The sequence below is a fragment of the Oncorhynchus keta genome, chromosome 5, assembly GCF_023373465.1.
Source record: "Oncorhynchus keta strain PuntledgeMale-10-30-2019 chromosome 5, Oket_V2, whole genome shotgun sequence".
Lineage (NCBI taxonomy): Eukaryota > Metazoa > Chordata > Actinopteri > Salmoniformes > Salmonidae > Oncorhynchus > Oncorhynchus keta.
Window position 1 is genome coordinate 14724212 of NC_068425.1, and position 136309 is coordinate 14860520.

The window sequence follows — 136309 nt, forward strand, 5'->3', positions numbered from 1 at the left end:
TTGAGAAGGATGGAGTTGATGTGATGTCTTTTATTATTTATCATCTTCGCTTAGAGAGCTCGGCCAAACCAGGATGGGTCTGGGAGAGAGCCCAGACGCTCTTTCTGCTTCAAACATCAGAATTTCTGATTATATGCTGAGTAGCTTTCTGGAAGCTATCTTTTAATCAAAACGAGCGTGTGTATTTCCTAATAGACCTACCTCTTGCACAGATGCATCCAGTGGGTTCCTAAACTCAGACAGTGAGAGCGGCAGGGAGAACTTAGCCAGCATGGAAGGCAGGTCATGACCTGGGAACTGCTGGCCAAACGCCTCAGCCAATGGAGAGTACCTATGCAAGAAGAAGGAGATGGTGATTTCTTACTTCTTCATATTGTACCCGGTACAAATTTTCAAGCAGGAGAGAATCCTTTCAGTCTACAGTACAAAATACAGACGGACACAGTGGCCCAAAGGAAATCTAATTCAGTCAACAAAAATCACATTTTGTTATAGATTCACCATCCAATCATTAGGTCATAAGCCAATCATAATTCAACATTAGCGCCCTGATGCTCATGATGAGTTTATTATGTTGGTATAAAATGGATGTACAGATTACAGTGTCTGGTTCATTAGTTTAGCCACCTCTCAATACACACCCTGTTAATGAGGCATGGAAGGAATGAGAGAAAGGGAGCACGAGGCTGTTCAAACACTCACACACAGATACTCACAGGCTGATGTTGGCGTGTGGGGACAGCATGTAGACATTGTTCTCACACAGAGGGTACACTATGATGGCTTTTCCCCAGTACACCAGGTGAGCAGCAATCTGGAAGATCTGCACACACAACGAACAGAAGCAAACATGTAACTGTGAAAATGCATTATTGGGCATGGACAGAACCTGTCTATTGAAATGAAATATTACTGAAGAGAAAGAAGATTCATCATTTACTCCACTAGATGGCAGTATGAGAACAGCAACATGACACCAACACCATGGTGTGACATTGAGGACAGTTTGTAATGACTTGCTATTCTTTTTATTGACAATTCTTTATACTGCAGCATGTTAGTGTTCAGCAACTTACAATTAAATATAGTCCCCTGTTGAAAAGTGGGCTGATGTCAACTAAACCTGGCTACAAATTTAGGGTATTTACTATTTAGGGTATTTCAATTGCTTTCAAATACATTTGGAAGTAAGTATTTATATTTCATTTTTAAAGACAAGTAGTTGAATATTGGAACATATTTGGAAATACACTTTGGAAAGTATTTAAAAATACTAAAATACACTGACTCAAATACAGTCCTATGCATTTAACCCAGGCATTTGAAAATAATATTTGAAATTAGTATTTGAAAATCCGTTCAAATAATAGTAGGCTATTTATAGGAAATTATTTTAAATATATTTACATACTTCCAATAAGTATTTTATTCAGCCACATTATTTGAAAATACTCAAATACACAGAAAATAAGTACTAAAATAATCAAATCAAATACCCATGTATTTGAACCCGAGGCTGGTGTCACTGATACAAGGTGCTCCTACCAACCTGTAGCAGGTTCAGGTCTGCATCCTGTGCCAGCTGCTGCAGGTTCTTGACTGCAGAGCAGGTCTTAATGAGGCGCACCAGAGCAGGAGAGCAGTCCAAAGGCAGCTGGGCCAGCAGAGCCTTCTCACTGTCCAGCAACAGCAGAGCATGATACGGCCTGGGGGACAACAACACATACATTTAACACAGAGCCCATGTTAATGACTAATTATCACTAGTTACATTCTATATAGTCCATGAAGTGTATGGAAATACACTTAGTGCCCCTTCATTGGGCGTGGCAGGTAGCCTAGTGGTTAGAGCGTTGGATTTGTAACTGAAAGGTTGCAAGATCGAATCCCCGAGCTGACAAGGTACAAATCTGTCGTTCTGCCCCTGAACAGGCAGTTAACCCACTGTCCCTAGGCCGTCATTGAAAATAAGAATTTGTTCTTAACTGACTTGCCTAGTTAAATTAAGGTAAATTAAATTGCTAGAAATGTACTCATTTTTTTCTTGGAAAATACTCATAATATATAGCTATTATTATAGCTTATATTTAAGTTTCAATGCATGTTTTACTAAGGGAAAATTGGACTTGTAGTATTTTGAGATGAAGACGCTGTAACATTGCTCTGACTAAACATAAGCATGTGAAAGGCAGAAGAAGTAAATAAAGAATGCCATTAGGTGGCGCTGTGGCCTACAGGAAATTATTGGTGGAGCTGCTCACCAGATGCAGTTAATTGTTCCACATAAAGAAGCAGGCCACAAGAGATAACTCTTACCACAAAGACTTCTCTCTCACAGCCTCGGTATATAATTACTGTAAAACGGTCCATAATACAATCAGATCAACCTAATGTCCACATACAATGAAAGCCTACAAAGTTCTGCCGTCAGTTACAACTTGTAACCCACACGTGTACAAACGGTGTTCAGTAGCTCACAAACTCACACACATACACACCTTATGGCCTTGAGGCTACGCTCCAGAGCCTCTGGGGGTATGTGGTTGCCCCCTACCCGGTGGATCTTGTGAGGTAAACAGAAGCTCACCTCCAGCCAGTTGTTGATATGGAGCCTCACCACCCCTGTTGTACACAGGCTAGAAACACAACACAGGCTCTATTATTACACCTGCACTGTAAGAACAAAGAAACTATCCACAAATACATGATTTTGTAGGGTGTTTTTACAAACCTGTCATATGCCTCCTTCAAGTCCCTGGCAAGCTTGCATTTAGGAAGGATTTGTCTGAATGGTGACTGAGGGCTACCATCAGCTAAGAACGAAAACACAGAAAATCAAGTCACATAAATTGACCTCTCCATGACATTGTAAATCCATGTCGCGTGAAGACTTTGACAGACACCTCTCATCCCCATCTTCTTTGGGACAATATGGAGAGGAAAATATATGCATTGTTCTGTAAAATGCTGTCAGAGTAAAGTAGGTACTTCATGGTATATGGTACTTAATGGAGGGTACTTTTTGGTACTAGACTCAAGCACTGAGTGGTGTGTTTTGGGTATGTAGTATGTGACTCACTCTCGGTCATGTTGGTGACCTCGTCCTGCACGGCCAGCATCAGCTTGGCCTCTCTGGTGAGGTACTGGCAGCGGCGCTCCTCGTGCTGCAGGGCGATGGCGATACGCCGGGACAGGTTGTGCATGCAGCTGATGACTGACGGGTCGGCGTTGGCCTGTAAGGGGCGCAGGGAGATAGAGACGGCATTATGAGACACTGGTGCAAAGCAACTGGAACACTGGCCACACTTCAACACTTGGTTAAAGGGATACTTCGAGATTGTGGCAATTAAGGCTCTTTATCTAACTCCCCATAGTCAGATGAACTCGTCGATACCATTTTTTATGTCTCTGCGTCCAGTATGAAGCAAGGAAAAGGTTGTGTCGTGAGCCAATTCTTACTAGCATTAGGACTGGAAGTGTATAGACTTCCAGTCATTGCGCTAACACTAGGTAGCAACTTCCTTCAAACTGCACGTAGAGACATAAAAATGGTATCCACGAGTTCATCAGACTCTGGGGAGGTAGATAACGGGCCTAAATTGACAAAATATCCCTTTAATTTTTACTACTAAAATGTACTTTATTATTAGCTTGTAGATGATTATAAATCTGTAATAGTTATAACACTTTGGTTGAAATTGTGAGCATCTACTAAATTATTACATTGTAATTGTAACAAATAGGGAATCTATGGTCCGTAAGTCAGTAACCCAAGATATCGGTTTGTTTACATCACTAGATCTGAGTATTAGCAGCATTGCTGACTGCAAAACATGTTGACTTTAAAATATTGTAATCTCTAACTTCAAAACAGCAATATTAGCAGCATAATCCATTTAGAGGTTCAATAATAACTATTTTATTTTATTATTGACTGGTAAAATGACCCTCGTTCCAAACTGCTCATTTAGAAAAACATGTGCATACTACACAAAAATAATATCAGATATTTTATAAATACATGCATGTCAAATTTTATTTTTGCAGTTAAATAATTTTGGGTGAACCCGAGATTGAGTGACATTACTGGCACTCAATTACAAAAAAATGAATCAATGAATCAATAAAGTATTTAAACAAATTACTCATATTTCAAAATAAAAACCAAACAAGTCAAAAGGGCAGGACATAATTTTCTGCATTCTCATGTTAGGTGCAGAGCCATAGAAAATTCCAGTGAGTGACAGGCTGGGTGGGTTGCTGGGCAGATATGAGGTTAGAACATGACTGTGCAAATTCCGCCCAGTCTCAGCTGTGCAGGGCTAGGCAGCCTCCAGTGAATCAGCAGTCTGCCAGGCTGAGTCATGCCCAGGGGAGGGTAGTGCCATGCCGGGTAGAGTGATTAAACAGAGCCCAATGCTCCCGCCCAGCTCTCACCCTTCTTTCCACCACAGATAGACCCCATGCTGGAATGTTATCACCCCGAGAGACCCATCCCTTTCTGAGAAAGCACTCTCCCTGACCTGGCCTCACCCACCCAAATTACCAGCTGATTTATTTAATTTATTTAGAGAAAATGTATTTATCACCAATGAATGTGGTGTTTGTAAAATAAGCACATAATGTGGAAAACATTTAGCTAATCCAAACCTGAGTATTAGCACTTATTCATCAAATTAAGAGGAATATTATTGACATGACAATAATTATATTCAAGAGGAAAGAGAAAGCTATTTATGGAAAATAAAAATTAACGTTCTTACCCTCAGAGCAAACACAACACTGAACAGGATCATGGTGGGCATCTCCCTCTTAGGTGAGGGGTCTGTCTTGGACACCTGGACAGAAAGAAATAAGATAATAAATATAATAGATGTTCTAAATCACTCTGACTATGATCAATGGCTTTGCACACCACTATTTAAATCATAATCAATTTAAATCATAATAATTGCTATTGTATGTATTGAAATGTATAAAACAACACAGTGAAAACATTCATGTTAGTCCTGTGACAAAGTTATAGAATAAACAGCTGTAAATGTCTCCTTTTATTCATGCCTTTTATACTGGTATTTTCAACATCTTATTTACAAAAATACATAAATATATAATTGCACTTTTTAAAGCTTGGTTTATTACAGTAGGTATTCAATTAAGCTTTTAAATAACATTCTATGAGAGCCATAGCTCATGAATTGTTGGTATAATTTCTGAAAAGGGCCATTTTGTAAGGATACTGACATACAGCTCAGGCTCGGTTTTTAGGGGATCACACTGATGAGAAATTGCCATTTGGATAAAATCAACAGCATACAAATCACATGGATTAAATAAGTCTTTATGGAAAGCAAATTATTCACTGCACCAGTTGAGTAATTTGTTATCAGGTTCATCATGACACTAATTTCAACCCTCCAATAGACTGCATGTAGTCCAGTGAATTGAATAGTACCCATCATCAACCTACTTAGGTTAGATACGTTTTAGTTACGTTACAAACCATTTCAATATTTGCCTAGAATTTCACTCCAAATGATTTCTCCACCCCTTATATTCAACTATTCTATCTTACTTCTGTAAATTGTCAAATAATTATTGTGAAACACTGAGGTGTAAGGCACTTCTTCCACTAGATGGAGCGAGGGACCTGAATTCAGTCTCAGAGTGGAATTAGAAGTCAAAGGAGAATTGCTGTTTCAGATTGAGGGGAGAAGAACTGCCCTCTCTCATTGAAGCCACAAAGTTCAAAGCCGACCGCAGTACTGCAGAAATTGTTTGCAGAAAATAGTGATTGGGAAAATGTAGTGATTGGAAAAATGTCGATCTTCATGGTCAATCTTCGTGTAAATAAATGAAAATATTATAAGACAAGCATGGTACCAATAATTGCTTCTATTACACCAGATGTATGTCCTTGAACTGATTATTTTAAAACCAAAAGGTTGCTGGTCCCAATCCCCGAGTCAACTAGGTAAAAAAACCTATCAATGTGCCTTTGAGCAGGGCACTTAACCCGATGCAATCTCAACCACACTGCACACTGCCCTAACCCATCTGGACAAGAGGAATACCTATGTGAGAATGCTTTTCATCGACTACATCTCAGCATTTAACACCATAGTACCCTCCAAACTCGTCATCAAGCTAGAGACCCTGGGTCTCGACCCCGCCCTGTGCAACTGGGTACTGGACTTCCTGACGGGCCGCCCCCAGGTGGTGAGGGTAGGTAACAAAATCTCCACCCCGCTGATCCTCAACACTGGGGCCCCACAAGGGTGCGTTCTGAGCGTTCTGAGCTCTCTCCTGTACTCCCTGTTAAACCCACGACTGCGTGGCCACGCACGCCTCCAACTCAATCATCAAGTTTGCGGACGACACAACAGTGGTAGGCTTGATTACCAACAACGACGAGACGGCCTACAGGGAGGAGGTGAGGGCCCTCGGAGTGTGGTGTCAGGAAAATAACCTCACACTCAACGTCAACAAAACTAAGGAGATTATTGTGGACTTCAGGAAACAGCAGAGGGAACACCCCCCTATCCACATCGATGGAACAGTAGTGGAGAGGGTAGCAAGTTTTAAGTTCCTCGGCGTACATCATCACAGACAAACTGAATTGGTCCACTCACACTGACAGCGTCGTGAAGAAGGCGCAGCAGCGCCTCTTCAACCTCAGGAGGCTGAAGAAATTCGGCTTGTCACCAAAAGCACTCACAAACTTCTACAGAGGCACAATCGAGAGCATCCTGTCGGGCTGTATCACCGCTTGGTACGGCAACTGCTCCGCCCACAACCGTAAGGCTCTCCAGAGGGTAGTGAGGTCTGCACAACGCATCACCGGGGGCAAACTACCTGCCCTCCAGGTACCACCCGATGTCACAGGAAGGCCATAAAGATCATCAAGGACAACAACCACCTGAGCCACTGCCTGTTCATCCCGCTATCATCCAGAAGGCGAGGTCAGTACAGGTGCATCAAAGCTGGGACCGAGAGACTGAAAAACAGCTTCTATCTCAAGGCCATCAGACTGTTAAACAGCCACCACTAACATTGAGTGGCTGCTGCCAACACACTGACTCAACTCCAGCCACTTTAATAATGGGAATTGATGGGAAATTATGTAAAATATATCACTAGCCACTTTAAACAATGCTACTTAATATAATGTTTACATACCCTACATTATTCATCTCATATGTCTACGTATATACTGTACTCTATATCATCTACTGCATCTTTATGTAATACATGTATCACTAGCCACTTTAAACTATGCCACTTTGTTTACATACTCATCTCATATGTATATACTGTACTCGATACCATCTACTGCATCTTGCCTATGCCGTTCTGTACCATCACTCATTCATATATATTTATGTACATATTCTTTATCCCTTTACACTTGTGTGTATAAGGTAGTAGTTTTGGAATTGTTAGTTAGATTACTCGTTGGTTATTACTGCATTGTCGGAACTAGAAGCACAAGCATTTCGCTACACTCGCATTAACATCTGCTAACCATGTGTATGTGACAAATAAAATTGGATTTTATTTATTTAGCTGCTCCTGTAAATCGCTCTGCAGAAGAGCATCTACTGAATGACTAATGAAAGCCTGCAGTACCCCGGTAGGCCTTCAACTTGATATAATCACTGAGAGGGGGCAGCATGGAGCTAGCCTGCAACGTCACTTTCTGGAGTAGCTCAAACTGCGCATGTTATGTATCCATGAGTCACCATATTAACCAACTTCCTTGGCTTCAAATGTGCTATTGAGTCTTCACAAAGGGATGAATTGTGTCACGTGACTGATGGCTTTGTCCATCCATTCATATACAGTCATTGTTCAGATATCATGGTACTGCTGGACTGACTGACAGAGAATCTCTGCGGGTGAATGTGTAATTATGCTCAGGCCATCACAAATTCACAAAAAAGTATCTTACCTGAATGGTGTGAGGATGCTGGAGGAGGGTGGGGTGCCCAACGAAACGCACATTGTCTATCTTCAGCTCAAACTTCTTCCCACACATATCAGACTTGGTGGCCAAGATAGTGGCGAGGATAATGTCAGAGAACCTTATTGGAGAAAGAGGAGAAAAAGACCTAAGTAAACCAGCTGAGAGTAGAGCATGAAGGGAGGAGAGCAACAAGATATCTGAGAAAGTGCCAATTATATCTAATTCGGTTTTATTGTCTTTGTTTTATTATTTAGTCCATCAACCTATAATGGTAGCCATAGTGTGACTATGGATAGGAGGATTAGGTTAATCACATGGATCAGCCTGCAACCTGATTGATGGATCACAGTTTGAGAGGAGCTGGTGTAAATAGTACTTGGAGAGGAGAGACGACAGTGAATAAGCCCCCTCTGGCAGAGAAGGTGAGGGCTTTGTAAAGGGGAGGTGAGAGACTCATGCTGGTTTACATAGCTCATGCTGCAGGCTGGCCCCATCATCAAATACAAATTATATCATCATTATCAGGAGCTATTATTCCACCAGAAAACCCAAAAAGGGACAGATTGTAATCCAATCTTAATCATGACTATGTTTTTTGTTCTGAGAAATACGTTATTATGGCTCTGCTTGGTTTAGCCATGTTGAAGAAGTCTATGTATCTATTCAGAATTGATTTCCCAACAATCAAATATCATCAGATGAAGTGGATTCCAACGCTGAATGAACTGAAGAATCTACGTTGCTGGTTTTGGAGCAATCATTTAACAAGGCTTAATTGAAATGCAGGATTTACCAAGATAGACCAGTGAATCATTCCATCTGTAATAATTCAACAGGAATTGCAGAGATTAAGGTTGGCGTAGGTATATATATATATATATATATATATATATATATATATATATGCAAGACAAAACAGGAAGGAAGGAGTGAATAAAGACATGTGTGTTGTAAACAAAAGAAAGGTGGTTTTAGAATGACTTGGTCTTACCCTGCTACCAACTGTTCATCAGTTAACGGAGTTTGTTCTCTGAAATGGGAGTAGGGCCAGAAAAAAAAGAAAACGCAAACAAAAGGAAAAAAATGCAGCAGACAATTGGACAGAATGCATAACAGAAGGACATCACAAACAAAAGCTAAACAAGATTACCACTTGAGAGTGACTTGAATAAATATTTAAAAAGCTAATTGATCTCATTTTTGTACCAAAGACTTGATTACAGAAAATGTTGTAACGCTTCACGATGCATTGCTCTTGTCCTGGAGTACAAATGCTATAATTAACCCAGTAACAATGTTATGAACATGTTATTACAAAGTAATTTAACATTTGCTTTGTAATTACATAGTAGTCAACATTCGTTTTTTTTGTTAGTGGACTCAACTACATTAAAATGCAACAACAAAGAAATAACTGAGTAACAACAAGTTACTAGAGTAATTACCATGTTAATATCATAGATGGGTTGAAATAGGTAAAGAGTAAGCCTAACTTGATGTAAATAGGTCTGTAGCTTTTATTGGGTAACTATCAACTGTAGCCATGTGTATTTTTGTTAATTTTTTGCTTTTAAATTAAATGAGTCACTGAAATATATATATATATATATATATATATTTTTTTTTTAAATGCTGTATCTTGTGGCCACTATTTTACATGCCAGTAATTTCTTATAATCTGAATGTCACTTGAAAATTTAAACGCAAACATTTTAAAAGCCCACATGTTAAACAAAAGGCACTGATGTGACAAGGTTAAAAAGCTCATGTAATCTATCCATTTATTTGACACACATATAGAGTGACTATCATAATCACATATTCCAAACAACAGATAAGGGGTGTATTGCCATGAACCCATGCTGTAATATCACAGACAAATATGCAAGAGGGCACAATACAACCCTAGCCGTCTTGGGTGCCAGCCAATAGGACCCTAGCCAACACACATGCCGCAATTGTTTTAATCAAATGTTGACAAATTTTGTTCTGATATGAACATATCCAAAACTTGACTGCTTAACAAAACGTATGATGAATATGCTGAAGCCAATCACACTGGTGCAGTTTCACACAGTCCCCTACCCCATTCATAAATGCTAACTACTTTAGCACATATTGATGATAGTATCTTCTGACTAGGGGAGTTTTGTTGAGAGCCCAAACACTTGCTCACTTGCATTAACACTTGCATTAACAAGCATTAAGAAGCATTGCCTGAGGTACTATATTGGAAACATAAGGAATGTATCTTTCATATCAGTGAGAAATACTTTTAATGTTTTTTTTAAAGTTACTACACACCTTATAGGGTTAGTGTTCCCACACGGCCATATCTCCATGTTACAGAGCTTGTTGATGGAAGACATTGGCCGCCACCTGTGAAAATTGGCTATCTAGCGTGCTCCGAACACCTGTGTGTAAGATAACTGAGGAGGAAGTGTAGTTCATAAACTGGGGGCGCACAAAGTGTATGGATCTGTGTAAAACTACTAAAGTAAGTGTATCTATTTTATTTAAAATATGATTTCTCGCTGACATGAAAGATAGGGAGTCAATCACCACCTTCCGGAGACACCTGAAACCCCACCTCTTTAAGGAATACCTAGGATAGGATAAGTAATCCTTCTCACCCCCCCCCCCTAAAAGATTTAGATGCACTATTGTAAAGTGGCTGTTCCACTGGATGTCATAAGGTGAATGCACCAATTTGTAAGTCGCTCTGGATAAGAGCGTCTGCTAAATGACTTAAATGTAAATGTAAATGTAATAGGGGGCATATCAGCATACGTTTCGAAAACCGCTTCGAAAGCGATGATTATTGACGTTTTTAAACCTTAAAACACAGCATCGGAATTGTAGTTTACACCGAGTCAAATGCGGGCGAATGCAATGGCTGAAAATCCTACATACGGAGAAGGGTTTCGAAAGCTAACAGTCCCCATTCAAAGGGATGTTGTTTATTTCCCCGTCGTGATATAGGCCTAAACATGGATACATTATGTAGGTGACGTAATATGATGACCAATACCTTGAATCTCCATCTGGGTCTTCAAGAACATCTCCTGTAGTGTTCAATGCATATGGACTTCGCTGTTTTGCTGTTGGGCAAAAACATCAGATTAGAAGATTTGTTTACCAAATCTTACATATCACACCACATAGCAAGCTAACGTCACACACACATGAAGGACTACTTACTCGTGAGTGATGATGTGCAATCTGAAACCTGTTGAAATGGGTACCTAAAGAGCAATTTGTTCCCTCGGCTACCCGAAGTAACCAAAATTACACTGATAGGGCTTGTCTTTTCACCACATTTGAAGAACCTATTTTCAGACTGTTTATACATAGATTTTCGCTCGCCTTGTAAATCAAATGAAGATGAATGAATGTACATATTTTAACGTCGAGTTTGCAAATTGTTTGTCAATTAATATTTAACAATACTGTAGCTAGTCACATGGTTATAAGAAACGTAGTTGCCAGACTTTCCAATTTTTTACAAATATAACTTTAGCTAGCTCCGAGCTAACTAGCTTATGCTAGCTAAGAAATGTTTAGGGTTAACGTTAGCTATCGAAGCACCATTAGCTACATTGATTAACTACTTAACAAAACTCGGTAATATACTGGCGACAATATATTTGAATACTTATATAATTCTGTTAGATGTGTTGTTTCTCTACTCCAGCTCAGCGCTGCCTTCCAATGTTGTGTGTTACACTGATATGTGATGTTGACCGTAAAAATAGTTCCGCTAGTGGGGTGGGACATTTACATGTGAGATTATCGGTCGATTCTAAAACAAATACCCTGTTGTAAAAACTCGCATTTTACCAGTTAATATCATCACTGTTATTTTTCACATTCAGTAGCAATGCATCTGTACCGTAGCCTCGAGAGCCAGCATGATCACGTGAGGCTAATACAACTGGAAAGCATAGAGCAGGGGTTCTTAAACGTTATCACCTAAAGACCCAAATAAAACATAACATCACATTTTATTGGTTTCATACACATATTTAGCAGATGTTATTGCGGGTGCAGCGAAATGCTTGAGTTCCTAGCTCCAACAGTCCATTGGTATCTAACAATTCACAATTCACAACAATACACAAATCTAAAAAAATAATGGAATGGAATGGAATTAAGAAATATATAAATATTAGGATGAGCAATGTTGGAGTGGCATTGACTAAAATACAGTAGAATAGAATACAGTATATAAATATGAGATGAGTAAAGCAGTATGTAAACATTATTAAAGTGACTAGTGTTCCATTACTAAAGTGGCCATTGATTCCATGTCTATGTATATAGGATAGAAGCCTCTAAATTGCAGGGTTCAGTAACTGGGTGGTAGCCAGCTAGTGATGGCTATTTAACAGTCTGATGGTCTTGAGATGGAAGCTGTTTTTCAGTCTCTCGGTCCCAGCTTTGGTGCACCTGTTCTGTTCTGGTTCAGGTGGTTAATGTCATTGATGATCTTTTTGGCCTTCCTGTGACATTGGGTGCAGTAGGTGTCCTGGAGGGCAGGCATTGTGCCTCCGGTGATGCGTTGGGCAGACCGCACCACCCTCTGGAGAGCCCTGCGGTTGTGGGCGGTGCAGTTGATACAGCCCGACAGTTTGCTCTCAATTGTGCATCTGCAAAAGTATCTGAGGGTATTAGGAGCCAAGCCACATTTCTTCAGCCTGTTGAGGTTGAAGAGGTGCTGTTGCACCTTCTTCACCAATCTGTCTGTGTGGGAGGACCATTTTAGATTGTCAGTGATGTGTACGCCGAGGAACTTGAACCTTTCCACATTCTCCACTGCGGTCCCATCGATGTGGATGGGGGCGTGCTTCCTCTGCTGTTTCCTGAAGTCCACAATCAGCTATCAGTTATTTTCCTGGCACCACGCTGCTAGGGCCCTCACCTCCTCCCTTTCGTCATTGTTGATGATTTGTTGTGTCATCTGCAAACTTGATGATTGAGTTGGAGGCATGTGTGGCCACACAGTCATGAGTGAACGGGGAGTACAGGAGGGGTCTGAGCACGCACCCTTGTGGTGCCCCTGTGTTGAGGATCAGCAAAGTGGTGGTGTTGTTTCCTACCTTCACCACCCGGAGGTGACCCATCAGGAGGTCCAACACCCAGTTGCACAGGGCAAGGTTCCAGACCCAGGGCCCTGAGCTTAATGATGAGCTTGGAGGGTACTATGGTGTTGAGCTATAGTCAATGAACTGACGTAGGCATTCCTCTTGTCCAGATGGGATAGGGCAGTGGCAGTGCGATGGCGATTGCATCGTCTGTGGATCTTTTGGGCCGGTCAGCAAATTGAAGTGGGTCTAGGGTGTCAGGTAAGGTAAGGTAGAGGTCATATGATCCTTATCTAATCTCTCAAAGCACTTCATGTGCGGCGATAGTCATTTAGTTCAGTTACCTTTGCTTTCTTGGGTACAGGAACAATGGTGGACATATTGAAGCAAGTGAGGACAGCAGACTGGGATAGGGAGAGATTGAATATGTCCCTAAACACTCCATCCAGCTGGTCTGCGCATGCTCTGAGGACATGTCTAGGGACGTCGTCTGGCCCCTTGCGAGGTGCGAGGTTTAACACGCTTAAATGTCTTACTCACGTTGGCCACGGAGAAGGAGAGCCCACAGTCCTTGGTAGTAGTCTGCGTCGTTGGCACTGTGTTATCCTCAAAGCAGACAAAGAAGGTGTTTACCTTGTCCAGAAGCAGGACGTCGGTGTCCGCGACATGGCTGGTTTTCCCTTTGTAGTCCGTGATTGTCTGTAGACCCTGCCATATACAGTGGGGCAAAAAAAGTATTTAGTCAGCCACCAATTGTGCAAGTTCTCCCACTTAAAAAGATGAGAGAGGCCTGTAATTTTCATCATAGGTAAACTTCAACTATGACAGACAAAATGAGAAAAGAAATCCAGAAAATCACATTGTAGGATTTTTAATGAATTTATTTGCAAATTATGGTGGATAATAAGTTTTTGGTCACCTACAAACAAGCAAGATTTCTGGCTCTCACAGACCTGTAACTTCTTCTTTAAAAGGCTCCTCTGTCCTCCACTCATTACCTGTATTAATGGCACCTGTTTGAACTTGTTATCAGTATAAAAGACACCTGTCCACAACCTCAAACAGTCACACTCCAATCTCCACTACGGCCAAGACCAAAGAACTGTCAAAGGACACCAGAAACAAAATTGTAGACCTGTACCAGGCTGGGAAGACTGAATCTGCAATAGGTAAGCAGCTTTGTTTGAAGAAATCAACTGTGGGAGCAATTATTAGGAAATGGAAGACATACAAGACCACTGATAATCTCCCTTGATCTGGGGCTCCACGCAAGATCTCACCCCGTGGGGTCAAAATGATCACAAGAATGGCTAGCAAAAATCCCAGAACAACACAGGGGACCTAGTGAATGACCTGCAGAGAGCTGGGACCAAAGTAACAAAGCCTACCATCAGCAAGGGCATTGAAGATGAAACGTGGCTGGGTCTTTCAGCATGACAATGATCCCAAACACTCTGCCCGGGCAATGAAGGAGTGGCTTCGTAAGAAGCATTTCAAGGTCCTGGAGTGGCTTAGCCAAGTCTCCTGATCTCAACCCCATAGAAAATCGTTGGAGGGAGTTGAAAGTCTGTGTTGCCCAGCAACAGCCCCAAAACATCACTGCTCTAGAGGAGATCTGCATGGAGGAATGGGCCAAAATACCAGCAACAGTGTGTGAAAACCTTGTGAAGACTTACAGAAAACGTTTGACCTCTGTCAATGCCAACAAAGGGTATATAACAAAGTATTGAGATAAACTTTTGTTATTGACCAAATACTTATTTTCCACCATAATTTGCAAATAAATTAATTAAAAATCCTACAATGGGATTTTCTGGATTTTTTTTTTCTCATTTTGTCTGTCATAGTTGAAGTGTACCTATGATGAAAATTACAGGCCTCTCTCATATTTTTAAGTGGGAGAACTTGCACAATTGGTTGCTGACTAAATACTTTTTTGACCCACTGTATGTCTCGTGTCTGAGCCGTTGAATTTCGACTCCACTTTGTCTCTATACTGATGTTTTGCCTGTTTAATTGCCTTATGGAGGGAATAACTACACTGTTTGTATTCGGCCATATTCCCAGTCACCTTGCCATGGTTAAATGGGATGGTTTGTGCTTTCATTCGCGTTCAGCGCAAATGCTGCCATCTATCCATAGTTTCTGGTTCGGGCAGGTTTTAATAGTCACAGTGGGTACAGTGGGTACAACTCCTATACAACAACTCCTATAATCTCCTATACACTTCCTGATAAACTTAGTCACCGTATCAGTGTATTCAGTGTATTTTTATTTGATCAAAACAATCTTGAAGCGTGGATTCCGATTTGTCAGACCAGCGTTCGTCGTGTCTATAAAAAGGAGGGGCAAAATGGAGTCGTAATGTGATTTGCCAGAAGGGAGGGCGGGGAAGGGCCTATGTTGTTCTTGGAGGCTAATCGGAACATATCCCAGTTAATAAATGCATCCTCAGGATGATCAAAACAATCTTGAATCGCGTGGATTCCAAAGATTTGTCAGACCAGCGTTGAATAGTCCATTAGCACTCCAGGAACTGAGAATATTTGTTCTTTCTGTTTGAGTTTCTTTTTTTGATCTATAAAAAAGGCTCGAGGGGCAAAATGGAGTCAAAGATTTTCACTGATGTGATTTGCAAAACGATGTTTGAGGACCAGGAAATCAACAGGAAGGCACGGGGCTGTGAAGGGCCTTGTAGGCATCCTGGAAGTTGGATTGTAGCAATGGTCCAGTGTTTTAGCAGCACCCAGAGTACTACAGTCAAAACACTTGTGTTGATAGAACTTCGGTAAAGTTTTTCTCAAATTTGCTTTGTTAAAATCTTTCAGGAAAACCAGCTATAATAAATGCATCCTCAGGATATGTGGTTTCCAGTTTACATAAAGTCCAGTGACTTTTTGTGCTTGGAACAACGCATTCTGATTGGCTAGGCCTGGCTCCCCTCCAGTCGGTGGGCCTGGCTGCCAAGTGGATGGGCCTATGCCCTTCCATTGGTGCACCCGACTAGAAGAATGCACCAGGACTCTTTCAATGAAGAGATATATGACAAAACACCTTGAGGAATGATAAACAATTGATTTTCACTCGGAAAAGTGGTTCTAAAGCAAAATGCATAGTAACAAACGGAACGTTGTGTCCTACACAAGCATCTTTCAAGTCATATGAAATCCATAGATTACGGCCTAATTAATTTATTTCCATTGACTGATTTCCTTATAGGAACTGTAACTCAGTAAAATCTTTGAAATTATTGCATGTTGCGTTCAGTATAAATAGCCTACCTACAACTGATAATACATTGTTGCTCTGTCTCTGTGCAGCACTCTTCCAACCAGTGCGCTCAACACACGCACACCCCTCTGGCTCTCTCCGTCTTCACCATTCATTCACTCACTCACTCACTCACTCACTCACTCACTCACTCACTCACTCACTCACACACACACTCAGTAACAGCCTGCTCACTGCCTGATAGTCAGCATCAGGCCACAGTGAAATATATATATATAGGAAATGCCATGTCAGCTGCGATACAATTTAGAAGTAGCCCAAAGACCTGCCACCCAAGACCAATACATTTTCACCTGCAATATCGTTTTCAAAGCAGCCCAATTATCAGGAAAACTGAAAACACGTCTGCAGTGCACCACAAACATACGGTTCACAATTGCCAATCACAACACTGGACTTGCCAATGGCAGGAATTTGTTAGTCCATCACTCCAGTAAAAGTGACCAATTTAAGGTTTATAGACATGCACCCGCCTGTAAGCTCACACCCCCATCAGCCTAGAATCCAAACCCAAAGGTGCCAAAACTTGAGAGAGCGCAATTTGAGAAATTGAAAGTGAGTGACTATTGCTGGTGGATTTAATGCACTCAAACTTTTTTACACGTTTGAATCACGTTTGCTTACAGTTCTATATGTACTGTGTCGTGGAAATGTCCTCTATTTACCAAACCATGGGAGCAAACCACACACACAAGTCAGAGTTAGTTATCAAAGTCCATCTTTAATTATATGAGCTCTATCACAATCCTGTGACTCTCAGGTAATTCAGTGTCTCTCAATTAATTCTCTGAGAGCCCCCCTTACAATGCAACTGCGATCCTTTAATAGCAAAGAACACACATAGTCAGACAGCATAGACATAATAAATCGTTCAGCTTTGTCTCCTTACTCAAACCCCAGAACCATAAACCAATCCTCATTATCAACAGGCATATATCAAATTGTCATTTAGATACAACCAATTCTATATACAACCAATCCTGGACAAGATCACAGAGACACACTGACTGGCACACAGACATTGTGGAGCAAAAGATATGTTTACACATGATGACACTTTGACCTCTCCCCTCTCTGCGGCCCATGCAACTTAGTCTTGACATAGAACAGATAACTGCAACCCCGCCACAGTATTATACAAAAATACCATTCTGATGAGAAGTAACTTACAAACATATGATGAATATAAAACATCTTACATATGTTACCAACAAATTCTGATTATTTCCACAGCAACTGTTTAATTAATACATCTTCTCTAGGGTAGGGGGCACTATTTTCACCTCCGGATAAAAAGCGTGCCCAAAGTAAACTGCCTGCTACTCAGGCCCAGAAGCTAGGATATGCATATAGATTTGGATAGAAAACAGTCTAAAGTTTCCAAAACTGTTAAAACAATGTCTGTGAGTATAACATAACTGATTTTGCAGGGGAAAACCTGGGAATAATCCATCCAGGAAGTAGGATTTTTTTGGTGTTGTAGTTTTCTATTCAATGCCATTACAGTATCCATTGACTTAGGACTCAAATTGCATTTCCTAGAGCTTCCACTAGATGTCAAGTCTTTAGAAATTGTTTCAGGCTTGTATTCTGAAAAATGAGCAAGACCAGTCTAAATGAGTGGACCCTACAGTGTCACACAGAGCTCTTTCATGAGCAATCCCGAGAGTGCGCCTTTCTTGTTTACCTTTTATATTGACAATGTTATTATCCGGTTGAAATATTATTGATTATTTAGGCTAAAAACAACCTGAGATTTGAATATAAACATAGTTTGACATGTTTCTATGAACTTTACGGATACAATTTGGATTTTTTTGTCTGCTTGTTGTGACTGTGTTTGAGCCTGTGGATTACTGAAGAAAACGCGCAAACAAAACTGAGGTTTTTGGATATAAAGAGAGACTTTATCGAACAAAACAAACATTTATTGAGTAAATGAATGTCTTCTGAATGCAAACATATGAAAATCATCAAAGGTAAGTGATTAATTCTATCTCTATTTCTGACTTGTGTAACTCTTCTACTTGGCTGGTTACTGTTTGTAATGATTTGTTTGCTGGGCACTGTTATCAGATAATCGCATGGTATGCTTTCGGCATAAAGCCATTTTGAAATCTGACACCATGGTTGGATTAACAAGAAGTTCATCTTTAAACCTATGTATTACACTTGTATGTTTTCTGAATTTTTATAATCAGTATTTCTGTTTTTGAATTTGGCGCGCTGCAATTTCACTGGATGTTGGTCATGCAGGACGCTACCGTCCCACGTACCCTAGAGAGGTTTTAAGACATGTTTCTTTTTGATCTACGAGGAGTTTCTGCTTGCTCAAAGTCACACTTGCAGGCTCTCAAGTTTAATTTGCGCTCTTGACTGGCCTGTGCACTCGTGCATACTCTCGGGACCGCTCCTCCGCTCAACTATTTTCTTCTCTCTCGACTCACAATACAGAGGGCTCCGTATAACTCATTGCCATGATTGGTTTACTGTAGGCAGGGGCGGGAGGTCCAGTATAAAACACAAACTCACATCCTTGGCAACTTCCTTCACAACAGCTTTGCTTTGTTAAAGGTGTATGAAGGTGTATGAAAGCCATGACGACTGAGGAGACTGCATGGCAGTAAATGCTGTACGGCCACTGTACAGATTGACCATGCAGAGCCTTTTACGCACTAATGCCAGAAAGACTAAAATAATGAAAAAAAAGCTCTTAATGTAGCCTATAGTTATAAATTGCTCAATAATTATACATTAATTGATTTTTAAATGTATTGTTTTCTCTTTCTTTTTTTCTTTTTCTTTTTTTTTACCACTTTTCTCCCCAATTTCGTGGTATCCAATTGTTTAGTAGCTACTATGTTGTCTCATCGCTACAACTTCCATACGGGCTCGGGAGAGACAAAGGTTGAAAGTCATGCGTCCTCCTCCAATGTGTCGGAGGAAACACCGTGCATCTGGCAACCTTGATATTAAATTTCAAAACTCAGTCTGATTCACAGTTTTTCAAGCTGACCTGCATTGATGATCTGCCAAACATGGGCACAATTACGCTTTTGATATTGGAGGATGCCATGACTAGCTCTGGGGTGTCCTTGAGTAATCCAGGGTAGCCTAGTGGTTAGAGCGTTGGACTAGTAACCGAAAGGTTGCAAGTTCGAATCCCCGAGCTGACAAGGTACAAATCTGTCGTTCTGCCCCTGAACAGGCAGTTAACCCACTGTTCCTAGGCCGTCATTGAAAATAAGAATTTGTTCTTAACTGACTTGCCTAGTAAAATGTTTTATTTTTTATTTAACTTCACAGCATCCAGGACAACCGAGTGACAACTTTGAGGTGCCAGCCTTTTCACATGACCTTAAATTGTAACTGAGAGAAGGAAACCAATTTGGAAGACAACTGGTGTTAACCAGAGACCAAAGACAACAGATTTTGGATGACGTGGCAAGAGCTATGTATGAGAGGAATGAGTATCCAAGTGTGACTTTGAAGATGCTGCAAAAGCCTTAGTCCACTGACATAAATTCCTTGCTGACAATGGGTCACCAAAAGGGTGTTACGGATGGAAGAATGGCCTTAAGTTTAAAGTAGGAAAATACAGAATGAAACTACGCAGAGATAGGTGGCCTGAGGTTGGTTAAAATAAAGTGCCCAAAAAAGGAAAGATCCAGAACCACCACTTAAACACACTGTTTACTCCTGGGCCAGTCAACCTGTCACAGTTCCCTCAATCAAACGTTGAAGCAGATCTGGAAAAGCTAAGGACTGATATTTCTCTTGAGATGAAGAAGACACACAAAAACTTGGCTGTAATCAATCGTTGTATGGGAAAGACAGTTGCCCTGAGAAGACAGGAGATTCTGAACAGCAGTACTGAAATACAGACAGTGGAGAATAGATGGCCGGCACTATTTCTAGAGTCACAGGTATTGCTTTGGCCTGGTGGCAGTGTTAACATTCTGTTACAATGTCTAAAATGTATGGAATCGAGGGTGTGTGTGTGTGGGGTGTGTGGGGGGTATTGAGTTAGTCATTCAGTAAGAGCCTGGTAATATATAATCACATTAAGTACAGAAGACTTCTGTGTCTTTAAATCAAATATCTAATCTACAGATATTTGCTGAGTTTCATCGCATAAATAATCAGAACCTGCAGCGATTGTTATTTTCTGCACTAGACCATCACACTGAACGCCTACTGGCTTTATCTTGGGTGGTGCAGGGACAGATGGGGAGCTTTGGACTTTAGTTTTCTGCCATTCTGAAGATGTATGATGAAATGGTTTGTTACATTCTAATTTACATATTTAGTTTCCTTGGTTCTGTGCTGGCACTCCCCTTATGTATTTTTTTCTTATTTTTTACCATTTTCCAAACTCCACCTGCAGTGTACATAACATTGGTTTGGGGTGAAATGGTAGTAAAGGGGTGTTGTGTCTCGATTAGTGATTGAACCTATGGATAGCCATATTGGTTTAAAATCACTGTGCCTATATACTTTTCCCATTTGTCCTCTGCAAGTTGATTTATTAATGTTCTGTCTGTGTCCTTTTAGCAATCAAGGGATGTGAATGTCAGGCGAACTGCTGCCCTTCATTGTCTCCCAGCACTACTTCTTGAAAGTGACTCAGAGGTGTTCAAAACCTGCAAGGTTGGTTAATACACTTCAGGGTTATTACAGAGTTTAAGACTGGTCATTTTAATATTGATGTGCCCAGAAATCACAACACATCTTCCGCTTTGGTTGATCTGTATTTTACACTCTTCCGGTTGTCATACTGTAGGAACGTGAGTCAAGAAATCCTGGTGTCCTCATTGGTCCAGTCTGCATACCTGCTATCGTCTCTGATGATGAAGATGCAGTCTCCCTTCAGCCTCACCAAGTCTCCATCATCCACGAAGATAGAGTGGTGATGCACAACTTCCAATCCTGGCCAGATGCTTTTCTCGCTCTAATTGGCCTGGTTTATGCTCTACATCTGGATTACCCAAAACCCATGTCCAGCTCATTTCTATTCATTCAGAAAGTGTTCCTTAATGTTGATTGCGAAAAGCTCAAATCAAGTTTTGGCCTTGAAAAAATAAACTGTAACCTAATTTTAACCTGTTTTCAGCTCAAATGTGCCTGTGGTAAGAGAACAGATGTTGTTGTTTGTTCAACCTTAGTAAAGAGAACTTGGTGATTGTTGGAACAAAACAAGTTTGTATGCTTTTTTTGTTATTTCCTTTCATGTGCGTTCTCTTGAACTGTAACCAGAGGAACAAAAATTGACAACTGTGAATCTCATGTGTTTGAAATGCTGTTGTGGTATTCTCCAATAATAAATCATATTAGTTTGTACAGTTCAACATGAAATTTACACCTGAACCTAAATTATTTACATGGAAGCACGCTGAGAGTGATTGGCTTGTGTCTTGTTGTCTTAGCAAAGGAGGTAGACCTAGTAAGGTAGGCCTATGACTGTGCTTTTGTGGACTTTGTAAAAAGTACATTGAATGTGTACGTTGAAGGGGTTAAATTTGTTTTACACAATAATACTCACTTCAGCTATTATGTTTGTTCTATCTTATATTGCCTAACCAGCAAATACTCACAATCATTATTTGAATTATCAGATGTCAATACTTTTATTAATTAACTTGAAGTCATTAGACGTTTACAAAGTAAAGCATGATGAACCGCTAAATGGGGTGGCTTTGAACTTTGCTCCCTCGTTTGCTTTGAGAGAACATGCCATCATGATAACCTCTGCTTACAGTACTAATACTGAGCACTTTCATATAGCAGTCTATACAGTAATATATTCAGTCATCTGTCTCTGTTATACTATTATGGTGTTGTGGGAGCTCATGGTCTCCTGGTACTCCTTCAGGCAGTGTTAACAGCAGTGCTCCCATGAGAATTGATTTCGGCATGTTGTGTGGCATCTGCCTGTTCATTGCACAGCATAAAATTGTTTTCCACGGCAGGGTTAACTGGTGCATCTGAACATCATTGTTAGGTGGCCCAACTTCTAAGACACACCATACACATAATTTTGAAACTATGGGAATGGAACGATTAGGAAAGGGGTGGCTAGTGAGGTCTAAGTCAGTCTCTCTTCCTGCCTATCGTTCGTTCTTCTCTTATTTACATTTACATTTAAGTCATTTAGCAGACGCTCTTATCCAGAGCGACTTACAAATATGCCTTGTCATCTTACTTGTCTCCTATTGTCTCCTCCCACAACACACACCAGCCACATGTGGATACAGCCAGATAAGAAATAAAAGGGTGTCGAAAATGGTTGGGGAGGTCTTCTCATGCCCTCTACTCTTTTGTCATTTTTTTTTTAATGTCTTACACAATTTGTCCTCTCTAGAGTCTCCCATCAGACAGGGTAAATTGCGCTGATGTACTGTCCTCTGCAATGACCTGTGTGCTGACACTAATCTGGCCCTCTATAACATTGTACTCTGTCAGTGCGTGTGATGTATAGGTGATAGACATGCTTACTCTCTGGCATGATGTAGGCAGAATTATGTAGGCACCTCAAGCCTAACAGTGAGAATAATACAAATTGCTAAATGTAGTAATGCCCCAATTGGTTAGGGCCAAACCTATTTGAACAGTGACAGGATGATGGAGGCCAACTCAAAATGTTGTCAGAAGGCCTATATTCCCCAAATTATGGCGCAATTACATTACACATTCAATGTGGCCAGGACATGGTCCTTAAACTCCTGGTGTTAGCTGGTCATGACTAGATTAGTCGAGTGTAAAGTGTCACTGTGGATGTCTGTCTGTCTCCAAGAAAATGTGGCTTATGAAGCCCTGAATTAAGAGTAATATTTATGTTCAAGTGATATAACCTCTAAAGAGTTAACTGCATGTAATATAAAAGCTGGTTCATTTGACATATGGAGCGGGCATCTGGAAGTGTGTATTATTTTAAACTGAAGCCTGGTCATCGGCCAAGGGCAACATCTTCTCTGTGATCATAGGGGTGACTTTCTCCAAGTACATGTGCAGTAGTATACCTCACACACAGGCGGCTGACTTCCCACCAAGGTTTGTACGAATACGTTTATATAATTTAAAGCTACATTGCAATAGTAAGCCAATTTCTGAAATAAATCATATCAAAACCATTAAATAGTACAATCGGTCCTATTTTTTTGTAACAAAATTCTGTACGTCAATCAAAAGAAATCTACTATAAATACAGGCAAAAACAAATGCGAAATGGTCTCCTCCAGTCCACAGAAATCACATTTATAGTCAATATTCAGCTTGAATCTTTCCAAAACATGTTTCACATTATAAATTCTATTTAACGTTTTAAATTAAACTTCCTTTACTGTGTTACTGATACAATATGTGTTAGCAATTTCCCATGCTTTCCCCCATTGTATATCACCATAGATATTTGACCAAAAGATGTAGTATATTTAATTAAACTGCTAATAATACCAGGTACATTTCATATTCACAAATGCAAATGGTCCAATTCAAAACCTAACTTTTTTCACTTTATAAGTGGATTGAAACCATATTGCACTACTTGAACTAAAATGAAAAACGAAAAGACAATTAAAACTTGTATTATTAATTAATATGATGTGTTTGTTTAGGATTCCTGGCGTTGTAAATAGTTTGTATGTATGTTTGTTTGCATGTGACTATTCCTCTTTTGTTTGTTGATATTTGTTAATTAAAAATAAAATAAAAATGAATTAGGGAGCCAATTGTGAGCACGGAAATCTAATGTAGTCTCATTATTATAGTTAGGGAGAAAATTTCCGGAGCCTACTACTACGTAGCGTAAGTAACGTTAACATTAGATGAAGTCGGTTAACTTTTCAGCAGTTCATGTTAGCCAATTAATTTAAGGAGAAGTGCTGCTGATTTTCATGACCTAGCCTAGCTAAATACAACATTATCCGAATGGTAAATCTTTATTTATTTTTTTAAAGAAAACTATGCGTAATATATTATATGATTATTATAATGTTAATTACGGAATATTGTGAAAACTATGTGGCTAGCTTTATTTAGCAAGCATGACTAACTGGTAGCCAACTCTGACGGATCAATGCACGTGTAACGTTAACGTCGTTATTGTCATGTTCAAATCCATCTGCGTATTTATTTGTTGATGTTTTAACTGGTTGGCAGCACGCCTCAACAATTAGCTAGCCTAGCAAACGTTAGGGGGAGTAAAGCAGTTTTCAATTGCCTTTGTACTTTGTTTTATGTATGTGCAGAGTACCATCGCATCACAAACTAGAAACTCCGGGATTCGTTTTATTCCATGTTGATCAACGCACAGAACGCTTGCTAGCCCTATCCAGAGAAGCAGGGAAAGACTGGAAGAAATGGACAGAAAATAACTGCCATTCTGAATATGTACAGCCAGGTATACAAATTAAATCAGTAAGCAAAATGTAAAGCAAATGATTGGATTGAAATTATACATTTTAAGATCAGTGATGCCCTTACACAGATATATAGTTTGTTTGTAATGTTTCTCTGGAGCAACCACACAATCTGAACACCGATCGAGCTGTTGTCCTCTTCCAGCAATACTCCAAGAGGATGACCCTGGAGTGTTCATAACTTGCATGGTGGGTTGTGTTTGTGTGTGAGGTTAAAATATTATTTGACCCAAAATGAAGGAGGGGAGTTGTGTGTCTTCATAAGAGTTTATTGTGACATGATAATTAAATGTGCATGTTCTTTCTCAGGAGGGAACATCCCAAGACCCTGCAGCCATCGAGAACAGCAGCCATCATCTGTCATTGATGACGATGGAGGTGTAGCTGCTGTGCCATTCCATCCAGGAAGAGTCTACGTGGTCCTTGAGGAGAACGTAGTTACGAAGGATTTCCGGTGCTGGCCTAATGCACTTGTATGTTTGTACGGGCTAATGTACTCACTCCAACATGGAAACCCGAATTGCACGAAGAACACGTTTGGGTTTATACAAAAGGTGTTGTTAAACTTGGATGGAGACAGAATGAACACAAAGGTTTTTGCTTTGAAAAATCAACTGTAAAATACCAATACCAAAAACATTTATGGCGCTAAACAATTGTAAATAGTTACGTTATCCTATAAGGAAAAGAGATTTAGGGATAAAAATAAAAAACTGAAGAAGACGAAATGTTTTGTAGGCAAATTCCAACTAAAATGTCTGCCTGCATTTGATTTGATCTGTGCCTTTAGTCAAACCGGTCACAGAGATACAGAGATACAAGAGTAACTTGACTTCAGTTGGTGTAGAGTTTAATTGAAAGTGTTTCTGTTTGGGAATCCTGAACATGGGCATTGGGAAGTTACCTTACACATCCTTGTATATATGACGCTTTAGAAGCAATGGACACAAATCTCACACTGCTGACGTCATCATATGAAAAATGGCCGAGGTCCCAGAGGATAAAAATGGATCGGGAATCTTCATAGAGTTGAAAGGAGAGGTCGTTTGCATACCTGTGTAGTGTTGTGGACCGGTACATATAAGAAGGTTGGGGAAACAACGTTCGCATACACTGTCTCCTTACATTTAGGACGTTTATATGTCAGTTTAATGATTTGGCGTGACACCTTAGTCAGGAATGAAGGTTTAGGACCGAAACAATGCGTGTATAAGTACATTTTATAATCTGCAAGTATTACTTTGTTTTGGAAACATAATGGATTGAAAATTGTCGTGGAGGAAGAAATGTAAATTGTTAAGATTAATCTTCATTTTAAACAGTTGAATGTAGTGAAGTTGTTAGAATGTGAAATGGATGTCGCACATCACTACCTCATTTTTATTTTACATTTTAAATTGAATGGAAGCTACCACATCAGTTGAAAGTGTTAATTGGAGAAGGGTCATTATACTGTGCTTATGTTTTAATAGTTAAGTTGTTGATGGGGAATGTTGCAGTGTTACACAGTATTGAATTGATTGAAAGTTGGAGGTTTGTTATCGGAGTTCTTTAAAGTTCTGTTCAAATGAGTCATGCTGTACAGAAATGGCATTCGTCTATTGATGGATGCTAAAATAGATGAATCCGGTTTGGTGCATTCATGTAATTAGAGATGTGTTTCTGAAAGACGCAGTGTTTTAAAGAAAATGTCATTTTATTTTATTTTTTAAAACTGTAAAGCTAGACTAGTTGACTGAAAGAAAGAACTTGGATTTTAAAAGTCGTTTTTGACTTAAAATGTTGATGTGCAGCTGGTTTCCACAAATTATTTGAGTTACTTAACAAAAAATATCAAGTTACACACACTAAAAAACATTGTGCCCTGTTTACTTTTAAAAAATGTAGGTAGCTATTTGCATCAGCCTTTTAAGTATAATATACACTTCACTTTTAGTGCATTACAAACTCAAATATATTAAGTGCAAACAACTAACAGGATCTCAACAATTCCTTTCATTCAACTTAATTTTATCAGGTTCAGAATGTTTTTTGTTTGTTTGACCTGCTCAAGTCCTTCAAGTCCTAGAACTAATTTTAAGTTTGATATACTTAATGTATTCAGTTACAGAACGAATATTGTATGTTTAATTTTCTGAATTTATTCAGTATCATAATTGATATTCTATGTTTAATATCCAAATGTTTGCTCAGTTACTTATGGTACTCGGGTTAGTGAAATGCATTTAAATTGGGTTCCTACTACTCAAATATACTCACAACTGTACTTAAAACGCTGATGCAAATAGTTACCTCAATATACTCAATATACTTGGGATAATTTACTAAAAAAGTATTATTTATATACAAGGGAATATGCAAAAAATGATTTTGACAGCTATAAGCATTCTGGGTATAACTCCGCCTTGCCTCCTTAGGTAAAGTTACATCCAGATAGCTTGCTCCTGACTACAAATAATCTCAGAAATCCACTAGTGCATATGGAGTAAGTTTTAAAACAAAGCTGTTTTTTAAAACAGGAATTGACCATCTCGTATGACCTCACCTGAAAAAGAGCATACTGTAGCTCCTATACCACCGAGCAACCAGCTTTTCAGCTTTCTTGCTACTTACTAAAACGTTTTGTGTTTAATCAACTTTAAATTGTTGCCCATTTGAGATCATGTGACACTTTAAGTTTGAGTAAAGCCAGCTCTAACGTTGTAAGTAACTGTACTCTAGAATCCTAGTGCAGCGGGTTTCCACAAATCTTTTGAGTAATGATAACTAATAAGGGTGTACAGTGTAGCCGCACTTCATTCACAAAATAGTCCGTTTCCCATCGTCAATGCCCATCTCTATATTGCCTAAATATTGATGTTATGGATATTGTGGTGAAACTTTCCCCAGAAATGCCCCCAATCCTAACCATAATGTTGTTTATACTAATACGAATAAGGCAGCTTGTTTCGATGACTTTATTTTCACTCAGGCAGGGATGTCAGAACTTAATCATTTGTCTGGGGTGCATTTAGAAGTACCGACTGCCCATGGCTGCGACAACCACTTTCATTAACTTCTGCCAGGTTGCCTGAATTTCAGGAGTGAAAGAGGCTCCGAACTTGGCGGCAACGACAATTGTGAGGACGTCAGCCAACACCTGTGGACAAAAGACAAAGGAGGTAGATGTTACATTAGATCGTCCTTTTTGTTTTACCTTTGGAATTAGACGTGTTGTTCTGAATGTTATACGTGTAGCCTAAAACATATTTCTCAAGACAGAAGGCATACCCTGAAATTTTCAGGGTCGACGAAGAGTTTGTTAGCGTGGGTCTCGCTCAGTGACTTGTATGTGGCCAATATGTTGCCCATGTTCTTCACAGCTTTATCCAGAGCTCCACACACGACCTTGCCGTGAGCAGCAACTTTGGGGTTGCCCATGATTGCTGCGGGAGTTGATACATCTCCGAAAGAGCCGAAATAACGCTGAGTCCAGGGGTAGACGATCAGGACTCTGTCATTGCAAGAACACCGAAATATGTGAATTATTTTCAAATGTATTTCAATTATACGCCTAATTAATACTCTAACATGCTCCATTCAAATTTAACAATATCAACTCAATATTAATAGTAATGATAAGATAACAGGACACGTATAATAGTGTTATAATTACTCATGATCATCTCCACTATAAACTATATTAGATGATTTATTTGAATGAGGCTGAAGCCATGACCTACCTTCCCAGAGCCAGTGGTCCGACCTCATTGATATCTACTTTGCCCCAGACAGCACTGATGGTGCTCTTCTCAGTGTCTGTCCAGTCAACCATGTTGTCAGTTTTTGTTTTCCGGTTTTGCAACAAGATTGAACAATTAATGTATTGTGTAAGGAGACACTTTGCCTGCAACTTATATTTCTGAGTGTTCTCCGCCCACTGGAGACGGCACATATGATTGGCTCTGGCAAAGATCAGTATTGGCCAAGTGAGCGCTTCAGCTCTCGAACTTGATGTTATTGAGAATTCAGTTTCAAAATCCAATATTTTATCTGTTAAAAGCAACAGTAAATGCTAATTTATTAGTTGTTGCAGAATCAATCATTTAGGTTAGATCCTAAAATCTGAAATCATAAGTAATTAGGCCTATACAGTTTTATCTAGATTACCAACATGTCAAAATTCGTATGATCCCTAGCTAAACAGTTTTGTTGATCCAACTGATGCAAGATTACGGCAAAACTATTCAAAATGTTTTCATTGCAGTGTATAAGGCTATTCAAATAAACGTTTCTAAAGGGATGCAATCACTTTAATTACATGTTTTTACAAGTTGTGATAATTTGATAATTCAAGCTAATTCCGGCCTACAATTTGGCAGTTTCTTATCTACGACAATATTATGCCTTCCTTTTTTTATCCGGGGATTCAGACCGTCCCGCCCATTTTAAGTGATTAATTTCAAGACAATAAATATGATAAGCAGGAATGTCCTGTATTATTTGCAGATAGGTGTGTACCCATATCCTCGCATGACTTCTGACATTTTTTCCGATCATCATTCGAAGTCCAATTAACCTTTTAATTGGGGATCATATCGAACTTTAATTGAACACATGTCAAATATGTCACCTTGAATAAATATTCTCCAATTCAATGCAGGTCTTTGAAGGTGGATTTGATTTGTACAATGTCATTTATTAGGTGCATCGTAATTTTAAATTGCTAATTAACTAGTTAACTAATTTTTATATTTTGGCAAAAGCAGCTTTAGAATTAGCCTATTGGAAATATATGATATACAGAAATGTTTCGTTTTATGCAACGAAATAAATTATTATTATTATGTATTATTATTATTATAATATTTATCAATCAAACAAATGGTAAAATAGTTGACAGCTCTGGGACAATTTATTTCCATACATTGTTTCACAGTACAGCCAGAAGACGAAAACGTAGGCAAAAATGTTTCAGAAAAAAGTTAATGATGTAAATTATTACAAACATAGCCCTCTGACTTAACATTTGATAAAAGCCAAGATAACCTTTCTTACTCTTGGATTTTGACCAAGATGGTTGCGGTGTAGGGGGAGTGTACCCTAGTTCGTAGCTGGGCGTGTCTCCCGCGCTACTTTAATATAAAGGGGCCTAGTTGTATAGGCAGTCATATTGTCAGGTTAATTTCTTGTATATTTAATACGGGTCAATCAGAAAGGAGAAAAAATGAGTTTGACAGCAAAGGACAAATCTGTAGTCAAGGCCTTCTGGGGCAAGATTAGTGTAAAGGCAGATGTCGTCGGTGCTGAGGCTTTGGGAAGGTAAGCCTTCTTAATGAAATAATTATGAGACAGGTTGTGTTTAAACTGATGACAGCGGCATATTGCCTGCCCTGACCAAGCATTTTAACATACATATAATAAGTAAACTACTTTGATTACATTGTAGACAGAAGACGAGAGGAGTAAGACACGCATAATGTTTAAAAGTTAAGGAATCTGAATACGCCTAAAATTGTATACAAACTCATTTTTACAGGATGCTGACCGCCTACCCCCAGACTAAGACCTACTTCTCCCACTGGGCAGACCTGAGCCCCGGCTCTGCCCCAGTCAAGAAGCATGGAAGCACCATCATGGGTGCAATTGGTAATGCTGTCGGAGTGATCGACGACCTCGTCGGAGGACTGAGTGCTCTCAGCGATTTGCACGCCTTCAAACTGCGCGTTGACCCTGGCAATTTCAAGGTTGGCTCCCAGATAACTTATTATCTTTATATATATATATCACTCTCAACTTCAACTTTAAGTATGTTGCTGGATTAATTCGTCAATATTAACTTTTAAAATATACTTTTCAGATTCTATCCCACAACATCCTTGTGACCCTGGCTATTCACTTCCCTGCGGATTTCACTCCCGAAGTGCACATTGCTGTGGATAAATTCCTTGCAGCCTTGTCCGCTGCCCTGGCTGACAAATACAGATAGATTGGAGTGCTGCAGTTCCTTCTCTGTTGTTGTCACAATAAAATACACGGGCAATGAATGACGTTATTTTCTGTTTTTGTGTCCTTATTCCACCACATTTCACCATCAAGGTCATATTTCAATGTTAGCAATACAACAGGCTAAATACTGTAGATTCACACGTTTAAAAAATGGAATGACAAAGGAATGAAGACATTATTTATAGAATAGTGCTTTAGGCCCAACATGCGCAAGCTCAGTATGTTGTTGCCCATCATTTTGGCTAGCCTATCTATCTAATACCTGTAACATTTATTTTGATGAATGTGGAGTAGTTGCTGAATGGGATACTACTAGAGACAGCATAGGCACAATGAAAACCTACGGCTAAGGGCTGTACCCAGGCACTCCGCATTGCATAAGAACAGCCCTTAGCCCTATGGCCTTATTGCTTACCCAGTGGGTCAGATCAGAAGATTGGAGACGTAGTTTAGGGGTGTGGCTTACAGATAATTATGTTTAGCCACCATGGGAGTTAATGCCATTCTTGTTCATCTGTTCTGTTGTATAGTTATCACATGTTAAGGTTGAACATTCACTTTTTTGTATCTTCAATGAGGTTTAGAGAGTGTATGAGTTCCCTAAAAGCCTATGCAACGGTGGGATAAATACCACCTTATTATAATATGTAATACATAATCTGAATATTCTAGAATAATGTTTCAAATTCAAACATTTTAAAAACTCTTAAATGTAACTAAATGTCATCTAAAATGTAATCTACATAATCCCCAAAAGTAATGATTTATCATGAGAGGGCTATAAACAATAGTAATGCTGCGTACTCCAAGATATGTTAAAATCTCACCTTTCTGGCAAAAATAGTTATACATGGCTGACAGTACAATCACAGTACAATTACGAAAATATGAAATATTTAGATGATGTATTTCCTATTCAACAAAACTGTATGAATAAGAATTCAAATTACTTATATGCTTTCTAAATATAGTATAATCAAATTATAAAATGACTAACTATGAGATTTCACCTTCCTTATAACTGTAAAATACATATCTGTATATACAGTGTTAGAGAAAATGTGCATATTTTCTAAAGGTCTCTCTTGATCAAAATGTCTTCCCCCATTTTCTGTGAATGTCTCACAAAACTCTTCCTGAACTAATTAGGAATTCACCTTTCATCTAATTTTAATCTGGTCCATCTATGACAAACAGAAAGTGGTTTTCGTTTGAAATATATTAATTATTTTAGATTACTGTCTATCAATCGATCTCTGAATGTGCTACAGCGACGAGACCACTGTATCATGTTGCTTTATGATGTAAGGATTTCAGGCATATGGGTTGTTAGTTGTTATTGGCTGTGACATAGTGTTCAGCCAGGAGTTGATGGACAGTAAATTGATGCAATAAATAATATATATAGGCCTATATTTTATTTTTTACCCTCCAATTCCGTTATATCCAATTGGTAGTTGCAGTCTTGCCCCGTTGCTGCAAATCCAATACGTACTCGGGCGAGGCAATGTTCGAGAGCCATGTGAATCCGCATCTGTAGTGATGCATCTAGCACTGCGCTGTGCCTTAGACCGCTGCGCCACTCGGGAGGGCGCAATAATTCTTACAGCACTATTTTGTATTTTATCGGATTTGTTTGATTATAGCTCTGCATTAGTTGCCCTCGTTTGGCAATACGTCGCGATCTGTCACATTGCTGTGGATAAATATGGTGATGGTGAGGGCAAGGCTCCAAAATCATATTTTACATGGATTATGTTAGGCTACTCAATTAATGTGTTGAAAATAATTTCACATGAGTGGGGTATGACGTTTAAAATGTTGCTAAAAATATTGACTTAAATGGGTTTTTAGGTCCAAAAATAGTAAAAGCATTTGTTGACAGTGGATTTCAGTCATTCTAAGGACATACATATTTAAATATATAAAACAAAGAAAATACCATTTAAATATACTGTAGCTATCATATTACAATTAGAAAACATTATGTGATGGTAGGCAGGTAGACTCGTGGTGAAGAGTGTTAACCGTTTTAGGAAATCATTTATTTTCAAACTTGAAGATGTGTAGGCTAGGCGATGTACACAGCTTGTTTGATTCCATTGAGGTCCTAACTAGAATCCAATTGCCATCAGGAAAATTGCAGGAGAGTATTTTCCATCGAAAAACAACACTTCAAAAACATAAATGCTTTTACGTGTATTTTATTATTTTCAATGCGTGTCGCTATGCCACAGGTTCCAGCCTAACAGACTGGAGTTGGAGTGTCATCTCTCTTCCCTATTGATGCTGTCGAGTGATACTCTAGTGGTACTGTCTGCCAAGAGCGGACACAACGACAGCCAGGAACTTCTGGAAGGCTTCCTGAATATCAGCACTGAAAACCGTGGGACCGAGCTTGGCGGCCACGCACACGGTGATGCAGTCGGCGAGGAGCTGTGGAGAGGGGACCGTAAAGGAACCAGATAGAGAATGTAATATTTAAATAAGGTTTACATCGGCTCATAACGCTATTTAATTCACAATACTTTATTTTTGTATTTTGTTTCAGTTTGCTAAAGTGTAATACTCACCCTGAAGTTGTCGGGATCCACGTGCAGTTTCTCGGAGTGCATCACACTCAGTGCAGTATAGGTGTTCTTGATGTCATCCAGGTTCTGCACAGCTCTGTCCAGTCCGTGCATCACGGTCTTTCCGTGCTTGGCCACAGCGGGGTTACCCATGATGGCAGCGGGTGTGGATAGGTTGCCGAAGGTGCTAAAGTGCCTCTGAGTCCATGGAGACACGATCAAAAGTCTAAAAATAAATTAAACAGGCTGCCATTAAAATTGCACTTCACAATCAATATGGTCTGTATCGCACCAAACAAAGGTGAACACCGGGATGTCCTACTACGCAATTAGTGCTAATTAGCCAAGGTAGCCTATTGTCGTGTTATTATTTAATGATATCTACATAAATATTATAAGAATGTACCTGGCCAGGGCCTGGGGTCCGATCTCATCCACGCTGATCTTTCCCCACAGGCCTACGATGGCACTGCGCTCAGCATCTGTCCAGTCGACCATGTTGACGTTTGTTTGTTGATTTCCGTTGGTACTTGCAAAATGTTACAAGAGATCCCTGAGGTTTTTGTCTCATGGGACCTCCAATTTATTGATGTTCAGTATCTCTGATTGGATGAATGTCTTGAGGGGGCAAGGTCCTCGAGTGTGGCACATATCGGCATTGTGCCAACTTCATCTCACTTTTAAAGATAATGCTTGGTCATTTAGGCGTTGCCAAATTCAAATTACTACGGATGGAATTATCAAGCCATGATTAGCCTTCATCGGCATTTTTGTCAACATTTAGTAATTGACATAGCCTTGTTCTGTTCAATGTTCTCTGTATACTGCAAATAGTACTTAATACCCCAATTCATATTGTTAAGTTCAAAATAATATCTGACACTATTCAAACGAATGAAGGTTCGGAACTTTAATGCCAATTATCTCAGGGTAGAACCTTATTTGGCCCTAAATGCTATTATAATGTTTCGTTGTAATATTCACATTGAATTGCAATATTATCTTTATAACATTCTAATTATTGATGTAAGTGTTTATTTGGGATCTCATTTAAAAAAGAAAAGCCTAGATTGGGAGTAAACTATTAAAGAAAGAGCATGACTCGAAATATGTTTTATCTTCATATTCAGACGGACCCACCCATTTGATAGTTCCATATTTCTGGTCTTTTTGAATGATTCATCTAAATGTCAGTTGGTGAAAAGTTCTAACTGGACACTATTCAATGTGAATATCAGCCTATTTACTTCAATGAAACCACCGCTTTTTGTTTAACCACACTGAAATACAATGCTCGTAGACTATATATTGTTACAATGTTTAGTGATAGGCCTAGGGTACGCTTTTTAATCGAAACAAAACCTTTCCGATTATCAGGTATATCATTTGTCTCGGTAGTTATGTATTAACTGTGAATATTGACTACATAGGCCAAATTGGATCTAAGCCAACACGTCTTGATTTGGTTGCTAGTTGCCAATCCAATCACGTTGCAAATATTTGTCAGTGTTGGGGAAGCTACTCTGAAAATATAGTTTACCAAGCTAGCAATTACTTCACACTGGAAGAAATTAAGCTACACTAAAGCTACCCTGAAGAAAATATAAAGTTACTATGGAAAAGAAGTTCACTATCCAAACTACTTCGTGAAAAATGATCATATGTAAATCTGAAATGTAATAGAGTAAAAATTGTAAGTCAGAGAACTTTGAGGTAAAATGTTGACAGTGTGTATTTTAGCCTATTAGCTAAATGTTTGAAGTCAGAATTCAAGTCAGAATTAGGCAGAATTAGGCAGGTCTAATGCACCCCAAAAATATATGATTGCCTACTTCATCTATATTTTATATTTCAAAAATAAGTAGTGTGTAGTGCCAGTAGTTAGCTGCTACATGGGGGGGAAAGTAGTCTGTAGTTCCAGTAGTTAGCTGATACATGGGGGAAAAGTTCCAGTAGTTAGCTGATACATGGGGGGAAAAGGAGTTAACTACTGAAACCCTAACTAGATTTCAATGTAGTTCAACTACCACCGAGCTACTGCAAAATGTAGTTAAATTACTAGTTGAATTACATGCAGTCCACTACTCCCCAACACTGCCTTTTGTACAGAATCACATGTGAGTATAGGAAAGATTAGACCGTACGATTAAACCTCAACCGTAAAGAAAATATTGAGGTATTAAGTGTTTCAAAAACACTTTGTTATTCAATCTATATGAAATAACTACATACAATGTTATGACAGAATTTTTAAAAACAAAATCGATTATGGGCAAATGTCATATTTCGGGCATTATACGAATTAGCTCAGGTCCATTACATATAAAAAACATTAATCATGTATTGGAAAGATGCCCAATCAGAGGAGGAGCCGAGATTACATCCGGGCGTGCCTTCTCTCATGCCTCAATAAAAACAGCCTCTGGTTTTCCACCCTCACACACTTCATTTCTCAGCATCGTTATTTAAGTGGATAAACGGACAAGACGCAGCTATGAGTCTCTCAGCCAAGGACAAAGCCAACGTGAAGGCCATCTGGGGCAAGATCCTCCCTAAATCCGATGAGATTGGAGAACAGGCTCTTTCCAGGTAATTACATAACGATGTATGATAAATTAAAAACTATAACATATATTCAAATTATTAACACATAACTCCCCAGTCAAGTCTATGGAGGCTATGAATGCGTATCCTATCTCAGCAAAAATATGGACCCGATACTGACTGTGTGAATGATTATTTAAAATGAATTTTGTCTCACCTAATTTCTAATGTCCACTACAGGATGCTTGTCGTCTACCCCCAGACCAAGGCCTACTTCTCCCACTGGGCTTCCGTGGCCCCCGGTTCCCCTCCAGTGAAGAAGCACGGCATCACCATCATGAATCAGATCGATGAATGTGTTGGCAACTTGGACGATCTCTTTGGTTTCTTGACCAAACTCAGTGAACTGCACGCCACCAAGCTGATGGTGGACCCCACCAACTTCAAGGTAAGAGAAAAAGACACTAAAAAAAGCACTTAAAAATCGGAATTTTTACCTGTGTGAAGGTGAAATATCAATTTCCATTTTTCTTTGCAGATTCTGGCTCACAACCTGATTGTGGTCGTTGCCGCCTACTTCCCCGCCGAATTCACCCCGGAGATCCATTTGTCCGTGGACAAGTTCCTGCAACAACTGGCTCTGGCCCTTGCGGAGAAGTATCGCTAAACTGGAGTTCAGCTGCTAAACTGTCATCCGAGCTACAAGCTCTCACAGTTTTACATCAGAATTAGACGTTCATCCATGTTTTTCAAACGTAAATGTCCTTCCGATATTGACACACTGACAATAAACCAAAATGAAACTCATACTGTGTTTGTTTTTCATTTTCGATGTCTCACATTCACATTCAATATCCATAGGGGTCAGAAGGGCACATACCACCTCATATTTGTCCTCTTAAAAAACGAAATAATTATAATAATATTTTTTCCCCCTAGCTTTAGCTAGCTCAGACGGGTTCCCAAACTCATAACTATTTACCAATAAGCCATTTCAGGCTATCAATCAAGTCATAGAAGCAAGCTTGTCAAAAATTCTCAAATTTAGGGCCCACCCCACAGCCATCCTCAGTCATTTTGTGTCCCCTCAGAATTTTGCGGTGCATGAAGCCCCTGCTCACATTGTCTTCCGTTTTACAGTGCATTTGGAAATAATCCAGATCCATTTACTTTTTCCTAATTTTGTTACGTTGCAGAATTATTTTAACATTTACTAAATAGTTTTCCCCCTCTAATCTGCACACAATACCCGATAATGACAAATCAAAAACTGTTTTTTATAAATGTTATTTTTTTAAATGTTATTTAAAAAACAAAAAACTGGAGGAGTCATGTAGGACTGCTGAAAAAGATGGCAGCATTTTAGAGAGCTCCTACCAGCATGTAAATATTGAAATTCAACGTCATACACTTTTATTTTTGTCTTAATATATTGACTTGAAGTACAGTTTAATATAAAGATCATTTACATTTTGAAACATATCGCGAAAGTGGCGTTATTGGAATTTCGACACACGATAAAAACTTATTCAAGGCTAACACGCGGTATTAACAGAAGGCCATATCGGCTAGCAAACAAACAGCAAGTCCTCCCGAACATCACAACCAAGACATGGATAAACACGTAAATACAGAGAAATAGGTAAATCTTTAGGGTCTATTTGAGTAAATGGGAATTTTAACACGATTTTGTTGGATGTTGCATCAGATTTCTCGACAATAAAAACAACAACTACCTAGTTGAAGGAAACAGTTGATGCGATACAAGAGAGGATGGATGGGGCAGAGGAACGGATTTTGACAGTGAAGGATACCATCTCCCGTCTGAAGAAGGCTAATGAGAATCACGTGAAAAAATTGTGGAATCTGTTGAATAATTTGAGAACAGAAGTAGGAGATATACATACCTAAATCCAAGATGGCGTAGCAGTCAGACGTCTTTTGTCCTCGTCTTGTCCCATATATACAGTGCCTTGCGAAAGTATTCGGCCCCCTTGAACTTTGCGACATTTCAGGCTTCAAACATAAAGATATAAAACTGTATTTTTTTTGTGAAGAATCAACAACAAGTGGGACACAATCATGAAGTGGAACGGCATTTATTGGATATTTCAAAAAATTGTAACAAATCAAAAACGGAATAATTTTGCAGACCCAATTTTTCAGTTTTTGATTTGTTAAAAAAGGCGGAGGTAGCGGTCCTGCTGCTGGGTTGTTGCCCTCCTACGGCCTCCTCCACGTCTCCTGATGTACTGGCCTGTCTCCTGGTAGCGCCTCCATGCTCTGGACACTATGCTGACAGACACAGCAAACCTTCTTGCCACAGCTCGCATTGCAAGGAGGAGCAGGAGGAGCACGGCCGCACAACCCTCCATGTGCTCGCCAGAGGTAGCCTGACTGCCATTAGGTACCGAGATGAGATCCGCAGACCCCTTGTGAGTCCATATGCTGGTGCGTTTGGCCCTGGGTTCCTAATGCAAGACAATGCTAGACCTCATGTGGCTGGAGTGTGTCAGCAGTTCCTGCAAGAGGAAGGCATTGATGCTATGGACTGGCCTGCCCGTTCCCCAGACCTGAATCCAATTGAGCACATCTGGGACATCATGTCTCGCTCCATCCACCAACGCCACGTTGCACCACAGACTGTCCAGGAGTTGGCGGATGCCTTAGTCCAGGTCTGGGAGGAGATCCCTCAGGAGACCATCTGCCACCTCATCAGGAGCATGCCCAGGCGTTGTAGGGAGGTCATACAGGCACGTGGAGGCCACACACACACTACTGCGCCTCATTTTGACTTGTTTTAAGGATATTACATCAAAGTTGGCTCAGCCTGTAGTGTGGTTTTCCACTTCAATTTTGAGTGTGACTCCAAATCCAGACCTCCATGGGTTGATAAATTTGATTTCCATTGATCATTTTTGTGTGATTTTGTTGTCAGCACATTCAACTATGTAAAGGAAAAAGTATTTAATAAGAATATTTCATTCATTCAGATCTAGGATGTGTTATTTTAGTGTTCCCTTAATTTTTTTTGAGCAGTGTATCATAGCTAATTTAATTCCAAACAAAATGGGGTGATTATTCTGAAAAGCATAATACTTGGTTTTGTAAAGTTGAAGCAACACTCTGAGTTTGGCAGTCTTATCTGCATTGAGGCTTTTATTAGTGGGATTAAGGTAGTGTTATGCAACACACTGTATATGCTCCCAAAAAGGAGGACCCTGAGTTTTCTCATGAGTTCAAAGTTATACTGGGAAATCTTGAAGGGCAGATTGTCCTTGCTGGAGACATCAACCAAGTGATGGACAATATGATTGATAGAAGTACATTTACAGGTAACTGCACGCCAAAGGACAGACTTGAAATACATACAGTGGGGAGAACAAGTATTTGATACACTCCTGATTTTGCAGGTTTGTAATTTTTATCACAGGTACACTTCAACTGTGAGAGACGGAATCGAAAACAAAAATCCAGAAAATCACATTGTATGATTTAAGTAATTAATTTGCATTTTATTGCATGACATAAGTATTTGATACATCAGAACAGCAGAACTTAATATTTGGTACAGAAACCTTTGTTTGCAATTACACGGATCATACGTTTCCTGTAGTTCTTGACCAGGTTTGCACACACTGCAGCAGGGATTTTGGCCCACTCCTCCATACAGACCTTCTCCAGATCCTTCAGGTTTCGGGGCTGTCGCTGGGCAATACGGACTTTCAGCTCCCTCCAAAGATTTTCTACTGGGTTCAGGTCTGGAGACTGGCGAGGCCACTCCAGGACCTTGAGATGCTTCTTACGGAGCCACTCCTTAGTTGCCCTGGCTGTGTGTTTTGGGTCGTTGTCATGCTGGAAGACCCAGCCACGACCCATCTTCAATGCTTTTACTGAGGGAAGGAGGTGCAGTCAACCTGTCCCCTTTGCAGAAAAGAATGATGTTTCCACCTCCATGCTTCTCGGTTGGGATGGTGTTCTTGGGGTTGTACTCATCCTTCTTCTTCCTCCAAACACGGCGAGTGGAGTTTAGACCAAAAAGCTCTATTTTTGTCTCATCAGACCACATGACCTTCTCCCATTCCTCCTCTGGATCATCCAGATGGTCATTGGCAAACTTCAGACGGGCCTGGACATGTGCTGGCTTGAGCAGGGGGACCTTGCGTGTGCGGCAGGATTTTAATCCATGACGGCGTAGTGTGTTACTAATGGTTGTCTTTGAGACTGTGGTCCCAGCTCTCTTCAGGTCATTGACCAGGTCCTGCCGTGTAGTTCTGGGCTGATCCCTCACCTTCCTCATGATCATTGATGTCCCACGAGGTGAGATCTTCTTAAAGAAAAATTAACAGGTCTGTGAGAGCTGGAATTCTTACTGGTTGGTAGGTGATCAAATACTTATGTCATGCAATCAAATGCTAATTAAGTACTTTAAAAAATCATACAATGTGATTTTCTGGATTTTTGTTTTAGATTCCGTCTCTCACAGTTGAAGTGTTCCTATGATAAAAATTACAGACCTCTACATGCTTTGTAAGTAGGAAAACCTGCAAAATCGGCAGTGTATCAAATACTTGTTCTCCCCACTGTATACTAGCAGAATATATGGGCCTTACAGAAAATATGGATATTAGACCATCCTAATGATATAGAACATACTGTTTTCTCCCACTGTCATAAAACACATTCCAGAATAGATTTGTTCTTGATATCTAATTTGATGGTTACGAATGTGATTGATTGCAAGATTGGGCCCATTGCCCTCACAGATTGTGCTGTAGTAGAGTTACATATTGATATGAGGCGGCAGCCTAGTGGTTAGAGTGTTGGACGAGTAACCAGAAGGTTGCAAGATCGAATCACGAGGTAAAAGTTGTTCTGCTCCTGAACAAGGCAGTTAACCCACTGTTCCTAGGCCGTCATTGAAAATAAGAATTTGTTCTAGTATGGCGCCTAGAAAAATAAATATAAACTCGAAAAATGTGCGGAAGGGTAGATTTAGAATCAGCACCATGCTGTTACAAGATGCGATATTTATCCAATCACTAGCAGATGATCTTAGTTCATTTTTTGCGATCAACATAGGCTCAACTGAAAATATTTCAGTTAAATAACCCTTGTTTGTTTAGTTTAGTTTGATAAACCTCTAAAGCATATATTAGAGGGAAATAATAGCACATGTATCCAAAAAAGAGGAGTGAAGGGGCTGAAGCCGTAAACAGATTAGAAACCGAGATATGTGGTTTGGACAAGACATTTCACAGAAAGCACATTTCAAACTGCCTGCAAATTGAAATTTCAGTTGCATGAAATGTATAACAAAAAGGCAGAATATGCACTATTTAGATTTAGAACCAGTTTTTATGAGGGAGGTGAGAAGACAGGTAGGCTAATAGCAAGACAACTAAAAATGCAGAACACTTCTAATGTCATTCCAACAAGAGCAATAAGATGGTGACCTCATCCAGAGATAAACAGTGTGTTTAAATTTTTTATTAAGATTTCTATTTATCGTCCTGTTCAGCGAGCACCATAGACATGGATACTTTTTTGTCTGGTGTAGCATTACCTAGATTATCAGATAGCCAGGTAGAGGACCTGGACTGTAATATAACAGAAGAGGAGGTTAGAGATGCCATTTTATCTATGACAGCAGGGAAATCACCTGGTCTGGACGGCCTTCCTGTAGAATATTATAAAAAGTATATTGAGATAGTTGTATTGACAGTGGTTTACCAGGAGGTATTGAAAACTGGCTCCAATCCGGACACCTATAATGAGACTTTGATATCGCTGATTCCTAAAAAGGATAGAGATACTACAGAACCTGGGAATTTTAGAGCTATCAGCCTCCTTGCAATACGCTTAGAGAAGGCACTACCTTAAAATGAAAGGAATTCATACATAGTGACCAAGTAGGAATTATTAAGAACAAGACCTCAACTGATAATACATCTCGTGGTTAAACCTCTCAAACATAGTTCCTATCGCTGCTGTCTCCTTAGATGCTGAGAAGGCATTTGATAGGGTAGAGTGGGCTTTTCTCTTAAGAACCCTATAAAAATGTTGTTTTGGACCTGACTTTTGTAAATGGATAGGGGTCCTCTATTCCAATCCTAAAGCAACAGGACTTACGAATGGAATTATGTCTCCTTTTTTTAGTCTTTCTAGAGGCACAAGGCAGGGATGCTCAAGGCAGGCTCTCCCCTCTCCTGTTCACCATAGTTTTAGAGCCTCTTGCAACAATGATAAGAACAGATCCAGATATTAGGGGTGTACGTGGAGGAGGAAAAGAGCACAAGCTGCTTATTTTTGCAGATGATATTCTACTGCTGGTCTCTGATCCTCTTCGGTCTGTACCATGATTACTTACTTTTATTGAATCATATTTTAGTATGTCCGGCTACAAAATTAATTGGAATAAGTCGAAAGCAATGCCAATTAATGCCATATGTTATCCTGGAGCCGTTACCCCCATTTAATTTGAAATGGGATCCTAATGGGATGAAATATTTGGGTATTAAGTTGAGCTCAAATTTGGAGGAAGTGATGGGACTAAATTGTGATCCACTACTAGTCAAGATTAAGATCAATTTAGAAAAATTGGAAAATATAAAACTATATTTAGGGGGATAGATCAACGTGATTAAAATGGTTGTAGTCCCACAACTTAATTATATCTCTCCAATGTTACCTATGAATAATCCATGCCAGTATTTTAAACGATATGACAAATTAACTAAGTATGTTTTGTGGGATAGGAGAAAAAAACAGGATTAATATAAAGATGTGCTCACCAAGGGATGTAGTAGGCTTGGCTTTACCAGATGTTACATTGTACAATTTATCAATGGCTAAATTGGCAAAGCATTGGTTCAAAAGGGACGCTGGCTTGGAATGGATAACAGTAGAACGGGAACTAAGTTATACTCTGTCACGTAGGCTTACAGGGGAGAGGTCTGTTGATACTCTGTCACATAGTCTTACAGGGGAGAGGTCTGTTGATACTCTGTCACGTAGTCTTACAGGGGAGAGGTCTGTTGATACTCTGTCACGTAGTCTTACAGGGGAGAGGTCTGTTGATACTCTGTCACATAGTCTTACAGGGGAGAGGTCTGTTGATACTCTGTCACATAGTCTTACAGGGGAGAGGTCTGTTGATACTCTGTCACATAGTCTTACAGGGGAGAGGTCTGTTGATACTCTGTCACATCGTCCTACAGGGGAGAGGTCTGTTGATACTCTGTCACGTAGTCTTACAGGGGAGAGGTCTGTTGATACTCTGTCACATTCCTACAGGGGAGAGGTCTGTTGATACTCTGTCACATCGTCCTACAGGGGAGAGGTCTGTTGATACGCTGTCACGTAGTCTTACAGGGGAGAGGTCTGTTGATACTCTGTCACATAGTCTTACAGGGGAGAGGTCTGTTGATACTCTGTCACATAGTCTTACAGGGGAGAGGTCTGTTGATACGCTGTCACATAGTCTTACAGGGGAGAGGTCTGTTGATACTCTGTCACATAGTCTTACAGGGGAGAGGTCTGTTGATACTCTGTCACATAGTCTTACAGGGGAGAGGTCTGTTGATACTCTGTCACAGTCTTACAGGGGAGAGGTCTGTTGATACTCTGTCACATAGTCTTACAGGGGAGAGGTCTGTTGATACTCTGTCACGTAGTCTTACAGGGGAGAGGTCTGTTGATACTCTGTCACGTAGTCTTACAGGGGAGAGGTCTGTTGATACTCTGTCACGTAGTCTTACAGGGGAGAGGTCTGTTGATACTCTGTCACATAGTCTTACAGGGGAGAGGTCTGTTGATACTCTGTCACGTAGTCTTACAGGGGAGAGGTCTGTTGATACTCTGTCACATAGTCCTACAGGGGAGAGGTCTGTTGATACTCTGTCACGTAGTCTTACAGGGGAGAGGTCTGTTGATACTCTGTCACATAGTCCTACAGGGCAGAGGTCTGTTGATACTCTGTCACGTAGTCTTACAGGGGAGAGGTCTGTTGATACTCTGTCACATAGTCTTACAGGGGAGAGGTCTGTTGATACTCTGTCACATAGTCTTACAGGGGAGAGGTCTGTTGATACTCTGTCACGTAGTCTTACAGGGGAGAGGTCTGTTGATACTCTGTCACATAGTCTTACAGGGGAGAGGTCTGTTGATACTCTGTCACATAGTCTTACAGGGGAGAGGTCTGTTGATACTCTGTCACGTAGTCTTACAGGGGAGAGGTCTGTTGATACTCTGTCACATAGTCTTACAGGGGAGAGGTCTGTTGATACTCTGTCACGTAGTCTTACAGGGGAGAGGTCTGTTGATACGCTGTCACAGTTTTACAGGGCAGAGGTCTGTCAAACTCCCAACCCAATTTTGTTACACTCAAAAGAGGTCTGGAGAACAGTACACAAGATAAGTGGAATTTCACATCTAAAACAAGGATACTCATCATTGTGGCACAATCCTCGGCTACCGATAGGAAAGAAGTCTGTGTACTGGAACAGTAGCCAATGAAAATAATTCATACTATAGGTGATCTGTACAATGAAGATGTTTTAATGTCATACTCAGTTTTGGTACAAAATATGATGCGGGAGACAAGGGACATTTCTGGAAATATTTAGAATTAAAAGAATGTTTGTTAACCAGCTATCAACGAAATCCAGGAAAGAACCCAATAGCTGAGTATTTGGAATTACCCAAACATAAAGCAGCCATTTCTACTCAATATTTAGTCATTTGCAGAGTAAAGACGGTAAAAACCTCAGAACAATATGGCAAATTTACTTAGTGTGAAATTGATGATGATACCTGGTTGAAGATCTTGTCCAGTTCAGGGAGGAACATAAGTGAAGCCAGGTGGAAACTTACTCAATATAAGACACTACATAGGTGTTATTGGACCCCAACAAGGCTTCATAAGATGGGGCTGACAAACAATTCTCTGTGTCGGAAATGCCAAAAAGACACGGGGACATTTTTACACGCAATATGGAAATGTATATTAGTGCTACCTTTCTGGAAGGATGTTTTGAAATATCTGGTGGAGTGTTGAGGCTTAACAACTCCAGTTTCACCAAGAATATGTCTCTTAGGTGATAGAACAGAGTTACGTAACGTAACAAATTAGGAATTTGCACTGATCACTGCTGGTGTGGTTACAGCAGCTAGAGTAATACTTAGAATTTGGAAGGGTCATGTGACTCCTACTCTGAAACAGTGGATAGAATCAGTGTATCACTGGTAGAAATTAAAATTCTAGAAGCTGGACGTGTTTTATTTGTCATGTTTCTAAGACTGTGAGGTGATTACTTATGCTTGTGAACCCATTTAGTTCTGTATTGTAACCTGTGAGATTGTCACGCCCTGACCTTAGAGAGCCTTGTTTATTCTCTATTTGGTTAGGTCAGGGTGTGACTTGGGTGGGCATATTTATGTTTCTATTTCTTTGTTGGCCTAGTATGGTTCCCAATCAGAGGCAGCTGTTTATCGTTGTCTCTGATTGGGGATCATACTTAGGCAGCCCTTTTTCTCACCTGAGATTGTGGGATCTTGTTTTTGCATAGTTTTTACTATGTCGCCTGCAGAACGTTACGTTCATTTATATTTTGGTGTTTTTTGGTGTTCATCAACAAAGAAAGATGTACGCTTACCACGCTGCACCTTGGTCTCATTCCAACGACGATCGTAACAGAAATACTATTTGACTGTGTATATGTGCCATGTTGGAGGATATGTCTTGATGTCATGCTCAATGTTTTTATGCTGTACAATGTTTATTTTTGTGTTTAATAAATACAACTTTAATAACAAAAAAAATGAATATCACATTTACATGAGTATTTAGACCCTTTACTGAGTACTTTGTTGAAGCACCTTCCGCAGTGATTACAGCCTTGAGTCGTCTTCGGTATGTCGCTACAGGCTTGGCACACCTGTATTTGGGGGATTTATCCAATTCTTCTCTGCAGATCATCTCAAGCTCTTGTCAGGTTGGATGGGGAGTGTCGTTGCAGCACAGCTATTTTCAGGTCTTTCCAGAAATGTTTGACCGGGTTCAAGTCTCTGGCTGGGCCACTCAAGGACATTCAGAGACTTGTCCCGAAGCCACTCCTGTATTGTCTTGGCTATGTGCGTAGGGTTGTTTTTATGTTTTTTATATTTTTGTAACCTTTATTTAACTATGCAAGTCAGTTAAGAACAAATTCTTATTTATAATGGCAGCCTACACTGGCCAAACCTGGACGACACTGGGACAGTTTTGGCAGCCCTATGGGACTCCCAATCACTGTTGGTTGTGATACAGCCTGGGTTTGAACCAGGGTGTCTGTAGTGACACATCTTCAAGACTGCTGCGCCACTCGGGCTGTGTCTTGGCTTGTCTTGGCTGTGTGCTTATGGTCGTTGTCCTGTTGGAAGGTGAACTTTCGCCCCTGTCTGAGGTCGTGAGCGCACTGGAGAAGGTTTTCATCAAGAATCTCTCTGTACTTTGCTCCTTTCATCTTTCCCTCGATCCTGACTAGTCTCCCAGTCCCTGCCACTGAAAAACATCCTCACAGTATGATGCTGCCACCACCATGCTTCACTATAGGGATGGTGCCAGGTTTCCTTCCGATGTGATGCTTGGCAGTCAGGTCAAAGAGTTCAATCTTGGTTTCATCAGACCAGATCATCTTATTTCTTATGGTCTGAGACTCCTTTAGGTGCCTTTTGGCAACTCCAAGCGGGCTACAATGTTCCTTTTACTGAGGAGTGGCTTCCATCTGACCACTCTACCATAAAGGCCTGATTGGTGGAGTGCTGCAGAGATGGTTGTCCTTCTGGAAGGTTCTCCCATCTCCACAGAAAATCTCTGGAGCTCTGTCAAAGTGACCATCGGGTTCTTGGTGTCACGACTTCTACCGAAGGTAGCTCCTCTCGCTGTTCGGGCGGCGGTCGGCGTCGCCAGTATACTAGCCATCACCGATCCATTTTTCCTTTTTTCCTCTTTTTCACACCTGGTTTCATTTGCGTTAATTTCTGTGTGTATAATTGTAACCTGTTGCCTGCCTAAGTTTGTGCGGGATTAGTTGTTGATTGTGAGGTGCTCGGTTAAATATTACTGTTATTTGTTTTCACAGGTTCTGAAGTATATGAGTGTCGGAACTTTGTTTGTTCCTCCGTACGTTTGTACAGGTTTTCTGTTGTCAAGGGCTTTGTCCTTTTGATTGTGCCATTCCTGTGTTGGTGGACTTTCTTATTAAACACGCTTCTCAGACATCCCTGCTCTCCTGCGCCTGACTCCTACACCTACCACCTAGACGGAAATTGTCACACTTGGTCACCTCCCCGACCAAGGCCCCTTTCCCCCGATTGCTCAGTTTGGCTGTGTGGCCAGCTATAGTAAGAGTCTTGGTGGTCCCAAACTTCTTTCATTTAAAAATGGAGGCTGCTTTGTTCTTGGGGATCTTCAATGCTGCAGAAATATTTTGGAACCCTTCCCAAGATCTGTGCCTCGACACAATCCTGTCTCGTAGCTCTACGGACAATTCCTTTGACCTTATGGCTTGGTTTTTGCTCTGACATGCATTGTCATCTGTGGGACCTTATATAGACAAATGTGTGCCTTTTCAAATGTCTAACCTATTGAATTTACCACAGGTAATGGAAACAGGATCCACCTGAGCTCAATTTGGAGTCTCATAGCTAAGGATGTGAATACTTATGTAAATGTTACATTTGCAAACATTAAAAATAACTTTTCGTTTTGTCATTATGGGGTACTGTGTGTAGATTGATTAAATTGTTTTTCCTCATCAATTTTAGAATATGTCTGTAATGTCACAAAATGTGGAAAAAGTCAAGGGGTCTGATTACTTTCCGGACTAGCTGTATGTTGTGGCCAGACATGACTCTGTGTTGTCATATAGCCTACACGCAGAATAGCATGATTGATTTCCCTGCTGTAACTTGCCACACAACCACACAAGGTCATTTATGGAACTATAGTGAAATGGGACCATCTTGGGAAGTTTCCCTCCCAGTTGACTGCAGCATAACAACCTTATTTGCTATCTTGGGTCAGACTCAGATCATAGCCTATAGCACACATCTTTGTATAATTGTATTCAATATTTGAAAGAATCAGGACTCAAACAACCTTGTTTAACATGAGAATAGGATGTTTGACGTCTTCAAGGTGTAAGATGACAACGCAGTGTAACATTTTACATTTCAGAATGGAAGGCAATTCATTATCAGTGGGAGAAGACTACGTTTGCTAGGCAGATCTCGAGAGCTTGTTGGTGATCCAATAGGCCTATGTTGTAGCGGCCTATAAAACAACAATGTTAATACCATATTGTTGCTTTAGTGATAATTAACCTGTTTTTTTAAACGACAATGATCGAGAACTCATTCATGATTTTCAATGAATAAGATTTGACTGCTTTTTTGACCAAAACACAGACTTGACGACAGGTGTTAACCTGCGTATGCAATCACTTTGACTATGGCTGCAAATAGGCTATTGACGGGTTATTATGCTTTACGCAATAATGGACTAAATCACAGATCGAGCACATCATTGCAAAAAGTACACAGTAGCCTAGTGGCAAAATAACTCAATTGATTGAATATTAAATTGAGTTCAGTGTGATTGAAAAGCCTTTATATGCCCATGTATGTAGGTAGTTGTAATACAGCCATCTTGGTTTTCATTTGAAGCATCATTTTATCCTTCACTTGTTTGTAAGAATTGCAGATACTTCGGCAACTTTGTGTTTGTCATCAGCTTCGTTCGGTTGTTATCCGCAGTCACCGACAGGATAGACATCTTGATTCTATGTTGAGCAGATATCTTCTGTTAATGAAGTGATGCAGAAGGGCAAAAAAAGCATCTAACCATGCACTTTGGCTGCTCTGTTAGTGGTCTATTGATGTTAAGAATTTTGTCGTGGAACTGAACCTGCCCCCCTCCCCCAAAAAATACTTTTAATAAATACAACTCCAATAGTTTGTTTCAATGTCTTTATTTTTACTCAGGCAGGGATGTCAGAACATAATCCCTTGTCTGTGGTGCATTTAGAAGTACCGACTGCCCATGGCTGCGACAACCACTTTCATGAACTTCTGCCAAGTTGCCTGGATTTCAGGAGTGAAAGAGGCTCCGAACTTGGCGGCAATGACAATTGTGAGGACGTCAGCCAACACCTGTGGACAAAAGACAAAGGAGGACGATGTTAAATAAGACTGACGGTTTTGTTTTACCTTTGGAATTAGACGTGTTGCTCTGATTGTTATGTGTTTAGGCTTACATCAGTAAAGCATAAAATATAAGCCTATTTCTCAAGACAGAAGGCATACCCTGAAATTGTCAGGGTCGACGAAGAGTTTGTTAGCGTGGGTCTCGCTCAGTGACTTGTATGTGGCCAAGATGTTGCCCATGTTCTTCACAGCTTTATCCAGAGCTCCACACACGACCTTGCCGTGAGCAGCAACTTTGGGGTTGCCCATGATTGCTGCGGGAGTGGACACATCTCCGAAAGAGCCGAAATAACGCTGAGTCCAGGGGTAGACGATCAGGACTCTGTCATTGCAAGAACACCGAAATATGTGAATTATTTTCAAATGTATTTCAATTATATGCCTAATTAATACTCTAACATGCTCCATTCAAATGTAACAATATCAACTCAATATTAATAGTAATGATACGATAACAGGACACGTATAATAGTGTTATAATTACTCATGATCATCTCCACTATAAACTATATTAGATTATATATTTGAATGAGGCTGAAGCCATGACCTACCTTCCCAGAGCCAGTGGTCCGACCTCATTGATATCTACTTTGCCCCAGACAGCACTGATGGTGCTCTTCTCTGCGTCTGTCCATTCAACCATGTTGTCAGTGTTTGTTTTCCGGTTTTGCAACAAGATTAAACAAATTAATGTCTTGTGTAGGGAGACACTGCATGCAATTTATATTTATGAGTGCTCTCCGCCCACTGAAGGCGGCGCATTTGATTGGCTCTGGCAAAGATCAGTATTGGCCAAGTGAGCGCTTCATCAATTCCAACATCAATTCCAATAATTTATCTGTTAAAAACAACAGTAAATGTTAATTTATTAGCTGTTACAGAATCAAGTCTGTAGATTAGATCCTAAAAGATGGAAGTGTATGTAAATAGGCCTATACAGTTTATCTAGATTACCAACGTTTCAAAATTCGCATGATAACAGCTTAGTTATCAGTTTTAATTTATTCCTCTGATGCAAGAATAAAGCAAGGTTATGGCAAAACCCTTCCGAAGATTATACGTCCTTCATTGCAGTGTATGTATAAGGCTATTCTAATGAAAAATTAGAAAGAGATGCAACCACTAAACATTTTTATGAATTTGGAAAATGTGATAATTCTACATAATTCCGGCCTATAATTTGGCACAGTTTCTTATCTACGACAAAATGACGCCTTCCATTTTTTTAATCGGGGTATTTCAGACCGGTCCCGCCCATTTTAAGTGATTAATTTCAAGACATTAAATATGATAAGCAGAAATGTCCTGTATTATTTGTAGATAGGTGTGTACCCATGTCCTTGCATGACCTCTTTCTTCCTCTGACTTTTTTTTGTCGATCATCATTCGAAGTCCAATCAACCTTATAATTGGGAATCATGTCCAACTTCCATTGAACCCCAGAGTAGGCATATATCATAGATACATATTAGGCCGTCATTGTAAATAAGAATGTGTTCTTTAACTGACTTGCCGAGTTAAATAAAAAATACAAATGGGAAACACGTCACTTTGAATAAATATTTTCGAATTGAATGCAGGTCTTTGAAGGTGGATTTGATTTTCGCAATTTAATTTACCAATGTAGTATATAGTATAGCACTCTACAATCAAATATAAAGCCTACCTTTAATGATTTAACATTATGTAGGATAGAACGAAATTTTCGTCATAATCTAGGTCTATACAATTTCAAATAGCAAATTAACTGTAAATTAAATATTTGGTTATTTTGGCCAAAAAAAATATGCATTGCGCATAAAGGAACCATATTAATGATGGATATTATTAGAAACATAGCCCTCTGACATCTTATTGAAGTTTTTAATATAAAACGCTAACTTAATATTTTATAAAAGCCAAGAACGTTTCTTACTCTTGGATTTTGACCAAGATGGTTGCAGTGTAGGGGGAGTGTACCCTAGTAGCTGGGCGTGTCTGCCGCTCTACTGTGATATAAAGGGACCTAGTTGTGTAGGCAGTCATCTTCAGATAATTTCTTGTATATTTAATACAGGCCAATCAGAAAGGAGCAAAATGAGTCTGACAGCAAAGGACAAATCTGTGGTCAAGGCCTTCTGGGGCAAGATTGGTGGAAAGGCAGATGTCCTCGGCGCTGAGGCTTTGGGAAGGTAAGCCTTAATGAAAGAATGACGAGAATGATTGTGTTTAAACTGATGACAGCGGCCTATGTGCCTACCTCGAATAAGCATTTTAACATACAATAAGTAAACTCATTTCATTACGTTGTAGACACAGACGATGTGAGAAATATGATACTCGTAATGCTTAAAAGTTCAGCATCTAACAAAAACTCCAATATGAATCGAACTATTCTGTACCTTCCTTTGCAGGATGCTGACTGCTTACCCCCAGACTAAGACCTACTTCTCCCACTGGGCTGACCTGAGCCCCGGCTCTGGGCCAGTCAAGAACCATGGAGGCATCATCATGGGTGCAATTGGTAAAGCAGTCGGACTGATGGACGACCTCGTGGGGGGAATGAGTGCTCTCAGTGATCTGCACGCCTTCAAGCTGCGCGTTGACCCTGGAAACTTCAAGGTTTGCCCACAGATAACCTATTGTCTGTATATTGATCACTCTGTCTGTTGCTAAAGCACAATCATTCAATATTAACTTTTAAAATATACTTTTCAGATCCTGTCCCACAACATCCTTGTGACCCTGGCTATTCACTTCCCTTCTGAATTCACTCCCGAAGTGCACATTGCTGTGGATAAATTCCTTGCAGCCTTGTCCGCTGCCCTGGCTGACAAATACAGATAAGACCATCATGAAAGTCCATCATTGGACTCCAGTTCCTGCTCTGTTGTTATTACAATAAAATAAACAGGCAATGAATGAAGTTACCTCCTCTGTTGTGTCCTTATTCCACCACAGTTCACCATCAAAGTCATATTTGAATTTCATCACTGTCACATCTAGATTGAATACATTGAATGAAGAAAGGAAGGGATTAAGTACTAAATGGTGCTTGAGGTCCACCATCCACTATCTCACTATGTTATTCTCCATAACTTTGGATAGCCTATCTAATACGTGTAACATGCATTTTGCTGACCTCATTTAATATTTGATGAATATGGAGTAGTTACAGATGGGTTGGTAAACTGAATGGGTTATATGAAGACGGTAGAGGCACAATGAAAACCTATTCAGAGAAGAACAAATATGTATTTTATTTCTAAATTAATTGTAAATAGTTTAATAACTTTTAAAAACGGTAAAAATGACCATGTAATTTGCAACAAGATACTTCATAGAATGGGCTATTTTGTATTTCCAATGCAGTGAATTTGGTGGGGGAAGTGAAATCGACTTTGAAAAACGAACACGTTGTGTTATACTGTATATACCACACTATACACTCACTCTCATTCTGGAAGTTCCGTGTCTCGACTTTCTCTCAAACAAAACACCTTTCGGCACCGTGGCATTTTGTAGTTTAATTTGATACATTCATATTTAGGATTGTTTTTTTGTAATAAAGTATATTTGCGCATCTCTGAACCGAAATGTCTGTAAGTTAAATTGTTTTACTATTCCGTACAAACGTGTATTGTTTTATGAATTTTTACGAGTTTTAGTCTCGTTGTCCAACTCGAAGGCTTTTGTTGCACGCTCGTGTTCCTGAATGGTTTTGCGCGCAGGCTTGGTTTTACGCGCAGGTCAGGTGGTGACATAGCCAAACATATGGGGGGGTGGGGGGTTTCTACTAACATTTGAGATGTACAAACAGGCTATAACCTGTTTTATAGGCTATAACCACCAAGTTAAAACAATCGGCGGAATTAACAGGTGAAAATAGACCAAATTATTAGCGTGAGGCACATTGAACGCCGTTTGGGTCTTTATCTGTCAAACAAGACACGTCATATAACACTGTTTGACGCATTAAATAAGCTTTGAATTTGACACGTCAAATAACACAATTATATTATATAATGTTGTGTGCTGAATTTGCACGTGCAAAGCACTGTTAAAGCTGTACAAAAAAAAGCAGCCAAACAACACACACCCCGTCACGAACGATGTTTTAACAATCCCGCTTTGGAGAAAATAGACCACATTATTAGGGTGAGGCACATGGGCTACTAACAGCTTTCTACACAACATACACTTAGTATTTCTGTCTTAGCTACAGTATACATTTCTCCCTGGCATATTACATAATTACATAATTTATGCAGCAGCATACAATACATTTTTGGAATCACCTTGTGAAGGTGGCGCAGTGGTCCTTTGTTGGCAAATGTTGTCATCAAAGTCTGGCTTTTTCTGGATTTATGGTGTGAACTCCGGGGGGAAAACAGCCAGTCCATTGAATAGCAGGCTAACATTAGTGGTCTATTTGCAACGCTTTCAGTTAGCCACTGACTCCTTCCAAACGACTTGTTGTTGAATTTGTGATTTCAAAATTGTGTATATCAAGTACCAAGATAAGACCCATGTGCAGACTGTGTGAAGTAACAATGTTTATTATAACCACAGAGGCAGGCAAACGACAGGCCAAGGCAGGCAATGGTCGACAATCCAGAGTAGGAGCAAAGGTACAGGACGGCAGGCAGTATAAGGCAGATTTCAGTAATCAGGAAAAGGTTAAAAAAAACACACACAAAAACAGGAGGACAAGAATAAAAACAGGAAAAACGCTGGTAAACTTTAGGAAGTGACAAAAGACAGACAGAAAACACAGGTGTAAATACACAGGGGATAAGGGGGAAGATGGGCGACACCTGGAGGGGGGTGGAGACAATCACGAAACACGTGAAATAGATCATGGCGTGACAGTGTAATCTCTATGTACAATGGCCGATACGTTTTATCTATAATTTCTCTTCATTATTTCTCTTCATATGACAAGGATTAAAAAGGATTTTCCAGTAGATTGTCGAGTTGATGACAATTGATGATGACTGCTAGCTAAGAATATCTAAGTAAGATGTAGTCCAATCAAAGCTACTGTAGATATAACTTGATTTGATGTAATTCTGTCTGTGGCCAAAGACCTTGAGCCTTCTTGAATGGGCACTTCTTATATATAACTCTATGGCAGAATCCAAGAGGCTAAATTTTCGAGCTCTAACCTTATAATTAGGGATGACGTACTGTCCCATGAGTGACAGAAAACCGAACCAATCATGACAGAAAACTGAGCCAATTAGACGCAACGCTCTGTATTTTCTGTTGGCGAGACCCACCACCACAGAAAGCACTGAGCTAGGCTGAAACACCTGCATTTTGGAGCTGCCTTACTCAAGAAAGCAAAAAATAGATAATGTTTGTATGCAGCTTTATTAACACATTGATATTTTTTTTATGTGACACGGATTAATGCATAAAATTACAAGCAAAACAGGCATGCCCCCCTGTTACTCAATTAATGTGTTTAAAGGTCCAATGCAGCCGTTTTTATCTCAACATCAAATCATTTCTGAATAAGAATTAGGTAGCCTATCCCAAAAGCTTCTTGGCCAAAAGCAATTTCTCAAGTAGGAATGTTGCTTGGACTGTGAGAGTGGTCTGAGTGGAGAGGGGAAAACATAAAACTAGCTTTTATTTTCAAAACTCCATCCCATGAAAACAGGCAGGAATTTCAGGCAGTTTTTTCAAACCACTCTTACACTAAAAGGGCATTATCATTTTCAATAAATGTCACATTATTTCAACCTCATAGTGTGGAAATATATAAAACACCGGGAAATCATGTTTTTCATTGCACTACAATTATTTTTATGATTTTGGTATGACCTTTAAAAATGTACTTATAAGTTTGACGTAGGCTACATGGGGTTTTAGTCCAAAAACGGTCAAACATTTGACAGTGGATTGCAGTAATTATTTTGTAAGGAAACCAATATCTAAATACAAGGAATATAAATATCTAAATATCGTAAGGCCTATATATCACTTTAAAATTAGCCAATATTTGTCCATGTTTTAGGAAAGCATTTTGATTTCAAACTGGAAGATATGTAGCCCTAGGTTTAGGCCTGTATCACCAATTTGGACCCTCTAAAGGCCCAACTACACACAAAAAAAGAAAAGGTTCCTGAAGTCCCCTTTATGGTTTCTTCAAATTGAAACTGGGGGAACCCCTATAAATTCTTCAAAGAACCCCTTTTAATGGTTCGTCAAACAACTTTGAATAACCTTTTGGGGTTCATTTTTTAACTACCCCCCTCCCCAGTTATTATTCTCATTAATAATACGCATAACAATAACAATATTCTAGTTCTCAGTGTTTATTATGATTTTAGTGGCAAAGCAAAATAAAAAAAATCTAAATATGAGGTAAACTCTCAGCAGTGAAAAGTGTAAAGATCCTTGTCAAGGTTTACCAGAATTGGACCCAGAAGCAGACCAGGACAAGGTGAGTATAAAGATGGTGAGTATTTATTAATCAATGAGAACGTGGAGGTAGATAGTTCCGGGTGGAGGAGCGGGCAGCGGAGGTGGGTTGATGGGAGTGGATAGGCTGATCCAATGGATAACAACACACTGGTGACGAGCAGACAGGGATGGGGTATGGGTTCTGGGTGGAGGAGCAGGCAGCGGAGGTGGGTTGATGGGAGTGGATGGGCAGATCCAATGGATAACAACACACTGGTGACGAGCAGACAGGGATGGGGTATGGGTTCTGGGTGGAGGAGCAGGCAGCGGAGGTGGGTTGATGGGAGTGGATGGGCAGATCCAATGGATAACAACACACTGGTGACGAGCAGACAGGGATGGGGTATGGGTTCTGGGTGGAGGGCAGCGGAGGTGGGTTGATGGGAGTGGATAGGCAGATCCAATGGATAACACACTGGTGACGAGCAGACAGGGATGGGGTATGGGTTCTGGGTGGAGGAGCAGGCAGCGGAGGTGGGTTGATGAGAGTGGATAGGCAGATCCAATGGATAACAACACTGGTGACGAGCAGACAGGGATGGGGTATGGGTTCTGGGTGGAGGAGCAGGCAGCGGAGGTGGGTTGATGGGAGTGGATGGGCAGATCCAATGGATAACAACACACTGGTGACGAGCAGACAGGGATGGGGTATGGGTTCTGGGTGGAGGAGCAGGCAGCGGAGGTGGGTTGATGGGAGTGGATGGGCAGATCCAATGGATAACAACACACTGGTGACGAGCAGACAGGGATGGGGTATGGGTTCTGGGTGGAGGAGCAGGCAGCGGAGGTGGGTTGATGGGAGTGGATGGGCAGATCCAATGGATAACATCACACTGGTGACAATCAGACAGGGATGGGGTATGGGTTCCGGGATGGAGGAGCAGGCAGCGGAGGTGGGTTGATGGGTAGTGGATGGGCAGATCCAATGGATAACAACACACTGGTGACGTACCAGACAGGGATGGGGTATGGGTTCTGGGTGGAGGAGCAGGCAGCGGAGGTGGGTTGATGGGACCGTGGATAGGCAGATCCAATGGATAACAACACACTGGTATTTATTTTTGATTTTGTTTCAGACAGGGATGGGGTATGGGTTCCGGGTGGAGGATGTCATCGCTGGGCAGCGGAGGTGGGTTGATGGGCCGAGTGGATAGGCAGATCCAATCAAATTAAACAGGATAACAACACACTGGTGACGAGCAGACAGGGATGGGGTATGGGTTCTGGGTGGAGGAGCAGGCAGCGGAGGTGGGTTGATGGGATTTCCGTGGATGGGCAGATCCAATGGATAACAACACACTGGTGAATGCAGACAGGGATGGGGTTGTGGGTTCATCACACCTGGAGGAGCGGGCAGCGGAGGTGGGTTGATGGGTCAAATGGATAGGCAGATCCTAATGGATAACAACACACTGGTGACCAATTATCTCAGGATACAACCTTATTTAGAAATGATCAGGGATGGGGTATGGGTTCCGGGTGGAGGAGCGGGCAGCGGAGGTTAACTGGGTTGATGGGAGGGGATTTTTAGGCAGATCCAATGGATAACAACACACTGGTGACGAGCAGACAGGGATGGGGTATGGGTTCTGGGTGGAGGAGCAGGCAGCGGAGGTGGGTTGATGGGGAGTGGATAGGCAGATCTATAACAATGGATAACAACACACAATGGTGACCTATCTCAGAAAAATATGGACAGACAGGGATGGGGTATGGGTTCTGGGTGGAGGAGCAGGCAGCGGAGGTGGGTTTCTCCCAGTGGGCTCCGTGGCCCCCGGTTCCGCTCCATGGGAGTGGATGGGCAGATCCAATGGATAACAACACACTGGTGAAATAATATATGTCCCTTTTCCTTTGCAGCAGACAGGGATGGGGTATGGGTTCCGGGTGGAGGAGCTAAACTGGGCAGCGGAGGTGGGTTGATGGGTTTCTTAAACGTAATGTGGATGGGCAGATCCAATGGATAACAACACACTGGTGACGATTCAGCAGACAGGGATGGGGTATGGGTTCTGGGTGGAGGAGCAGGCAGCGGAGGTGGGTTGATGGGAGTGGATAGGTTTTGTTAGGTTACAGATCCAATGGATAACAAATCAACACACTGGTGACGAGCAGACAGGGATGGGGTATGGGTTCTGGGTGGAGGAGAACCCACTACGGTCAGCGGTGGATAGGCAGATCCAATGGATAACAACACACTGGTGACGTTTAGCAGACAGGGATGGGGTATGGGTTCCAGGGTGAATGGCTGTAGACAAAACAAACGGCATGGTAAGTTAAAGGCAAGCAAGACAAAACAATAAAACAAACTCTATAAACTGGAGGCTGGTTGAGCAGACAACACAGAGTGGGCACAACATACTGTTCATGGCATGAGGAGGTAGGCGAATAATTACAATTTTGCAGATTAACACTAGAGTAATAAATGATCAGATGGTCACGATCGTACAAAATTTTGCGAAAAGTAAATAAATAAAAACAGGGAATGGATGTCAGGTCAGAGCTTTTGAAGGGGAGAGGTGATGATCAGGACAGGTGTGCAGATTACTGACACCTGCTGGAGCGCGTGCTACAGATGGGTGTTGCCATCATGACCAGTGAACTGAGATAAGGCGGAGCCAGTGGGTCTGGTGACAAATATGTAGCGAGGGCCAGCCGACTAGAGCGTACAAGTCGCAGTGGTGGGTGGTATAAGGTGCTTTAGTGACAAAATGGATGGCACTGTGATAAACTGCATCCAGTTTGCTGAGTAGAGTGTTGGAAGCAATTTTATAGATGACATCGCCGAAGTCGAGGATCGGTAGGATAGTCAGTTTTACTAGGGTAAGTTTGGCGGCGTGAGTGGAGGCTTTGTTGTGGAATAGAAAGCCGACTCTTGATTTGATTTTCGATTGGAGATGTTTGATATGAGTCTGGAAGAAGAGTTGACAGTCTAGCCAGACACCTAGGTACTTATAGATGTAAACACATATTCAAGGTTGGAACCATCCAGGGTGGTGATGCTGGTCAGGAGTGCGGGTGCAGGCAGCGAACGGTTGAAAAGCATGCATTTGGTTTTACTAGCGTTTAAGAGCAGTTGGAGGCCACGGAAGGAGTGTTGTATGGCATTGAAGCTCGTTTGGAGGTTAGATAGCACAGTGTCCAAGGACAGGCCGGAAGTATATAGAATGGTGTCGTCTGCGTAGAGGTGGATCAGGGAATCGCCCGCAGCAAGAGCAACGTCATTGATATATACAGAAAAAAGAGTCGGCCCGAGGATTGAACCCTGTGGCACCCCCATAGAGACTTCCAGAGGACCGCACAGCATGCCCTCCGATTCGATACACTGAACTCTGTCTGCAAAGTAATTGGTGAACCAGGCAAGGCAGTCATCTGAAAAACCGAGGCTACTGAGTCTGCCGATAAGAATATGGTGATTGACCGAGTCGAAAGCCTTGGCAAGGTCGATGAAAACGGCTGCACAGTACTGTCTTTTATCGATGGCGGTTATGATATCGTTTAGTACCTTGAGCGTGGAGAAGGTACGGTGGGATTCGAGATGGTCAGTGACCTGGTTGTTGACTTGGCTTTCGAAGACCTTAGATAGGCAGGGCAGGATGGATATCAAATCAAATCAAATCAAATGTATTTATATAGCCCTTCGTACATCAGCTGATATCTCAAAGTGCTGTACAGAAACTCAGCCTAAAACCCCAAACAGCAAGCAATGCAGGTGTAGAAGCAGTTTGGGTCCAGGGTGTCTCCCCCTTTGAAGAGGGGGATGACTGCGGCAGCTTTCCAGTCCTTGGGGATCTCAGACGATATGAAAGAGAGGTTGAACAGGCTGGTAATAGGGGTTGCGACAATGGCGGCGGATAGTTTCAGAAATAGAGGGTCCAGATTGTCAAGCCCAGCTGATTTGTACGGGTCCAGGTTTTTCAGCTCTTTCAGAACATCTGCTATCTGGATTTGGGTAAAGGAGAACCTGGAGAGGCTTGGGCGAGTAGCTGCGGGGGGGCGTAGCTTTTGGCCGAGGTTGGAGTAGCCAGGCGGAAGGCATGGCCAGCCGTTGAGAAATGCTTGTTGAAGTTTTCGATAATCATGGATTTATCGATGGTGACCGTGTTACCTAGCCTCAGTGCAGTGGGCAGCTGGGAGGAGGTGCTCTTGTTCTCCATGGACTTCACAGTGTCCCAGAACTTTTTGGAGTTGGAGCTATAGGATGCAAACTTCTGCCTGAAGAAGCTGGCCTTAGCTTTCCTGACTGACTGCGTGTATTGGTTCCTGACTTCCCTGAACAGTTGCATATCGCGGGGACTATTCGATGCTATTGCAGTCTGCCACAGGATGTTTTTTTGAGCAAATGGGAATGATGAACATGATTTTGTTGGATGTTGCGTCCGATGTCTCCACAATAAAAATAACAACTACCGAGCTAAAGGAAACAGTTGATGTGATTGTAACAAAGTGGGGCTATGTGAAGTTGGTTACACGATACAAGAGAGGGGATGGATTGGGCAGAGTAACGGATTTCAACCGTGAAAGATGCCATCTCCCGTCTGGAGAATGGTAATGTGAATCACGTGGAAAAACTGGATATATTGTGGTATCGTGTCGAAGAATTTGAGAACAGAAGCAGGATAAATACGGTAAAAGTGGTTAACCGGAAAGAGGTGTGTGAGGCTGGCGGTGGACTGTTCTCGTGTGTGCAGATAATCATCGAGAAGGATTCGGATTTGATGACATGCACAAATTCGAAATTGAACGAACACATCACAGTTTAACGATGCCTGGCGAGAATAGGCTCCCGATAACTGTTCTCATCCGCTTCCTACGATCTACAGCCCGGGACAAAGGTACTTAAAAGTGGCGAAAGAAAGGGGTGGCATTTATAGAGTTCTTAAGAGAAAAGCCCACTCTACCCTATCAAATGCCTTCTCAGCATCTAAGGAGACACCAGCGATAGGAACTATATTTGAGAGGTTTAACCACGAGATGTATTATCAGTTGAGGTTTTGTTCTTAATAAATCCTACTTGGTCACTATGTATGAATTCCTTTCATTTTAAGGTAGTGCCTTCTCTAAGCGTATTGCAAGGAGGCTGATAGCTCTACAATTCCCAGGTTCTGTAGTATCTCTATCCTTTTTAGGAATCAGCGATATCAAAGCCTCATTAAAGGTGTCCGGAAGTAAACCACTGGCAATACAGGTACAACAATCTTGTGCAATATGGACATTCACATTCGTGCTACCTTTCTGGAATAATGCTTTTAAATACCTGGAGGAATGATTGGGGTTACAATTCCAGTTTCACAGAGAAATCGAATCAAAGTTTATTTGTCACGTGCGCCGAATACAATAGGTGTAGACCTTATAGTGAAATGCTTACTTACAGACCGTAACCAACAGTGCAGTGTAAAAAATAATTGATAGGTATTAGGTGAACGGTAGATGAGTAAATAAATAAAAAAAACAGCAGTAAAAAGACAGTGAATAATAACAGTAGTGGGGCTATATACAGTAGAGAGGCTATGACAGTAGCGAGGCTATATACAGGTACCGGTTAGTCGGGCTAATTGAGGCTATATGTAGAGTTGAAGTCGAAAGTTTACATACACTTGGAGTCATTAAAACTTGTTAGGACATCTACTTTGTGCATGACACAAGTCATTTTTCCAACAATTGTTTACAGACAGCATATTTCACTTCCAGTGGGTCAGAAGTTTACATGCACTAAATTGACTGTGCCTTTAAACAGCTTGATAAATTCCATAAAATGATGTCATGGCTTTAGAAGCTTCTAATAGGCTAATTGACATAATTTGAGTCAATTGGAGGTGTACCTGTGGATGTATTTCAAGGCCTACCTTCAAACTCATTGCCTCTGCTTGAAATCATGGGAAAATCAAAAGAAAGCAGCCAAGACCTCAGAAAAAAATTGTAGATCTCCACAAGTCTGGTTCATCCTTGGGAGCAATTTCCAAACACCTGAAGGTACCACGTTCATCTGTACAAACAATAGTACGCAAGTATAAACACCATGTTACCATGCAGCTGTCATTCTGCCTTCATACCATCCTAGAGATGAACGTATTTTGGTGTTAAAAGTGCAAATCAATCCCAGAACAACAGCAAAGGGCCCTGTGAAGATGCTGGTGGAAACAGGTACAAAAGTATCTACAGTGCCTTGCGAAAGTATTCGGCCCCTTAGAACTTTGCGACCTTTTGCCAAATTTCAGGCTTCAAACATAAAGATATAAAACTGTATTTTTTTGTGAAGAATCAACAACAAGTGGGACACAATCATGAAGTGGAACGACATTTATTGGATATTTCAAACTTTTTTAACAAATCAAAAACTGAAAAATTGGGCGTGCAAAATTATTCAGCCCCTTTACTTCCAGTGCAGCAAACTCTCTCCAGAAGTTCAGTGAGGATCTCTGAATGATCCAATGTTGACCTAAATGACGAATGATGATAAATACAATCCACCTGTGTGTAATCAAGTCTCCGTATAAATGCACCTGCACTGTGATAGTCTCAGAGGTCCGTTAAAAGCGCAGAGAGCATCATGAAGAACAAGGAACACACCAGGCAGGTCCGAGATACTGCTGTGAAGAAGTTTAAAGCCGGATTTGGTTACAAAAAGATTTCCCAAGCTTTAAACATCCCAAGGAGCACTGTGCAAGCGATAATATTGAAATGGAAGGAGTATCAGAACACTGCAAATCTACCAAGACCTGGCCGTCCCTCTAAACTTTCAGCTCATACAAGGAGAAGACTGATCAGAGATGCAGCCAAGAGGCCCATGATCACTCTGGATGAACTGCAGAGATCTACAGCTGAGGTGGGAGACTCTGTCCATAGGACAACAATCAGTCGTATATTGCACAAATCTGGCCTTCATGGAAGAGTGGCAGAAGAAAGCCATTTCTTAAAGATATCCATAAAAAGTGTTGTTTAAAGTTTGCCAAAAGCCACCTGGGAGACACACCAAACATGTGGAAGAAGGTGCTCTGGTCAGATGAAACCAAAATTGAACTTTTTGGCAACAATGCAAAACGTTATGCAACACAGCGCATCACCCTGAACACACCACCCCCACTGTAAAACATGGTGGTGGCAGCATCATGGTTTGGGCCTGCTTTTCTTCAGCAGGGACAGGGAAGATGGTTCAAATTGATGGGAAGATGGATGGAGCCAAATACAGGACCATTTTGGAAGAAAACCTGATGGAGTCTGCAAAAGACCTGAGACTGGGACGGAGATTTGTCTTCCAACAAGACAATGATACAAAACATAAAGCAAAATCTACAATGGAATGGTTAAAAAATAAACATATCCAGGTGTTAGAATGGCCAAGTCAAAGTCCAGACCTGAATCCAATCGAGAATCTGTGGAAAGAACTGAAAACTGCTGTTCACAAATGCTCTCCATCCAACCTCACTGAGCTCGAGCTGTTTTGCAAGGAGGAATGGGAAAAAATTTCAGTCTCTCGATGTGCAAAACTGATAGAGACATACCCCAAGCGACTTACAGCTGTAATCGCAGCAAAAGGTGGCGCTACAAAGTATTAACTTAAGGGGGCTGAATAATTTTGCACGCCCAATTGTTCAGTTTTTGATTTGTTAAAAAAGTTTGAAATATCCAATAAATGTCGCTCCACTTCATGATTGTGTCCCACTTGTTGTTGATTCTTCACAAAAAAAATACAGTTTTATATCTTTATGTTTGAAGCCTGAAATTTGGCAAAAGGTCGCAAAGTTCAAGGGGGCCGAATACTTTCGCAAGGCACTGTATATCGACAGTAAAATGAGTCCTATAACCCGAAAGGCCGCTCAGCAAGGAAGAAGCCACTGCTCCAAAACCGCCATAAAACTACGGTTTGCAACTGCACGTGGCGTCAAAGATCATACTTTTTGGAGAAATGTCCTCTGGTCTGATGAAACAAAAATAGAACTGTTTGGCCATAATGACCATTGTTATGATTGGAGGAAAAATGGGGAGGCTTGCAAGCTGTAGAACACCATCCCAACCGTGAAACACGGGGGTGGCAACATCATGTTGTGGGGGTGCTTTTCTACAGGAGGGACTGGTGCAACTTCACAAAATAGATGGCATCATGGAAAATTATGTGGATATATTGGAGCAACGTCTCAAGACATCAGTCAGGAAGTTAAAGCTTGGTCGCAAATGGGTCTTCTAAATGGACAATGACCCCAAGCATACTTCCAAAGTTTGGTCAAAATGGCTTAAGGACAACAAAGTCAAGGTATTGGAGTGGCCATCACAATGCCCTGACCTCAATCCTAATCTGTGGGCAGAACTGAAAAAGTGTGTGCGAGCAAGGAGGCCTACAAACCTGACTCAGTTACACCAGCTCTGTCAGGAGGAATGGGCCAAAAATCACCCAATTTATTGTGGGAAGCATGTGGAAGGCTACCCAAAACGTTTGACCCAAGTTAAACAATTGACAGGCATCGCTACCAAATACTAATTGAGTGTATGTAAACTTCTGACCCACTGGAAATGTGATGAAAGAAATAAAAGCTGAAATAAATCATTCTCACTACTATTATTCTGACATTTCACATTCTTAAAATAAAGTGGTGATCCTAACTGACCTAAAACAGGGAATTTTAACTTGGATTACATGTCGGGAATTGTGAAAAACTGAGTTTAAATGTATTTGGCTCAGTGTATGTAAACTTCCGACTTCAACTATAGGTTTAGTTAAAGTGACATAGATGATAAACAGAGAGTAGCAGCAGCGTAAAGGAGGGGTAGGCTGGGGGGGTGGCACAATGAAAATAATCCAGGTAGCCATTTCATTACCTGTTCAGGAGTCTTATGGCTTGTGGGTTAAAGCTGTTGAGTACTTTTATGGTCCTAGACTTGGCGCTTCGGTACATCTTGCCATGCGGTAGCAGAGAGAACAGTCTATGGCTGAGGTGGCTGGGGTTTTTGACCATTTTTGGGGCCTTCCTCTGACACTGCCTGGTGTAGAGGTCCTGTTTCCTGATGGGGAATAGGCAGTGATGTCTTGGTGTGTTTGGACCATTCTAGGGCCTTATGCAACCTGCTCCATCAGGATCCAGTTGCAGAGGGAGGTGTTTAGTCCCAGAATCCTTAGCTTAGTGATGAGCTGTGAGGGAACTATGGTATTGAATGCTGAGCTGTAGTCAATAAATAGCATGTAGATGTTCCTTTTGGTGGGAAAGGGCAGTGTGGAGTGCAATAGAGATTGCATCATCTGTGAATCTGTTTGGGCGGTATGCAAATTGGAGTGGGTCGAGGGTTTCTGGGATAATGATGTTAATGTGAGCCATTACCAGCCTTTCAAAGCACTTCATGGCTACGGACGTGAGTGCTACGGGTCTGTAGTCATTTAGGCAGGTTATCTTAGTGTTCTTGGGCACAGGGACTCTGGTGGTCTGCTTGAAACATGTTGGTATTAAAGACTCAATCAGGGACATGTTTAAAATGTCAGTGAAGACACCTGCCAGTTGGTCAGCACATGCTCAGAGTACACGTCCTGGTAATCCGTCTGGCCCAGCGGCCTTGTGAATGTTGACCTGTTTAAAGTGTCAGCTACGGAAGGCATGATCACACAGTCGTCCGGAACAGCTGATGCTCTCATGCATGTCTCAGTGTTGCGGGCATCAAAGCGAGCATAGAAGTGATTTAAAACCTGGTAGGCTTGTGTCACTGGGCAGCTCATGGCTGTGCTTCCCTTTGTAGTCTGTAACAGTTTGCAGACCCTGCCACATAAGACGAGCGTCGGAGCTGGTGTAGTGCGATTCAATCTTAGTCCTGTATTGACGCTTTGCCTTTTTGATGGTTCGTTGGAGGGCATAGCAGGATTTCTTATTAGCTTCCGGGTTCGAGTCCTGCACCTTGAACGTGGCATCTTTACCCTTTAGCTCAGTGCGGATGTTGCCTGTAATCCATGGCTTCTGGTTGGGGTATGTATGTACAGTCACTGTGGGGACAACATCATCAAAGCACTTATTGATAAAGCCAGTGACTGATGTGGTGTACTCCTCAATGTCATCGGAAAAATCCCATTACATATTCCCGTCTGTGCTAGCAAAACAGTCCTTTAGTTTAGCATCTGCTTCGTCTGACCACTTTACTATAGACCGAGTCACTGGTGCTTCCTGCTTTAACTTCTGCTTGTAAGCAGGAATCAGGAGGATAGAATTGTGGTCAGATTTGCCAAATGGAGGGCGAGGGAGAGCTTTGTATGTGTCTCTGTGTGTGGCATACAGGTGATCTATAATTATTTTCCTTCTGGTTGTGCATTTAACATGCTGATAGAAATTAGGTAAAAATGATTTAAGTTTCACCACATTCCCTGCAACCCTCTGGGTGAGTGGTTTCCTGTTTGCTTATTTCCTTATACAGCTGACTGAGTGCGGTCTTAGTGCCAGCATCTGTCTGTGATGGTAAATAAACAGTCACGAAAAATATGGATGAAAACTCTCTTGGCGAATAGTGTGGTCCACAGCTTATCATGAGATACTCTACTTCAGGAGAGCAAAATCTAGAGACTTCCTTAGATTTCTTGGATCAGCTGTTGTTTACAAATATGCTCAGACTGTCCCCCCTTGTCGGAGTGTGCTGTTCTATCTAGCCGGTGCAGCGCATATCCCACAAGCTGAATATCCATGTCGTCATTCATCCACGATTCGGTGAAACACAAGATGTTACAGGTTTTTATGTCCCGTTGGTAGGATATTCGTGATCATACCTTGTCTAATTTATTATCCAATGATTGTACATTGGCAAGTAATACTAACGTTAAAGGCAGGTTTCCCACTCGCCGTCGGTGGATCCTTACGAGGCAACCCGCTCTGTTTCCTCTGTACCTGCGTCTCTTTCTCTTGCCAATGACGGGGATTTTGACCTGGTCGGGTGTCTGAGTCCTGCTTGTTGAAGAAAAATCTTTGCCTTATCCGAGGTGAGTGATCGCTGTCCTGATATCCAGAAGCTATTTTTTATTATGTACAAAATAAGTTACACATAATAGCACAATTGGTTAGGCACCCGTAAAACTGCTGCCATTTCTTCCAGCGTCATTTTAGAATATGTCTCTTGGGCGAAAGAGCAGAGTTACCTGATGTAACAAAGGAGGAATTTGCACTGATCACTGTTGGTGTGGTTACAGCAGCTGGAGTAATACTCTGAATTTGGAAGGGTCGTGCGACTCCTACTCTGAAACAGTGAATAGAATCAATGTTGGAGGCAGCATCTTATGAACAAATGCTTACTAGTATCACTGGTAGAAACAACAATTCTAGAAGCTGGACGTGTTTTATTTTTAATGTTTCTAAGACTGGGAGGTGATTACTTATGCTTGTGAACCCATTTAGTTCTGTATTGTGACCTGTATGATACTAGTTGACTGTGTATATGTGCTATGCTGTGTATAAGTGCTATGACTGTGTATATGTGCTATGTGCTATGTTGGAGGATATGTCTTGATGTCATGCTCAATGTTTTTATGCTGTACAGTGTTATTTTCTATGTTTTATTTGTTTGTTTGTGGGAAAAAGGAAACAATAGATACAACTTTAATTTTAAAAATATATATAAAAATGGAAAAATCAAATTTACATAAGTATTCAGAACCTTTACTCAATACTTTGTTGAAGCACCTTTGGCAGCAATTACAGCCTTGAGTCTTCTTGGGTATGTCGCTATGAGCTTGGCACACCTGTATTTGGGGAGTTTCAATTCTTCTGTGCAGATTCTCTCAAACTATTTTTAGGTTCAATTGTGCGCCGCCCTATGGGACTCCCAAACCCGGCCGGTTGTGATACAGCCTGGATTCGAACCAGGGTATCTGTAGTGACACGTCTTGAAGACCACTGCACCACTCGGGCTGTGTCTTGGCTTGTCTTGGCTGTGTGCTTAGGGTCGTTGTCCTGTTGGAAGGTGAACCTTCACCCCCTTGTCTGAGGTCCTGAGCACTCTGGAACAGGTTTTCATCAAGAATCTCTCGGTACTTTCCTCCTTTCATCTTTCCCTCAATCCTAACTAGTCTCCCAGTCCCTGCCGCTGAAAAACATCCCCACAGTATGATGCTGCCACCACCATGCTTCACTGTAGGGATGGTGCCAGGTTTCCTTCCGACGTGACGCTTGGCATTCAGGCCAAAGAGTTCAATCTTGGTTTCATCAACCAGATAATATTGTTTTTAATGGTCTGAGAGTCCTTTAGGTGCCTTTTGGCAACTCCAAGCGGGCTGTAATGTTCCTTTTACTGATGAGTGGCTTCCATCTGGCCACTCTACCATAAAGGCCTGATTGGTGGAGTGCTGCAGAGATGGTTGTTCTTCTGGAAGGTTCTCCCATCTCCAAAGAGAAACTCTGGAGCTCTGTCAAAGTGACCATCAGGTTCTTGGTCACCTCCCTGACCAAGGCCCTTCTCCCCCGATTGCTCAGTTTGGCCGAGTCTCATAGCAAAGGGTCTGAATACTTATGGAAATAAGGTATTTCAGTTTTTATTTTTTACATTTGCAAACATTTAAAAATATATATTTTCGCTTTTTCAATATGGGGTAATGTGTGTAGATTGACGAGGAAAAACAATTTAATCAATTTTAGAATAGGTCTAATGTCACAAAATGTGGAAAAAGGGGTCTGAATATTTTCTGAATTAACTGTATGTTGTGGCCAGACATGACTCTGTGTTGTCAAATAGCCTACACGCAGGATAGCATGAGTGATTTCCCTGCTGTAATTGGCCACACAACAGCACAAGGCCATTTATGGAAACCCCCCCCCCCAGTTGACTGCAGCATAACAACCTTATTTGCTATCTTGGGTCAGACTCAGATCATAGCCTATGGTTTGCACACATATCTTTGTATAATTGTATTAAATATTTGGAAGAATCAGGACTCAAACAACCTTGTTTAACATGAGAATAGGATGTTTCACATCTTCAAGATGCAAGATGACAACACAGCATAACATTTTATATTTCAGATTTGAAGAAGGCAATTCATTATCAGTGGGAGAAGGCTACGTTTGCTAGACAGATCTCAGGAGCTTGTTGGTATTCCAATAGGCCTATGTAGTAGCGGCCTATAAAACCAACAAAAATGTTATTACCTGGTTTAATCTGGTTTATTAATTATCAATCGACAATGATCAAAAGCTCATTCATGATTTTCAATGAATAAGATTTGACTGCTTATTTGACCAAATCACAGACTTGAAAACAGGTTAACCTTTGTGTAGGCAATCACTTTGAGAATGGCGGCAAATAGGCTATTGAGGCTATCAAATAGGCTGACCCCCCTTCTAAAAAAACAAGTTTGTATAAATATAAAATACAATAGATTGTTTCGATGTCTTTATTTTTACTCAGGCAGGGATGTCAGAACACAATCACTTGTCTGTGGTGCATTTAGAAGTACCGACTGCCCATGGCTGCGACAACCACTTTCATGAACTTCTGCCAGGTTGCCTGGATTTCAGGAGTGAAAGAGGCTCCGAACTTGGCGGCAATGACAATTGTGAGGACGTCAGCCAACACCTGTGGATAAAAGACAAAGGAGGACGATGTTAAATAAGACTGACGGTTTTGTTTTACCTTTGGAATTAGACGTGTTGCTCTGATTGTTATGTGTTTAGGCTTACATCAGTAAAGCATAAAATATAAGCCTATTTCTCAAGACAGAAGGCATACCCTGAAATTGTCAGGGTCGACGAAGAGTTTGTTAGCGTGGGTCTCGCTCAGTGACTTGTATGTGGCCAAGATGTTGCCCATGTTCTTCACAGCTTTATCCAGAGCTCCACACACGACCTTGCCGTGAGCAGCAACTTTGGGGTTGCCCATGATTGCTGCGGGAGTTGATACATCTCCGAAAGAGCCGAAATAACGCTGAGTCCAGGGGTAGACGATCAGGACTCTGTCATTGCAAGAACACCAAAATATGTGAATTATTTTCAAATGTATTTCAATTATACGCCTAATTAATACTCTAACATGCTCCATTCAAATTTAACAATATCAACTCAATATTAATAGTAATGATAAGATAACAGGACACGTATAATAGTGTTATAATTACTCATGATCATCTCCACTATAAACTATATTAGATTATATATTTGAATGAGGCTGAAGCCATGACCTACCTTCCCAGAGCCAGTGGTCCGACCTCATTGATATCTACTTTGCCCCAGACAGCACTGATGGTGCTCTTCTCTGCGTCTGTCCATTCAACCATGTTGTCAGTGTTTGTTTTCCGGTTTTGCAAACAGATTAAACAAATTTATGTCTTGTGTAGGGAGACACTGCATGCAATTTATATTTATGAGTGCTCTCCGCCCACTGGAGGCGGCGCATATGATTGGCTCTGGCAAAGATCAGTATTGGCCAAGTGAGCGCTTCAGATCTCGAACTTGATGACATCAATTCCAATAATGTATCTGTTAAAAACAACAGTAAATGTTAATGTATTAGCTGTTACAGAATCAAGTCTGTAGATTAGATCCTAAAAGATGGAAGCATATGTAAATAGGCCTATACAGTTTATCTAGATTACCAACGTTTAAAAATTAACATGATAACAGCTTAATTATCAGGTTTAATTTATTCCTCTGATTGCAAGAATAAAAGCAAGGTTATGGCAAAACTCTTCCGAAGATTATACGTCCTTCATTGCAGTGTATGTATAAGGCTATTCTAATGAAAAATTAGAAAGAGATGCAACCACTAAACATTTTTATGAATTTGGAAAATGTGATAATTCAACATAATTCCGGCCTATAATTTGGCACAGTTTCTTATCTACGACAAAATGACGCCTTCCATTTTTTTAATCGGGGTATTTCAGACCGGTCCCGCCCATTTTAAGTGATTAATTTCAAGACATTAAATATGATAAGCAGAAATGTCCTGTGTTATTTGTAGATAGGTGTGTGTGTACCCATGTCCTTGCATGACCTCTTTCTTCCTCTGACTTTTTTTGTCGATCATCATTCGAAGTCCAATCAACCTTATAATTGGGAATCATGTCCAACTTCCATTGAACCCCAGTGTAGGCATATATCATAGATACATATTAGGCCTTCATTGTAAATAAGAATGTGTTCTTTAACTGACTTGCCGAGTTAAATAAAAAATACAAATGTGAAACACGTCACTTTGAATAAATAATATGCACGTCTTTGAAGGTGGATTTGATTTGTACAATATAATTTACCAATGTAATATATATTTTACATGCTCGATTAGGCTACTCTGAAAGATTTTGTTTTATGCAACGAAAAAAAATAAAACAAAAAATAATAATTGTCTATAACAATCAAACAAATTGTAAAATTGTTGACATCTCTGTTGCATCTGGTGCAATTTATTTAAATGCATGTAATTTAGTCAATTAACTAAAGATTTCATATTTGTCTGTTTCGGCAAAAGCAGCTGCAACTTTAGAATGAACCTACTGGAAATATATGCTTACAATGAATGTATTTACATTGCGCTAAAAGGTTAATTATGGATATTATTAGAAACATAGCCCTCTGACATCTTATTGAAGTTTTTAATATAAAACGCTAACTTAATATTTTATAAAAGCCAAGAACGTTTCTTACTCTTGGATTTTGACCAAGATGGTTGCAGTGTAGGGGGAGTGTACTCTAGTAGCTGGGCGTGTCTGCCGCTCTACTGTGATATAAAGGGACCTAGTTGTGTAGGCAGTCATCTTCAGATAATTTCGTGTATATTTAATACAGGCCAATCAGAAAGGAGCAAAATGAGTCTGACAGCAAAGGACAAATCTGTGGTCAAGGCCTTCTGGGGCAAGATTGGTGGAAAGGCAGATGTCCTCGGCGCTGAGGCTTTGGGAAGGTAAGCCTTAATGAAAGAATGACGAGAATGATTGTGTTTAAACTGATGACAGCGGCCTATGTGCCTACCTCGAATAAGCATTTTAACATACAATAAGTAAACTCATTTCATTACGTTGTAGACACAGACGATGTGAGAAATATGATACTCGTAATGCTTAAAAGTTCAGCATCTAACAAAAACTCCAATATGAATCGAACTATTCTGTACCTTCCTTTGCAGGATGCTGACTGCTTACCCCCAGACTAAGACCTACTTCTCCCACTGGGCTGACCTGAGCCCCGGCTCTGGGCCAGTCAAGAACCATGGAGGCATCATCATGGGTGCAATTGGTAAAGCAGTCGGACTGATGGACGACCTCGTGGGGGGAATGAGTGCTCTCAGTGATCTGCACGCCTTCAAGCTGCGCGTTGACCCTGGAAACTTCAAGGTTTGCCCACAGATAACCTATTGTCTGTATATTGATCACTCTGTCTGTTGCTAAAGCACAATCATTCAATATTAACTTTTAAAATATACTTTTCAGATCCTGTCCCACAACATCCTTGTGACCCTGGCTATTCACTTCCCTTCTGAATTCACTCCCCGAAGTGCACATTGCTGTGGATAAATTCCTTGCAGCCTTGTCCGCTGCCCTGGCTGACAAATACAGATAAGACCATCATGAAAGTCCATCATTGGACTCCAGTTCCTGCTCTGTTGTTATTACAATAAAATAAACAGGCAATGAATGAAGTTACCTCCTCTGTTGTGTCCTTATTCCACCACAGTTCACCATCAAAGTCATATTTGAATTTCATCACTGTCACATCTAGATTGAATACATTGAATGAAGAAAGGAAGGGATTAAGTACTAAATGGTGCTTGAGGTCCACCATCCACTATCTCACTATGTTATTCTCCATAACTTTGGATAGCCTATCTAATAGGTGTAACATGCATTTTGCTGACCTCATTTAATATTTGATGAATATGGAGTAGTTACAGATGGGTTGGTAAACTGAATGGGTTATATGAAGCTTCTACCATTTTCATATAACCTCTTCAGTTTACCAACCCCTATCTGTAACTACTCCAAATGCATGTTACACGAAGAACACCATCCCAACTGTGAAGCACGGGGGTGGCAGTATCATGTTGGGGGGGTGATTTGCTTCAGGAGGGACTGGTGCACTTCGTGAAAAAGATAGCTTCATGAGGGGGGAAAATTACATGGAAATATTGAAGCAACATGTCAAGGCATCAGTCAGGAAGTTAAAGCTTGGTCGCAAATGGGTCTTCCAAATGGACAATGACCCCAAGCATACTTCTAAATTTGTGGCAAAATGGCTTCAGGACAACAAAGTCAAGGTATTGGAGTGGCCATCACAAAGCCCTGACCTCAATCCCATAGAAAATTTGTGGGTAAAACTGAAAAAAAAACCTGAAAAGGTGTGTGCGAGCAAGGAGGCCTATAAACCTGACTCAGTTACACCAGCTCTGTCTGGAGGAATGGGCCAAAACTTATTGTGGGAAGCTTGTGGAAGGCTACCCGAAACGTTTGACCTAAGTTAAACCATTTAAAGGCAATTCTAACAAATACTAATTGAATGTATGTAAACTTCTGACCCACTGGGAATGTCATGAAAGAAATTGAAGCTGAAATAAATAATTCTCTCTACTATTATTCTGACATTTCACATTCTTAAAATTAAGGGTGAGCAAAACTGGGTAATCAACGCACAGAAACTAGAATAACAAACAAATGGGTACAAAACCCGTCGCGCACCAGAGAAAACGTGCACATGCACTTACAAAAAAACAATTCCCCACAAAGACATGGGGGAACAAAGGGTTAAATACACAGAGGAAGACAGTGGAACTCCTGCAGCATTGAAGGGTCCAACATGTCCTCGACCGGAACCCAGCACTTCTCCTCCGGACCGTACCCCTCCCACTCCACAAGGTACTGAAGGCCCCTCGCCCGACGCCAATGTACAATGGCCGATGAGCACTGAAAGTTTTATCTATAATTTCTCTTCATTATTTCTCTTCATATGACAAGGATTTGCCAGTAGATTGTTGAGTTGATGACAACTGATGATGACTGCTAGCTAAGACTTTGAAAGTAAGATGTTGACATGACCAGTCCAATCAAAGCTAAAATGTGATATAATGGGATATGATGTCATTCTATCTGTGGCTAATGACCTTGAGCCTTCTTGGATGGGCACTTCTAATATAACTCTATGGCAGACTACAAGGGGAAAACATGTTTGATCTCTAACCTTAGAATTGGGGATGACATACTGTCCCATGAGTGTCAGAAAACTGAGCCAATCATGACAGAAAACTGAGCCAATCAGGCGCAACACTCTGTATTTTCTGCTGGCGAGCCCCACCACCACAGAAAGCACTGATCTAGGTTGAAACACCTGCATTTTGGAGCTTCTTCTTCAAAGAACCCTCTTTAATGGATCCTTAAATAACTTTTTGAATAACTTTTCGGGGTTCATTTTTTAACTACCCCCCTCCCCAGTTATTATTCTCATTAATAATAATATGCATAACAATAACAACAATAGCACCATATTTGAGTTCTCAGTGTTTGTTATGATTTTAGTGGCAAAGCAGAAAAAACTCATCTAAATATGAGGTAACCTCTCAGCAGAGCCCCAAGTCCAATGGGTATATCCTCTGGTACATTGATGTTAATGTGTTGATGTTCTCCATATCCACAGCCAGAATGATTTTGAGTGCATGGGGATCAAACAGGTTTCCTGTTATACTCATCAGAGGTGTAGGGAGGGAGAAGTCTGTGAATCCCCCAAATAGTAATTATACAGATGATTAACAAAACATGCACACCACAGAATTCATACACTCTAAAATGAGGGGATCAACAAGGGTTCTTTTAAGATATCCAAAGTTATTTGAAGATCCTTAGGGTTCTGAAAATGGTCCCTAAAAAGTTATTCCAAGAAGGAGGCATACAAAGGTATGTTAATTGCTATTGGTATGTTATGCAGATCACGTTTGCCATCCTCTTTCCTTATCTCATCAATGAATATCCCATAGGCCTCTAGATTATGACCAAGTATGTGTATGAAAACTATCATCAAAACAGTTTTTTTCATTCACATTCCCTCATTTTTAGTGTAGAACCCATGTGCCATCAGTACAATTGCAGGAGAACGTTTTCCATAAAAAACAACACTTCAAAAAGATAAACGCTTTTAAATAGATTTTATTAATTTCAATGCGTAGGTAGCTATGGCACAGCTTCCAGCTTAACAGACTGGAATTTGAGTGTCATCTCTCTTCCATATTGATGCTGTCGAGTGATGCTCTAGTGGTACTGTCTGCCAAGAGCGGACACAACGACAGCCAGGAACTTCTGGAAGGCTTCCTGAATATCAGCACTGAAAACGGTGGGACCGAGCTTGGCGGCCACGCACACGGTGATGCAGTCGGCGAGGAGCTGTGGAGAGGGGATAGTAAAATAATATTGGCATACACTTTACATCGGCTCACACCGCTATTTAATGCATAAGACTATTTTCTCCTAAATGCCTCGAAGGAAAACCTTTAAAAAAAAATAAAAAATTATGAAGCACAAATTTGTAAGCTATATGCATTACGTTTAGTACTCACCCTGAAGTTGTCGGGATCCACGTGCAGTTTCTCTGAGTGCATCACACTCAGTGCAGTATAGGTGTTCTTGATGTCATCCAGGTTCTGCACCGCTCTGTCCAGTCCGTGCATCACGGTCTTTCCGTGCTTGGCCACGGCGGGGTTACCCATGATGGCAGCGGGTGTTGAAAGGTTGCCGAAGGTGCTAAAGTGCCTCTGAGTCCATGGAGACACGATCAGAAGTCTAAAAATGAATTAAACAGGCTGCAATTACAATACGAAATTAGTGCTAATTAGCCTAGGTAGCCTATTATCGTGTTATTATTTAATGATATCTACATAAATATTATAAGAATGTACCTGGCCAGGGCCTGGGGTCCGATCTCATCCACGCTGATCTTTCCCCACAGGCCTACGATGGCACTGCGCTCAGCATCTGTCCAGTCGACCATGTTGACGTTTGTTTGTTGATTTCCGTTGGTACTTGCAAAATGTTACAAGGGATTCCTGAGCTTTTTGTCTCCTGGGACTTCCAATTTATTGATGTTCAGTATCTCCGCCCTGAACAGAACACAGAAAATGATTGGATGAATGTCTTAGGGGGCAAGGTCCTCGAGTGTGGCACATATCGGCATTGTGCCAACTTCATCCCACTTTTAAAGATAATGCTTGGTCATTTAGGCGTTGCCAAATTCAAATTAATACGGATGAAATAAACAAGTCATGATTAGCCTTCATAAACACATGCATACTTAATTATACAATCGAACATAATTAAAAAAGTAAAATGTATAGACCTTTAAAGGTTCCTTTAGCCCTAAATACTCTTTTAATTGATCCTTGTAATATTGGCACTGCATTGTAATATTATCTTTATAAAATTCGAATTATTGATGTAAGTGTTTATTTAGGATTTCATTAAAAAAAATAAAAGATTGGGAGTAAACTATTAAAGAAAGAGCATGACTCGAAATATGTTTTATCTTCATATTCAGACGGACCCACCCATTTGATAGTTCCATATTTCTGGTCTTTTTGAATGATTCATCTAAATGTCAGTTGGTGAAAAGTCGTTTCATCTGCCTTCATCAGGGGAATTACATGATGCGTTCTAACTGGACACTATTCAATGTGAATATCAGCCTATTTACTTCAATGAAACCACCGCTTTTTGTTTAGCTCCACTGAAATACAATGCTCGTAGACTATATATTGTTACAATGTTTAGTTATAGGCCTAGGGTACGTTTTGCTACCAGAACAAAACCTTTCCATCGATTTTTCCATCGAATCTTTTGTAGGTTACAGAATCACTCACCAATGAGTGCTGCAATAATAGACCTTACGAGTCGTATTACTTACGACTAAACTTTAATTGTAAAGAAAATATTGAGGTATTAAGTGTTTCAAAAACCTGTCGTTATTCAATCTATATGAAATAAATGCATTCATTGTTATGTCAACATTTTTACAAACGAAGGTATTATGTGCTAAGGTCATATGTTGGGCATTACACGAATTGGCTTGGTTGCATAATTATAACGTATAAAAAACATGAATCATGTCTTGGACAAATTCCCAATCAGAGGTGGAGCCAAGATTATATCGGGGTGTGCCTTCTCTCATGCCTCAATAAAAACAGCCTCTGAGTTTTCCACGCTCAAAAGCTTATTTTCTTAGCATCTTCATTTAAGTGGATAAACGGACAAGACAGCTATGAGTCTCTCAGCCAAGGACAAAACCAACGTGAAGGCCATCTGGGGCAAGATCCTCCCTAAATCCGATGAGATTGGAGAACAGGCTCTTTCCAGGTAATTACATCACGATGTATGATAAATTATAGAGTATGTACATGTAGACTGTTGAAATTATTAACACATAATTCCTCAGTCAATTTGGAAGCTATAAAGGTGCTATCTGGAACCTAAAAGGGTTGTTCAGCTGTCCCCATAAGATTACCCTTTGAAGAACCGTTCTTGGTTCCAGGTAGAGAACCCTTTTGGTTCCATGTGAAACCCTTTTCCCAGAGGGTTCTACCTGAAACAGGTTATACTTGGAACCAAGAAAGGCTCTAACTGGAACCAAAAAGGGTTATCCTATGGGACAGCTGAAGAACCCTTCTGGAACCCCTTATTCTAAGAGAGTTTTTTTCGGCGAAGATATGGACGGGAGCCCCGAACGAATGATTATTTAAGATGAATTTGGTCTCACCTCATTTCTAATGTCCACGACAGGATGCTTGTCGTCTACCCTCAGACCAAGGCCTACTTCTCCCACTGGGCTTCCGTGGCCCCCGGTTCCCCTCCAGTGAAGAAGCACGGCATCACCATCATGAATCAGATCGATGACTGTGTTGGCAACTTGGACGATCTCTTTGGTTTCTTGACCAAACTCAGTGAACTGCACGCCACCAAGCTGAGGGTGGATCCCACCAACTTCAAGGTAAGATAATTTAAAAAAAAATAATAATAAATAAATAACACTTTTACCTGTGTGAATGTGAAATAATCTATTTCCCTTTTGCTTTGCAGATCCTGGCACACAACCTGATTGTGGTCATTGCCGCCTACTTCCCTGCGGAATTTACCCCCGAGATTCACCTGTCCGTGGACAAGTTCCTGCAGCAACTGGCTCTGGCCCTGGCCGAGAAGTACCGCTAAACCGCAGTTCAGCTGTCAATCTGTCATCCGAGGAATAATGTCCATCCAATATCGACACACTGACAATAAATCTAACTGAAACTCATACCGATGTGTTTGTTGTTTGTCATTTTAATTATCTTACATTGTCTTGTGATTTATATTGTAGGCTACATTTGGATTATCTTGTAGAATGGATTTGTCAAGTCAAGTATAAAATAAAGTTAACAGCCTATTTCACAGTATTTCAAGGGTATTTCATAAAAATTATGCACTTCACAATAAATGTATATTTTTACTCCACCTTTGCATACACCTTGACATTAAAAAGTTCCAAATGTACGTGCCTGAGACCAATATGTTATGGCCAGACATCACTGGTCCGCCATGGACGTCACCAGGACCTGGCTTTCAGGGCTTTAGCCCGCTATGAATTTGGGTCAGCCCTGAATCTTTAGCGCTGCTGCAATGGTTTAAAAAAAAGTGTGGTCAACTGAATGTGCCACTTAGTTCATGGATCTGTGGTTACTTGAACCCCCCGAAGTCATCCAACAGTTATAACCAGGAGTGTAGTGCTGCGGGTCCACAGCGGAGTGACGCTCTGCAACTTCTTAAAATGGTGATATGTCTCGCAAGATCACTTCATGATTGATTTGTATTCTACATAACAAACCACCTGTAATAGCATGATAATGTCAGGCTGCTGTCATACCAAAAACACCCTGTCATTTCTTAATTTAGGATGATTGTGCTGAAATGTAAAGAACATGTGGTGGCTGTGTTTACTATTCTAAAATGTGATTAGTTAGTCCGGTTAACCACCCTTACTTACATAATTCAATAAAATTTAAATGCGTTTTCCCATGAAACTGATTGGGATCAAATGGTTGGCATGCATGCAGAACCCTTCTGGACGTTTCACCTGTACAACGTGAAGAATTATCATTATCATCGACAGTGATGATGGCCTGATTTATAATGAGGTAGGTCTAATTTGGTGTTTTAATATTTAAAAAATAGAACATTTTCCTTTAGCCACTTACAGTATGTGTAGGCATAGGCAATCATGCAGTTTGGTTGATGCGTTGTATGTAGCCTACATTCTATAATTATTTTATACATTTGGCTTCATGATGGTATGTGTGGTCAACTGATGATTCTAGCACCGTTTTGATTGGACAGCATCACTGCGCTGCTTTGAGACAAGGAACTCAGCTTGATCAATCAAGACATCAATCAATGTCACATGTTTGTTTTCACTGGATCTCCGTTTGGATATTTGGTTACAATTAGGTTGGGAAATGTTCTCATGATCATCAGTCTAGTAATTGAAAGCAACGCAGATCTTCTATACGCACACACGTTAGGCCCACTGTGTAGTCTACCCGATGAGCTTCCCTGATGGTTTCCTGAACTTTCCAATACTTTTCTGATGCATTTCAGTCATTTAGCCTACTGATGCGAATACACTTTTTTTTTTTACAATTTTCTCATAGGCTAGTCATTTGACATATTTTTTACTGTTAAAAAATGTCATAAGGCCTACGTCGTCTCAACAACAATATAGCTGAAACCACTATTGGCTTCTTTGACTTACTGAGACCACTTGCTGATAGATTATTTTAAATAGTATTGTAACAGTAGGCCTACCTACACAATAACCACATATGGCGTTACTGACCACAATCGATTGAATTATTAAGAAGTGGTGATTTGGCTTTGGAAGAAAACTCATGGAAGAAAACATAGCGCTGCAGAAAGGGGTCCTGGAAGTGATGCAGAGAAATTGAAATACATTTGCCAAATGATATAATTAGTGTGAGTATTTGTAAAATGTGACACTTTCTGAAATGTTTTTTTTGCAGAACACCTTACAGAATCCTCGCATTGTCTTAACCCCTGACACGATACCATTCTAAATAGCGTAGAAACTCGTCTACATTAAAGAAAAATAAAAAATAAAGAGACCACATTTTTTAAGTCGATACTGGCAAATTGGGACACCTTGATTGGCAAAGTCGGACACTTAATTATTTATTGTAAAGGTTAAATTAAAGAGAATATGAGTAATTTCAATATTTTAATGATAAACTTCAATTATTCATACAAATTAAACGTATTAAAATATTATTTATTTATTTTTGTGGAACATTAAGAATTATCATGTATAATAATCATTATTATTATCATTATTATTATTATTCTTATCATCATCATACCTGATTATAATTATATTATGTTGCCTGTATGTAATTGTATAGCCTATAAATAAAATATAATGAACTGATGTAGGCCTATCAGCTCAACATTCTCAACACTACATACATGGACATGTTCTAGAACGAAACCAGAAAGACCTTCCCGCTTAACAATTTCAATTAATGTTTTATTGTCACCAGAGTCAAATACTGCGAAATAAACTGCTTTTAGTATGGATATGAATATAGCTAGGATTTTTTATGTTGGTGGGGTAATATCTTTCTAAGTAAAATGCAGCTATGCTATCTCTTTCTAGCAAGCAAGCTGATAGCAGATTTGAGGAAATTTAGGATGTACATTTTATCCTATTTAGAAAAATGATTTCTGATAATAAGAAACCACACACAGAGATGCATACATAGCTCTCCCTCGCCCTTCATTTGGCAAATCTGACCATAATTCTATCCTCCTGATTTCTGCTTACAAGCAAAAATTAAAGCAGGAAGTACCATTAACTCGGTCAATAAAAAAGTGGTCAGATGAAGCAGATGCTAAACTACAGGACTGTTTTTCTAGCACAGACTGGAATATGTTCTGGGATTCCTCAGATGGCATTGAGGAGTACACCACATCAGTCATTGGCTTCATCAATGTGTGCATCGATGACGTCGTCCCCACAGCGACTGTACAGTACGTACATACGCCAACCAGAAGCCATGGATTATAGGCAACATCCGCACTGAGCTAAAGGGTAGAGATACCTCTTTCAATGAGCAGGACGCTAACCTGGAAGCTTATAAGAAATCCCGCTATGCCCTCCGACAAACCATCACACAGGAAAAGCCTCAATACAAGACTAAGATCATATCGTACTACACCGGCTCCGATGCTCGTCAGATGTGGTAGAGCTTGCAAACTATTACAGACAACAAAGGGAAGCACAGCCGAGAGCTTTCCAGTGACACGAGCCTACCAGATGAGCTAAATAATCTATGCTCTCTTCGAGGCAAGTAACACTGATGCATGCATAAGAGCATCAGCTGTTCCGGGCGACTGTGTGATCAAGCTCTCCACAGCCGATGTTAGTAAGACCTTTAAACAGGTCAACATTCACAAGGCCACAGGGCCAAACGGATTAATAGGACGTGTACTCCGAGCATGCGCTGACCAACTGGCAGGTGTCTTCACTGACATTTTCAACCTCTCCATGTCTGAGTCTGTAATACCAACATGCTTCAAGCAGACCACCATAGTGCCTGTGACCAAGAACACTAAGGTAACCTGCCTAAATGACTACCGGCCCATAGCCCTCACGTCTGTAGCCATGAAGTGCTTTGAAAGGCTGGTCATGGCTCACATCAACAGCATTATCCCAGAAACCCTAGACCCACTCCAATTTGCATACAGCACCAAAGGATCCACAGATGATGGACCCACAGCTTCAAGTTCCTTGGTGTCCACATCACCAGCAAACGAACATGGTCCAAGCACACCAAGACAGTTGTGAAGAGGGCATGACAAAACCTATTCCGCCTCAGAAGACTGAAAAGATTTGGCATGTGTCCTCAGATCCTCAAAAGGTTCTACATCTGAACTATCGAGAGCATCCTGACGGGTTGCATCACTGCCTGGTACAGCAACTGCTTGGCCTCCGACTGCAAGGCACTACAGAGTGTAGTGCATATGGCCCAGTACATCACCAGGGCCAAGCTTCCTGCCATCCAGTACCTCTATACCAGGCAGTGTCAGAGGAAGGCCCTAAAAATTGTCAAAGACTCCAAACACCCTAGTCATAGACTGTTCTCTCTGCTACTGCACGGCAAGCGGTACCGGAGCGCCAAGTCTAGGTCCAAGAGGCTTCTAAACAGCTTTCACCCCCAAGCCATAAAACTCCTGAATGTCTAATCAACCTTTTTGGGATAGGGGGCAACATTTTCACTTTAGGATGAATAGCGTGCCCAGAGTGAACTGCCTCCTACTCTGTTCCAGATGCTAATATATGCATATTATTATTAGTATTGGATAGAAAACCCTCTGGAGTTTCTAAAACTGTTTGAAAGATGTCTGTGAGTATAACAGAACTCATATGGCAGGCGACAACCTGAGAAAAATCCAACCAGGAAGAGGGACATCTGAGGTTTGTAGTTTTTCAAAGCTTGGCCTACCGAATACACATTGAGATATGGATGAGGTTGCACTTCCTAGGGCTTCCATTAGATGTCAACCGTCTTTAGAAACTGGTTTGAGGATTCTACTATGAAGGAGGGGCTCATGAGACCTCTTTGAGTCAGTTGTCTGGCAGAGAGCCTTGGTCTCATGACGCGCACTCCTGACAGTTACTTCTCGTTCCAGTGCTTTTCTGAAGACAAAGGAATTCTCCGGTTGGAACATTATTGATGTTTTGTGTTAAAAACATCCTAAAGATTAATTCCATACATCATTTGACATGTTCCTAAAGGACTGTAACGGATCTTTTCGAGTTTTTGTCTGGATGAAGTGTCTGCGCCTCATGAAGATGGATTACTGGGCTGAACAAGCTAACAAGTGTCTATTTGGACATAAATGATGGAACTTTATGGAACAAATTAGTCATTTATTGTCGGACTTGGATTCCTGGGAGTGCCTTCTGATGAAGATCATCAAAGGTAAGTGAATATTTATGGTATTGTTTCTAACTTTGTTGATTCCAAAATGGCGGATATTCCTCTGGCTGTTTTGGGTTCTGAGCGCCGTTCTCAGATTATGCTTTTTCCATAAAGTTTTATTGAAATCTGACACAGCGGTTGCATTAAGGAGAAGTCTTTAATTCTTTAATTCTGTGAATAACAGTTGTATATTTTATCAATGTTTATTATGAGTATTTCTGCAAAATCACCGGATGTTTTGGGAAACATACATGTATTGTGTAACATGATGTCCTATGAGTGTCATCTGATGAAGATCATCAAAGGTTAGTGATTCATTTTATTGATATTTATGCTTTTTGTGGCGTGGCGAGAATCTGTCTCCTCACCACGCGCTCTCACCACTGGTGTCCCCCAGGGCTCTGTTCTCGGCCCTCTCCTATTCTCGCTATACACCAAGTCACTTGGCTCTGTCATAACCTCACATGGTCTCTCTTATCATTGCTATGCAGACGACACACAATTAAAAATCTTCTCCTTTCCCCCTTCTGATGACCAGGTGGCGAATCGCATCTCTGCATGTCTGGCAGACATATCAGTGTGGATGACGGATCACCACCTCAAGCTGAACCTCGGCAAGACGGAGCTGCTCTTCCTCCCGGGGAAGGACTGCCCGTTCCATGATCTCGCCATCACGGTTGACAACTCCATTGTGTCCTCCTCCCAGAGCGCTAAGAACCTTGGCGTGATCCTGGACAACACCCTGTCGTTCTCAACTAACATCAAGGCGGTGGCCCGTTCCTGTACGTTCATGCTCTACAACATCCGCAGAGTACGACCCTGCCTCACACAGGAAGCGGCGCAGGTCCTAATCCAGGCACTTGTCATCTCCCGTCTGGATTACTGCAACTCGCTGTTGGCTGGGCTCCTGCCTGTGCCATTAAACCCCTACAACTCATCCAGAACGCTGCAGCCCGTCTGGTGTTCAACCTTCCCAAGTTCTCTCACGTCACCCCGCTCCTCCGCTCTCTCCACTGGCTTCCAGTTGAAGCTTGCATCCGCTACAAGACCATGGTGCTTGCCTACGGAGCTGTGAGGGGAACGGCACCTCAGTACCTCCAGGCTCTGATCAGGCCCTACACCCAAACAAGGGCACTGCGTTCATCCACCTCTGGCCTGCTCGCCTCCCTACCACTGAGGAAGTACAGTTCCCGCTCAGCCCAGTCAAAACTGTTCGCTGCTCTGGCCCCCAATGGTGGAACAAACTCCCTCACGACGCCAGGACAGCGGAGTCAATCACCACCTTCCGGAGACACCTGAAACCCCACCTCTTTAAGGAATACCTAGGATAGGATAAGTAATCCTTCTCACCCCCCTAAAAGATTTAGATGCACTATTGTAAAGTGGCTGTTCCACTGGATGTCATAAGGTGAATGCACCAATTTGTAAGTCGCTCTGGATAAGAGCGTCTGCTAAATGACTTAAATGTAATGTAAATGTTGTGACTCCTATCATTGGCTGGAAAAATGGCTGTGTGTGTTTTAGACTTGGCTATGACCTAAAAAAATCATATGCGTAGATTAAAACATGGTGGGTAGATTAACAAGCTGTTTATCTTTCATTTGCTGTATTGGACTTGTTAATGTGTGAAAGTTACATATTTCAAAAATATATTTTAGAATTTTGTGCGCTACCTATTCAGCGGAATGTTGTTGAGGGGTTGCGCTGCGCTACAAAAGTTAAATTGCTGCTCAGAGTATTTGCATTGCCCATCCACCCTCTTTTACGCTGCTGCTACTCTCTGTTATTATCTCTACCTACATGTACATATTACCTCAATTACCTCAACTAACCGGTGCCCCTGCATATTGACTCTGTACCGGTACCCCCTGTTCGCTATTGTTATTTTACTGCTGCTCTTTAATTATTTGTAACATTTATTTACTTTCTTTAGGTATTTTCTTAAAACTGCATTGTTGGTAAGTAAGCATTTCACTGTAAGGTCTACCTACACCTGTTGTATTTGGCGCATGTGACAAAAAAAAATTGATTTGATTTGGAGTCACTTTGATTGACAATTACATACCATTACTAAATATGTTGTAATGAGACAATGAATATCCTTTCTTAGTTTTTATAACTTTAACGTTATTTACCTCAGAACCCTATGCAGTAGTGACCCGTCATTCACGGAGGTTTTATGCCACACATTTTCAGCAAAAAAATACATATACACTATTAGCCTCCACAATCCCCCAGATGAAGCTGGTTGAAAGAATGCCAAGAGTGTGCAAAGCTGTCATCAAGGCAAAGAGTGGCTATTTGAAGAATCTCAAATATACATTTACATTACATTACATTTACATTTAAGTCATTTAGCAGACGCTCTTATCCAGAGCGACTTACAATTCTAAATTCCATGCATGACTTATTCAATTGGAATTCATCAGATACTGTATGTAATATAAATCCATCAATGTTTTCTTCTTCTTTTATTAGGTATGCACAGACCCCCAAAACTCAAATGGATTGATTGCCTTTCAATCTCAACACAGCTGGTGTTTCATCTCTCTTGCCATCTGACATAGAGCACAGGGCCCACAGAACATGTACACTGCCCAGTCATCAATTAAGCTGCCCGGGATGTTGTATCTCTCTCTCATTGATGTGCGCATCATCATCATAGTTGTTGGCAGCAGGGGGAGACAGAAGCATTCACCATACCTCTCAGCCATCTGACAGGCTAGGCACATTGAACAGAAGGTACCACACAAACAGACTCTCCTATCAATGCAACAGTCCAGAATCCTTGAGTTCCACTTTGCCGGAGTATTGGGTTGACTCATTACTGATCTATCACATACTCCATATCCAGATTTGCAGGCGTAAGCATATAAAATAGATTTGTCTTCACTATTATCCTACTATGTAGAAAATAGTAAAAATAACAAAAATCCATGAATGAGTAGGTGTGTCCAAACATTTGATCAATATTAGAGAAATTCATTCCAAGTCCACATAACTAATAACAATAACCTAATGTAAAATTACATCCCATAGATTTCAATATGATCATTTGAAGTTAGTTAATTTATTGTATTTACAAAACACTTTTCATGTCCTTCTTTTTTAAATGTTGAGGTGCCGTTTTTTTGTTCAATAGCCTAGGAAACCATGCTGCTGGTTGCCTGTGTGGTGAATTGACCCTTCACTTGATTGCAACTTGACCATATGAACATCTTTCAGACAAGTCCGACGGCTCTATTGAACAAGGACAACCAAATCTGCTAGAGTGATTGTGTGATCTGCAATCGGCTGAACACAAAGGCCACAATAATTGCTACAAAACATGACTCCATTCATTTTTAGACCCGACAGCAGGCTCTTATCAACCAATTACATTATTGGTTGATCTCTCCCAGGTGCAAACATGAAATAAATACACCTATAGCGCATAATTATGTCTGACAAACCCTCTCATCACTCATAATTATGTAGTTTCCCTTTAAGAACATACATTGTAGATGAATAATATTACATTGTATTGTATTGTATTGCACACTCTAAACTTATTCCACGGATCCCTTGGCCAAAATTAGTCTAATCTATTGTTAGAAATACTCATTTGGAGATATGTCTGGACCCCGCAATACCTTCATGGATCATACTGGTTTGGCTTGATCCTCTGTTCCATATCCGGCCTACGGAAGCTCCACGACATGAACGTGAGCTCTCATAATGTACGTTCTCTGAGTTTTCTGTTGTGCCCATAGAGAGTGATATAGAGGCCTCTAGTGGCCAAAAGCACCATTGAGTGCTTCCACCATGCTTCTGCCATTTTAAAGTAGGCCTCGTCAAAGTAGTCAACTGGGTGGGGATTCCTATGGGCTGTAGCCTCAATGGCGCTGCTGTCACAGACGCTAGAATGGCACAGATATAAAGATGAGTCCTCTATCTATATCTATGAGTGTGCCTCTTTGATAACTCCAATGTATGCTCTTATATGAAAGTGTGAGAGTGCCCTCTGCTGGAGATTTGATTGAGGGGGGAAATTATCCAGGAACTGCTTCCAATAAAAAGAAAGCACCACAACCTGCCAGATAGTAACAGTAGAGGGCGCTATTAGATTTGTAATAGGAAGACCTCATTTCTCGTTGATGCGTGGCTGTAATTGTACACATTTCTGACCATATTACAACTCTACTGATATGGAACTTATTAGGCCTATGACAAATGTGAAACGTGTCGTATTGGCTATTGAGGATCGCTATTGTCAGTTTTCAATTGCCCACGAATTTACCTAGCCTGTAATCGTACTTTATTGAAATTAGATAATTATTAAATATCCATAGGCCTATACCCTACAGGCCCAAAAGGCACAATCAATAAAGGAAGATAACATGCCTAACTCCTTGCCAGGTTGTGGTCTATAACTACATGTTGCTTTGAGTTAAATCATATTCAAGTGAGTGAGGTACTTGGGGCCCTTGTTAAGGTCATCGGCACCATGAACTTTACCAAGTACCAAGACATTTTAGCCAAAAACCTGGTTGCCTCTGCAAGAGGCTGACATTTGGCCGCAAGTGGATCTTACAGCAAGACAATGACCCCAAGCACACATCAAAATCCTCAAAGAAATTGTCAATTGACCACAAAATCAACAAATCAATATCAGTCTCGGAACCCCATTGAACCCCATCGAAAACCTCTGGTTTGAATTAAAGAGGGCAGTCCAGTCCATAAGAGCAGATGAAAGAGATCAATGATATGGAAATATTATATATATAGGAATGGTCTAAGATCCCTCCCAGTGTGTTTTCCAATCTCATTAAATATTTGAGAAAAAGGCTAATTGTCGCTATCCTCAGAAGGGGACGGTGCTAGGGTACTGAAAATAAATAATTTTGACCACTAGATGTTTAGATGTTGTCTTACTTGTATACTCTTTCTCTGAGCAATTATGTTAGTAGGCCGATAAGATGAGGATAAAAATAAGAAACCCGCACACTGCTCTTACTAGTATCTGCTCTTACTAGTATCACTTTATTTATCTTTATTAAGCTGTACTTATCCGCCTCGAGGGCTTCGTGAACAAGAGATAGCTCAGATGTGCGAGTGCCTAATATGAGTAGGCCTATAAAATAATATAATTGTCCCATTTCCCATAGCGCAGAATTTGTATTATTTATTTTATACAGTATTTTGTGCATATCTTAATAAAATCTAATTGTATTTGTCACATGAGCAGAATACAAAAGGTGTTGACTTTACCGAGAAATGCTTACTTTTACAAGCCCTTTTCCAACAATGCAGAGTAAGTAAGAAAAATGGGTGCCAATAATTTGGTCAAAAGTAAACATTTCCATTCACATTACATTATCTCAGTAAAATTTGTGACGCTTGGCTTTACAGCCTACTAACATGACCACACCCATCGCTGTGTTTAGGGAGGAGTGTACTTAAAAAACGCTCCTCAAACAAAGTATAAGTGCATAGGGTTCCTTAACCTCCATTAAGAACCCTGTCAAAGCAACCTCATAGCCAGCAACATGGTTGAGTGGACAGACTTTGAGCGCGCCACAATCCAAAGCATCTTCTCAAAGATGGACTACGATGACGTGGGCCCCGCGGCTCTTTCCAGGTAGGCTACCCTTTAATACCCTATTTGATGTCAGCGTTATGGTGCCTTCAACACTGTTGCCGACAAAATAACTGGAATTAGTCATGTTGTTAACGCTTTTCAAGACTGGTTATTATTTGACATATCCGCGTAAAACGACAAAACAATTTATTTATGTGCATTGAGTGTATGCATATATCACATTTGTGTAATTCTTGACTGTTAATTAATTCTACAGGTGTCTGGTCGTGTACCCCTGGACCCAGAGGTATTTCGGTAACTTCGGAAACCTATACAACGCCGCTGCCATCCAGGGAAACCCAATGGTCGCCGCTCACGGAAAGACGGTCCTGCGCGGACTGGACCGGGCTGTCAAGAACATGGATGACATCAAGGCCACCTACGCAGAGTTGAGCGTGCTGCACTCCGAGAAATTGCGCGTGGATCCAGACAACTTCCGGGTAAATTGAAATGTTCTACTTCACACAAGGTACTTGCCTATCTGTGGTGTGGCATAGATGGTGTGGCAGAATGCGTTTTCTTACTTGTCCATTTGCTCCTTTCTTTTGCAGCTGCTGGCTGACTGCCTTACTATTGTCGTTGCTGCGAGAATGGGTGCTGACTTCACCGCTGATGTCCAGGGCGCATTCCAGAAGTTCCTGGCCGTCGTTGTGAGTTCCCTGGGCAGGCAGTACCACTAGAGCCCCTCCACTCCGAGACGGACGACCACCAGAGTACCAACAAGCGCTGATCATTTGTTTAGAGGCACATGGTTTTCCTTCTACTAAAGCAAATAAAAACAGCAAAATAATATTTTCATCTGTGCCTTTTTTTTCTTGCATGAACATCAATATGGTGGCACATATAGCAGACTAATAGGCCGAATATGGTAATATGATTGGCTGTGGGAGTGAATATCGCAATAACCTTGTTAACCAGATATGGATAATGTGCAATATATACAAATATTTAGCAAATAACAAATCTTTTTTTTGCAATTACAATTAACAACACTGACATGTTACATTAGCTGTGCATGAGCGACCCATACAATGAAGACAAACGTGTGTCCAGAGATGCAGCATTCATACATTGAGTCAAATAAGAGCAGCGCTGCAATGATAACTTTCTGTTTAATTACACACAATCGTCATTCATAAAGGTTCAACAGAACTTTTCAGAACAGATCTTGGTTGATGTATTAGCGTGGCAAGGAATTGTTGAATGGTCGAGAGTTTAACCAGATCAAAATGACATACATTTTTTAATGAATAATAAATAATATGTCCGTTGGTCAATAGAACCCTATAAAATACATTTATCAGAGGCACCTCCTAAAGTGTTCAGATAGGAATCTATTAAAGTCATTAGATGACAGATTTGTAACGGCAGATTTCCTCCTCTTCGTCTGAAGAGGAGTAAGGATCGGACCAAGATGCGGCGTGGTAAGTGTTCATGACGATTTTAATAAGAAAAGCAAAAACAATAAACTAATAGGTGAAATAACCAAACCGAAACAGTCCCGTGTGGCACAAACACTGACACAGGAAACAAACACCCACAAACCAACAGTGAAACCCAGGCTACCTAAGTATGATTCTCAATCAGAGACAACTAACGACACCTGCCTCTGATTGAGAACCATACTAGGCCGAAACAGAAACCTAAACATACAAACACAAAACATAGACTGACCACCCCAAATCACGTCCTGACCATACTAAATAAAGACAAAACAAAGGAAAATAAAGGTCAGAACGTGACAAGATTATTAAATCAATGAATTAATCAACAATATTCTTAAGAAATTCAACAAGCTAGACTGTCTGTGTATTTCATTTTACATAATCTATAAATGCAACATGTAACTTTTCACATTTTATGACAACTAAAACCCATTGGTTTATAAAAATGCATTAACAATATGTTACAATTATAGCATGATCAGCAAAACCACTAGGTTATGTTTACACGTTATATATACGTTTTTATGTGTATAGGAAATGTAATTAATAAATAATATTAATCAGTTCATGATATATATATATATATATATATATATATATATATATATATATATATATATATATATATATATATATATATATATATATAAATATATATATGAGTCCTTAATTAGCCTAATTATCTAACATGTGTTATTTTTGTATGTCAAATTGTTTTTGTTTATGTGGTCCTATGTCAAATAGTTTGTTCAATATTGTTGATCAGTAGCAAGTTCGAAGCGAGCCATTTTATTATTCTACTATTACAACTTTGTTCCCCTTCTCTGATTTTATTTATTTACTTCTAAACTTTTACTGCTAACTTCTCTAAGGACCGCTTTGTGTGGAAATGTTTGTCATATAGTTTCCATTTTCTTTAGGAATACCTTTTTGACTTTCGATGTCTTTCAGACTTGCAAACAGCAACTTATTTAATCATATCAGGTCCTGTGCTCTACAAAACAACGAATTAAAAACCAAAGTAAAGACCAAAAAACGTAATTATGGGTGTTTTGACATTTAATTATACATCATAACAATACAGAGCTGAGCACAGTGCTGATCAATGGTGCAATCCGTCTGGTCTGATCCTTCTGTCCACATCTTATCGGTACTTCTCAGACAGAGCCCGGCCCACCGCTGCCAGGAACTTGTCCATGGCCACATGAGCTTCGGGGTTGAAATCATTGGGGAACAAGATAGCCAGCACCACCAAGATGTTGTGGGACAGGATCTACAGGACAATAGGAATGGACATTAGTACGCTACATGTTTTAATATGATATTTTATTTAATAATCTACGTTGTCCATTTTACTGTAAAGAGTACCCGATATATTTTAAATGCATTTTACCTATACATTTTCATTTGGTGTCAACGGGAAAACAAATTATTATAAATAATGATGTGACTGTCCTGACCTTGAAGTTGGCGGGATCGACACGTAGCTTGAAGGCATGCAGCTCGCTGAGGGCGAGGAGACCTGCGCTGATGTCGTCGATGCTGGCCACGGCTAAACTGATGCCTCCCATGATGGTCCCACCGTGCTTCCTGACTGGGGCAGAACCGGGGCTCAGGTCCTTCCAGTGGGAGAAGTAGGTCTTGGTTTGGGGGTACACAACCAGCGTCCTGCACCGGAAGAAAAAAAACATGTCAAGAAAGATGGAATGCTAACACAAAAACAGTCTACATTTTTACTTCAAAAACAGCTATAAGATTAGCAGCACGACAGCCATTACCTAGACAGAGCATCGCAGCCGATGTCTTCAGCTTTGCCGGCCACCTTGGCCCAGAAGGCCTTGACCATTTTCTTGTCCTTAGCGGTGAGACTCATGGTTGTAGTTAAAGACGATGCTGGAGTAGAAGTTCAGTGATGAGCTCTTACAAACGAAGACTTTTATATTAGCCGCGAGCCCCACCCAATGCAGACCCACCTCCAAGATAAACAAGATACAACATATGCCTTTTGTTAATGTTCAATAGGCACAATCCCTCACAAGTTATTACATTTCTGATTATTTTACTGGACAAAAACACAAGTTGGTACAATCCTCCATACAAGACGTACAAAGACATTGTTAGCACCTTCTGAGCAGCACACAATATCAAACATAAAACACACAGGGTAGAGATGGATAAAATATATATATATATATACATGATTATGACAGTCATTGAAGTCTACGAAGTTTTTAGTATTAGAGATGTGTTGAGAGGTTTTTTAATGCTGGTAGTTTTCACAAGGGAGTCGGTCATTTCCCATATTTTATTTCAGTACAAAATAATTAAATATTCGTTTATTTATGTATCACTCTGGCTTTATGGTATTTAACCAATAAAGAGAAGTCTAATTGTATTTTCAATAGGTAAATTGCCTGTATCATAAGTAAGAAATAGAAGCCTGTATTCAGAAATATCGAAAAGTTGACAGTAGAGATGCATTATCCCCAAATAGACTGGAATAGTGCAACTATAAAAATAAATATTAAATGGGTTCGACCTTACTAGCACAGCAAGAACATAGAGGTGAAATATCAATTCATTTGTTTAGAAATGTATTACAAGGATAAACATGTCGTAATATCTTAGTAGGCTATTTAATATATCTTAGTAATATATTAATATCGTAGTTATATCGTACTAATATCTGACTATAGGCATACACAGAGATAGTTGAAAAATGTTTCTCAAAGTAATTTAATCCCCAACAAGTGTAATTAATGTGCAATAGGTCTATATCTTCAGATAGTAGGCATATTACACATGTATTTGCATGTGTTGAGAATGGTATATTTCCCCACTATTTGGGGCTTATTTTTGTTAATATTTCTAATAATGTAATAATTGGTATGTAACCTAATAATTAAATGGATGATTTCATCATGGATTTTAGGACAATGTATTCTTTTCAAATGGCTTTTAAACATATATGGTAAACAGTAAAACTTCACATTATTATCTCAGTAAAATCTGTGACTTTTGGCTTATACAGCCCCTTACCATGACCCCACCCATCGCTGTCTTTAGGGAGGAGCGTCCCGATCCTTTTAAAAACGCTGCTCAAACGAAGACAAAGTGTATATGATTCGTTAGCCTCTGGAAAGAAACTTCAACAGCTAGCAACATGGTTCAGTGGACAGACTTTGAGCGCGCCACCATTCAGAGCGTCTTCGAGAAGATGGACTACGATGACGTTGGGCCCGCGGCTCTTTCCAGGTAGTGCGTTTAAAACTGTGGTCTACAAATTATTGGAATTAGTCATGTTATTATACTGTTATTATATTATTATGCGCTTGTTATTATGCTGTGGTCCTTCTGTAGCTCAGTTGGTAGAGCATGGCGCTTGTAACGCCAGGGTAGTGGGTTCGATTCCCGGGACCACCCATACGTAGAATGTATGCACACATGACTGTAAGTCGTTTTGGATAAAAGCGTCTGCTAAATGGCATATATTATTATGATTTTCAAAGACGAAGTCGTATTTGAGACAAGCATGTAATTAACGCGTAATTGACATCTCCAAATGACACATTAATTGATTTCCGTACGATATGTGTGTATGCATATTTCACGTGTGTGTAATTATTAACGGTTTATTATTTCTACAGGTGTCTGGTCGTGTACCCTGGACCCAGAGGTATTTCGGTAACTTTGGAAACCTGTACAACGCCGCTGCCATCCAGGGAAACCCAATGGTCGCCGCTCACGGAAAGACGGTCCTGCGCGGACTGGACCGGGCTGTCAAGAACATGGATGACATCAAGGCCACCTACGCAGAGTTGAGCGTGCTGCACTCCGAGAAATTGCGCGTGGATCCAGACAACTTCCGGGTAAATTGAAATGTTCTACTTCACACAAGGTACTTGCCTATCTATGGTGTGGCATAGATGGTGTGGCATAGATGGTGTGGCATAGATGGTGTGGCATAGATGGTGTGGCATAGATGTGGCAGAATGCGTTTTCTTACTTGTCCATTTGCTCCTTTCTTTTGCAGCTGCTGGCTGACTGCCTTACTATTGTCGTTGCTGCGAGAATGGGTGCTGACTTCACCGCTGATGTCCAGGGCGCTTTCCAGAAGTTCCTGGCCGTCGTTGTGAGCTCCCTGGGCAGACAGTACCACTAGAGCCCCTCCACTCCGAGACGGACGACCACCAGAGTACCAACAAGCACTGATAATTTGTTTAGAGGCACATGGTTTTCCTTATACTAAAGCAAATAAAAACAGCAAAATAATATTTTCATCTGTGCCTTTTTTTTCTTGCATGAACATCAATATGGTGGCACATATAGCAGACTAATAGGCCGAATATGGTAATATGATTGGCTGTGGGAGTGAATATCGCAATAACCTTGTTAACCAGGTATGGATAATGTGCAATATATACAAATATAAACAAATATAAACAAACCAACAGTGAAACCCAGGCTACCTAAGTATGATTCTCAATCAGAGACAACTAACGACACCTGCCTCTGATTGAGAACCATACTAGGCCGAAACAGAAACCTAAACATACAAACACAAAACATAGACTGACCACCCCAAATCACGCCCTGACCATACTAAATAAAGACAAAACAAAGGAAAATAAAGGTCAGAACGTGACAAGATTATTAAATCAATGAATTAATCAACCAATATTCTTAAGAAATTCAACAAGCTAGACTGTCTGTGTATTTCATTTTACATCATCTATAAACTAAAACCCATTGGTTTATAAAAATGCATTAACAATGTTACAATTATAGCATGATCAGCAAAACCACTAGGTTATGTTTTCACGTTATATATACGTTTTTATGTGTATAGGAAATGTAATAAATAAATCATATTAATCAGTTCATGATATAAATAAATATATATATATAATATATATATATATGAGTCCTTAATTAGCCTAATTATCTAACATGTGTTATTTTTGTATGTCAAATTGTTTTTGTTTATGTGGTCCTATGTCAAATAGTTTGTTCAATATTGTTGATCAGTAGCAAGTTCGAAGCGAGCCATTTGATTATTCTACTATTACAACTTTGTTCCCCTTCTCTGATTTTATTTATTTACTTCTAAACTTTTACTGCTAACTTCTCTAAGCACCGCTTTGTGTGGAAATGTTTGTCATATAGTTTCCATTTTCTTTAGGAATACCTTTTTGACTTTCGATGTCTTTCAGACTTGCAAACAGCAACTTATTTAATCATATCAGGTCCTATGCTCTACAAAACAACGAATTAAAAACCAAAGTAAAGACCAAAAAACGTAATTATGGGTGTTTTGACATTTAATTATACATCAGAACAATACAGAGCTGAGCACAGTGCTGATCAATGGTGCAATCCGTCTGGTCTGATCCTTCTGTCCACATCTTATCGGTACTTCTCAGACAGAGCCCGGCCCACCGCTGCCAGGAACTTGTCCATGGCCACATGAGCTTCGGGGTTGAAATCATTGGGGAACAAGATAGCCAGCACCACCAAGATGTTGTGGGACAGGATCTACAGGACAATAGGAATGGACATTAGTACGCTACATGTTTTAATATGATATTTTATTTAATAATCTACGTTGTCCATTTTACTGTAAAGAGTACCCGATATATTTTAAATGCATTTTACCTATACATTTTCATTTGGTGTCAACGGGAAAACAAATTATTATAAATAATGATGTGACTGTCCTGACCTTGAAGTTGGCGGGATCGACACGTAGCTTGAAGGCATGCAGCTCGCTGAGGGCGAGGAGACCTGCGCTGATCTCGTCGATGCTGGCCACGGCTAAACTGATGCCTCCCATGATGGTCCCACCGTGCTTCCTGACTGGGGCAGAACCGGGGCTCAGGTCCTTCCAGTGGGAGAAGTAGGTCTTGGTTTGGGGGTACACAACCAGCGTCCTGCACCGGAAGAAAAAAAACATGTCAAGAAAGATGGAATGCTAACACAAAAACAGTCTACATTTTTACTTCAAAAACAGCTATAAGATTAGCAGCACGACAGCCATTACCTAGACAGAGCATCGCAGCCGATGTCTTCAGCTTTGCCGGCCACCTTGGCCCAGAAGGCCTTGACCATTTTCTTGTCCTTAGCGGTGAGACTCATGGTTGTAGTTAAAGACGATGCTGGAGTAGAAGTTCAGTGATGAGCTCTTACAAACGAAGACTTTTTATATTAGCCGCGAGCCCCACCCAATGCAGACCCACCTCCAAGATAAACAAGATACAACATATGCCTTTTGTTAATGTTCAATAGGCACAATCCCTCACAAGTTATTACATTTCTGATTATTTTACTGGACAAAAACACAAGTTGGTACAATCCTCCATACAAGACGTACAAAGACATTGTTAGCACCTTCTGAGCAGCACACAATATCAAACATAAAACACACAGGGTAGAGATGGATAAAATATATATATATATATATATACATGATTATGACAGTCATTGAAGTCTACGAAGTTTTTAGTATTAGAGATGTGTTGAGAGGTTTTTTAATGCTGGTAGTTTTCACAAGGGAGTCGGTCATTTCCCATATTTTATTTCAGTACAAAATAATTAAATATTCGTTTATTTATGTATCACTCTGGCTTTATGGTATTTAACCAATAAAGAGAAGTCTAATTGTATTTTCAATAGGTAAATTGCCTGTATCATAAGTAAGAAATAGAAGCCTGTATTCAGAAATATCGAAAAGTTGACAGTAGAGATGCATTATCCCCAAATAGACTGGAATAGTGCAACTATAAAAATAAATATTAAATGGGTTCGACCTTACTAGCACAGCAAGAACATAGAGGTGAAATATCAATTCATTTGTTTAGAAATGTATTACAAGGATAAACATGTCGTAATATCTTAGTAGGCTATTTAATATATCTTAGTAATATATTAATATCGTAGTTATATCGTACTAATATCTGACTATAGGCATACACAGAGATAGTTGAAAAATGTTTCTCAAAGTAATTTAATCCCCAACAAGTGTAATTAATGTGCAATAGGTCTATATCTTCAGATAGTAGGCATATTACACATGTATTTGCATGTGTTGAGAATGGTATATTTCCCCACTATTTGGGGCTTATTTTTGTTAATATTTCTAATAATGTAATAATTGGTATGTAACCTAATAATTAAATGGATGATTTCATCATGGATTTTAGGACAATGTATTCTTTTCAAATGGCTTTTAAACATATATGGTAAACAGTAAAACTTCACATTATTATCTCAGTAAAATCTGTGACTTTTGGCTTATACAGCCCCTTACCATGACCCCACCCATCGCTGTCTTTAGGGAGGAGCGTCCCGATCCTTTTAAAAACGCTGCTCAAACGAAGACAAAGTGTATATGATTCGTTAGCCTCTGGAAAGAAACTTCAACAGCTAGCAACATGGTTCAGTGGACAGACTTTGAGCGCGCCACCATTCAGAGCGTCTTCGAGAAGATGGACTACGATGACGTTGGGCCCGCGGCTCTTTCCAGGTAGTGCGTTTAAAACTGTGGTCTACAAATTATTGGAATTAGTCATGTTATTATACTGTTATTATATTATTATGCGCTTGTTATTATGCTGTGGTCCTTCTGTAGCTCAGTTGGTAGAGCATGGCGCTTGTAACGCCAGGGTAGTGGGTTCGATTCCCGGGACCACCCATACGTAGAATGTATGCACACATGACTGTAAGTCGTTTTGGATAAAAGCGTCTGCTAAATGGCATATATTATTATGATTTTCAAAGACGAAGTCGTATTTGAGACAAGCATGTAATTAACGCGTAATTGACATCTCCAAATGACACATTAATTGATTTCCGTACGATATGTGTGTATGCATATTTCACGTGTGTGTAATTATTAACGGTTTATTATTTCTACAGGTGTCTGGTCGTGTACCCCTGGACCCAGAGGTATTTCGGTAACTTTGGAAACCTGTACAACGCCGCTGCCATCCAGGGAAACCCAATGGTCGCCGCTCACGGAAAGACGGTCCTGCGCGGACTGGACCGGGCTGTCAAGAACATGGATGACATCAAGGCCACCTACGCAGAGTTGAGCGTGCTGCACTCCGAGAAATTGCGCGTGGATCCAGACAACTTCCGGGTAAATTGAAATGTTCTACTTCACACAAGGTACTTGCCTATCTATGGTGTGGCATAGATGGTGTGGCATAGATGGTGTGGCATAGATGGTGTGGCATAGATGTGGCAGAATGCGTTTTCTTACTTGTCCATTTGCTCCTTTCTTTTGCAGCTGCTGGCTGACTGCCTTACTATTGTCGTTGCTGCGAGAATGGGTGCTGACTTCACCGCTGATGTCCAGGGCGCTTTCCAGAAGTTCCTGGCCGTCGTTGTGAGCTCCCTGGGCAGACAGTACCACTAGAGCCCCTCCACTCCGAGACGGACGACCACCAGAGTACCAACAAGCACTGATAATTTGTTTAGAGGCACATGGTTTTCCTTATACTAAAGCAAATAAAAACAGCAAAATAATATTTTCATCTGTGCCTTTTTTTTCTTGCATGAACATCAATATGGTGGCACATATAGCAGACTAATAGGCCGAATATGGTAATATGATTGGCTGTGGGAGTGAATATCGCAATAACCTTGTTAACCAGGTATGGATAATGTGCAATATATACAAATATAAACAAATATAAACAAACCAACAGTGAAACCCAGGCTACCTAAGTATGATTCTCAATCAGAGACAACTAACGACACCTGCCTCTGATTGAGAACCATACTAGGCCGAAACAGAAACCTAAACATACAAACACAAAACATAGACTGACCACCCCAAATCACGCCCTGACCATACTAAATAAAGACAAAACAAAGGAAAATAAAGGTCAGAACGTGACAAGATTATTAAATCAATGAATTAATCAACCAATATTCTTAAGAAATTCAACAAGCTAGACTGTCTGTGTATTTCATTTTACATCATCTATAAACTAAAACCCATTGGTTTATAAAAATGCATTAACAATGTTACAATTATAGCATGATCAGCAAAACCACTAGGTTATGTTTTCACGTTATATATACGTTTTTATGTGTATAGGAAATGTAATAAATAAATCATATTAATCAGTTCATGATATAAATAAATATATATATATAATATATATATATATGAGTCCTTAATTAGCCTAATTATCTAACATGTGTTATTTTTGTATGTCAAATTGTTTTTGTTTATGTGGTCCTATGTCAAATAGTTTGTTCAATATTGTTGATCAGTAGCAAGTTCGAAGCGAGCCATTTGATTATTCTACTATTACAACTTTGTTCCCCTTCCCGATTTTTTAAATTTTACTTTTTAAACTTTTACTGCTAACTTCTCATTAATAGTAGACTGATGAATCAATTAATTAATCAACCAATATTTCTAAGAAATTTAACAAGATATACTGTGTATTTCATTTTAAATAGTGTAAAATGTGCCATTTAACTGTTGACATTTTATGGAAACTGAACCACATTGTGTAATACAAATAAATGAATAATATGTTACAAATATAGTATGATCAGCCAATCAAAATCATTCGGTTATGTTTTACGTTTTAGTTTTATAGATAATCTCAGATTATAATCTATCCATAATGTGTACAAATAATATGTTGGTCGTCGATCAAATCCTTTCCCGATGTTGTTTACAAGCATTTCGCTACACCTGAAATAACATCTGCTGAACATGTTATGTGACAAATAACATTTGATTTGTTTGTATGTCAAATGGTTTGTTCCATCTTGTTTTTCAATAGCAAGTTCGAGGAGGGCTATTTCATTCATCTATGGGCTACTGCCGGGTTTTGTACTTAGAGTTCCTCGTTACCCCTTTAATATTTTTAGACTACCTACGAAACCTTTACTGTAAACTTCTTAGAGGACTGCTCATATGGACATGCGGCAATGTTTTGCATTGTCTCAGTTTTCTATATGAATACGTTTTTGCATTTCTTCAAGATTTCGAGAAATAGCTATTTCAGCAACGTATTTCAAATAGCAACGTATTTCATCATATCAAGTCTAGACGTATTTCATCATATCAAGTCTAGACGTATTTCATCATATCAAGTCTAGACGCTACAACACGACTCATTAAAAAGCAAAGTAAAGACCAGACAACATGGTTATGTGCGTTTGAACATTTATTCATAATTTAGAACAAGACAGAGCATTGAGCACATGCTGCCATATGTCTGGTCTGATGATGCCCCACAATTAATCTGTACTTTTCGGCCAGAGCCAGGGCCAGTGCGGCCAGGAACTTGTCCACGGACACATGAACCTCTGGGGTGAAGTCAGCGGGGAACAAAATGGCCAGTACCACCAATATGTTGTGGGACAGGATCTACAAGAGGAAATAAATGGAAATAAGTTCGTATGCATCTTTAATGTAGGGTATTTTAGCATACGTTGTCTATTCTACTGTAAAACGTAGCCTACTGAAATGTAAATAAATATTATACTGTACTCACCTTGAAGTTGGCTGGATCTATACACAGCTGGAAGGCGTGCAGCTCGCTGAGGGTGAGGAGACCTGCCTTGAGGTCGTCGATCTTGATAGTTACCATGCTTCCTGACCGGGGCAGAACCGGGGCTCAGGTCCGGCCAGTGGGAGAAGTATGTCTTGGTCTGGGGGTACACCACCAGCATTCTGCACGGGTGGAAAAATACATGTCGAGATTTAAGACTAGCTGACACCAAATTGTATATTCTAAAACAACAATATAGCATTTGGATAATTCCATTACCTAGAAAGAGTATCGCATCAGATGTCCTGAGCCTTGCCGGACACCTTAGCCCAGAAGGCCCTGACCAAGGCCTTGTCCTTAGCGGTGAGTCTCATTGTCGTCTTTAGAGAGGATACTGAAGTAAAAGTTCAGCGATGAGCTGTTACAAACGAACGTTTTTATATTAAACAAGCTACATGGCAGACCCCAGACCCACCTCCAAGATACGTGCCAATTTGAACGTATTCCATTTTTGTTGAAATTTGAGTATTGCCAATTTTCTTAGATAAGAAGTTGAAACACAAATGACTCGTTTTTAAACGTAAGATTTAACATGTTCAAGACACTTACACATTGAGATGTACGGGGATGGGCCTCGTTTCCCAGGTGCGATGTAATTAAAGCATTACGATGATCCTACCAGATGCATCCTTATTTACGAGCCAACTTTATAAGAGTTTGTTGTTTCCCAAACAAGCACATAAAGAGAATGTTCGCTAAGTGCGTCGATACTGATATAATCCAAAGAAAAGCAGCGCTGCTCTCAGATCAGCTTTCTCTCACTTTAACACAAGAATTATTCCACAAGAATACTGACGACGGATCAGCACCTAGAGAGAAATTGCGACCTATGGCTGCGAGTAGGCTATTGGGGCGGATTATTAGCCTATGCTTTCCCAATAATAATGCACTAAATTACATATTGGATCACCATTGCTCACATGTTGTCACACATCATGAAACACATTGAGACAAAAATGACCTAGTTGCAAAATATAACTCAATTAACTGAACATGAAATTGATTTCAATATGATTTAAATAGCCTACATAGGCCCATGTAGCATATGTATCTTTCAATGCAGTCATCTCGGTTTTATCCTTCACTTGTTTGTAACAATTGCGAATACTTTGGTAACTTTTTCATTTTTGTCGACTTCGTTCTGTGGTTATCGGCAGTCACAGTCAGACAGATAGCCTACACATATTGGTTATATGTTTAGCGGAGATTTGTAAATAAAGTGACCGGGAAGTGCAAAAAAGGTTTCATTTGGTATATGACTTATTTATTTGATGCATAATTATCGTAAACAAAGGGTAATAATTTGAATAATAATTTTGTATGATTTTATATGAGCGAGACTGATTTAGATTGACTAAAGTGAATAAATTGATTTCTAATCCTGACCCCGCAATTAATTAATATCAAAAAAATGATTTACTTATCAGTTAATACCATGTTGCCCAATACATTCAACGTATGGAGATGGTTGTTGCCAAGAAAACGGTGTTTCTAATCAGAACAAGGCAACCAATTGGAGCTTTTAGGGTGGAACTCATTCAGAATGGCAAGATAAAACGTGAGCCTATACTTCACTGATAAACAGCCCTTTAGCTCGGTCCCTTTCAAAAAAGTCAACTTCTTTCGTTCTCCCACATTCTTGCTGTCTACCACATTTTGCAGTGACTGGTGGTAAGTCTTTGTTATAGTAATTCACAAAGCTCGCACTGAAAAATAGAAAACGGTTATATACAGGCTGAATCACATCCGGCCGGGATTGGGTGTCCTATAGGGCGGCGCACAATTTGCCTATCGTCTGGGTTTAGCCGGGGTAGGTCGTGATTGTAAATACGAATTTGTTCTTAACTGACTTGTCTAATTAAATAAAAAAATGTTTCGTCCACTGGGTCGGATGGATTCAACAGAAATTAAAACGCCCCAGTGCCGGACACGGACAGATCTCACAGATCAACATGGTTGACTGGATAGTTGAAAAGCGGAAGCTCATCATAGAGACCTGGGGAAAAATCAAGGTCAAAGTGGTTAGACCCCTTGCTTTGAGATGGTCGGCATATAATAATGCACGGAAATAAAATATATTGATAATATATAATTTGGCTGTTCTAGTCTTGTTTTAGATGTGTGCGCAATTGTATGGATTCATTTAATTAAATTGATTAATTTATATGAGGTATAGTTTAATGTAATGTGTATTTTCCAGGTGTCTTATTGTATATCCATGGACTCAGAGGTACTTTGGAACCTTTGGAGACTTAAACAGCGCAGCGGCTATCATGGGCAATAAAACAGTTGCCAAGCGTGGCATCACTGTGCTGAACGGCATCAAGCGAGCTGTGTATATACATCAAGAACACCTACGCCAAGCTGAGCGTTCTGCGAAACTTCATGTGGATCCCGACAACTTCAGGGTAAGATTTTGGAGTTGAAAAGACATGAATAATATGAGTACTAATGGCGTGCCTAAAACAAATTAACAATACGTTTTAGCTCATTGATTTACATCCAAGAGGATACTGCTATTGCAAATAAATGACTAACGTTTCAATCGTTTCCTTCTCCCAGCTGCTGGGCGACTGCCTCACCGTTGTTCTGGCCTCCCAGATGAGTCGAGGCTTCACGCCAGACGTTCAAGCGGCCTGGCAGAAGTTCCTGACTGTGGTAATCTCTGCGCTAGGCAGACAGTACAACTAAAGACATGTTCTATAGTGGAATACACATATATATTTTATTATAGAGGACATTTTGTATGAATAATAAAATATATTGTTGAGCACAGGTCCATGCTCTTCACTTAATTCTGTTTGAGGGGGCAGTAAAATAGGAGCCATTAGAGAATGTAGCCAAGCCTACTTGAACTCTTATGCCTTTGGCCTAAGTGAGATTGAGAAACCTCTCTTTGACTCTGGGGTCACGAGAGAGGGTATATTTGGTCAACTATCACATGCAGCAACGAATTCTAATCAACGGAATAATCAATATATTCATCAGTATTATGTTATAGTAATTATATCAAAACGTTCCTTCTTTTCTAATACACTACCGTAAGAAAAGTAACGTAGTCTATCAGAAAATATGTTGCCCAGGTGAACTTTTATTTGCCTCAGGTAGGCGGAATTTGCATATACAGTATCAGTCAAAAGTTTGGACACACCTCACACCTCACACTCATTCAAGGGTTTTTCTTCATTTGTACTATTTTCCACATCAAAACTATGAAATAACACACATGGAATCATGTAGTATCATGTAGTACTCTCCTTCTTGTTCAAATAGCCCTTACACCGCCTGGAGGTGTGTTGAGTCATTGTCCTTTTGAAAAACAAATGATAGTCCCACTAAGCGCAAACCAGATGGGATGGAGTATCGCTGCAGAATGCTGTGGTAGCCATGCTGGTTAAGCATGCCTTGAATTCTAAATAAATCACTGACAGTGTTACCAGGAAAGCACCCCCAAACCATCTCACCTCATCCATACTTCACAGTGGGAACCACAAGTCTCACAAAGAAATGGTGGATGGAACCAAAAATCTCACATTTTGACTCATCAGACCAAAGGACAGATTTCCACGGTCTAATGTCCATTGCTCGTGTTTCCTGGCCCAATCATGTCTCTTCTTCTTATTGGTGTCCTTAAGTAGTGGTTTCCTTGCAACAATTCAACCATGAAGGCCTGATTCGCGCAGTGTTGTCGAACAGTTGATGTTGAGATGTCTGTTGATTTGTTTAACCCTTTTTGGTTACTACATGATTCCATTCATGTTATTTCAAAGCTTTGATGTCTTCACTATTATTCTACAACTGTCACACCCTGATCTGTTTCACCTGTTCTTGTGATTGTCTCCATCCCCTCCAGGTGTCGCTTATTTTCCCCAGTGCATTTATCCCTGTTTTTCCTGTCTCTCTGTGCCAGTTCTTCTTGTATGTTTTCAAGTCAACCAGCGTGTTTTTTCCCGTGCTCCTGATTTCTATTCTCTTTTTCTAGTCTTCCTGGTTTTGACCCTTGCCTGTTTTTCTGGACTCCGTACCCGCCCGCCTGACCCTTCTGCCTGCCCTGACATCGAGCCTGTCTGCCACTCTTTACCTCTTGGACTCTTGGGTTTTGACCTTTTGCTTGTCCACGACCATTCTCTTGCCTACTCCTTTTGGATATAAATAAACTACAAAGACTCCAACCATCTGCCTCCTGTGTCTGCATCTGGGTCTCGCCTTGTGCCCTTATAACAACGTAAAAAATACAGAAAAACCCTGGAATGAGTAGGTGTGTCCAAGCTTTTTACTGGTACTGCAGCTGAACGTTGGCATTCAAAATGGGTTTGAAGAGCAACGTAACTGCACTATTTAAACAAGACGACCCAATAGGACTTTAACATTATTATAACATAATTACAACACATTAGGAAGTGTGTAGCGTTATCATTAGGCATGGTGCTGGATCCGTCCTATAAGTAGACCTATAATGTTTTTATTTTATTTTTTAAAATCTTACTAGTTGCATTTGGTGACGAAATAGGCTAATCCCGTTATGCTATGGGATAACAAATGGCGACATGCTCTTTATAAGCTGCTACTACGAAATCAGGATAGATATTGGTGAACAAAGCCTATGCCGGGATATACCCTCATGCAAGGCACACACATATGCATTTACCAATTGTTAGGGAAATCTGATTGACTTCGCACGACGTGGTAAGGACTATAGATATTCAGCAGCATGTGACTTGAACGACAGACCTGGCCTAACCGTAACTACTGACCTACTGAGAAAATGTAAATCAACCTTCAACACACCTTACCGGAAGGGGTGAACAAAAGTGTTGCCTTGCTGTTGCAGAGATAAGAAAGCAATCTTGGCACTCAACCTTTGCCAACGAGATGTCCATTATCATTTGTTTGGTACCACCCTTGACAAAACAGGGTCAGATGAATGAGAAGTACCTTCTGTACATTTTGGTCATTGGAGTAGGTCTATTTACTGAATGAATGAATGTATTATCCAATTAATTAATTAATGATGACATAAACGAATGAATCAATGAAAGAGTCAATAAAACAAATGAACGCCTAAATAGCCAAAATAATAGCAATCAGACATATTCCAAAGACCATTCCTTGTGCATAAAACGTCCAGCTTACAGTATTCATTATATTATAAAAAGTATAAAAGACATTGTTGCATCATGCATAATGTAGCCTTTACATTCATGACAATTTGAAGCACATGACACTTACACATACTCTATATCCGTGCGTAAAGGGTAACATTTGTGATTGATCATAATGCAATAGCAATATATTGATGGTACATAACTGATGGCTATCACCAAACTCTACATTGTGTACATCCAATGACTTCCAGTTGAAGGTGGAGCTAAGCCAAAGAGATCTTTAGAGACCATATAAATACTCCCAGTGTCCACTCTTATGGCACCAGCAATATCTTGTGTCCTAGAAACCGCTAGAATGAGTCTCACAGCCAAGGACAAACAGATCGTGACAGCCTTTTTTGGAAAGGTGTCTTGCAAAGCAGAGGACATCGGAAATGAGGCTCTCTCTAGGTAACGGCATCTTTATATATTGAACTGATTGTTCTGTAACAGAGTTATGCGGTGCATTTACGCACGTTAAATCATAATACATAATCACATGTTTTTATTTCCAGGACCCTGGTGGTGTACCCCCAGACCAAGACCTACTTCTCCCACTGGACGGACCTGAGCCCCGGCTCTGCTCCCGTCAAGAAGCACGGTCTGACCGTCATGGGAGGCGTCCTGGAAGCGGTGACCAAGATCGACGACCTGGCCGGTGGTCTTCTGACCCTCAGCGAGCTTCACGCCTTCACGCTGCGTGTGGATCCCGCCAACTTCAAGGTGACTAAATAACTTACTGAATCAATAAAACGATTCACCCTTTCTCAAAATATCACAGCGGCAACCGTGTCCAAATTTGAGTCCTATGTATGTATTTTGTGAAGGTTCCAATTGAATCTTCAGAAACACTATATTTTGCATATGGACTAGGCCTAAAACGCTTCATAATAATATCTCTATTCCCTCTACATCTACAGATCATCAACCACAACATCCTGGTGGTGCTGGCCATGCTGTTCCCTGACGACTTTACCCCTGAGGTGCACGTGTCTGTGGACAAGTTCCTCGCCAAGTTGGCCCTGGCGCTTTCCGAGAAGTATCGTTAAAAGGCGAGAAGATAAATCCTCTCGGTTTTCTGTGTTGATCATAAATTTGCACATGTTGTATGATATGAATCATGGAATAAAAATACCGTCATCAACAACTGTTTATCTTGATCGTTTTTATTTAAAGGGAAAGCGGATTTTGCAATGTAAACAATTGTGTGGCGAAAACAGCCAGGCTTAGCATTATGCATCAATTAAACATGACACAAACAGAATAGGTTTGGAGAGCCCTGTTATAACATGCATCTTCCAATTGCAACGTCTGCTTATGCCCACACATGTTGTCTCAAGAACATTTTATATTTGTAATTCCCTCAAACACTAAGCTAGGCATACCTCATTTCAAAATAGGCCATCATCACTGTCAATCGTGGATGATAGTTATTACCGGCAAAACTGCGTCTTTATTCCAATAATTTGATAGGTCTTAATTAGTTTCATGGAAATAGTCTATGTATTTTGATCTTGTTGAATGACTGTTTAGAGCAGATGGTGTTAACAGACCCAAAGCCTTTCTTGTATTTTGTTTCAATCAAAGCATATATCCTGTTTAGTGTTGGCGCATGATACTTTGTTTTGTTTTGTTTGTACTATTCAGCTTCAGCTAACCATTCTAAAATCTCATTACAAATGATGAGGTGTTTTTGGTGGAACAGTAACATTAGCCTATAGAACTAACATTAGTAACATTAGCCTATAGCCTATAGAAATATAAATAATAATGAATCGTTACGTGATCTTACGAGACATTGATTCAGCTTTGATCTAGCTTTACTAAACGAGCACCATTGTGAGAAGTGATAATCTTCTATTTGTAATAATAATAATACGTGATGAGTAAGACTATTAGGCTTAAGGAACAGATCTTGATGTTATTGTAAACGATTGGAGTGCCCTTCATGGTTCCAAAAGGACAGCGCTAAATAAACTTTGATTTGATTAGCTTGAACACATGGTTACAATATACCCTATTACAGAATAAAATAAAACATAGGGGTAAATAATCCATTCATATTATTTATTTGCAAATATTGAATCAATATATCAATTGATTAAATAGCGCACGTAAATCATTACTACATAGAATGAAAGGAAATTCGTTTTAAAACAGTCATAAAATCATGCTTTTGCTGTGGTGTCACGTTCTGACCATAGTTCTGTTCTTTTATTCTTTATTCTGTGCTTTGGTCCGATCCTTACTCCTCCTCAGACGAAGAGGAGGAAATCCGTTACATTTGGTGTATTTATGCATCTCAATAAACTATGATCTAAATGCACTTCCAACTTGGCCCAATATACATTTCAATTTTCCCACCACGACATAGCCTACCAAGCTAGAACATTTAGCCTTTATTTAACTAGGCAAGTCAGTTAATAACAAATTATTATTTTACAATGACGGCCTACCCTGGCCAAACCCTCCCCTAACCCGGACGACGCTGGGCCAATTGTGCGTCACCCCATGCTCTGCGTCACCCCATGTCCTGGGTCTAAACCAATAGCCAACACAGGCTAAATATCTTAAGCAGGGCTACGGCAACTTCCAGGGAGGGTCAGGCACTTGGGCTTTGCGGTGGCCACTCTGGTTTGGGTGTCCTCGGCATTGCTGTGACCAAGTGTTCACATATAGTTCTGGATTCCAATGCGTAATAGCAGGTCGGTGGAGTTTTATGAACATCAATGCAGACACAGTTCATTTCGATTTTTTCCCATTTTATATACATTCTGATGCTCCAAGACTCCAACCGGCCTCCCCAGCACACATGTAGCCTACAGTTCTTCATCATTAGCCAGAGAGAGGACAGGGAAGAAACCACAATTTTACCTACCTCTCGGCTGCTGTAGCCTACATCATTAATAGGGTTGTCATTCTAACGCTATTTATGGAATTTACCCCTCGTGTATGTTATAATAGTTCATGTGTGTGAAATGTATTTTAGGACAATTTTCGTGCTTTTGGTTGGACAGAGAATTGGGTGCTTTCGAACCAGCCTGGTTCCTCTCTAGGTTTCTTCCTAGGTTCTAGCCTTTCTAGGGAATTATTCCTAGCCACTGTGCTTCTACACCTGCTGGGTTTCTGTACTTTGAGATATCAGCACATAATGAAAGCGATAACAAATATATTTTCGATTTAGCACTTTATTTTCCCTTTAGAATCGATACATTTATGATACATGCAATGCAGGACGCTGGATGTTGCTCTGTTACTGTTGACGCAAGCAACGAACGCTCTAGTGGTACTGTCTGCCCAGGGAGCTCACCACGACCGCAAGGAACTTCTGGAAAGCACCCTGGACGTCAGCGGTGAAGTCGGCACCCATTCTTGCAGCAACGACAATAGTCAAGCAGTCAGCCAGCAGCTGCAAAATAAAAATTCAAATTGGCATGTATAAAAATGCATTCTGGCACACTATTGAGAGTAGAATATGACCTTGTGAAGTATAAAAGTATAACTAATTTACCCGGAAGTTGTCGGGATCCACGCGCAATTTCTCGGAGTGCAGCACGCTCAGCTCTGCGTAGGTGGCCTTGATGTCATCCATGTTCTTGACAGCCCGGTCCAGTCCGCGCAGGACCGTCTTTCCGTGAGCGGCGACCATTGGGTTTCCCTGGATGGCAGCGGCGTTGTACAGGTTTCCGAAGTTACCGAAATACCTCTGGGTCCAGGGGTACACGACCAGACACCTGTAAGTGAATAATGGGATTATGAGTGACTGCATTAATCATATAATATGCACGAGGTCAAATGTAAATGTAGGCCTATTTTTAAGGATGTATGACAAAGAGCAAAGACCTGGAAAGAGCCGCGGGGCCCACGTCATCGTAGTCCATCTTCTCGAAGATGCTCGGGATTGTTTTGCGCTCGAAGTCTGTCCACTGAACCATATTGACGTTTGTGATGTATCACTCAAGATGATATGTACTGTTCATGCTACTGAAGGGACAGTTTATATACGCGTTTTGTCTCCACACCAAAAGCCAACTATTGGTCTAGCTGTTTTGAGTGGGCTGGGTTAACAATGGTTGTAGAAATGCATTGCAGTACCACGCCAGCCCATTCATAGCCTACTGTAAATTACAACGACCGAAAGGAACAAATCACCAAGACAGGAACGATAGTTCTCATGTTCCTTTTATGCTCATTCATTAATTATCATCATTATTTATTACCAATTCATATTTGAAATGATTTAAGTGTCGTTGGTGGAAACATGGACAGTGTAATATCCCCGTGACTGCCGATGTATAGACAAATAATTAACACTTTGGTTTTCAGAAAGTCAAATTAAGAAAAAAGTTCTGCCAAAAGCCGATAAAGAAAATATGTTGCCTGCCTTTTATTTTATTTTATTTAGGCCTAATAAAACATTTTAGTGTTTTTTAAAATAATTTATTTTCCTTTTATTAATCTACATTTTTTTGATGATAAAGCATGTTTTCATTCACAATACATTTTTTTTACTATAGTATTTTATTGAATAATATGACTTAAAATTACGATATCAAGATGTGTGTGCCTATGTTTTTTCAAGCAAGTGCACGTTTGAGCAATTATTTAAATCATGATTGGTGTATGAAGTTGTATAATATTAAATGTTGCAAAGTAACCTAATAAATGACCTATTGTAGTCAATAGTCTTCTCTGTAAGAGCTGGGCCATTCTCATGTAACGTTTGGGTGAGAAATCTGATCCAAGACCAGTGCTTCTGGCTTATTGATTATTTCATGAAATAATAACCTGGTCTAAATACTGGTAATGCAGGTCTCCAGAAGACAAACAGTAATGACATATATCATATAAGGATGTAAGGTCATATCATATCATGTATTTTATTTTATTTTTATTTCACCTTTATTTAACCAGGTAGGCTAGTTGAGAACAAGTTCTCATTTGCAACTGCGACCTGGCCAAGATAAAGCATTGCAGTGTGAACAGACAACAACACAGAGTTACACATGGAGTTAACAAAACATACAATCAATAATACAGTACAACAAAATAAAGAAAAAACCCAATGTGGACCCACAGTGGAGTAGTTTTCAACTTTGTGGATAGTGGATATATTTGTGTAATTATTTAAATCATCAATAATTATATCAATAATCTAGGTCTATCAATTAAATAAATAAGTAACTAAACATTAAAACACATATAGCCTACGATTAATCACCAAGGACAACAACGTTTGAGATTCGATCCGTAGGATTCATTTATTGCAACTTTTCATTTCAATTTGTACCCTACAAAGATTGTAAAGTGGAAATCTGTCTCATTGCTTAACCGTACTTCTCAGACAGAGCCAGGGCCAACTGGGCCAGAAACTTGTCCGTGGCCACGTGCACCTCAGGGGTGAAGTCGTCAGGGAACATCATGGCCAGCGTCACCAGCATGTTGTGGTTGAAGATCTGGGGATGTGAAGGGAGAGCAGAAACATTATTAGAAGCATATTTCACGAGTATGTTTCTGAAAATTGAAATCCATACATTAAGCTATTACAGTATTCAAACTTGGACGGTTTCTAATGGAAAAAATCTACTAGTGAGAAAGAAAACAAGTGCATTTTTAACCAATCTTTAACTTGATGTGCATGTGCGAGTTCCATTTTTACGCACGTGCATGGTAAGGAATTTTCAACCATTCACGAGTAAATCAAATGTCTTAAATACTTGTATTGATCAATTATTTGTATTAATAATTCAATAATTGTAATTACCTGGAAAGCGCCTCGTTGGCAACATCCTCTGCCCTGCCGGCAACCTTGCCAAAAAGGCCTTGACAATTGCCTTGTCCTTAGCGGAGAGACTCATTGTTGCTTCAACTTCTTGACTTGCTGCCAACCAACTCAATAGAGCTCACTCTTTTGGGGCCCTTTTTGTGTATTGTCTGATCTGCCCAAGCACGATGCTGCTGCCCAGAAACCACCTCCAAAAGAGACCCGTTGGTTATCTCTTATCATAGCGTGCCATCTTAGTTGTTTACAACTCATGGCACACAGCCAAGTATAGATAAAAAAAAAAGTTATGGGCGTATGGCAAGGTTATTCAACCGTTATTTTCTTCTTTCTTTTAGTGGATTTGTTATTATTATTTTATTTAGAATGTTGTGAATATCGCTGGCAAAACAGAATAAACGAATGTTGAATGGCATACCGAGAGTAGAAAAGAGGAGCATATATTTGTTTTATTATGTCAACTTTATTTCTCAACTCCTAATATTGAGCCCAATAACACTCACTGGAGAATCTGACCTATGCTTTGAAAAAGGACCTACTAATAGGCTAGTGCCGCAAGTGCTCCTGGCTGCTGTTAAGTTTCTTGACTTGGACATTCCTTTGTTTATCCAGCTAAACAGCTGTTTTTAGCGAAAATGTGTTTGGAGTTTACACTTCCTCTTCCACCTATAACTGAGGAGGTCAACATAATTAAAAACAATCTACCAAATTAATATATATTCATTTTGAAATGTTGATTTACTTCTCCTTGCCATTGACACTACATGACCAAAAGTATGTATCCACCTGCTCATCGAACACCTCATTCCCAAATCATGGGCATTAATATAGAGTTGGTCCCCCCTTTGCTGCAAGAACAGCCTCCACTCTTCTGGGAAGGCTTTCCACTTGATGTTGGAACATTGCTGTGGGGACTTGCTTCCATTCAGCAACAAGAGCATTAGTGAGGTCAGGCACTGATTTTGGCTATAAGGCCTGGCTCGTAGTCGGCATTCCAATTAATCCCAAAGGTGTTCAGTGAGGTTGTGGTCAGAGTTCTTCCACACAGATCTCGACAAACCATTTCTGTATGGACCTCACTTTGTGCATGGGGGAAATGTCATGCTGAAACAGGAAAGGGCCTTCTCCAAACTGTTGCCCCAATGTTGGAAGCACAGAATTGTCTTAACGCATGTTGTAGCGTTAAGATTTCCCTTCACTGGAACTAAGGGGCCTAGCCCAAACCATGAAAAACATCCCCAGACCCATTCCTCCTCCACCAAACTTTACAGTAGGCACTATGCAATCGGACAGGTAGCGTTTTCCTGGCATCTGCCAAACCCAAATTAGTCCGACGGACTGCCAGATTCAACGACAATGAGTGAACTCCCATTCTCAACAGAATGAAAACAGCAGTCCACAAAACTTTAGAGCTGGACAGTAGGGTCAAAGCCTGTGTCACAATTTAAGCTTATACTTTGTCAACATTTGGCCATAACACGACAACACAAGGATTCTCTTTAGACTGTGAAAATGTTGTGCTGAAAGGACAGCTCCGCTAATCGGTCAGGATGCAGCATAGAGACAGCGATGGTCAGGATGAACTTGGTGGTGCTGAAGAACAGCTCCAACATTTAGAGAAATCGTACTGATGATGAGGGCACACTTTGTCTCAGCAGCTACCAAACATTAGCCACTGTAATGGTTTTTGTAGTTTCATCCTAATAACTATATTTATATGGATTCATTGAATGAAATTGCTTAATTTATAATATGTATCTTAGAATATAATTTGTATTTTCCAGGTGTCTTATTGTATATCCATGGACTCAGAGGTACTTTGGAACCTTTGGAGACTTAAACAGTGCAGCGGCTATCATGGGCAATAAAACATTTGCCAGGCATGTGCTGAATGGCATCGAGCGAGCTGTGTAGAATATGGACGACATCAAGAACACCGGCACTCATTGATTTACATCCAAGAGGATTAATCCAACTTAAAATTCCCTGTCTTATGTCAGTTAGGATCACCACTTAATTTTAAGAAATGTTAATGTTAGAATAATAGTAGAGAGAATGATTTATTTCAGCTTTAATTTATTTCATCACATTCCCAGTGGGTCAGAAGTTTACATACTGTACACTCAATTAGTATTTGGTAGCATTGTCTTTAAATTGTTAAACTTGGGTCAAACGTTTTGGGTAGCCTTCCACAAGCTTCCCACAATAAGTTGGGTGAACTTTGGCCCATTCCTCCAGACAGTAAATGAATGAGGTTTGTAGGCCTCCTTGCTCGCACATGCTTTTTCAGTTCTGCCCACACATTTTCTATAAGATTGAGGTCAGGGCTTTGTGATGGCCACTCCAATACGTTGACTTTGTTGTCCTTAAGCCATGTTGCCACAACTTTGGAAGTATACTTGGGGTCATTGTACATTTGGAAGACCCATTTGTGACCAAGCATTAACTTCCTGACTGATGTCTTGAGATGTTGCTTCAATATATCCACATAATATTCCTCTATTCCATCTATTTTGTGAAGCGCACCAGTCCCTCCTGCAGCAAAGCACCCCCACAAAATGATGCTGCCACCCCCTTGCTTCACGGTTGGGATGGTGTTCTTTGGCTTGCAAGCCTCCCCCTTTTTCCTCCAAACATAACGATGGTCATTATGACCAAACAGTTCTATTTTTGTTACATCAGACCAGAGGACATTTCTCCAAAAAGTACGATCTTTGTCCCCATGTGCAGTTGCAAACTGTAGTCTGGCTTTTTTATGGCGGTTTTGGAGCAGTGGCTTCTTCCTTACTGAGTGCGCCTCCACAGTACAGTACGTTCTGTGCCTCCTCCTCGCACTCGCCCTGAGGTGCGTGTCATCAGCCCGGTGCCACCTGTACCGGTCCCACACATCAGATCTTCCACTTTACAATCTTGGAAATTGCTCCCAAGAATGAACCAGACTTGTAGAGGTCGACATTTTTGTTTCTGAGGTCTTGGCTGATTTCTTTTGATTGTCCTATGATGTGAAGCAAAGAGGCACTGAGTTTGAAGGTAGGCCTTGAAATCCATACACAGGTACACCTCCAATTGACTCAAATTATGTCAATTAGCCTGTCAGAAGCTTCTAAAGCCATGACATCATTTTCTGGAATTTTCCAAGCTGTTTAAAGGCACAGTCAACTTAGTGTATGTAAACTTCTGACCCACTGGAATTGTGATACAGTGAACTATAAGTGAACTAATCTGTCTGTAAACAATTGTTGGAAAAATGACTTGTGTCATGCACAAAGTAGATGTCCAACCGACTTGCCAAAACTATAGTTTGTTAACAAGATATTTGTGGAGTGGTTGAAAAACGAGTTTTAATAACTCCAACATAAGTGTATGTAATCTTCCGACTTCAACTGTAGCAACTTGGGAGTCTAGGTTTAAACTCTCGATCACTCAACAATTTCTCGCCACACAAATACATGAACCTAACATTGAATACCAGAACTGTTATGAGAAGTTTACTTGAACTTTTGAGTTAGATGATTGTGTGTTGAATCAGGAATTAATCATTGCAGTCCTGATATCATTTAAACGCATTGTATTAATTCAAGCACCATTAAACACAAGGTTGTATTTATTAGTTGCATTGGTTAGTTCATGCACATGTAACATGTCAGTGTGGTTAATTGGCAAATATTTTAGTTATTTGCTAAATATTTGTATATCGCACATTATCAATATCTGATTAACAAGGTTGAAATATTTATACACTTAGTTCATAATGCATATGTGCCACCATATTGATGTTCATGCAAGACAATAAGGCACAGATTAAACAAATATTAATTTGTGGAAGATTTTATTTGCTTTAGTAGAAGGAACAACATGTGCCTCTAAACAAATGATCAGCGCTTGTTGGTACTCTGGTGGTCGTCCGTCTCGGAGTGGAGGGGCTCTAGTGGTACTGTCTGCCCAGGGAGCTCACAACGACGGCCAGGAACTTCTGGAAAGCGCCCTGGACATCAGCGGTGAAGTCAGCACCCATTCTTGCAGCAACGACAATAGTAAGGCAGTCAGCCAGCAGCTGCAAAAGAAAGAAGCAAATGGACAAGTAAGAAAACGCATTCTGCCACACCATTGTAAGAAAACGCATTCTGCCACACCATCGTAAGAAAACGCATTCTGCCACACCATCTATGCCACACCATAGATAGGCAAGTACTTTGTGTGAAGTAGAACATTTCAATTTACCCGGAAGTTGTCTGGATCCACCCGCAATTTCTCGGAGTGCAGCACGCTCAACTCTGCGTAGGTGGCCTTGATGTCATCCATGTTCTTGACAGCCCGGTCCAGTCCGCGCAGGACCGTCTTTCCGTGAGCGGCGACCATTGGGTTTCCCTGAATAGCAGCGGCGTTGTACAGGTTTCCAAAGTTACCGAAATACCTCTGGGTCCAGGGGTACACGACCAGACACCTGTAGAAATAATAAACAGTTAAGAATTACACAAACGTGATATCTGCATACACACATATCTTCCGGAAATCAATGAATGTGTAATTTGCAGATGTCAATTACGCGTTAATTACATGCTTGTCTCAAGTACGACTTCGTCTTGAAAATCATAATAACAAGCGCATAATAATATAATAACAATAAAATAACATGACTAATTACAATAATTTGTAGACCACAGTTTTAAACGCACTACCTGGAAAGAGCCGCGGGCCCAACGTCATCGTAGTCCATCTTCTCGAAGACGCTCTGAATGGTGGCGCGCTCAAAGTCTGTCCACTGAACCATGTTGCTAGCTGTTGAAGTTTCTTTCGCAGAGGCTAACGAATCATATACACTTTGTCTTCGTTTGAGCAGCGTTTTTAAAAGGATCGGGACGCTCCTCCCTAAAGACAGCGATGGGTGGGGTCATGGTAAGGGGCTGTATAAGCCAAAAGTCACAGATTTTACTGAGATAATAATGTGAAGTTTTACCGTTTACCATATATGTTTAAAAGCAATTTTACAATAATACACTGTCCTAAAATCATCAATTTAAGTATTAGGTTACATACCAATTATTACATTATTAGAAATATTAACAAAAATAAGCCCCAAATAGTGGGGAAATATACCATTCTCAACACATGCAAATACATGTGTAATATGCCTACTATCTGAAGATATAGACCTATTGCACATTAATTACACTTGTTGGGGATTCAATTACTTTGAGAAACATTTTTCAACTATCTCTGTGTATGCCTATAGTCAGATATTAGTACGATATAACTACGATATTAATATATTTCTAAGATATATTAAATAGCCTACTACGATATTACATAATTTTTATCCTTGTAATATATTTCTAAACAAATTAATTGATATTTCACCTCTATGTTCTTGCTGTGCTAGTAAGGTCAAACCCATTTAATATTTATTTTTATAGTTGCACTATTCCAGTCTATTTGGGGATAATGCATCTCTACTGTCAACTTCTCCATATTTCTGAATACAGGCTTCTATTTCTTACTTATGATACAGGCAATTTAGCTAATGACAATACAATTAGACTTATCTTTATTGGTTAAATACCATAAAGCCAGAGTGATAAATAAATAAACGAATATTGAATGATTTTGTACTGAAATAAAATATGGAAATTACTGACTCCCTTGTGAAAACTACCAGCATTAAAAAACCTCTCAACACATCTCTAATACTAAAAACTTCGTAGACTTCAATGACTGTCATAATCATGTATATATAGATATATATGTTTTATCCATCTCTACCCTGTGTGTTTTATGTTTGATATTGTGTGCTGCTCAGAAGGTGCTAACAATGTCTTTGTACGTCTTGTATGGAGGATTGTACCAACTCGTGTTTTTGTCCAGTAAAATAATCAGAAATGTAATAACTTGTGAGGGATTGTGCCTATTGAACATTAACAAAAGGCATGTTGTATCTTGTTTATCTTGGAGGTGGGCCTGCATTGGGTGGGGCTCGCGGCTAATATAAAAAGTCTTCGTTTGTAAGAGCTCATCACTGAACTTCTACTCCAGCATCGTCTTTAACTACAACCATGAGTCTCACCGCTAAGGACAAGAAAATGGTCAAGGCCTTCTGGGCCAAGGTGGCCGGCAAAGCTGAAGACATCGGCTGCGATGCTCTGTCTAGGTAATGGCTGTCGTGCTGCTAATCTTATAGCTGTTTTTGAAGTAAAAATGTAGACTGTTTGGAGTTAGTGTTCCATCTTTCTTGACATGTTTTTTTTCTTCCGGTGCAGGACGCTGGTTGTGTACCCCCAAACCAAGACCTACTTCTCCCACTGGAAGGACCTGAGCCCCGGTTCTGCCCCAGTCAGGAAGCACGGTGGGACCATCATGGGAGGCATCAGTTTAGCCGTGGCCAGCATCGACGACATCAGCGCAGGTCTCCTCGCCCTCAGCGAGCTGCATGCCTTCAAGCTGCGTGTCGATCCCGCCAACTTCAAGGTCAGGACAGTCACATCATTATTTATAATAATTTGTTTACCGTTGACACCAAATGAAAATGTATAGGTAAAATGCATTTAAAATATATCGGGTACTCTTTACAGTAAAATGGACAACGTAGATTATTAAATAAAATATCATATTAAAACATGTAGCGTACTAATGTCCATTCCTATTGTCCTGTAGATCCTGTCCCACAACATCTTGGTGGTGCTGGCTATCTTGTTCCCCAATGATTTCAACCCCGAAGCTCATGTGGCCATGGACAAGTTCCTGGCAGCGGTGGGCCGGGCTCTGTCTGAGAAGTACCGATAAGATGTGGACAGAAGGATCAGACCAGACGGATTGCAGCATTGATCAGCACTGTGCTCAGCTCTGTATTGTTGTAAAATATAATTAAATGTTAAAACACCCATAATTACGTTTTTTGGTCTTTACTTTGGTTTTTAATTCGTTGTTTTGTAGAGCATAGGACCTGATATGATTAAATAAGTTGCTGTTTGCAAGTCTGAAAGACATCGAAAGTCAAAAAGGTATTCCTCAAGAAAATGGAAACTATATGACAAACATTTCCACACAAAGCGGTGCTTAGAGAAGTTAGCAGTAAACGTTTAGAAGTAAATAAATAAAATCAGAGAAGGGGAACAAAGTCGAAATATTAGCCTATAGATCATCAAATGGCTCGCTTAGAACTTGCTATTGATTAACAAGATTGAACAAACTATTTGACATAGGACCACATAAACAAAATGGAAAAAACGATTTGATATAACAAAGTAATATATATTAGATAATTAGGCTAATTAGGACTATGTATATATTATGAATGGATTGGTAGTATTTATAAAATACAATTTCCTAAAGTCAAAGTTGTCAAGGACAGGAGGTGCTTCTGATAAATGTATTTTGTATTTTATAGGGTTCTTTTGACTAACTGATTTATTGTTATTAATAAACAAAAATGTATCTCATGTTGATCTGGATAAAGCTAGAATCCTTAGTTGAAACAATGACAAAGTAGTCATGGTCTGTTTTGGTAAAAAGCTGCGGGGTGGGCATAGAGAGATGTGACCACTCTCAAAATCGTAGACAGAGCTATGGATGCAAGGACTGACTATCCATGATATCAAAATTATAGTTTTAACCATGTTTTGAGGCTATGCAGTGTCTGTTTACATTTAATTTGTTTGCAATCAGAGTAAAATAATCTTATATTTTGGGTTCTGATGGGGTACGACAGTTGAACTGAGCTCATGAGGTCTTTACAAGTTATATTATTTAAGAATCAATGGGTATATATTATTAATTCTCAAAATCGATGTACAGTTGAAGTCGGAAGTTTACATACACCTTAGCCAAATACATTTAAACTCAGTTTTTCACAATTCCTGACAAAGAGGATACTGCTGTTGCAAATAAATGACTAACGTTTCAATCGTTTCCTTCTCCCAGCTGCTGGGCGACTGCCTCACCGTTGTTCTGGCCTCCCAGATGAGGCGAGGCTTCACGCCAGACGTCCAAGCGGCCTGGCAGGAGTTCCTGACTGTGGTAATCTCTGCGCTATGCAGACAGTACAACTAAATACATGTTCTATAGTGGAATACACATATATATTTTATTATAGAGGACATTTTGTATGAATAATAAAATATATTGTTGAGCACAGGTCCATGCTCTTCACTTCATTCTGTTTGAGGGGGCAGTAAAATAGGAGCCATTAGAAAATGTAGCCAAGTCTACTTTACTTTGGCCTAAGTGAGGTTGAGAAACCTCTCTTTGACTCTGGGGTCACGATAGAGGGTATATTTGGTCAACTATCACATGTAGCAACGAATTCTTATCAACGGAATGATCAATATATTCATCAGTATTATGTTATAGTAGTTACATCAAAACGTTCCTTGTTTTCTAATACACGTCTGTAGGAAAAGTAAGGTAGTCAATCATGTTGCCCAGGTGAACTTTTATTTGCCTCGGGTAGGCAGAATTTGCATAAACAGTATCAGTCAAAAGTTTGGACACACCTACACATTCAAGGGTTTTTCTATATTTTTGCTATTTTCCTAAATTGTAGAATAATAGTGAAGACATCAAAACTATGAAATAACACATATGGAATATGGAACCAAAAAAAGTGTTAAACAAATCCAAAAATATATTTTATATTTGAGATTCTTCAAATAGCCACCCTTTGCCTTGATGACAGCTTTGCACACTCTTAGCATTTTTCTATTTTTGTAACCTTTATTTAACTAGGCAAGTAAGTTAAGAGCAAATTATTATTTACAATGACAGCCGACCGGGGAACAGTGGGTTAACTGCCTTGTTCAGGGGCAGAACGACAGATCGGGGATTCGATACAGCAACCTTTTGGTTACTGGCCCAACACTCTAACCACTAGGCTACCTGTCACATTCACATTCACATTCACCTTCACCTGGAATGCTTTTCCAACAGTCTTGAAGCAATTCCCATACATACTAAGCACTTGTAGGCTGCTTTTCCTTCCCTCTGCGGTCCAACTCATCCCAATCCATCTCCATTTGGTGGAGGCCAGGTCATCTGATGCAGCACTCATCACTTTCCTTCTTGTTCAACTAGCCCTTACACAGCCTGGAGGTGTGTTGGGTCATTTTCCTGTTGAAAAACAAATGATAGTCCCACTAAGCCAAAATCAGATGGGATGGTATATTGCTGCAGAATGCTGTGGTAGCCATGATTTGCGACTGCACATGAGGAAACTTTCAAAGTTCTGGAAATGTTCCACATTGATTGACCTTTGTGTCTTAAAGTAATGATGGACTGTTTATTATCTTTGCTTGTTTGAGGTGTTCTTGACAGAATATGGGCTTGATCATTTAAATAGGGCTATCATCTGTATATCACCCCTACCATGCCACAAGGGTGGCTACTTTGAGGAATCTCAAATATAAAATATATTTTGATTTGTTTAACACTTTTTTCGTTACTACATGATTGCATATGTGTTATTTCATATTTTATGTCTTCACTATTATTCTACAAAATTGTACAAATAAATAAAAACCCTTGAATGAGTAGGTGTGTCAAAATGTTTGACTTGTACTGTATATATGCCTAGAAAACGAACACACAATTGGAAATAATGTGAATTTAAACTTGTCTAGCAGTGAGCTCATATTTGGACGATTTGGTGCTCTAACAAGAGGTGGGGTGCATATTGAGAAAGGGCATCTATCTTTGTCTCTGCATATCTCAAAGGAAACACGCGTCAGTTGTATCACAGTGTTCTGGTTCCACCCTAGTCGCTCAGTTAGCGTGGCACTGGGATGGTATGCATGTACTTCGATTCAGATCATATTTCCGGGATAGTATGCCCTACGACATCAGAGTCACTTTCCTTGTTTGAGGTCAATTGGCTATTAATAGCATATAAAGGCACATTCTGAACATTTGACCTTTTTGTAAGAAAGTCATGCTGATTGTCATTATCCTGTTTGTACCATGGGCCATACATGGGGCATTCATTGGCCATACAGTCTCAATTTCATCAATGCGTTAGTTTCACTTATTTAAACAAATTTTTGTATATCACAATGAAGGTACATTTCGTAATTTCACATACCTTTTTAAAATTGACATCATATCAATAGACCAGTAAATCAATCAAAACCAATCAATCAATGGGGTCAACTGTGTCAAAATGTAAAATATGATGGATTCTTCGGAGGCAAAATCTATATTCTTCGCGACATAGCCAAATCAAGACGAACATGTTAATAACTCACAACTTTAGTTTACAATAGGCCTATGTCACATACAATAGGCATACGATTGGAAATCGTAATGGAACATTTCTAATGCATGAGGTAATTAATAGACCAGATTCAAGTGTTTATAATGTTGATGGCATTGGCAGCAGGCGATTTGATTTTGAGAAGGGGTTTTTGGCAGCCTTAAGCATTGCGCAGTGGATTTGGGTTATTTGCCAAAGTCTGCCCTTTTGATGGTTTTGTTTTTTGTTGTTTTTGAGGGCAATTGGGGGGGAAAATAGTTGAGTCTCCAACACAAATACAGTTTACCAGCGTCCTCTGCTGGTCTGCTGCAGACATGACAGCGTGCGCGGCGTGCCCAAGAAATCTACAAATAAACTAAATGCAACAGCGCGCTCTGTTGGTCAAATCATGCACAATTAGGCTACAGCTGGCTCGAGAAATGCTCTATTCAAACTCCTTGCCAAACGTTAATTGCGTGCAAGGTCCTGTTCAATACCCACTGCAGAGTAGGCTAATAGCCTACTTTTATTATTGTGATTATGATTATTAGTTTGACGGATTAGGCTAATAGCCTATGTAAGGGCAGAAGAACATGGTCTTGGAATGTATTATAAATGACAGTATCATCCACGTTGTATTGAAGATTCAAGAAGGCCTTATTCTAATCAGAGAGATTGGTCCAGTTTCGACTGTTACTAGAAACACACACAGAGACGATTTACGATGAAGGCTGATTTATTATTTTCATCCAAATACCATAAAACCAAATGGGGAAAAATACAAACTGAGCATATTACAGAAGGCAAAATAACAAAACCTAAATGTGCCAGGAGGTAAACCTATAGTTGTGAACAAGTAATACAAATAGAAATGTATAAAAACGAATGTAAAACAAATATAAAACGTTATAAAAATCTAATTGCGAAGGAAATCCTGTATTAAAGGTGGGGGGGAAATGACTTAAAAAGACAAATCCAAATTGAGACACCAATGAGTATACAGAAGATTAAGAACACCTGCTCTTTCCAAGACAGCTTTTAGCTGGATTCACCTGGTCAGTCTATGATCCCTTATTGATGTCACCTGTTAAATCCACTTCAATCAGTGTAGACGAAGGGGAGGAGACGGGTTAAAGAAGGATTTTCAGGCCTTGAGACAATTGAGACATGACTGTGTATGTGTGCCATTCAGAGGGTGAGGCAACTCCACATTAGGAAGGTTTCCTTAATGTTTGGTATACTCAGTGTATTTCTGTATTCTGGACTTCAATCATTTTTAAATGATAATTTTATGCATCACTACTACTGTAGAATAATGTCATATATTATTATAATTTTGGCATACCTATATTACAATGCAAATTCTTCATTAGCTCCATAGTCCATTCTGTCACTTTCTAGTTACCAACCAATCCAAAAAGGGTGCCCACTGAACAGGAATTTGAACCTTGCCTACCACCTTACACACCCTAGTCAGTACCCAAACACCCCACGTCACTCCTTCCCTCAGTAAAACCACTCATAAAACCTTTTATTCAAGAAAATAAACAATCTTTCATTTCAGAAATGTAGTACCTTTATTGGACAGTTCGAGTAGCTACCATTTCTAGTTGCCTTCTCATGAACATTACAAATGTTATTGACCTCGACGATAATGTTGCTGTTACCAAATGTTTTGTTGGGAATTATCTGTCTGGTCAACACATATTATTATCTTTACACTCAGACAGATCACCACAACATACAGTGTAACAAAAGAGTTGTTATGAGGGGAAGATCTTTGGATAAAAATTCAGAAAAAAATGGTTAACCGTTACAATGACTAAAATGTGGTTGGAAGTTAGCCAGTAAGACCATCATTTAGAACAACAGTGTCCTGATAAGGGTGCTGTCGGCCGTACCACAGCTAGGTGTCTGACATCTAAAGTAGCAATGCTGTGTGCAAAGGTTGTCATCTGTTATAAGTGTTGGAGATCCATACCATTACCTATGTGAAATTTGAATTGAATAAAAAGACACTATCAAAAATACTCTCGGGTAAATAAAGGTTGTGTAGAAATCTCCATCTTTTGTACGGAATTAAACTGGAGTCCTCTATCAGAATTGTTTTAGTACCAATCAGCTGACTGATACAATCGATAAAGGACACTTCAGAGAGATATGTGTATTTTAGAATGAAATGGGTGATTTTGTAGTTTTAGAATGATATGGGTCAATGAATCATTTCACAGTGATATGGGTGACTTTATGCATTCCATAAATGATTGTGATGAGACACAACACATTCCTACCGTGTCACTGCAACTGATCGATTATCAATGATATATAGAATTACATTTATCGCTGGAACAGTAATAAGTAACAAATTCAACGGAAACAAAACAATAAGCGACAATAATGAACTACGGTAAAGTAATACAATCTTGCTCATCTAGTGGCAATAAAAGACACAAAATGAATGTAAGTGGGACTATTGCTGAGTTGAGTTTGTGTGTTGATCTGTAACAAGGGGACGGCTTATTCTGTCATGTGAATATTATCAGAGATTGATTTCAACCGACACTAACAACAACAAACAACGGACTCTTGTGCGTAAACAACTACATGTGAGTATAGCATCACAATGAATTCCTTTCCGTTTAAAGAAAAGATGCGTTAGGATCGTGTCAAGTGCTGGGTTTCATGCCGACGTGCACATACAGAGAGAACAGACGGAGAGAAGAGGAAAAATACCATTACAATCACTCTCCCACACACACACACACACACACACAAACGCACACACACATATACACAGATATCAACACTTGTGGTGGAATGGTTGAGGAGCTGGTTGAAGAGGTGCTGCTAAATTCTCCAAAAGGTATCTTACAGTGTGGTCACTTTGTTTCACCAGAGGGGGGAGAGGATCCCAAAAGAGGAGACTTTGGTGATACCTTGAGGGTAAAACAACATCTATAAATCACCACCTGATGCACCCACAAATGAGTGTGTGTTGGTGTTTGTTGAAATGTTAACGGAAATTCTCTGTTTGACAACACTTACAGGAGAAGGAGGCTTGGCGAAGTTGAGGTGAGCGTAGAGAAGCACAGCGATGTCATTCTGACTGGCCTCCAGGGCTATGGACAGGGCTGAACTGCCATCCTAGTGGAGAGAGAGAGATAACCATAGGTTGGGTTGCCAAAGAGAGAGAGGGTGAGAAAGGCAAGACAAAGTAGGTCAGGCTGAGGGAAGGATGAGAGACAGGGTTGGGAGCTGGTGCACACAGCTGCACCGCCGAGAGCAAAATAAGAGAGAGTAGAAAACAAACAGTCAAAGACACTGCATTGACATGGGAGACTCACAGATGCTGTTAGACAGAGAGTAGGGAAAACGGGGTGGGAAAGCAACTAGTAAAATGCTATGTAAAATCTAGAAGTTTGGGAGAAGGTTTGTTGACTCACGTTATCAGTGAGAGTGACATCACAGCCTGGCACAGACAGCAGCTGACGCACGATGTCGACGTGGCCATGCTCGCAGGCACACATGAGCGCCGTGGAGCCGTCGTCGTCGCGGATGTTGACCTGTGCCCCGCAGGAGAGGAGCGCCCGTACCATGTCCCCTCGTCCGTGACTCACTGCCAGCATCAACGCCGTCTGACCCGCCTAACAACATACAACAGTTACCCGTTAGGAAGGCCACGAGTTTTACCAGTCTCCTGATCGTGTGACCTTCTGACCTGGAAAAACTCCAGGCAGTAGTTAGAAGAGCTGGCCTAACACCAACAGTCAGCTTTTCTTACACAAAATGACAAAACCATTGGAGGCAAGAAAAGACATGTCCTGGCCCAACAACCAGAACATAGATACAATGTGGAGCTATCAGCAACATACATGCAAAGGAGCCATCTAACTGAAGTAGCTGAAAAAGCCATTCTGTCAGGGGCTCGGGAGGGATGTCATCGGTCTGCCTGAGTTTGGCTGTGTGCAGGGAGGCCTGCTGTCCAGCAGGGGGCATATAGTGTACCTGGCTGGCTTTGGCGTTCACATCCCCTGTGCGCAGCAGCTGCAGGACAGTGTGAAGGTCACTGTCAGAGTGGAAGGCAGCCAGAGCTGTCAGCATGATGGCTGTGTACCCGGCCTTGTTCTGCTTGTCAGCGTTGCACAGGCCTGACAGGGAGAGAGAGACCAGGACACGTTTATTATGAGAGTCATATCCCTAAGCCATTCCACTAACAGTCATGCAGTACATCAAGGTTATACATACAGTCAATGGTATCTATGGCTCTGAGGCAGACCACAAGTCTGTGTTAGATATACACATTCATACAGTGCTGATCCATGTACTGTTCAAACAAACCAAACACTTACTTGTCCACCATAAAAGTAAACCACTATTCTCTTGTCTGTAAACACACACATCCCCCAGTCACTCACCAGTGTCCAGCAGCAGCTTGACCACAGGGAAGTTGGAGTGGGAGACGGTGTAGTGCAGGACCGTGTTGCCGTTGCCGTCGGCCATATTGACCACAAACTTCAGCAGCTGTGGGGAGACGGAGGAGAAGGTATCCATATAGGCCCTGACCATGGCAGTGTCAGCTGCCTTGTGACAGGACACACGAAGCCACTCCTGGAGCACCGTGGTGTAGGCTGTCCTCTGGGGAGGGAAAACACAGAGAGCGGTCTCAGACTAACAACCAGACAGGACTGGTCAAAGTAACTCACACTGTTTATGATACACAGATGGATGTAGGCCTAACAGCTTTAGCTCAATGGGATAACCCAGTATTGTAAAGTGCAGGAGACCTGAGTTCAAATCCCTGTCGGTTACATGAACACAATCATGTAGAAAGTGACTATATGAAATGACAAGTCATAGATGAAGTCATCTAAACTGGCATGGTGGGCAGAGAGAATAGCATACTGCTGCTTGCTGGCTGAAAGCATTTGGTTCACCCAGGGCTTTCTGCAGGGCATGGAGAGATGCCATCAGGCTCTCACTGAACTCCAGTCTGACAGAGATGAAAGAAAACACAGCAAATTCAAACACATACACGCACATACACAATATCATACTGCACTTGAGATCATTCATGGATTGACAAATCTACTGATTAGTTTTTAAATGGTTGTGCTGGTTTACCTGGTTTCTTGATTGGCTGCTCCAGCAGCACTTGGGGTGTTTCCAGGTGTTGGTGTCGAGGCTGGTGACTGGACTCTCCTCTGCTGGGAGCTTTGTTCAGTAGCTGATGATTGGGCGGCCCAATGCTGAGGGGCGAGGTCAGTAGTTTGTGATTTGATGGCATCAAGCTGAACGGTGACATCAGTGGTATTTGATTGGGTGACACCCTGCTTTACTTCCGGGTTAGTGGCTTCTGGTTGGCATCTGGGTGGCTTGGGGGGTGCAGAACAGGTAGCAGCTGATTGCACGATGCACTGCTCAGGTGTAGTGGGTTCAGTGCTAGTATTTATGGAGGTACACTCCTGAGGGATGGCGTCTGGGACTGATGATTGGACAATACTCCCCTGACGGACACAGTCATTGGCTGGAGACGGGTAGGTCGTCTCAGTGGGAGCAGAGTCAGAGGCACATTGTTGCACGGCAGTGTTCAAGGTTGGTGATAAGGTGGATACATGCTGCAGTCCCATGCTTACGGTTGCTGATTGGCTGGTGCTCCGCTCAGAGGCAGGTTCGCAGGCTGGTGATTGGACGGTAGTGGCTGGGAGCGGAGTGACATGCTCTAGCCTTGTGGAGGAGACTGGGACTGCTGCTGATTGGCTGGTGCTCCGCTCAGAGGCAGGTTCGCAGGCTGGTGGTTGGACGGTAGTGGCTGGGAGCGGAGTGACATGCTCTAGCCTTGTGGAGGAGACTGGGACTGCTGCTGATTGGCTGGTGCTCCGCTCAGAGGCAGGTTCGCAGGCTGGTGGTTGGACGGTAGTGGCTGGGAGCGGAGTGACATGCTCTAGCCTTGTGGAGGAGACTGGGACTGCTGCTGCTTTCTGGTGCCGTCCCGCTGCAGACTCTGGTGCTTCTGGGAGTTTCTCTGTGGTCTCATGATATTCACTGGCATCACTCTCCTCTGAACTCTCACTGCTACTGTCGTCTGATGAGGTGGACTCATACCTGCAGGACAGAACTGATCTATCACACACGTCAACTCACGCTTTCTGTAGTGTAACATGAATACACTGTTACACGTAAACAATGTCATACACTATCAATAACACACGTACCCTCCATTGACTCCAGTGAACTGCAGGTTCTTCTTGGTGGATGGAGAGCCAGGTTCTCCTTCTGCCTTACGTTTCATTATGGACCTCAGGGCTGTCTGGGGAGAGGCTGCTGCAGCTGGAGAGAAGACCCAATGTTGCCACAATGTTATGTTACGTCAGGGACAGTTAGCGGAAGGGTTAAGGTAAGGAGTCGTACGGTCCATAGCTACCTGGCTTTGATGGGTCTTCTTGAGACTGGACGGTGTTTATGGCAGTGTGCTGGGGTGTCTCTCCTTCCTTCAGATGCAGCAAAGCCATCTGATTACCAATGGTATCAATGGCGATGGCAGGATTAGTGACAGGCACAGAGGTGGACAGCTCACTTCTTAGGACCTCTCGAACCTGTTTGGAGGAGATGGCGATGGGCAGCTCAACAGCTGCATCTGGAGGAATGGAAAGGAAGAGGACAAAATATGGATCAACAATCAAAGAAAACACATGGTTTTTAACTTGACTAGTTGTTATAGAAAACATTTGTACATTTTGTCTTTCATTTAGTCGGCTCATGGATTTGAACCAGTGACCTTTAGGTTACTGGCCCAACGCTCTTAACCACTAGACTACCTGCCACCCCATTTAAACCTACTTCATTTAATTTGATATCACTTGTAACTTATCACTGAAGTCAGACCTACCCTCTGGGCCCAGGGCCTGTGCATGTCCTCTGTGGGTTCCCTCCAGGACTGTACCACCTGGAGGGAGGGAGGGGGAGCTGCACCCCTCTGCTCGGAGCAACGTGCCCACCCCCACCACAGTGGCTGGTTGCTCCAGCGTGTACACCTGGATTCCCACAGTCCTCTGAGCCCGGTGATGGGGCTGCTGGGTAAAGCTGACTACCGTTTGCAGGCTGCGTCCCTGCTGCTCCTGCCAGCTCAGACTGGTGGCCCTGACCGAGTGGTTTGCCTGGGGGGCCTGAGCCTGCCTCTCCCTCTTAGCTGCCTGCACCTGCTGCTGGGCAGCCTGCAGCTCCTGCATCGTACTCTTCAGCTGGCCCTCCAGCTGGCCCACCTGGCTCTTCAGGGCCTCTGTCTCCGGCACCAGCCCCAGGTCCTGCTCCTGCACCCCAATGCCCACAGCCACCTGCTGGCTGCCCCTCGCCTCCTCTGGTCCCACCCCAATGGTACGCACTTCCCTCTGCCCAGCTGGCCGCGCTCCACCCACGATCACCGTGTCCTCAATCTCACAGCCTGAGTCTGCCTGCGGCCTGGAGCCCTCAGGGGTGGTGGGGGACAGAGGCCCTGCTGCAACCCTGATGGTGGCTCCAGCTCCAGAGCTCACCTCCTCCTCTGGGATGTCGATGTAGAGCTCCCCTCGGGGCCGGCCCACTCTGCCGAAGCCAAGGGTGTGTCCCAGAAACTTTTGGCTCTTCAGCTGGACGCTTAGCTGCCTCTTCTCCTCCTGCAGCACAGAGATCTTCACCTGTAGCACGGGGATGCTCTTCACCTGCTCCTCCAGCTCCCGGATCTTCCTCAGAGCCACCGCCATCTGCTCTCTTACATGCTGCAGGTGGGCCGGGGTGGGCGACACGGGGGTGGACAGGCCAGAGCTCATGGGGGTGAAGGAGCCCGTTCCTCCTCCATGGGTGCGGTTGTAGCTGTGGGCGCTGCTCAGGGAGGTGGTGGATCCGGCCATGCTGTTGTGCATGCTACCAAGTGTGCTGGAGAACCTCCTGGGGCCCCCTTCTTTCTCTTCCTCCAACTTCCTGCGGGCGTCCAGCAGGGTCTTCTCCACCCGGGCCGTGCTGAAGCTGGGCCTCTGGGAGTGGGAGTTGTGTGGGTGGTAGCCCGGGGCGCAGTAGGAGAAGGATGATTGGCGACTGTCCTGGCTGGTGTTGGAGCACAGGGACTCTGTGGAGGTCCACCAGGAGCCCGTGTAGCCGTACCCCCGGGGGAGAGACCCGTAGCGGGGCCGGCGCTGACCGGGGACCTTCTTGATGGTGTTTCCCTTCTCAATGTCGTTGACATACTTGAGGAAGTCTAGGTCCAGACGGTAGCCGTAGGGGGTCTCCACAGAGTAGGGCGCCTCCTGCTCCTTCCCATGCAGGGAGGGGGGAGCGGACGGGGTAAGCTTCCCTGCAGGGAACAGGAAATAGAGTTAAAACAAGCCGAAATCTGCCATCTAATCTCGGACTCAGACTTCAGAAAAAAGCATTATCTCTCGAGGATACGGAATGTTTGGGTATGCACTCTTATAGCTACACAAATTAGGTAGAAACAAAGTTTGATAAATAAAGGAGTCGGTTATAGCCAGACCTTGATCGGTTTAAGGTATTTAAAGACTTTAGGTTGATCTAAGTTATTTTGGATGTTAAACACTTCAGGCCAAGGCCGATTAAATTAAATCCTGGACTGAAAAGCATGCCAAAGGGCGAAACTCCAATGAAAGGACTTTATGGTTTTAATCTGTGTCTGGGAAACAGTCCCTACATGAGAAATAGATGATTCACTCACATGATAGTTTGTGGGAGATGATTCAGTATTATGATGTTAAGAAATAGAAAGAGCAGAGTTAGGACCATACCTCCTGGGAAGCTGGGGTCCATGTGCAGCACCTGAGCCATGATGTCACACGTTTACCCACAAAACCTCACCTGGGGGGGAGAGAGAGACACATTCATACAAACCTATCAAACACTTCCACAACATAGTCAGAAGAACTACTCCTAATGGAGCGACCCACTGTAAGATATTTGCCAATACATTGTACACAAAGGGGGGATACCATAGATACACCAGCAGGGGTAAGGCCAGTGGAAAAAAATCTTGAACCTTAAAGGGTTCTTTGGTTATCCCCATAGGAGAACCCGTTTGAAGAACCATTTTTGGCTACAGGTCACCCTTTCTACAGAGGGTTCTCCATGGAACCAAAAAGGGTTATACCTGGAACCGAAAAGGATTCTACCTGGAACCAAAAAAGGTTCTCCTATGTGGACAGCCGAAGAACCCTTTTGGAATCCTTGTTTCTAAGAGTGTAGGGTCACAATGACAAACCTTGTAGTTGAAGTCTCTCTCTCTCACGAGGGCGGAGTAGTGTAAGCTGGGTTTGTATTGGTCAATATACTGCTTCTTTGTTGGGGTGGCCTGAGAGTTTAATTGGTCATGTAGGATGGTCATATGGTGGGTTGGCTATATCTAACATCTTGTGTATGTCCCTAAGAATCTCTCTGTGTGATATATTTAGCCTCAATTAGCCATTTCTCTGCATTTCTGCCTGCTTATGTTCTTTCTGCTCGATAGTTCACCTTTTGTTTGTTTCTGGTTCTAATATTCCGAGAGGAGAAGAGTTAGAAGGGAAAGTTTCCTGGCAGCTTATTCCAGGAGAGAGAGGTTGGAGGCCAGTTACAGCCTTATTAGGAATCGTTTGTGAACACTAACAGAGATTCTCGATTTAGGGTTTACAGACACTCTTGCCCTTTCTTTATCTCCCACTCTTTTTCCATGTATTTTCCCCTCTCTGTTCCCTCTCTCTGTCCCCCCCCCCCTTTTCATTCTCTCCCCCTCTACTCGTCAGCTGACGATAAAGAGATTTCAGCTGACCACTGTCTCCCCTCATCCCCCTTCCCCCTCCGCTTGCTTCAATACACTCAACCCAGGATAGTACATTCACCACATTAAACACAATCAAAACAATGACCAAATGCACACTGGGATCGACACTGGGAAAACCAATGCATATTTCATGTTGTTGCGAACTTTCTTTCTATTTGCCTACTGGATGTCTTGCTATTGGTGTACTAACATTTCTGTTTGGAAGTTAATAGTGATGGCTGAGCTATTCTTCTGACACCCTTTGCAGTTTCTGTTGGCTTGTGGCAAGAGGAAAGTGACATGCTGCCAGCGATGACATACGGCCCACAATGAGGGGTCTCTGATTCCGTGTGCCTCCCCAGCCGATAAATATTAACTTTCTAGGTCATTCATTTGTGAGAACTGGGATTGACTTTTTCAGCATTACATCTCTTGCATTAGACACTGGAGCCTCACCAGCTGAATCTGTAAAACAGACATCAACAGTTTGGACCTGAATTGAGTTTGTTCTCAGGGCATACTTAGTTCATGCCCAGTTTTCTGTTCTGTTCCATCAGCAAGAAATGAGTCTCTCTCTGCTCATTTCAATTTCTGTCTCTCCCCTCGCTCGTCCTCTCTCTCCCTCTAATCTCATGACTTTCGTCAGCGCCTGTTTATGCTCTTGCCCATTTCAGGGAAAGTAGGGCACTTGGAAACATTGACTAAATTGACGTGGTATTTTTGAAGCCCGAATTTCTCTGTATATTGTAGCTCTCCCTATCTCTGTCTTTCTCACACTGATATGGCCACAAACACAGACATGCACTCAAATGCAAACACGCACAGATACGCACACGCTCACGTGCCCACGTGTGTGTGTGTGTCATTGAGAGAGAACAGGAAGGTGGTGTGTGTGTGTGTGTGTGTCATTGAGAGAGTACAGGAAGGTGGTGTGTGTGTGTGTGTGTGTGTGTGTGTGTCATTGAGAGAGAACAGGAAGGTGGTGTGTGTGTGTGTGTGTGTGTCATTGAGAGAGAACAGGAAGGTGGTGTGTGTGTGTGTGTGTGTCATTGAGAGAGAACAGGAAGGTGGTGTGTGTGTGTGTGTGTGTGTCATTGAGAGAGAACAGGAAGGTGGTGTGTGTGTGTGTGTGTGTCATTGAGAGAGAACAGGAAGGTGGTGTGTGTGTGTGTGTGTGTGTGTGTGTGTGTGTATGTGTGTGTGTGTGTGTGTGTGTGTGTGTGTGTGTGTGTGTGTGTGTGTGTGTGTGTGTGTGTGTGTGTGTGTCATTGAGAGAGAACAGGAAGGTGGCGTGTGTGTGTGTCATTGAGAGAGTACAGGAAGGTGGTGTTTGTGTGTGTGTGTGTGTGTGTGTGTGTGTGTGTGTGTGTGTGTGTGTGTGTGTGTGTGTGTGTGTGTGTGTCATTGAGAGAGTACAGGAAGGTGGTGTGTGTGTGTGTGTGTGTGTGTGTGTGTGTGTGTGTGTGTGTGTGTGTGTGTGTGTGTGTGTGTGTGTGTGTGTGTGTGTGTGTGTGTGTGTGTGTGTGTGTGTGTGTGTGTGTGTGTGTGTGTGTGTGTGTGTGTGTGTGTGTGTGTGTGTCTGTGTGTCATTGAGAGAGTACAGGAAGGTGGTGTGTGTGTGTGTCATTGAGAGAGAACAGGAAGGTGGTGTGTGTGTGTGTGTGTGTGTGTGTGTGTGTGTGTGTGTGTGTGTGTGTGTGTGTGTGTGTGTGATTGAGAGAGTACAGGAAGGTGGTGTGTGTGTGTGTGTGTGTGTGCGTATGTCATTGAGAGAGAACAGGAAGATGGCGTGTGTGTGTGTGTGTGTGTGTGTGTGTGTGTGTGTGTGTGTGTGTGTGTGTGTGTGTGTGTGTGTGTGTGATTGAGAGAGTACAGGAAGGTGGTGTGTGTGTGTGTGTGTGTATGTGTGATTGAGAGAGTACAGGAAGGTGGTGTGTGTGTGTGTGTGTCATTGAGAGAGTACAGGAAGGTGGCGTGTGTGTGTGTGTGTGTGTGTGTGTGTGTGTGTGTGTGTGTGTGTGTGTGTGTGTGTGTGTGTGTGTGTGTGTGTGTGTCATTGAGAGAGTACAGGAAGGTGGCGTGTGTGTGTGTGTGTGTGTGTGTGTGTGTGTGTGTGTGTGTGTGTGTGTGTGTGTTGAGAGAGTACAGGAAGTTGGTGTGTGTGTGTGTCATTGAGAGAGTACAGGAAGGTGGCGTGTGTGTGTGTGTGTGTGTGTGTGTGTGTGTGTGTGTGTGTGTGTGTGTGTGTGTGTGTGTGTGTGTGTGTGTGTGTGTGTGTGTGTGTGTGTGTGTGTCATTGAGAGAGTACAGGAAGGTGGTGTGTGTGTATGTGTGTGTGTTCGTGTGTGTGTGTCATTGAGAGCATACAGGAAGGTGGAGGGCTGTTTGACATGGGTACAGTTGATGAGATATAATTAGTGTTCCGTTCAGCTTCACAGCATGACAAACATCCCAGCCCTCAGCAATGACGACGGCCAAAACTCTCCTCTACACGCTCCTTCTCGCTCTCTTTCTCCCTCTCATACTAACTCTCAATTTGGTTTAATATTCCTGTCTTTTCCTAGTCACATCAAGTGAACACGTACTCTGTTACAGCCACTGTCTTCTCTTTAACACATTGCCTGGTGCTCCAATTCCTCCCCTCCCCCAAACCTTCTGCTTCTGCCTCTACACCAGTGCCTCATTGAGTGTTCGGGTGTGCACGTGTGTGTGTGCACGTGTGTGTGCGTGTGCGTGTGCGTGTGTCTGCCGTGTCTGTGTGCTCCACCATGTATGTGGGTAACCTTACTCCCTCTCTCTCTTGGCTGTAAACAGTGTTCCATTGAGATGGCAGTGATTAGAGTCCAGTGTAGCCCCCTGCTCCTCCTCAGCAGCACCAGCACAGCCAGCCAACCATTCTTCAGTGATACACTCCCAGACCCAGACTTTAACCTCCTCCTCTCCTTCAGCCATTCTCTCCCTCCTCCAGGAGGAATGAGTTGCCCCAGACTGATGCCCTCCTCCCCAAGTTCCAGACCAGCAGAAGTTAACATTGCCCACCTCCCCACATTCCAGACCAGCGGAAGTTAACATTGCCCACGTCCCCACATTCCAGACCAGCGGAAGTTAACATTGCTCACGTCCCCACATTCCAGACCAGCAGAAGTTAACATTGCCCACCTCCCCACATTCCAGACCAGCGGAAGTTAACATTGCCCACCTCCCCACATTCCAGACCAGCAGAAGTTAACATTGCCCACGTCCCCACATTCCAGACCAGCGGAAGTTAACATTGCCCACCTCCCCACATTCCAGACCAGCGGAAGTTAACATTGCCCACGTCCCCACATTCCAGACCAGCGGAAGTTAACATTGCTCACGTCCCCACATTCCAGACCAGCAGAAGTTAACATTGCCCACCTCCCCACATTCCAGACCAGCGGAAGTTAACATTGCTCACGTCCCCACATTCCAGACCAGCAGAAGTTAACATTGCCCACGTCCCCACATTCCAGACCAGCGGAAGTTAACATTGCCCACGTCCCCACATTCCAGACCAGCAGAAGTTAACATTGCCCACGTCCCCACATTCCAGACCAGCAGAAGTTAACATTGCCCACGTCCCCACATTCCAGACCAGCGGAAGTTAACATTGCCCACGTCCCCACATTCCAGACCAGCGGAAGTTAACATTGCCCACGTCCCCACATTCCAGACCAGCGGAAGTTAACATTGCCCACGTCCCCACATTCCAGACCAGCAGAAGTTAACATTGCCCACGTCCCCACATTCCAGACCAGCAGAAGTTAACATTGCCCACGTCCCCACATTCCAGACCAGCGGAAGTTAACATTGCCCACCTCCCCACATTCCAGACCAGCGGAAGTTAACATTGCCCACCTCCCCACATTCCAGACCAGCGGAAGTTAACATTGCCCACGTCCCCACATTCCAGACCAGCGGAAGTTAACATTGCCCACCTCCCCACATTCCAGACCAGCAGAAGTTAACATTGCCCACCTCCCCACATTCCAGACCAGCGGAAGTTAACATTGCCCACCTCCCCACATTCCAGACCAGCGGAAGTTAACATTGCCCACCTCCCCACATTCCAGACCAGCAGAAGTTAACATTGCCCACGTCCCCACATTCCAGACCAGCAGAAGTTAACATTGCCCACCTCCCCACATTCCAGACCAGCGGAAGTTAACATTGCTCACGTCCCCACATTCCAGACCAGCGGAAGTTAACATTGCCCACCTCCCCACATTCCAGACCAGCGGAAGTTAACATTGCTCACGTCCCCACATTCCAGACCAGCGGAAGTTAACATTGCCCACCTCCCCACATTCCAGACCAGCGGAAGTTAACATTGCTCACGTCCCCACATTCCAGACCAGCAGAAGTTAACATTGTCCACGTCCCCACATTCCAGACCAGCGGAAGTTAACATTGCCCACCTCCCCACATTCCAGACCAGCGGAAGTTAACATTGCCCACCTCCCCACATTCCAGACCAGCAGAAGTTAACATTGCCCACCTCCCCACATTCCAGACCAGCAGAAGTTAACATTGCCCACCTCCCCACATTCCAGACCAGCGGAAGTTAACATTGCCCACGTCCCCACATTCCAGACCAGCGGAAGTTAACATTGCCCACCTCCCCACATTCCAGACCAGCAGAAGTTAACATTGCCCACGTCCCCACATTCCAGACCAGCAGAAGTTAACATTGCCCACCTCCCCACATTCCAGACCAGCGGAAGTTAACATTGCTCACGTCCCCACATTCCAGACCAGCGGAAGTTAACATTGCCCACCTCCCCACATTCCAGACCAGCGGAAGTTAACATTGCTCACGTCCCCACATTCCAGACCAGCGGAAGTTAACATTGCCCACCTCCCCACATTCCAGACCAGCGGAAGTTAACATTGCTCACGTCCCCACATTCCAGACCAGCAGAAGTTAACATTGCCCACGTCCCCACATTCCAGACCAGCGGAAGTTAACATTGCCCACCTCCCCACATTCCAGACCAGCGGAAGTTAACATTGCCCACCTCCCCACATTCCAGACCAGCAGAAGTTAACATTGCCCACCTCCCCACATTCCAGACCAGCGGAAGTTAACATTGCCCACCTACCCACATTCCAGACCAGCGGAAGTTAACATTGCCCACCTCCCCACATTCCAGACCAGCGGAAGTTAACATTGCCCACCTCCCCACATTCCAGACCAGCAGAAGTTAACATTGCCCACC

At 41.2% G+C, this 136309-nt stretch overlaps 22 protein-coding genes, 1 long non-coding RNA gene and 2 pseudogenes across 79 annotated transcripts in view; 13 read left to right on the forward strand and 12 right to left on the reverse strand.

The window, feature by feature from the left end:
* The window catches only part of nprl3 (NPR3-like, GATOR1 complex subunit), a 15707-nt gene extending 4001 nt beyond the window's left edge, over positions 1-11706 (reverse strand). For 49 of the 50 annotated variants that reach the window (XR_008136517.1, XR_008136522.1, XR_008136535.1 and 46 more), the window contains exons 1-11: positions 11168-11706; positions 10998-11067; positions 8958-8996; positions 7952-8084; positions 4764-4838; positions 3080-3233; positions 2732-2813; positions 2499-2636; positions 1550-1706; positions 717-823; positions 202-331 (exon numbers count right to left, since the gene is read on the reverse strand). Coding sequence is in view for 9 of the 50 variants with exons in the window: in XM_052518782.1 (XP_052374742.1) it covers positions 202-331; positions 717-823; positions 1550-1706; positions 2499-2636; positions 2732-2813; positions 3080-3233; positions 4764-4838; positions 7952-8084; positions 8958-8996; positions 10998-11067; positions 11168-11366 (1284 nt within the window). In the remaining 41 variants the exon portion in view is untranslated. The remainder of the gene's footprint in view (positions 1-201; positions 332-716; positions 824-1549; positions 1707-2498; positions 2637-2731; positions 2814-3079; positions 3234-4763; positions 4839-7951; positions 8085-8957; positions 8997-10997; positions 11068-11167) is intronic. The other variant, XM_035761551.2, reaches the window with a different exon arrangement.
* A 15995-nt stretch (positions 11707-27701) lies between these two features.
* Positions 27702-28646, reverse strand: LOC127930015 (hemoglobin subunit beta-1-like). The gene is made up of 3 exons (XM_052518788.1): positions 28481-28646; positions 28029-28251; positions 27702-27897 (listed from the first exon to the last, which is right to left on the reverse strand). The coding sequence occupies exons 1-3, from the start codon at positions 28570-28572 to the stop codon at positions 27769-27771; spliced, it is 444 nt and encodes a 147-aa protein (XP_052374748.1). The 5' UTR covers positions 28573-28646; the 3' UTR covers positions 27702-27768.
* Positions 28647-29892: 1246 nt separating this feature from the next.
* Positions 29893-30792, forward strand: LOC118375055 (hemoglobin subunit alpha-like). The gene is made up of 3 exons (XM_035761547.2): positions 29893-30059; positions 30277-30484; positions 30598-30792. Exons 1-3 carry the CDS (start codon positions 29965-29967, stop codon positions 30724-30726), a joined length of 432 nt encoding a protein of 143 aa, XP_035617440.1. The 5' UTR covers positions 29893-29964; the 3' UTR covers positions 30727-30792.
* A 1976-nt stretch (positions 30793-32768) lies between these two features.
* LOC127930017 (uncharacterized) lies at positions 32769-74770 on the forward strand. The gene is made up of 2 exons (XR_008136539.1): positions 32769-32968; positions 74657-74770. It is a non-coding gene; the product is annotated as an uncharacterized LOC127930017 (long non-coding RNA).
* On the reverse strand, positions 32935-33891 carry LOC118375050 (hemoglobin subunit beta). The gene is made up of 3 exons (XM_035761541.2): positions 33723-33891; positions 33320-33542; positions 32935-33182 (listed from the first exon to the last, which is right to left on the reverse strand). Exons 1-3 carry the CDS (start codon positions 33812-33814, stop codon positions 33051-33053), a joined length of 447 nt encoding a protein of 148 aa, XP_035617434.2. The 5' UTR covers positions 33815-33891; the 3' UTR covers positions 32935-33050.
* Positions 35737-36667, forward strand: LOC118375054 (hemoglobin subunit alpha-4-like). Its single transcript, XM_035761546.2, has 3 exons — positions 35737-35905; positions 36101-36308; positions 36399-36667. The coding sequence occupies exons 1-3, from the start codon at positions 35811-35813 to the stop codon at positions 36525-36527; spliced, it is 432 nt and encodes a 143-aa protein (XP_035617439.1). The 5' UTR covers positions 35737-35810; the 3' UTR covers positions 36528-36667.
* LOC127930016 (uncharacterized) lies at positions 42560-45624 on the forward strand. 3 transcript variants are annotated; one of them, XM_052518790.1, is made up of 4 exons: positions 42560-43087; positions 43320-43358; positions 43903-44097; positions 44137-45624. In XM_052518790.1, exons 1-4 carry the CDS (start codon positions 42603-42605, stop codon positions 44375-44377), a joined length of 960 nt encoding a protein of 319 aa, XP_052374750.1. In that variant the 5' UTR covers positions 42560-42602; the 3' UTR covers positions 44378-45624. The 3 variants fall into 3 exon arrangements, 2 of the variants coding, with proteins under 2 accessions (XP_052374750.1, XP_052374749.1); XR_008136537.1 differs by having other exon boundaries at positions 44020-45624; XM_052518789.1 differs by having other exon boundaries at positions 43903-45624.
* LOC118375052 (hemoglobin subunit beta-1) lies at positions 48858-49828 on the reverse strand. The gene is made up of 3 exons (XM_035761544.2): positions 49660-49828; positions 49208-49430; positions 48858-49054 (listed from the first exon to the last, which is right to left on the reverse strand). The coding sequence occupies exons 1-3, from the start codon at positions 49749-49751 to the stop codon at positions 48926-48928; spliced, it is 444 nt and encodes a 147-aa protein (XP_035617437.1). The 5' UTR covers positions 49752-49828; the 3' UTR covers positions 48858-48925.
* On the forward strand, positions 51113-52017 carry LOC118375053 (hemoglobin subunit alpha-1). Its single transcript, XM_035761545.2, has 3 exons — positions 51113-51279; positions 51502-51709; positions 51806-52017. Exons 1-3 carry the CDS (start codon positions 51185-51187, stop codon positions 51932-51934), a joined length of 432 nt encoding a protein of 143 aa, XP_035617438.1. The 5' UTR covers positions 51113-51184; the 3' UTR covers positions 51935-52017.
* On the reverse strand, positions 68893-69862 carry LOC118365391 (hemoglobin subunit beta-1). The gene is made up of 3 exons (XM_052518791.1): positions 69694-69862; positions 69242-69464; positions 68893-69088 (listed from the first exon to the last, which is right to left on the reverse strand). The coding sequence occupies exons 1-3, from the start codon at positions 69783-69785 to the stop codon at positions 68960-68962; spliced, it is 444 nt and encodes a 147-aa protein (XP_052374751.1). The 5' UTR covers positions 69786-69862; the 3' UTR covers positions 68893-68959.
* LOC118365392 (hemoglobin subunit alpha-1) lies at positions 71245-72149 on the forward strand. The gene is made up of 3 exons (XM_035747567.2): positions 71245-71410; positions 71633-71840; positions 71937-72149. Exons 1-3 carry the CDS (start codon positions 71316-71318, stop codon positions 72018-72020), a joined length of 387 nt encoding a protein of 128 aa, XP_035603460.2. The 5' UTR covers positions 71245-71315; the 3' UTR covers positions 72021-72149.
* On the reverse strand, positions 74619-75551 carry LOC118365382 (hemoglobin subunit beta). Its single transcript, XM_035747558.2, has 3 exons — positions 75383-75551; positions 75044-75266; positions 74619-74870 (listed from the first exon to the last, which is right to left on the reverse strand). The coding sequence occupies exons 1-3, from the start codon at positions 75472-75474 to the stop codon at positions 74739-74741; spliced, it is 447 nt and encodes a 148-aa protein (XP_035603451.1). The 5' UTR covers positions 75475-75551; the 3' UTR covers positions 74619-74738.
* Positions 75552-76663: 1112 nt separating this feature from the next.
* Positions 76664-77766, forward strand: LOC118365394 (hemoglobin subunit alpha-4-like). The gene is made up of 3 exons (XM_035747569.2): positions 76664-76832; positions 77256-77463; positions 77553-77766. Exons 1-3 carry the CDS (start codon positions 76738-76740, stop codon positions 77679-77681), a joined length of 432 nt encoding a protein of 143 aa, XP_035603462.1. The 5' UTR covers positions 76664-76737; the 3' UTR covers positions 77682-77766.
* Positions 77767-87933: 10167 nt separating this feature from the next.
* On the forward strand, positions 87934-88916 carry LOC118365388 (hemoglobin subunit beta-like). The gene is made up of 3 exons (XM_035747563.2): positions 87934-88124; positions 88342-88564; positions 88676-88916. Exons 1-3 carry the CDS (start codon positions 88033-88035, stop codon positions 88802-88804), a joined length of 444 nt encoding a protein of 147 aa, XP_035603456.1. The 5' UTR covers positions 87934-88032; the 3' UTR covers positions 88805-88916.
* Positions 88917-90665: 1749 nt separating this feature from the next.
* On the reverse strand, positions 90666-91475 carry LOC127930018 (hemoglobin embryonic subunit alpha-like). Its single transcript, XM_052518793.1, has 3 exons — positions 91348-91475; positions 91030-91237; positions 90666-90842 (listed from the first exon to the last, which is right to left on the reverse strand). Exons 1-3 carry the CDS (start codon positions 91440-91442, stop codon positions 90714-90716), a joined length of 432 nt encoding a protein of 143 aa, XP_052374753.1. The 5' UTR covers positions 91443-91475; the 3' UTR covers positions 90666-90713.
* A 1227-nt stretch (positions 91476-92702) lies between these two features.
* On the forward strand, positions 92703-93843 carry LOC127930019 (hemoglobin subunit beta-like; annotated as a pseudogene). Its single transcript, XR_008136540.1, has 3 exons — positions 92703-92831; positions 93217-93438; positions 93603-93843. The product of XR_008136540.1 is annotated as a hemoglobin subunit beta-like (transcript).
* A 1089-nt stretch (positions 93844-94932) lies between these two features.
* Positions 94933-97967, reverse strand: LOC118365401 (hemoglobin embryonic subunit alpha-like). Of its 2 annotated transcripts, XM_052518792.1 has the most exons (4): positions 97830-97967; positions 95610-95724; positions 95292-95499; positions 94933-95104 (listed from the first exon to the last, which is right to left on the reverse strand). In XM_052518792.1, the coding sequence occupies exons 2-4, from the start codon at positions 95702-95704 to the stop codon at positions 94976-94978; spliced, it is 432 nt and encodes a 143-aa protein (XP_052374752.1). In that variant the 5' UTR covers positions 95705-95724; positions 97830-97967; the 3' UTR covers positions 94933-94975. The 2 variants fall into 2 exon arrangements, with proteins under 2 accessions (XP_052374752.1, XP_035603468.1); XM_035747575.2 differs by lacking the exon at positions 97830-97967 and having other exon boundaries at positions 95610-95803.
* LOC118365385 (hemoglobin subunit beta-like) lies at positions 96947-98097 on the forward strand. Its single transcript, XM_035747561.2, has 3 exons — positions 96947-97091; positions 97484-97706; positions 97857-98097. Exons 1-3 carry the CDS (start codon positions 97000-97002, stop codon positions 97983-97985), a joined length of 444 nt encoding a protein of 147 aa, XP_035603454.1. The 5' UTR covers positions 96947-96999; the 3' UTR covers positions 97986-98097.
* A 1676-nt stretch (positions 98098-99773) lies between these two features.
* Positions 99774-100463, reverse strand: LOC118365788 (hemoglobin subunit alpha-1-like; annotated as a pseudogene).
* Positions 100464-102101: 1638 nt separating this feature from the next.
* Positions 102102-102840, forward strand: LOC118365406 (hemoglobin subunit beta-1-like). Its single transcript, XM_035747579.1, has 3 exons — positions 102102-102193; positions 102350-102557; positions 102712-102840. The coding sequence occupies exons 1-3, from the start codon at positions 102102-102104 to the stop codon at positions 102838-102840; spliced, it is 429 nt and encodes a 142-aa protein (XP_035603472.1).
* A 2769-nt stretch (positions 102841-105609) lies between these two features.
* Positions 105610-106427, forward strand: LOC118365400 (hemoglobin subunit alpha-2-like). Its single transcript, XM_035747574.2, has 3 exons — positions 105610-105704; positions 105809-106016; positions 106214-106427. Exons 1-3 carry the CDS (start codon positions 105610-105612, stop codon positions 106340-106342), a joined length of 432 nt encoding a protein of 143 aa, XP_035603467.1. The 3' UTR covers positions 106343-106427.
* Positions 106428-108470: 2043 nt separating this feature from the next.
* On the reverse strand, positions 108471-109265 carry LOC118365390 (hemoglobin subunit beta-like). The gene is made up of 3 exons (XM_035747565.1): positions 109137-109265; positions 108805-109027; positions 108471-108702 (listed from the first exon to the last, which is right to left on the reverse strand). Exons 1-3 carry the CDS (start codon positions 109226-109228, stop codon positions 108574-108576), a joined length of 444 nt encoding a protein of 147 aa, XP_035603458.1. The 5' UTR covers positions 109229-109265; the 3' UTR covers positions 108471-108573.
* Positions 109266-114905: 5640 nt separating this feature from the next.
* LOC118365386 (hemoglobin subunit beta-like) lies at positions 114906-115871 on the reverse strand. The gene is made up of 3 exons (XM_035747562.2): positions 115755-115871; positions 115297-115519; positions 114906-115129 (listed from the first exon to the last, which is right to left on the reverse strand). Exons 1-3 carry the CDS (start codon positions 115844-115846, stop codon positions 115001-115003), a joined length of 444 nt encoding a protein of 147 aa, XP_035603455.1. The 5' UTR covers positions 115847-115871; the 3' UTR covers positions 114906-115000.
* A 1168-nt stretch (positions 115872-117039) lies between these two features.
* Positions 117040-118166, forward strand: LOC118365399 (hemoglobin embryonic subunit alpha-like). Its single transcript, XM_035747573.2, has 3 exons — positions 117040-117220; positions 117330-117537; positions 117724-118166. The coding sequence occupies exons 1-3, from the start codon at positions 117126-117128 to the stop codon at positions 117850-117852; spliced, it is 432 nt and encodes a 143-aa protein (XP_035603466.2). The 5' UTR covers positions 117040-117125; the 3' UTR covers positions 117853-118166.
* Positions 118167-119483: 1317 nt separating this feature from the next.
* Positions 119484-136309, reverse strand: part of LOC118365368 (KN motif and ankyrin repeat domain-containing protein 2-like) — a 29118-nt gene continuing 12292 nt past the window's right edge. For 3 of the 4 annotated variants that reach the window (XM_035747530.2, XM_035747532.2, XM_035747531.2), the window contains 11 exons: positions 130063-130132; positions 128178-129614; positions 127713-127925; positions 127504-127618; positions 126413-127393; positions 126194-126281; positions 125707-125926; positions 125297-125439; positions 124735-124935; positions 124337-124435; positions 122010-124227 (listed from right to left, as the gene is read on the reverse strand). In XM_035747530.2, the coding sequence (XP_035603423.2) occupies positions 124171-124227; positions 124337-124435; positions 124735-124935; positions 125297-125439; positions 125707-125926; positions 126194-126281; positions 126413-127393; positions 127504-127618; positions 127713-127925; positions 128178-129614; positions 130063-130102 (3594 nt within the window). In that variant the 5' untranslated portion in view covers positions 130103-130132 and the 3' untranslated portion in view covers positions 122010-124170. Of the gene's footprint in view, positions 120175-122009; positions 124228-124336; positions 124436-124734; positions 124936-125296; positions 125440-125706; positions 125927-126193; positions 126282-126412; positions 127394-127503; positions 127619-127712; positions 127926-128177; positions 129615-130062; positions 130133-136309 lie in introns of those variants that run through there. The other variant, XM_052518794.1, reaches the window with a different exon arrangement.

Excerpts from the sequence above, each read along its gene's own strand:
- LOC127930015 (XM_052518788.1), bottom strand. The coding sequence starts at position 28,572 with ATGGTTGACTGGACAGACACTGAGAAGAGCACCATCAGTGCTGTCTGG. Across the intron at positions 28,252-28,480 it reads GGACCACTGGCTCTGGGAAG|AGTCCTGATCGTCTACCCCT; the intron begins GTAGGTCATGGC and ends TTGCAATGACAG. Across the intron at positions 27,898-28,028 it reads TCGACCCTGAAAATTTCAGG|GTGTTGGCTGACGTCCTCAC; the intron begins GTATGCCTTCTG and ends TTTTGTCCACAG.
- LOC118375055 (XM_035761547.2), top strand. The coding sequence starts at position 29,965 with ATGAGTTTGACAGCAAAGGACAAATCTGTAGTCAAGGCCTTCTGGGGC. Across the intron at positions 30,060-30,276 it reads GGTGCTGAGGCTTTGGGAAG|GATGCTGACCGCCTACCCCC; the intron begins GTAAGCCTTCTT and ends TCATTTTTACAG. Across the intron at positions 30,485-30,597 it reads TTGACCCTGGCAATTTCAAG|ATTCTATCCCACAACATCCT; the intron begins GTTGGCTCCCAG and ends TATACTTTTCAG.
- LOC118375050 (XM_035761541.2), bottom strand. The coding sequence starts at position 33,814 with ATGGTCGACTGGACAGATGCTGAGCGCAGTGCCATCGTAGGCCTGTGG. Across the intron at positions 33,543-33,722 it reads GGACCCCAGGCCCTGGCCAG|ACTTTTGATCGTGTCTCCAT; the intron begins GTACATTCTTAT and ends ATTTATTTTTAG. Across the intron at positions 33,183-33,319 it reads TGGATCCCGACAACTTCAGG|CTCCTCGCCGACTGCATCAC; the intron begins GTGAGTATTACA and ends CCCTCTCCACAG.
- LOC118375054 (XM_035761546.2), top strand. The coding sequence starts at position 35,811 with ATGAGTCTCTCAGCCAAGGACAAAGCCAACGTGAAGGCCATCTGGGGC. Across the intron at positions 35,906-36,100 it reads GGAGAACAGGCTCTTTCCAG|GATGCTTGTCGTCTACCCCC; the intron begins GTAATTACATAA and ends TGTCCACTACAG. Across the intron at positions 36,309-36,398 it reads TGGACCCCACCAACTTCAAG|ATTCTGGCTCACAACCTGAT; the intron begins GTAAGAGAAAAA and ends TTTTCTTTGCAG.
- LOC127930016 (XM_052518789.1), top strand. The coding sequence starts at position 42,603 with ATGTTTTGTGGGATAGGAGAAAAAAACAGGATTAATATAAAGATGTGC. Across the intron at positions 43,088-43,319 it reads CATCGTCCTACAGGGGAGAG|GTCTGTTGATACGCTGTCAC; the intron begins GTCTGTTGATAC and ends TACAGGGGAGAG. Across the intron at positions 43,359-43,902 it reads CATAGTCTTACAGGGGAGAG|GTCTGTTGATACTCTGTCAC; the intron begins GTCTGTTGATAC and ends TACAGGGGAGAG.
- LOC118375052 (XM_035761544.2), bottom strand. The coding sequence starts at position 49,751 with ATGGTTGAATGGACAGACGCAGAGAAGAGCACCATCAGTGCTGTCTGG. Across the intron at positions 49,431-49,659 it reads GGACCACTGGCTCTGGGAAG|AGTCCTGATCGTCTACCCCT; the intron begins GTAGGTCATGGC and ends TTGCAATGACAG. Across the intron at positions 49,055-49,207 it reads TCGACCCTGACAATTTCAGG|GTGTTGGCTGACGTCCTCAC; the intron begins GTATGCCTTCTG and ends TTTTGTCCACAG.
- LOC118375053 (XM_035761545.2), top strand. The coding sequence starts at position 51,185 with ATGAGTCTGACAGCAAAGGACAAATCTGTGGTCAAGGCCTTCTGGGGC. Across the intron at positions 51,280-51,501 it reads GGCGCTGAGGCTTTGGGAAG|GATGCTGACTGCTTACCCCC; the intron begins GTAAGCCTTAAT and ends CTTCCTTTGCAG. Across the intron at positions 51,710-51,805 it reads TTGACCCTGGAAACTTCAAG|ATCCTGTCCCACAACATCCT; the intron begins GTTTGCCCACAG and ends TATACTTTTCAG.
- LOC118365391 (XM_052518791.1), bottom strand. The coding sequence starts at position 69,785 with ATGGTTGAATGGACAGACGCAGAGAAGAGCACCATCAGTGCTGTCTGG. Across the intron at positions 69,465-69,693 it reads GGACCACTGGCTCTGGGAAG|AGTCCTGATCGTCTACCCCT; the intron begins GTAGGTCATGGC and ends TTGCAATGACAG. Across the intron at positions 69,089-69,241 it reads TCGACCCTGACAATTTCAGG|GTGTTGGCTGACGTCCTCAC; the intron begins GTATGCCTTCTG and ends TTTTATCCACAG.
- LOC118365392 (XM_035747567.2), top strand. The coding sequence starts at position 71,316 with ATGAGTCTGACAGCAAAGGACAAATCTGTGGTCAAGGCCTTCTGGGGC. Across the intron at positions 71,411-71,632 it reads GGCGCTGAGGCTTTGGGAAG|GATGCTGACTGCTTACCCCC; the intron begins GTAAGCCTTAAT and ends CTTCCTTTGCAG. Across the intron at positions 71,841-71,936 it reads TTGACCCTGGAAACTTCAAG|ATCCTGTCCCACAACATCCT; the intron begins GTTTGCCCACAG and ends TATACTTTTCAG.
- LOC118365382 (XM_035747558.2), bottom strand. The coding sequence starts at position 75,474 with ATGGTCGACTGGACAGATGCTGAGCGCAGTGCCATCGTAGGCCTGTGG. Across the intron at positions 75,267-75,382 it reads GGACCCCAGGCCCTGGCCAG|ACTTCTGATCGTGTCTCCAT; the intron begins GTACATTCTTAT and ends ATTCATTTTTAG. Across the intron at positions 74,871-75,043 it reads TGGATCCCGACAACTTCAGG|CTCCTCGCCGACTGCATCAC; the intron begins GTGAGTACTAAA and ends CCCTCTCCACAG.
- LOC118365394 (XM_035747569.2), top strand. The coding sequence starts at position 76,738 with ATGAGTCTCTCAGCCAAGGACAAAACCAACGTGAAGGCCATCTGGGGC. Across the intron at positions 76,833-77,255 it reads GGAGAACAGGCTCTTTCCAG|GATGCTTGTCGTCTACCCTC; the intron begins GTAATTACATCA and ends TGTCCACGACAG. Across the intron at positions 77,464-77,552 it reads TGGATCCCACCAACTTCAAG|ATCCTGGCACACAACCTGAT; the intron begins GTAAGATAATTT and ends TTTGCTTTGCAG.
- LOC118365388 (XM_035747563.2), top strand. The coding sequence starts at position 88,033 with ATGGTTGAGTGGACAGACTTTGAGCGCGCCACAATCCAAAGCATCTTC. Across the intron at positions 88,125-88,341 it reads GGCCCCGCGGCTCTTTCCAG|GTGTCTGGTCGTGTACCCCT; the intron begins GTAGGCTACCCT and ends TTAATTCTACAG. Across the intron at positions 88,565-88,675 it reads TGGATCCAGACAACTTCCGG|CTGCTGGCTGACTGCCTTAC; the intron begins GTAAATTGAAAT and ends TTTCTTTTGCAG.
- LOC127930018 (XM_052518793.1), bottom strand. The coding sequence starts at position 91,442 with ATGAGTCTCACCGCTAAGGACAAGAAAATGGTCAAGGCCTTCTGGGCC. Across the intron at positions 91,238-91,347 it reads GGCTGCGATGCTCTGTCTAG|GACGCTGGTTGTGTACCCCC; the intron begins GTAATGGCTGTC and ends CTTCCGGTGCAG. Across the intron at positions 90,843-91,029 it reads TCGATCCCGCCAACTTCAAG|ATCCTGTCCCACAACATCTT; the intron begins GTCAGGACAGTC and ends ATTGTCCTGTAG.
- LOC118365401 (XM_052518792.1), bottom strand. The coding sequence starts at position 95,704 with ATGAGTCTCACCGCTAAGGACAAGAAAATGGTCAAGGCCTTCTGGGCC. Across the intron at positions 95,500-95,609 it reads GGCTGCGATGCTCTGTCTAG|GACGCTGGTTGTGTACCCCC; the intron begins GTAATGGCTGTC and ends CTTCCGGTGCAG. Across the intron at positions 95,105-95,291 it reads TCGATCCCGCCAACTTCAAG|ATCCTGTCCCACAACATCTT; the intron begins GTCAGGACAGTC and ends ATTGTCCTGTAG.
- LOC118365385 (XM_035747561.2), top strand. The coding sequence starts at position 97,000 with ATGGTTCAGTGGACAGACTTTGAGCGCGCCACCATTCAGAGCGTCTTC. Across the intron at positions 97,092-97,483 it reads GGGCCCGCGGCTCTTTCCAG|GTGTCTGGTCGTGTACCCCT; the intron begins GTAGTGCGTTTA and ends TTATTTCTACAG. Across the intron at positions 97,707-97,856 it reads TGGATCCAGACAACTTCCGG|CTGCTGGCTGACTGCCTTAC; the intron begins GTAAATTGAAAT and ends TTTCTTTTGCAG.
- LOC118365406 (XM_035747579.1), top strand. The coding sequence starts at position 102,102 with ATGGTTGACTGGATAGTTGAAAAGCGGAAGCTCATCATAGAGACCTGG. Across the intron at positions 102,194-102,349 it reads AGACCCCTTGCTTTGAGATG|GTGTCTTATTGTATATCCAT; the intron begins GTCGGCATATAA and ends TGTATTTTCCAG. Across the intron at positions 102,558-102,711 it reads TGGATCCCGACAACTTCAGG|CTGCTGGGCGACTGCCTCAC; the intron begins GTAAGATTTTGG and ends TCCTTCTCCCAG.
- LOC118365400 (XM_035747574.2), top strand. The coding sequence starts at position 105,610 with ATGAGTCTCACAGCCAAGGACAAACAGATCGTGACAGCCTTTTTTGGA. Across the intron at positions 105,705-105,808 it reads GGAAATGAGGCTCTCTCTAG|GACCCTGGTGGTGTACCCCC; the intron begins GTAACGGCATCT and ends TTTTATTTCCAG. Across the intron at positions 106,017-106,213 it reads TGGATCCCGCCAACTTCAAG|ATCATCAACCACAACATCCT; the intron begins GTGACTAAATAA and ends CTACATCTACAG.
- LOC118365390 (XM_035747565.1), bottom strand. The coding sequence starts at position 109,228 with ATGGTTCAGTGGACAGACTTCGAGCGCAAAACAATCCCGAGCATCTTC. Across the intron at positions 109,028-109,136 it reads GGCCCCGCGGCTCTTTCCAG|GTGTCTGGTCGTGTACCCCT; the intron begins GTCTTTGCTCTT and ends ATTCACTTACAG. Across the intron at positions 108,703-108,804 it reads TGGATCCCGACAACTTCCGG|CTGCTGGCTGACTGCTTGAC; the intron begins GTAAATTAGTTA and ends TTTATTTTGCAG.
- LOC118365386 (XM_035747562.2), bottom strand. The coding sequence starts at position 115,846 with ATGGTTCAGTGGACAGACTTTGAGCGCGCCACCATTCAGAGCGTCTTC. Across the intron at positions 115,520-115,754 it reads GGGCCCGCGGCTCTTTCCAG|GTGTCTGGTCGTGTACCCCT; the intron begins GTAGTGCGTTTA and ends TTATTTCTACAG. Across the intron at positions 115,130-115,296 it reads TGGATCCAGACAACTTCCGG|CTGCTGGCTGACTGCCTTAC; the intron begins GTAAATTGAAAT and ends TTTCTTTTGCAG.
- LOC118365399 (XM_035747573.2), top strand. The coding sequence starts at position 117,126 with ATGAGTCTCACCGCTAAGGACAAGAAAATGGTCAAGGCCTTCTGGGCC. Across the intron at positions 117,221-117,329 it reads GGCTGCGATGCTCTGTCTAG|GACGCTGGTTGTGTACCCCC; the intron begins GTAATGGCTGTC and ends CTTCCGGTGCAG. Across the intron at positions 117,538-117,723 it reads TCGATCCCGCCAACTTCAAG|ATCCTGTCCCACAACATCTT; the intron begins GTCAGGACAGTC and ends ATTGTCCTGTAG.